The 144,179-nt window shown below is 46.5% G+C and overlaps 3 protein-coding genes across 4 annotated transcripts; all 3 read left to right on the top strand.

The window, feature by feature from the left end:
* The first annotated feature begins 13,625 nt into the window (after positions 1-13,625).
* On the top strand, positions 13,626-31,034 carry LOC144146527 (uncharacterized). The gene is made up of 7 exons (XM_077678470.1): positions 13,626-13,688; positions 19,489-19,640; positions 23,384-23,518; positions 26,291-26,431; positions 27,351-27,485; positions 30,442-30,509; positions 30,875-31,034. Exons 2-7 carry the CDS (start codon positions 19,500-19,502, stop codon positions 31,032-31,034), a joined length of 780 nt encoding a protein of 259 aa, XP_077534596.1. The 5' UTR covers positions 13,626-13,688; positions 19,489-19,499.
* Positions 31,035-35,352: 4,318 nt separating this feature from the next.
* On the top strand, positions 35,353-96,323 carry LOC144146958 (multidrug resistance protein mrp-7-like). 2 transcript variants are annotated; one of them, XM_077678941.1, is made up of 20 exons: positions 35,353-35,475; positions 38,542-38,704; positions 43,237-43,494; positions 45,094-45,297; positions 48,654-48,800; positions 51,180-51,273; positions 51,769-51,974; positions 56,824-57,000; positions 57,970-58,137; positions 61,254-61,438; positions 64,219-64,294; positions 65,110-65,320; positions 70,637-70,947; positions 72,681-73,007; positions 77,377-77,481; positions 80,505-80,699; positions 83,699-83,857; positions 87,450-87,616; positions 89,384-89,578; positions 96,073-96,323. In XM_077678941.1, exons 2-20 carry the CDS (start codon positions 38,624-38,626, stop codon positions 96,227-96,229), a joined length of 3,423 nt encoding a protein of 1,140 aa, XP_077535067.1. In that variant the 5' UTR covers positions 35,353-35,475; positions 38,542-38,623; the 3' UTR covers positions 96,230-96,323. The 2 variants fall into 2 exon arrangements, with proteins under 2 accessions (XP_077535067.1, XP_077535066.1); XM_077678940.1 differs by having other exon boundaries at positions 80,502-80,699.
* A 12,834-nt stretch (positions 96,324-109,157) lies between these two features.
* LOC144146526 (monocarboxylate transporter 9-like) lies at positions 109,158-122,614 on the top strand. The gene is made up of 4 exons (XM_077678469.1): positions 109,158-109,350; positions 111,063-111,206; positions 114,300-115,340; positions 122,451-122,614. The coding sequence occupies exons 1-4, from the start codon at positions 109,158-109,160 to the stop codon at positions 122,612-122,614; spliced, it is 1,542 nt and encodes a 513-aa protein (XP_077534595.1).
* Positions 122,615-144,179: the final 21,565 nt, after the last annotated feature.

The raw sequence follows: 144,179 nt of genomic DNA, 5'->3' as shown, positions 1-144,179 counted from the left end.
ATATATATATATATATATATATATATATATATATATATATATATATATATATGCATATAAGGTAGGCCACCCTACCCGGAAAGCAACGGGGAGAATGTGGTGGAACATTTTATTATCATTGAAACAGATACAGCTATGCGAAATAAATCCGAAATAAAAAATGAAAGGAAGAAAGTGGAGACCTTCTTTTTTTCCTTCTTTCAAACAACTTTCTTGAAAAAAACCTGGTGTCTTCAACACGTATTGAAGGCAGGCCAGTTGGTACATAACTGAGTTATAAAATAGCGCGGGAGACGAGGCTACACAAAGGGCAGAGCGCCCTGTCTGTGTTGCTTTTCTGTAGTCTCGTTTTCCGCGTTGTTTTATAACTCAACAGGCGTCTTGTTCTTTGACGTTCTGCGTGCTGCGCCTTCATCGGCCCTTGAGGCCCTTCGTCGTCGTCTTCGTTGCGCGGCTCCTCCGAAACACGTGGCATTCGCGCGGGAGGTTCAAACCCGATTTACAAAACATTCTTGGTTGCGCCGACGTGCTGCAAGATGACGGGAGACTAGCGTGGGCCGCCGTAGGTTCTGTGATCACGCGATCGCTTCCTGAGACACAGCAGCTATGTCCCTTGACCAAGAAGACTGGAGTTCGCGCTGCGCGGAAATTTTACTTTAGGAAGTATAGTAATCGTCTGGCATTTTAATCTATAATTCTGCGTATGAATACTGCTCTCTACTCATGGCTGGTAGAGACGACTGATGTGGCGGTAGTTTTGAAACATAAAATGCGTAAAGCGGCCGATTTCTTGTGATTTGGTGCCCACACGTGCATGCAACGTATGCAGCGTACATGCAGCAAATATGTTCTGCCGTATCGCTCCCGAGGCATTTGAGCAAAACAATGTTTTGGAGGTCACACTGCCTCACGTCTGATATAACCGAACCGTGCACAGTGGTGCGGAATCGCTGGGCGTGATAGACAGAAATTTCCAGACGTCAAAACTCGCTCAAAAAGCTGTGGCACGGAATTCGAGATAGGAAGTATTTCAAAGGTATTATTAGCGGACAGAGAAATAACATGCTTGGAAATCTGTGATGTGCAGACCGCAGGTGCGCGGTGAGCAGACCGCAAAACAGGAACTCTGGTTGAAGCAGTTATCATTAGAGCTTATTGTGCACAATGTCATGCAAACTATTTCCCGCAGGCATGCTAGAAAATGTTGCTGCGTCCAAGTGTCATGTTCATTTCACATGACGGGTACGAAACTGACGAGTGAAGTACAATTTTATTTTTGTGGCTTTATTTGGCATTCTCGGAATGTGGCCCTTCATTAATAAGCGCAGGATAAGAGACAAGTTTGGTTCGCTAGGTTTTTAGGGCTTGCATACAAATAATTTCAAACGGACATTCTCAATGGTATTTCCCAATCAGTTATTCATCACGGAACTTTAGTTACAACCACAAGCAAAATAGGCAGGTGTACAGGCTCCGTAATACTGCATAATAAAAAGAATGCACTGACGGTGTCGCCGGCGATGCCGGCTATGATTGTAGCGATAATGAGTGTTTGCATAAAACAGACCTTAAAACACCTAAGAATCCAGGAGTTGAATTCATATTATGGAAGTCCCGCCTGTATGATATTTGTGGAACAACCAACATTATATATATATATATATATATATATATATATATATATATATATATATATATATATATATATATATATATATATATATATATATATATATATATATATATATATATATATATATATATATATATACATATATATATATATATATATATATATATATATATATATATATATATATATGTACGCGCAAAGTAGAAGTACGCTCTTCGGAGACTTATTTCCTGTTATCCCCACCACTCGCGTTCATGCAGTGTGTTCCTCCTTGCCTCTTTCTTGCCTCCTCCTTGCCACCTTACTCCTCCCTCTTCCTTTCGTCTTTTTTTAGGCTTTTTTTTGCTTGCCTTTGGCAGAATAAGCTCTGTTTTGTGTGTGTGGTCGTTTGTGTGTTTGTTTCCCATGTGGCTTGTGTTTCGGGGCGCCGCCCCCACTCTGAGTCCGTACGATTTTACCCAAAGCTTTCATTCCTGAGGAAGACCTGTCTCAGGTCGAAACGGTGGAAATAAAGTCTCCGAAGAGCGTACTTCTACTTTGTCCGTATTCCTGCAGCAACTGAGGACTGTACTTCACGACTATATATATATAAAGAGAGAGAGAGAGAGAGAGATACGTGATTACATGATTTGCCACAGCAAATTCATGTAACTGTACTCCGTTGAAGGCAAGTCCTATTGCCACTACGTGAGTAAACCTTTGTTATTGTTCTTGCTGAGTATCCGACTCTTTACTTATGCTATATCTGCGCGCTTTGAGTTTTCTCTTTCTCTAAATTTGTGTGTATATAATTAATTAAAATAATATATATATATATATATATATATATATATATATATATATATTTATAGGTCCACACTTGGAGAACACTCCTTCCCCAGCCACACTTCCTCATAATACCTCCTAACCGTTACCTCCTTCGTAGCACATTCAAATGCAAAACATGCCTAAAGAGATACAAGACCTCCGTTCCCAACTCCTCCAAACCAAACATGAGAATGAGCGACTCGCCTGAGAAAATTCCTTTCTTAAAGCCCAAGCCACCACACCAACCTCCCTACCTGATGCACAACACGCGGAGCCGCCTCTTAAACGTAAGGCCCTTATCCAAACTACTAATACCCCACCCGCGCCCGAAATGCAGTCCCTACGCACGGATTTTGAAAATGCTTTCACTCAAACAGCAAACACATGAAGAAATAATTGCTATAACACAGACAGCACAGGACTTACCCAGGGAGTTCCTGAAATGGACCAGGCATTTAATGACCCTCGCTCCAACATCCCCACGTGTCTCACCAGAAAGCATGCACTTAGCAACCAATATCGAGCATGCATGATGCATATCTATAAAAAAAAGCATGTTATATGGAAGTGGAACTGCCGTGGCTTCAAACACAAGCGCATGAATTTACAAGCACTTCTTCAATCCCTCCCCTCCCCTCCATCACTTATTGCACTACAAGGGGTAAATACCCTCCCTAAACTCCTCAATTACACTGCCCATAAATACTCATTGCACCCCTCTGTCGCCATCTTTACCAACCGCAACCCCGTAGCAACCCCTCATACCCTTACCTCACAAATCCCGCGTCTCCTCGTCACCGTCCTACCGCCAAAACCATCCCAGGCCAAAATGCACATCCCTTATATATACAGCCCCCTAAGGACCCGCACACTAGCTTTGCCTCTCTTTTCAAACAGGCACTAACGTGTACTGGGAAGGACCCGATTGTAATATGCGGAGATTTTAACGCCCCCCACCTTGCTTGGGGCTACCTGAGAACCACTCGCAAAGCCCGGCTTCTCTGGGAACTCGCGCAACAACTACAACTCACCACGTACTCCGACCCATCTACCCCTACCCGCATAGGCAATAGCATACAAAAAGACACCCGCCCAGGCCTCACCTTTTCATGTAACATGCACTCAGACGGCTGGCAAATACTACCACATACACTAGGAAGCGAGCACTACATTATTGAACTCGCCTTCCCTCTCTAACCTACCGACCCCCTAAATCGAAACAACCCTCAATTACGAACTGGAATGCGTTCCGCCAGGACAGCCGCAAAATACCAGCACCTTTTTCTGCGGATCCGACGGCCTGGAAGAATTGCTTGGAGAACTACCTACCACCCGCACCAAACATGAACACCCTGTAGACCCCGCTACACCATCCCCATATGTTGACTCCCGCATGCAACACCTAAGGGAAGCTTACTGCGGCATTGAAAAACGCTGGAGGCTGCAGAAGCACAATTGTACCCTCAAACGTAAACTAGCGCGTCTCCAACTGGACATGCAGCAACATCCACAAACCCTCGCCCGCGCCAACTGGAACCAGCTGTGTGACTCCCTCAACGGAACGCTTTCTACTAAACGCACATGGGCCATTCTACGTCACATCTTTAATCCGGAAAACTCTAAACACCACGCCAACGGTCGGGTACAACGACTGATGCACTGCCTCAATCAGGACCCCGACGCACTTTTTCGCACACTTATACAACTATACATCCCCTCTGCTCCCGACGTCCTGAGCGGCCTGAATACACTGGCGCAACCAATGATGAACTCGATGCCTCCATCACTTTCGAAGAAGTGAAAGCCGCGTTGCTCACACTCCGTCGCCATACTGGTCCAGAAGCGGATGGGATCACAAGTACATTCCTCCACCATCTTGACGACCTCACCATTGACCACCTCACTACCGTACTCAACACACACTGGCACAACCATACTCTCCCCAGTAACTGGACCCGCTCCGATATAACACTTATCCTCATACGTAATAAAACTCCGGGGATCCTGCACCTCTGTCCAATCTCTCTGAACTGCGTGGACAGGCGCAATGAAAGAGCCGCGTATACCGCCAGTTCGGTCGCTGGACGAGCGGCTGCCGCGAAATGGCGCAGGCCGCCGCAGGTAGCTCGTCGATAGCTTGTTATCGCTTCACAAATACACATATACACATATATACACATAGAAAGCTCATACACATAGAAAGGGTGTAACGATGTGAGGGCAAATTGCATTAAAAATCGCCATCTGCGCCGCCTGCGAGCGCGGCAATCGAATATTCACCGCAGTGTTAAGCCTAAAATTTGTATGGGGGCCTAGGCGGACTGGCCTGCTGCTCCCAGCGCGCTATCGCCCCACCCACTGACTCGCTCATTACGAGCCGTTCTCTTTCCGCGGCAGCGCCTGCATCGCGTCCACGGCCAATTTTAGGGTTGCTGACAAGGTCAGTACGTAGGGGCTTTAGCAGAAATTGCCGCCGTCGCGGAATCAGCAGTGCTATGGCAGCCCTGCTGTCGGTATAGGCGACTCCAAACAGTAGAGAATTTTAGCTGACCGTTTTTGGCGCTCCGCTATGCTGCCGACGTCCCGCTCAGCACAACCGGAGCGTCAGCAGCCGAATGGCTTTTAGCTAAGCGATAACCGTATCTCCCTCTACAGAATGTTTCGCGTGACTGGTCGTTTCGCGCGCGCGCGAAAACCGAAACTTCATCCTAAAAGAAACAAGAATTTGTATTTGGTCGCCCAAACAAAGCAAAATACCGTGTTTCTTGGCCTCATTTAACCTTTTTTTTGTATAATGTAGTCGCTGACATGCTATATTTTTTCTAAATAATAATAAACAAGCCGATAAATTTTGGAATAGCCAAGCCAAGGCTGTCTTTATCGGCGCTGCATAGAAGCAGCCCCGCGCTTCGGTCGACGTTTTTCGCTTCCCTTATAAACATCTTTGAGGTGTGTGGCACCATTTCCTATTCGGAAGAGCTTTCGCGGCTTCGTCGGTCGTGTTTCAACTGAAGAAACGAAGTTCGCCGTAGCGCGCACGCATCGCGGGGGCAGCCATGTTGTTATTCCACACGGTAGCGTAAGCTGCCGCGACAGTCCGCTAAGAGGCCCCGGTTAGCGGAGCGGGGCCCCGCTCCGGTATCGCCAGTAGCGCGCTAGCGTGCCACGCATGCGCAATGGCGCTCCCGCTTGCTATCGGAGCGGAGCGGACCGTCAGAAACGGTCAGCTAAAACTCTCTAGTAATAGGGAGTTTTAGCTGACCGTTTTCCACGCTCCGCTCCGCGCCGATAGCAAGCGGGAGTGCCATTGCGCATGCGGGGCGCGCAAATCCGCGAACGACAATCTCCGGTTGCGCTAAGCGGGCCGCCGATACCGGAGCGGACCGTCGAAAACGGTTAGCTAAAACTCTCTAATATCTGTCCGACAGTTGCATCGTTCGTGTGAGCGAAGGAGCTGGCGGAGCGGCAGTCCGCCTGCAGTGACGTCACGATCTCCCTTGGGTTCCTCCGCTGAAAGGCTCCGTCGTGTGAATACCGCCTAAGAGGCCCCGGTTAGTAGAGCGGGGCCCCTCTCCGGTATCGCCGTTAGCGCGCTAGCGCGCCACGCATGCGCAATGGCGCGCCCGCTTCCTATCGGAGCGGAGCGGACCGTCAGAAACGGTCAGCTAAAACTTTCTAGTCTGTTTATCGCTGTCCGGAGCCACCACCATCACCACGCCCGCTGGTCGCTTGACGCAGCGTGAGCGATAACGCCTGCCAGCTTCAATCGAATAGCCAACGCCTACGTCGCTGACCTGTTGCTTTTAAATGCAGAGCATTTGTTTAACTCACGATGTCACCCGTTCTTGGCATCCGTAGTTGTCCGCATCGCTCTCCTCGAAATGCCCGGCTCAGACGTTTCGCTATCGGCGCGATCAACATTCGATAGCGCGCCCAGGCACGTGTCAAGGACACTCTCTCCCCTCTCTCGGACTCAACGTGCGCCGAGGCTGCCAATTTTACTGCTGACAAGCGCTCTCTCGTCAGCAGTTGCCACAAGTGCAACAACATTAACGTAACGCAAACTACTTAACGTCGTGCGCCCCCGGAAATGCTCTGCATTGGATCGTGCCCCTCGCGAGGGGGATGTTTCACTGCGTCGCCATGCGAACAGTTTGCCACGCTTTAGTTTCAGTTCCGTATCTCCCCGCCGCGGCCGTGGAGAGAAGGCGGCCGGCCGCGACTCTCGCCACCGCGGCGCTGGGGTTGCGAGTTGCACTAGGAAAGCGAGCGTCGTCTGCTAGCGGGGAGCGGAACGCGTTCCGCTTGGAACCTCCGGTCTTCGCCACTTCTGGCTGCGCACTGCAAAAGAAATTTTTAGGGGCGAAGCTCCTAAAGCCATGCGTCTGTCCATCCCTTGTGTCTCGTGGTACGTGACCGCCGCATGCTTTCGGAGATGTCGCAAAGTGGGCCGCGTTGCACGCGCAAGAACCGGCTGCAACCGGCAGCGCAAACTTGGCACCGGGAGCGCGAGCTTGTCTGTGTTCGCCAACGGAGGCGCGAGCGCACGTGCACTGCGAGGGGGAGATCACGCAAGAGATCACGCCACGAACGCAGGCAGTCGTTCTCGAAGATCGAACGAGACGCAAGGACCTTTGCTCGTTTCTTCTCGTCTTGTTCGGGCACAAGTTCGCCCTAAATAAAAGTTATTTCTTCAAATACGCACTCAGATGTATCCATATGAACCCTACCACGATCCGAGGAACGTGTATAGACTTAGTGTTTGCAAACTTCCCATTGCAGCCAGTACAAGAACCTCTCTCGCTTCATTTCACAGATCATAAAGCCGTCGTAATGAAGGGACCTCGCAATCCAGTCATGACAACGACGAAATGAAAAGAACAAACGAAGAAACGAAACAACAAACGAACAAGAACAAAATAAAAGAACAAAATAAAAGTTGATTTGTACAATGTACGCACACTGTCTTACGTCTTTCTTAATGATGTATTAGGCGAACTTTCACGGGAGAGTTACGGTTACCGATGATCTCCCCCTCTCGAGCTTCGCCCCAATTATCATCATTCATTCCGTGGATATGGCGTGATTTTTTTGTTCATTGTCTTAGTGATAGCAAAGTTAGAGCCATGTGCAGCGCATGACACAGAAAGGGCGGACTTGGAGGCATCTGTGTAAAACATTGTGTAAGGATATTTGTGTCGTAGGTGTTGGAAGTGCTGCAAGATGAGTTCTCTTGGTGCAGTGCTTTTGTTAATGGCTCTAAAAGATAAATAACAAGAAACCGGGGACATTTCCCAAGGAGCAACAAGGACTGTGATCGAAGTTTTGTAAGTCACGCTAAAAGAAATCCCAAGCTCTTCAGCTTGCACTTTCACTCTCAACGAAAAAAGGCATAGATATAGAGGGCCGACTGAGAAACGAGTGCATGGCAGAGGTGTCATTGGCAATAAACGAAGAAGGGTGATATTTTACGGATGTTGTCTCCACGGCATACAATATATGTGTGTATAAGCGCTGGTCTTCCAGGCACCACTGGTCACATTCCACATATAGGCTTTGTGCAGGACTCGCTCGGAAGGCTCGTGACGAAAGGCGAAGCCCCAGGTGCAGAACAGGGTCAAGCATTTCTAAAGCAGTTTTCGAAGCTGACCCGCATAGTACGCTCCCATAGTCCAACCGTGATTTTACTAAACTGCTGTAGAGACGCAGCAGGCACATCTTTTTAAGCAGCAGTGCGCCCACCGCTGTTCGTGCGCGGAACGTTTGGGAGTACTGCAGTCACGTCGCGCGAGCGGGCATGTCACGTGTTTTTTTTAAGTGCACTTTATAAGCGAGCCCAAACCATCCACCGCCGCCGGCGGCGGCGGCGGCGTCCGCAGTGCTCCTCTATATTTAAAAAAGAAACAGCATCCGGCGCCAGGTTACGATCCGAGGACTTTGCGGCCGCAGCGCGACGCTCTACCGACTAAGCCACGGACGCCACGCTGATATCAGCGTGAGTAACGCGCCTTATATCTTTAACGCATTCAAACTACGTCGTCAGCGGCGTGCGTTGGCGACTCAGCGGCGTTATAGCGGCTTGATAACTGCGTGGTGTACACGTGATACTACAAACCCGATGGAAGAGATGGAAGAGAAGGCGGCGAGGCGGTGGGCTGCGGGGGCCGAGCGCAAGCGCCGCAAGCGGGCCGACAACCGTGCATTCGCACTTTCACATTCTCCCCCTCGGGGAAATGCGGGGGAATTTTTTTATTTCGCCGGCATCGTCCGTGAGCTTAAAAACACTGATACCACCCAAACGCACAGGTAAATAGAAAGTATTTATTAAATTGATTGATTGTAGGGTTTAACGCGCCGACGGAGCGCAGACGATGAGGCACGCCGTAGTGGAGGTCTCCGGATTAATTTTGACCACCTGGGGATCTTTAACATGCGCTGAAATCTCGTACACAAGGGAGTTTTTGATTTTCGCCTCTATCAGAAAAGCGGCCGCCGCGGCCGGGAATCGAACCCGCTACCTCGTGCTTAGCAGCGCAACGCCTTAGCCACTAAGCCACCGCGGCGGCTATAGCATTTATTCGGCCACTTTGGAAGCCACTCTTCAACTTTCTCATTGCGATTTCTTTTTTCTCTACCTTCATTCGTTCGAAAGTTGGCTAATTAAAATGGACCAATTATCACTTTAGGCAAAATACAAAACATAGTCTGAGTAACTACATACAAAACTGAGCAAGATGCATTTTGTTGCGCCGTTTTTACAGTGTATCGGCATATTTTTAAACTCTGGCCAAAGTTAGGTAAAACACCCTCTATATATCATACACGCCCCCCCCCCCCCCCCCCCACACACACACATATCTATACCTATAAAAAGAAGTGCCCTACTGACTGACTGACTGAATGACTGACTCATCAACGCCCTGCCAAAACTGTTACATCTAGAGACTTGAAATTTCGCGAGTTTATTTGCGTCATTGAGTAGGTGCTCACTAAGGCGGGTTTTTCGGAAATTGCCCTCCTAACCGCGGAAAAAGGCGAAATTGTGCTTTCGCGAATTCGTGATTTTTTCGGTCACCCATTCACATATCGCAGCGCCTTTTGCTGATATATGTAGCCCTTAAGAATACCTAAAAAGTAGTTTTTTGGATTTCGCCCTAACCTACACTAGCGAAGTGATTCCGCATTCAGGAAATAAAATGATGTTCTTAAAGATTCTCAAATAAATATTTTACCGATTTAGTTATCCAACTGATTTTTGCTAGCATATGTTACTCATACAAATGCACAGAACCATTTTTAAGGATTTCGCCGTGCGAAGCCGCTAAAAGGGCCAAATAGTTTTGTTACAAATGACACGGCTGACGAGCCAAAAAGGCCTAACAGTTTATGTACACGTCTAACCAAACTGCTCCTTCAAACAGCTACAGATTTCAAGGGCACGTTTTGATTACGGTGTCAGAGGTTAATATTGCTTAAAATGTTAAAAATTCCACCATGGGGAGAGTGAAAAGCGGTGAAATAGCTTTTCCGATATCAATTTTTTTACCGCCCGCCATTTCAGCTGTCGAACTGATTTTTGTTGAGATAGGCAACTTACTCAGGTATCTAAGCACTGTTCTACAAAATTTTTCATTGACAGCCTCCCAAAAAGGGTAAGCGGGATTTCGGGAAAACAATGTGTATTTAAACATTCGTAAATAACCACACTGCCAGTTGATATCTCCCATTCGTTTTTTTCTCGAAAATGCTGCCCATTTAATTGCCCGAAACCGATTTCAGGATTTTGTACAAACATGCGGATAAGAATGGAAGCGAGATTTTTTAATCTGCGTCCTTTTGGGCGTAAAATTCAGTTGAGTTTTCCCGCGTTCGCTTAGCGGTCGGCATCGGTTGACACCTTCGGCAACTACGTGTCTTCCGTAGGAGCCGGTGTCATCTATACCTATAAAATGAAGTGCCCGACTGACTGACTGACTCATGAACGCCCAGCGAAAACTACTACATCTAGAGACTTGCAATTTAGGGAGTACATTTGCGACACTGCGTAGAGGCTCACTAAGGGGGGAATTTCTGAAATTGTACTATTAACCAAGGGAAGGGGGAAAATATTGTTTTCCTAAATACTTGATTACCTGCTTCCCCCATTCACATTTTGAAGGGATTTTTGCTGATACATGTAGCTCTTAAGAATATCTAAAAAGTACTTTTTGAATTTCGCCGTAAACCACACAACCGAGGTGATTCCGCATACCGGAAAAAAATTGGTGTACCTGAAGATTCTCAAATAAATCTTTCACCGATTCATTTATCCAAGTGATTTTTGATAGCATACGTGACTGATAAAAATGCAGAGAACCGGTTTTTAGGATTTCGCCCTACGACGTCGCTAAAGGGGCCAAATTGTTTTTTTTTACAAATATCACGGCTTTCGAGCCAAAAGGCATAACAGGTGATGTTCACGCCTTGCCAAACTGCTCCTTCAAACGGCTTCAGATTTCATGAGCACATTATAATTACGTTGTTGAAGGATAATATTGCTGAGAGTTTTTAAAATTGCACCATGGGGAAAGTGAAAAGCGGTAAAATTGTTTTTTAGATATTATTTTTTTTATCGCACTCCATTTGAGATATTGAATTGGTTTTTGATGAGATACGTAACTTACTCAGTTATCTAAACACTGTTCTACAACATTACTAGGATTTCCTGAAAATACTGTGTTTTTACACATTCGTCAATAACCGCACAGCCAGTTGATATATCGCATTTGATTTTGCTTGAAAATGCTGCGCATACAATTGGCCAAAAATAAATTTCAGGATTTTGTCCTAACATGTGGATAGGAAGGCAAGAGAGGTTTTCTAATTCACGACCCTCCGGAGGTAGAATTCAGTTGAATATTCCCGCGTTCGCGTAGCGCTCGCCATCTGTTGGCTCCTTCTACAACCACGCGCCTCGCGTAGGAGCCCTGTCATTTATCATAAATCTCGAAGTGAAGACGGACCGGTAAAAAGCGCAAAGGGTAGCGCTCGCCATCTGTTGGGACTTCCTGGGACCTCGCGCATCCCGTAGGGAGCCTGTGTTACTTATCATAAAAGTGTACCGATGAGCATCCTTCATATGTGCTGATGTAGCACTTCCCATGAGGAAGAATACTCCTCACCCAGCCGGCCTCCATCGTGTGTTCCCAGAGCAATCTCCTGCCGCATTCAAGTTGTGTTTATAACCTGGCACTCTTATTCACGTCATATTAGGAGTGCAAGCAAAACAACCTCCCCCTTCTTCCATCCACTCTTCCCACCCAAGAGCCATGGGAAAACCAGCGATCGGCATGTCCAGACAATTCTTCTTCCAGAGCGAAGGGTGCCCGCTTATCACATGGCTTCCTGGAATAGGGAACCACTCCCACTTCACCGGCTCAATAAAACGTTTTTACTCACTGACTCACTCGCTCGAGCGCACCATCTTGGTGCAATTCTTTTAGCGAGAGTTGCAGTAAAATACGAGTGCCAGTCGTTTCACCTTACCACTGCGCCTGTGGTTGGAGATCCTGTATTGACAGCAGGCAGGAGCTCCTGAGTGTGTACCACTTCACGATGAACTAACCAAAATGGCTACTATCAAATAAATGAACACCTGTTATACCCATTAGTGTCATTAATATATTGGCCCACCCGGGCACCGCCGGGTACTACTGCTAGTATATATATATATATATATATATATATATATATATATATATATATATATATATATATATAAATATATATGTATATATATATATATATATATATATATATATGTATATATATATAGAGAGAGAGAGAGAGAGAGAGAGAGAGAGAGATTCCGAGCCCTGAATCTCTATACAGTCACAAGGAATTGAGGGAGCCAAGGCGGTTTAGTGGGGCCTCCTTTTTCAAAGAGCCGTCGAGTGTGTTTCGGGGACTACCGAGAAAAATACGCGCAATAGCACACGAGCGTCTACTGGCGGTCGCCTTTGATATTCTTCTGCGTGCCTGCAGCACGTTATATAAGAATGAATTGGTGCTGCGCTCATGAATACAATGATCTCTGTAGCAATACCCACGGCTGTTACCGCAATCCGATGACAGTTGAAACGCGAGACAATGACTTGACATTGCTTGTGTTGGCACAACCAGAGATGAAGCAGTGCTGGACATGGGACGAGTCAGTGACATGGAAGACCACGTCGAAGAGGTGGTGCCGTCGAGCACCACCATGCAGAGCCTAAAAAAGCAGTGTAGAAGAAACACGAGCAACGACCCAAAATGGCGTATCTTGATACCTCGGCATTTCCAGCGAAAGCGCGAAGCAAACGGGGGAGCAGATAGGGCATGTGCTTGAAGACGACTCGTATTCGCATACACCACACCAGTTACTAGAATAGGTGCTACCATAACGGACATGATCCGTGTTCACCAGATGCGAACCTTCAAAGCGCTTAAGGCCGCTGTTCAATGAACTTTGATGACTTCGTCGGTGTCGTCCAGGGCTCGTCTTTGAATATACTCTACATGAAATTAAACCAGTGTGGAAGGTGTTTCCAATGTCCCAAATAGCCTCTCTGTGAACATTTAGCAAAGAAACTGAGGCACCGTCACAGAATATGTGTTACCACATCTGATGATATTCTGAAACAAATTTCTGGAACCAGCAAAAGGCGCCAGCAGCTGTGCAGAAAGGTGGAACGATTATTTTGTACTTGAAAATGTTTACTTTGATGGAGTTGAGGTTCTCCCTCGATACAATTGGGATTAATTTAACGACGTTCGTATACGCAGAACGTCAACCTGCTACGACATGGTGCTGACCATGCCTCGACTTCAAAAAGACGAGGATACGTACGTATACACTACTCGCGTCTCCTCGCTGGCTCAATGTGCCAGTCGCCGCGCTAAGCCCTGGCGCTCGTTCCGAAGTGACGGCGTCAAGCAGCAGCTGGAGTATTTATAATTTACTGGCTATGAGCACCCGCCAGAGCAATCTACTCGTTTTTCGTACATTGTTCCAGCTTCATGCGTCACGACACTGCCCACCAACCATTCCTTGTGTAGAACATTCTGTCACCATTGATCGTATTATCCGCCAATCAAATGGTCTGTAACGTCACGCCCTTGTGAAAACTTTTAACCCTACAAATATTCGCCCGTCCACCGTGCAGACGGTGCTTGTCAGCCAGAATAAGCGGAGAGGCAAAGGAGCAAAGCAGAGAACGTTTTCTTTCTGGTATGTACCTAAAACTAATTTATTCACTTTTTCGCGCCGTAATTCACGTGTTGCACACGCGTCCAGAAGAGGATTTTACGAACGCGGTATCTCAGCCCGTGAGGGTCATCTTATATTACCAGTGCTGTTAATGGTACCTGGTAATAATAATTTGCACTAATGAACCGGCGCGAATTCCTGCCACTGTTATTTTGTAATTTTTGATGCCCGTCTGCGGGTCACGTCCTGAATCAGAACGGAAATTTGAGGTAATTAAATTGAATTTGGGCTGTGACACTTTGCAGCCGTTTGTCTGAAACCTGGGTGCGAAAATGAGCATTTCCAGAGCTTAAACACCTGATCAGATGTTTAGGCTGGAGAGCAGGCTGTGATTTGAACTGTGAATTGTGCAAGCGAAACGTCACTTACGCGTTTTGCTTGGGTAACACGAAATTGGAGTGTTTGATGCGATGGATTGTTTACCAAGCAATGGCCGCTCCATTCGCCCTATTCTGGACAACCTGAAACATTAAACTTTCAGCGAGGTCGTAAGCTTGACCGGAAACACCACCTGCTTCTCAAACATGGCATGAAAACATTGTAAATTCTATTTTATACCTGTAAGCGGTGGTCATAACGACTTCTGGTTTTATTTACTCACAACGTTTTCGTGGAAGTTTCCAGGCTTTGTTTCTTTTAGAGCATCACTTAAGTCAAGTGAAGATAAGAAAGCACGACGAAACATTTTATCTATACATTGGTACGGCGCCCTCAATGACTTGAACTCATAAGAAAACAAAAGAGTAACGACTTCACGAGAGGGACAAACAGGACGAGGGTATTCGCCTAGTACCTTGCCTAGTAATTATCTCCAGTTTATTTATATTGCCCGGTTTCTTGTCTGCCCTGGCCCTCTTTTTTTTTTACTATTCGACACGTACGAACGGACCCAGCTCACCAGCGTTTCTTGATTCATTTGAAAATTCTGTTTGTGATAACGTGTTTCGCAGTTGCACAATTTTAGCACACTAGCCTTTTCATTTCATTCAATCCGATTCTCTCGTTCCTGCATGTTCATTGATAATTAGCAGTGCAGAATTGTGATAAAATAATTCAAGCCGCTCCCCTTCGTTTGATTTTGTACTGTATTCGAACTCACGTGTTGGCGTGCAACAGACTGGAGCGGAAAATAGGTTTATTTGATTGACGTATGGGGGACGATGTAAAACAAAACTGGAATTCGATAAACGGTTGCATCACCAAGCTCCGTACCAATTCATTCCGCGACGTTTTTGGGCGAGTTTGGCGACGAGTTCTGGCGAATTTCGTGGTGAGCAAGAGCAGAGAACTCAACGAACAATGATGACTTGAATGATCTTGTAAAGTATTGTTTTCTGAAGCCCTTGTGTTAGCATCGGGTTCGACGCAGTATGTTATATTAAAAATTCCCCGCATTTCCCCGAGGGGAAGAATGTGAAAGTGCGAATGCACGAGTTGAATTTGCGCGGTTCGTTAATGTTCGCGAAAGAGAGATCACACACACACACACAACTACAAAGAAAGAAAGATGCATTTATTCACAGACACCTATTTGTGTTGTCGTTGTACTTGATTGCTAGAGCGGATCTCAGCTTTGAAATTTCGTGTCAGTACTCCTTTAAGCAGGTGCATTAGCCCTTCTCACGCCCGATTCTTGGCCAATCCCCCACGTGGGTATGTGCCATGTCAGCGGCCAGGCAGCGCACGCCCATCTCCCCCCGTTGCCAAGGAAGACGAGGAGATTCCTGGCCAATCCCCCGCGTGGGTATGTGCCATGTCAGCGGCCAGGCTGCGCGTGCCCATCTCCACGTGCGCGGACATCGCCGGTGGACGCAGGTTCAGGGTCGCTTAAGAAGTGCATTCGCACTTAAAAAATCTGAATATTTCTGTGGCCCGCGTGATAAGACGATCGTCCCCTCATGCTTGCAACACAAAAACCAAAATATAGATCTGAAACGGGCAGTGCATAAGGTGGCGGATTTATTTGCTGCTACCTGGAACAGCGAAAACGACCAGAGTTGATTTGCGCAGTGCTTGAGTCGCCCATTACGGCACTATCAAAGCCCTTAGAACAAGGCGGTTGGCTCCCTAGGGGTTATTTCTATGCCATGGTAGCAGAACAAACGGGTAATTGTAGCCACTCATTCCACGATACACTCTAATAAACATTCGATGTTTCATGATGTCGCGAGTCTTTCCAGTAGCTAGGTTGCCCACCAGTATAGATGCTAGAAGCTGTGTTAACGTACCTCCGAACATCTTTGCCAACAGACGTCTTGCAAAATCCGTTGCGTTGCAGCAACAAAGAGAATCGAAGGACAACGGCGTACCAACACAGGAAGAATAGACTAACAGAATACTTTTACAATAAAAACGCACCCATATAGTCTGTGAATGTGCGTTGATATTGAGAAGAGGCCGTCAACTTAAATCCTCCTTTCAATATCTTTTGCGCACTATACACCTACCAAGCAGACCAGACTGATGACGACATTTGAGCTTTGCTACAGGCAACTCCGATGCTTGGCGCCATGCTACAGTACATCGCAGACAACGAACTTAACGCTGGTGTGGAACGACACCTACAACTCCAGGAGGAAAGCCGGAAGCTCACTCACATTCACACCTGCCCCAATAGCTAGAGGACACCGGATACTGCAACCTTTCACACTGAAACAGCGAGTACCGTATACAGGAGCCAGCACAGATTGGGGCAACAACCCGACTGCACATCCTCCGCGAGAAGCTCTTGCGACATGTCCAAACACAGAACATAGCGCAGTGTTGAATAAGTTGTCTACGAGGCCGTCTCCGACAGTAGCAGGTAACGTCACGACGATGCACCCAGATTGTAGGTCGTCCACGTGGTTTAAAGCGTATTATGCGAACAAAAAAGTATCTTGTTAAGAAATTTAGTGGTGCATCGTTAGCGGGTAGGCAATGTCAGGAAAGATGTTAAGAGTTTACGCTTCGTTGCTGCATGGGAAAGGTCTCCAAGGTGGTTGGTCAGTCTCTCCGAGAACGTTTCCTTGGCCTGATTGCGTATTTCACAGAAACACCAGCTTCACATAAGCACGCTGTGCCCGACTGACGCGCCATTCGGTATGGCGACTCTCGACACAGGGTGTTTTGATAGTTTGATATAAAAATTTGCTTCCTCTAACAAGCATTGTTCGGGACGAAAACAGTGCGTCATGTCTCTCATTGCGACAAATGCCTTTTTTCTTTCCACGTGCCGCCAAGGTGTTTTGCCTACAGCTATTTTGTGAGAAGTTTAACTTCAATGGTTCCCATTGTGGTAAAAAAGATGGATGGACCTTTATTTCACAAAACACAGAGACAATGAGTATCGATTTTGGAGTCACGTGTTTTCATTATAAGAAGCGACGTTTTATTTAGGCCTTCTGTAGTGCTTTAAGAGTATAGGCTGTTTTATAGGTCTTCTCAGACGAAGTGACGTCATTCGCTATCGCAGGCTTTTAATCAAGTTATTCTCGCCACTGTTTTACCCTCGAATTCTGCGCTGTAAATGAGGGCTTCTCGGATGACTAGGTATTGAGGTCCAACCTTCAGAGACTACTTAGGCACAATTGCACGTTATAGCTAGAGACAGACGCACATGAGAGGCTACTTGACCCCATCGTACATTAAAAAAACTTGTTTAGAAACCCTTTTGATTGCAGTACATCGTACAGGTTCCTGTTCACCCATTTCATCCAGCATGAAGCTAGACGACGGCTTTTCTATTATTCAATCAATTTTCGCTACTCGTATGTGTCCCCCTCTCCTGCAGAATTGTGCCGCGAACAAAGTCGGAAAATAGTAGCACAAACCGCGACTAACTTCTGTAACAGAGCCAACAAGGGTAAAGTGAGTGAGTGAGTGAAAACTTTATTGCATAACAGCCAGTAGTCCTAGACGTCGGCCAAGAGCCCTTGGGCTCTAGCAGCGTCTTCGGCCAGCTGAATGGCCCAGACTTGATCAGCTGGGTCGGAGCTGAGCAATACGGTCTCCCATTGCTCTACAGTAGCGATGTTGCGACCTAACGTTGTCGCCTGTGGACAAGCCCACAGCATGTGGGCTAAGTCTGCCCTGTCCTTACACCGGTGGCACTTGTCAGAATATTGCCCAGGGTAACAGTGACTGTACGCAACCGGGTTGGGATACGAGTTCGTCTGTAGAAGTCTCCAAGCCACGGATTGCCATTTACTGAGGGTAGGATGAGCCGGGGGGAAGCGGGTCCGCTCTAGCCTGTAATGATTAGTTATGTCCCTGTAGGACACAAGGCGATCTCTACCCGAACAGCGAAGTGAATGAGCGTTGTTGTCGTCACCAGCTCGGTCAGAAAATCCTCGAGCGGCGTCGTGCGCGTTCATTCCCAGCAAGGACAGAGTGTGCAGGCTCCCATATTAGACATATCTTGCCCGAACGCTGAATGTTGTTGGGCCCAATCCTTAGAATTGCAGATGCCTCTGGGGAGATGCGCCCCCTTGCGTAATTTATAATAGCAGACTTTGAGTCGCTCACCACGTATTTGATTTTTGCGGATGCCGTCATTGCCAGGGCAATGGCTGTCTCTTCGCCCACCTCCGGCTCGCTCGTGCGGACCGACCCGGAGCTGATGGAATTGCCCTGGTGATTGACTATTGCAATTGCCATATCATTGCGACCCGGATAGTCGGCCGCGTCCACGTACAGCACGTCCTCCGAATTTCCGAATCGTTTGTGCAGGGCTTTCGCCCTTGCCTGCCTGCGTTCCTGATTGTGAACCGGGTGCATCTTTTAGGGAACGGTGGAATGTGAATTTGATCGCGCACTTCGGGAGCCAAGGGTATCTTGTGAGTGCCTGTTCGCAGGTGGTTGATGCCCAGGGAGCCGAGAATATGCCGACCCGTCTGGCTGTGGCTAAGCCGTTCCCGTTGAGCCAGCCGTTGAGCCTCTATTAGTTCGCTAAGGGTATTGTGAAGCCCCAGCGCCTCGAAACGTTCGGTCGGAGCAGTGATCGGGATGCCGAGGGCCTGCTTGTAGGCCCGTCTAATAAGGGCGTCAATTTTGAGTTCTTCGTCCTTTCTGAGGTGTAGAAAAGGGGTGACGTAGGTTATCCTACTGAGGACAAAGGCTTCAACTAATCGAACAAGGTTGTGCTCCTTCATACCGTGATGCCGGTTAGCGATTCGCACGGGTAAAAAAAGAACATTTCTCGCCAGGACTCTTTTCTGACCCACTTCCGTCTTAGCGTGAGTTCGGTCAACACGACCCCCGTTTCCCCTTTTCGGCAGAACGTTTTTACAGTTAGAGAAGCACAAATACCTAGGTGGCGGATTCCTTCTGGAAGATTCCGATGCGAATTTTGCTATGCGAATTAATTGCGCGGTTTTTGGGCTGCCCTGAGGGCCTCCGAATGCTCCTTTCTGTCGATGCTTCGTACACGCGTGCCAATGTGACCTTCAAGCTCCGCCAAGGTCAAACCAGCGCCTCATGCGGTTCCAGAGTGAAAATGTCGAAAGGCTCTTTTGTTCCACTGATGTGTAGAGAGGGGGATTAAGGGAAAGGGTAAGGGCGTGTGCCACCAAACAATGGTATCAGGAGGTACTGACCGCTTCCAAGTTGACCACTCTTTGGCACCTTCGCACCGACAGCGCCGAACAGCGCCTGCGTTTTGTCTTGCCGTGCAATTGTACGCGCGTTCACTGCGTACTCTCGAGCGAGCGAAAACCAAGCTATCTCCCAACAAACTTGGTTTAACTGCATGGAACCACGGCCAATTTTTGTCTATTTTCAGGTTTATGAAAAATGGCAGCATTCACTACAACAGAAGCTTTAAAGCTCTCGATTCTTGGGTGCTGCATGCTCACCGTTGTGGAACTCTTTGGTATGAAGAAGTCAAGTTCAAGGAAGCCAGTATTATACTCTTTAATCGACATCGGATATCTGGTAAGCACTGTTTTCTGTCTGGACAAGTAGGATGACGATAAAGGTGCCGTATGTACACTACAGGTAAGCGTGAATATGATTTATTAGAACGTAGCCGAGTTCGTATTGCTTACACTGTATGCGATCACAACGCAGCTTTCAAAGCTTTCAGTCTTTGGAATGGCGAGCACTTACTAGCTGTGGATATCTACACATTTTATTTCTATGTAGCGGCAATCTGCCTAGGACAACCTAAATTACAAATTGTACTTCGTCCATCCTAAATACTTTACAGATGATCATCTATTTCGGGGCCCCTAACGGGGAGACAAGGTTAAAGATGAAATCGCTTTTTGTTGATCCAATATTCGGGTTACCTCCTTACTGCTGTTACGGTTTTGGGCGTTTTTCAGCAGATAACACTGAACGTTTTGGGAATTTGTCACAGCTGAAACAGCGGCTTCTCAATAAGCAAAAGTATCCAATGACTAACGCTTCCTGTTTTATCGCTCCAGGAATCACGTTCCTGCTTGATTAAACGGAGTGGGTTTAAGAATTTCAAAGGATGCTTTGGCCTTTTTTGGAGTACTACCATTAAAATTTCATTCTCTTTTTTATTGCTCTTATCTATTAATGGCCTGGGGAACTGGAAAGAGCATTTTGCATACATCAGCGTGAGATAATTAATTACATTGAACAGCCTGAAAATCGTCAACTCAGGTTTCCCACACTTCCGGCCACAATGGCGCATGTGCCAGAGCCAAGGTATGTCCTCGGTGTTCTGTGGGGACGTGAAAATACTTTGAAGGCGCGTAAAGGCTCTGTTTCGACCACACCGGTGCCAGAGCTGAGCGGCTGAGCTTTCTGAAGACGTGTAGGCCTATACCATCGCGGCGGATATTTTATGACCGCTTTCAATAAAATTACGGAAAATCTATTGCAATTCTCGGCTATATCATCGGCTCCTTTTCCGCGTGTAGAACTTTACGGTTGGTGAGAGTGCCTTTCTGGGCGCCGGTTATTGCCTGAAGCTATCGCTACGTGCATCAGTTCGTGGACGCGCGAGCGTGCAGTCCCCGCACACGGGGCCACGCGTGTGAAGTGACCTAACGAGTTTCTGCCGCACGTCGGAGGCACGTGGTTCCGCCACTTCCACTTCTATACTACGGTGTGATGTCACGCTGATGTCCATTTGTTGCGCGCGGCTTCACGTGCTCTTCCTTCGGCGCGATAAATGAGATCAAATTGAAGTAGGTCCCACTCACCACAAACCATTCATATTCAAGCTAGGTTTTCGTACTGAGTAAAGGAAGCGAACTCTTTATTTACATTAACAACGAAAATTGCTGTCATTGGAAAGCGTCAGCTTAGCAGGCGCCGACGTAGATGACCATCCACACCCGTAAAAGTCGACCACCGCGAACAGCATTCGGCACTGCTAGACGGCAATGGGCCCATCGCATCTGTAATCTCCGACGGGCTTAGAGAGCTGACATATTTTCAGCGTTAATTGGAAAAGTTTGCAATGAACCAAACGTTTTCGCTACAATGCGTGACTGCCATCGCTTATTAGCCATAACGACCCTATATTCGTAACTCTACAGGCCGATCATAATTTTTGCGTTCGGGCACTCACCGGTAGCTTTTCTAAGAAAATCTACAAGAAGAGCAAAGCTTTCCGATATAAGCCTTGAAATTTAAAGTGAGTTTGCATTGAATCTAGCCCACCACCCTTCCACATACCTGCGCACAAAATGAAAGTGTATATGAGGACACAACACCCTTACTGGGGAATAGTACATAACGCAAAGGCAAATGACGCTTTTACGGATGCCTAAAGAAAACCTCATGAATCATAAGAAAACCTCTGAAGCTTGCACTAGTGCTACAAGGCTGAAGAAACAGCAGAGCTGACGGCCCATGTCCCTTCGTCGGAGACCCCGCTGTCGCACCTTGCATGGATTTCCGAACGTCCCGCTGAAAGTTCTCGATGACAGGCAGGCCCGGGCCGTTTTGTCCGCAGCCTTTCACATCTCTCCCAATGTGGGCTGCATTAGCACACACTACAACCCGCAGCAATGGGATTCGCAAACTCGGTGTCTGTACTCCCCACTTCACGCACGAATGCACGTGAACAGGAGAGAAGAAGATCACGCGAGAGATCACAACACAAATGCTGGGAGGGTGTTCTCGAAGGTCGAGTAGGACGATGCCGGGCGCTCCTCACGAAGCCTACGTTGATATGCGCTCAGTATTTTTTTCGTATTATTTTTTCTGGTAACGCTGAATGGCGAAACTGAAAGCTTAAAGAGCTCCTTTGTTAAAAACGTTTTGTTGCGTACTGCAGTTAAACCAAGTTTGTCGAGCGACATCTCGGTTTTTGCGCCAAGGGTCCACACTGAAGACGCACAACAATGCACCGCAATTACGCAGGCTGCTCGGCGAAGTGGCCGATATATACGCGAGCGTGCGGTTAATTTGGATGCCACCAGCCGCTCTTCATATCTATTTAGATGCAACGCATCTCTTTCACTCGCTTTGTCCCGCGTTGTCGCGGCGTAGTCCGCATTCCTCCCCCATTCTCCTCGCCGCGGCAGCTGCGCGCTCAACCGCTCTCACCGCAGCGTCATCTGTGCGTCAGCGCGGTCAGCGCGCAGCTTGCGCTCGGCTGCGCTCGCTCCCGTCGCCGTGCCAGCTGTGCGTTAGCGCGCAGCTTGCGCTCGGTTAAAAAATTACACCATCTTCCGGTGAGGGGAACCATGGGGTAGATGCGACGCATCGGGGGTGAACATGCTACGTAAATAGGATACACAACAACAGCAATCCACACGTTGACATCGCTAACATAACGGAAACGCAACGGCAACCCCCGATGCGTCGCATCTACCCCATGGTTCCCCTCGCGGGAAGATGGTGTAAATTTTCTGATGTCACACGCGCTTACTGTTACCCCCATGTGAATGAAGTAATGATTAGACGATTTGACTCCGACCCAGAGCGTTAAAGCGTAATCCAAATTGTTTCAGAAATTGCAAAATGAGGTGACCCCCTTGGTAGTCCCTGGAAATATCTGTGCTGCGTCTGCTATTGGACAATTGAGGGAAGAGCTGAGGCCACTCCTGTGTAATCACTGATATTCTTCCACCGAGACTGTAAGCCGTGGAGTGCACCGCCACAATCTTGGGCTATCTAAAGCAAATGCACGCCACAGTCATAGGCATTGCAATAATGAATTAACCGGTGCTTTTTGCGCGGTTGTGTTTCAACGCACGGGAAACCTATCTGTCACACAGCATCCTCCATCGTTTTTTCTTGGTTGCAAAGTTGGGCACGTAAGACTCTCATTCTCCTGCAGGCTTTTGGGAGGTTAGATGGCGAGCAGCCGCGCCTTTTCTCGCAAAACTGTACGCGCAATGTCGTACCCATCGCCTCCGGAACGCTATCACGCGAAATAGCCCGTTTATTTTCTGCCTTCTTTTGTGCAGAATCGTTCTTACTGCACAAAAACGTCTTGTCATTTGTATCAGCCCAAATGATGCTGGAAAAAGAAAAAAAAACTGAAACTTTGGCGTGAGTTTCCTCGCACGTGTCCTAAAGCGTGGGTGTCGACTGCAATTTTTATCAACCTGGAATTTGCAAGTTTGATGAAGAAATGAAAAAAAATATTTTCAATGGATGTATACAAGCCATTTTTGTTAAAACAAACATTTAATTAGTACTGAGAAATACGAAACACCTGTTAAGCAGTGCTGCCTTTTTTCTAGCTCTCATGCGTGGCGACATGTGTTCTGTTAGCTACCGAAGCGTATCAGCTGTCCACAGATGGTATTTCATGGATGTGGTGGACTCCAAGTCAATATTTTGACCTGTTTCTTCTCATATCCTACTGCGTTGCCACGGTAAGAAGTCTTCCACACACAGTTAGAAATTAACAAAACCATGATAAAATGCCCAACATTTTTTAGTTCGAAAAAGTGCCACGTTGAAGAGAAAGCACGCCAGTTTGAACACTACCTGTAGAAATAATTTTGGAGAGCCAAGAAAATAGCATGTTCTGAAATAATGGCGCACGGACTTCCTTGCACTGGCCTTGTGCGTGTGCATCAATTAATGGAACTATAGCGGTGAAATACGGAAGACTAGTAGCCCGCAAGAGGACTTAATTTTGGAAGGAAATCAATCAGGATATTTGTAATATTAACAATGTACAACTGGTGGCACGTTGTCCCCAAACTCCCCTCCTACTCTTTATAACGTGACCATCTATATATAACAATCTTCCTGTTTTGACATCTCAGATTGATCGTATTAATTACGTAGGTGGGAAATGGGTGTGGTAAGAAAACCTGTGCGAAACTAAACACAAAGCCGACGCCATGATGATTCTCAGTGCCTTGAAAGGACCCAGCAGCAATTACCACCAACTCTTCCGAAATGAATTTTGAGGTGAACTTTGTTGCCCCAACAACCTTCTTAAACAGAAATTTTAAAGATTAGTTCAGCATCCCCTTACCTATGCGAAATGAAAAATAGCGCGTAACCGTTCCCTGTCAACTGGACGTATACCGACGAAGGCCCCGCGCTCTCTCACAGAGACGGGGGCAGCTCGTGAGGTTCTCTTTGGCATTCTTCGTTATAGCACAGGCCAGTAGTTTTCTCTCTTTTTTTGTGTGTTGCGAAGAAAAGGAGAAAACGTGCGGACAACGCAGGCTTTGGTGCCTCCCTGCAGGAACGCGCTCAGGCTGGCAGGGCCTTTTTGAAGCAATAAACACTTTATCAAGAGGTATGGTTAAGAGTAAAGTATTCAAACGAAGAAAAAACCGCCAAAACTGTACGTAGAGGTTGAAGCATACAAGAGGTTGGTGCGCAGCGCCGATAACCGCGGATCGTCACTAGAAATGCGAGATATAAATCGCGACGATCACCAGCAATAGCCAATAGGACAGCAGCCAATGTGATGGCGTAATTAAAGCAGTGCATAACGAGGCAATTTTAAGAGTGCGCGATTGCTTTTCTCCTATCTTTACCAGAGATTATCGAGCTTACCGCTTCACGAGCACGTGTATTATTTTACTAAGGTGCACTGCTGAGCACAAGGTCGCGGGTTCGATTCCCGACCGCGGCGGCCGCTTTTCAGATGGAGGCGAAAAGCAAAAACGCCCGTGTGTACGAGATTTCGGCGCACGTTAAAGATCCCCAGGTGGTCAGAATTAATCCGGAGCCCTCCACTACGGCGCGCCTTATCGCCTGCGTTGCGTCGGCGTGTTAAACCCTACAATCAATCAATATTTTACTCAGGTGTCTATGGCAGTGTATTCTGTTGTTGCGCAGGTTTATTCGCGCTGCTCGAAGAGTGTTGCAGGGTCCCATTAAAGCGTACGCAGATAGGTGTGTGGCACATTCTTCAGTAAATTGGATTACAACGCAACCATGCAATCTCTTCGACTCGAATAGAAAAATGAAAACAACAGCTCCTTCGACATTGTTGTTGCGTTCGTTCTCCCATTGATTTAGCCAACTCCCGCACATCGGTAACGATGAAAAGCTACATGAATAGCGAGAGCCTTGGAGTGCGCCAACCAGGATAACAGGGTTTTCGGCTATTACACTGGTACTGGCAGGTAGAAGATGCTGTGATGACAGAATCAATAAAAAATGCAGGGATTAAAACGGAGGTCATTTTACCAAGTTTACCAAGGGGAAGGAAGGAATGTTTAGACAGTACATTAAAGGCAGGGACGCTAATCGGAGAGTCTCATTGTCTACCTTGCAGATGGGTGGTCAAAAATATGGGATTTAAAGACAAAGAAAGGGTATATAGAAATATAAAAATAAAAAAACCTTGGTGGTAAGAATGCCTGAAACAGGCCAGTTAAACTGGCCAAATGAGGGGATGAAAGGTGGTGCACAGTGTCTTTACAATCGTTCAGATGAGCCTGTTGTAGTATTTAAAATGAAGTAAGGCTTTTGTGGTATTTTGGGACTGCGATCGGCAACACATGTGACATAACGCTGTCCGCACACTAAGCGGCTCGTTGTCGACCTTCCAGAGAGCTGTTGACAGGTGCTGCCTCTGCGTTGCAAACCGGGCACAGTGGCAAAGAAGTGTTCCATCGTTTCATGCGTGCCACACACGCCGCAAGCAAGGTTGTCAGCCATGCCGATAATGAAGAAGTAAGCGTTGGTTAAAGCGACTCCTAGCGACAGGCGGCAAATAGGGTGGCACCCGAGCGTAGCATGTTAATGTGGAACGTAAATGGCTTCTAGACTTAGTGCAAAGCTGTGCGTACGTAAGCGTAAACATGCCACAAAACGGAAAACAACTCATTTGCTTAATACCTGGTACACTCTATTCAAGCGTGATTCAATCACACCGTGCTGGCATTTAGTCCAATTTGTGTCACTATTTCGTAGTTTAATTTTCACGCACCCACAAAGATACGAAGCAGTCACATAGCGCTGCCTTAGGGCTTCCGAATGTTGGTTTTTGTAACCATGATCTTCCGATGAGCGCTTTTTTACTATGTATACATACATACCAAAACACACAATTCCTGTATGCTTAACTCACTCATTACAATGTTGTCATTTATTGTCTTTACATTGATATTGGCCGCGAAGACAAAACTGCATTAAGGAAACAGAAAATCACTATTTGTTGCTGGTTGCAGGCATTCATGTGTGCAACATCTTTTGCACGGAGATTAATTGGAGAGTCTATGCCCGGCGTCGTCTGCTCTGCCCACGGGCTAATCATTGCAGCGCAAGTCAGTGATCTGCTAGATGCGACTACCACTGGCCATTCTGAAAAGGTTTGTTCAATTTTGTTCCATTACAATATTTAAGCATTTTGCAGCCCAAAAAACAGCATTAGGGCAACAAATAGTTGCGACAATGAATTTCATTTTCCCTCAAAAATAAACAAGTGTTAGCCGCCTTGCATGTGTGCACTTTACGCTAAATATAGAGATATTATTCAAAAAAATCTGGGCCTAGAACTTCGGAACTTGCTCACTCCGTTCCTTGTGCGGTGGCTCTTTCTATTAGAGAGTATCTTTGTGCATGGCATGCGTTGCGTTTTTTTTTCATTTTTCTGAGTTTGTTTCCTAAATGCTTATATTTTGCGAGAAGTTCAAGTAATAGCTGTCGCAGTACAATGTAAGCACTTCACTCTGCTTTGAACTTTTCTTACCACCCAACCGGCTTAAGATGACCTTTTAAAAACCCATCCAGATTGCGAAGCATATACTTTCTCTTTGCTGATGTCTGGCTCAATGATTACAGGACACTTCCTTTTTTGTTTGAGACCCCAAGAGAAAAAAAAAAATTGGCTGGTGAACGCACTCACCTGAATGCACTGTTCGAACGTCCTTGCATCTGCTCATTTATTTGAGCTGCGCGCAGGACATTATTAGTTTCAAAGACCAATGGGGTGAGGCTCATGTACATCTCTTGTTAACAGATATCAGAACACGAATATCTGCCAAACATTACTGAAATGTTAAGTGCCAATGTGGACATTGCGAAAAATTGGCTGATATTTTTTGCATTTTTTACATATGCTGGTCGTATTTCGGTAGAATTGGCACTAATTTCTTTCGTAGACTTTACGTGCGCGCTGACTGGGATGTCGGTTTTTCTTTATCTTCATTGCGACAATGTGGAATATTTTGTTTTGTACTTGGATAACAGCTACGAAACACCATTAGTGCGCTTTTTCTCACTTTGCAGTATGGCGGCGGTGTATCGGAATACTACTTGGCGAACAAAGCGGTGATATTGACATGCTGTGCATTTTCGGCCCTGGGGACCTTCATATCGTCTGGCTTTGTATACAATCCGACGCCCGCAACAGTGGCCTTGAAGGTAACATTTAGTTTCACGGCCACTTATGACAAGAACAGTTTAGGCAGGTTTTGTTTTTCTGTTAACTAGGCATTCCTATAATAATGTACAACCCTTTCGTACAGCCCAAAGAGAAAATTCTGTAAGGATTGCAATGACCGTTGATCCTCCGGCAGATTCTCTCCAATACACACATATTTGCGTATACATTGTACTCAACATTTTTTGAGGTTCACCCGAGTGACCAGGACGTAAATAAGTAAATACATCAGGCACCTACTAGAACACCGGGTGAAGTAACGGTGAAACATACATCGCACACAATTCTTCAAAATACGATAAGAAATAAAAAAAAAATAAGCATGAATTTACGACGCCACCCGTTATATGAGGTCGAGGATAATAAATAGAGCAGATTATAGAGTCACAACGCTTCGTTCCACATCACGGCAAAAGCAGCCACTCCTTTACTCGTGTATTCTTGCAAGATCTTGTGGGACGCCATCTTTCTCTGTGTTATATTCAGAAGGCCGTAATAAGGACAACCGCGCACTAACTGAACCCGGCAACACGAAAAAAGACACAACAATATTGTGGTGCCCTTTTTGTGCTCTCGTCCTGTCCAGTTTGTGCGCTGTTATATTTACGATCAAAAGTATCCAGCTAGACGACCTGTGAACCCTTTTACGATTAACTTTGTGAATATCACATTCGGAAGGTGCCACGACTGGGCGTGTACGTTATGCAAAGTTGTTTGGGGCGCTGCTGCCTTTGCTAGGCAGAAACACCTCAAAACCACGCACAATAGTCTCTTTGGGCATACTGAAAGAAAGACGTCTGAGAAAGGACACTCCGTCGACCAATCGAACGAACTGACTGTGGCGCACCAAACCAACGGCAGGAAAACCAACCTCCAACTTGCCGTTTCGGTTGTAGGCGCGGGCAGATTTAATGATTGGAATGCGCTGCTCGCGGCGGGCATCGGAACGGTATATTCCGGTGCGTTTCATGAACTGCAGTGTCCATTTTATATATATATATATATATATATATATATATATATATATATATATATATATATATATATATATATATATATATATATATATATATATATATATATATATATATATATATATATATATATATGGTCGAACAAAAGAAGTTTCCAATGGTCCAGAAGAAATATCAAAAAGTAGAGTCTGACGCAAGTCTCAAAAAACAAAAACAAACATGTTTACTAACGTTTCGACTGGTGGTCCAGTCTTCATCGGAGTAACATTTACAGTACACTGCAGAACGCTTTTATAGGTGCGTGTAGAGAGAGGAAGTTGCCCTACAGTGCGCCCTCTTTAAAAGAAATACGTCATCATTCAGCAAAACAAGAAAAAACGCAAGACATACACATGAGAGGGAATGCACTGCCCTCCCTCTTTTTTGGGAGAAAAAGTGCGCTACAATGCGCCCTGTTTAGAAGTATTTATTGGCAAGTGGTACAACAAAGAGAAAAGAAAAATGCAAAGGGACGTCTAGGAAGGAGGCAAATTGGCGCCTCTCCTCATAGGAATTAACAGAAGAAGCGGGGGCGGGGAAGAGAAAGGAATAAAGGCGGCAGAACGAGATAAGGAAGTGGGGAACGCGCGTCAGCACGTCATCGCTTTTCGTCTTAGGAATGTGTCAACATAAGAAGCGGCGGGGGGGGGGGGGGGGGGGGGAGTTAAAAGCTGTTATTTCAGCACGCCAGCGAGCCCATAAAGGGCATGGACTTCCCCCAAGGTGAATAAAAACGCGGAGCATTATCAACCAAGAACACGACGAAATAACAACGACGGCTGGCAGGTCCAGTCCACACGTACACAACAGAGAAATGGAAATCAACTGCAGCGCAAGCAGGTGTTTGCTATTATTGCAGCGTGCCGGAAGAAACTAAAAGCAAAGCCGAACAAGCAACAGCAAATTCGGCACGTGGAATCACCAAGTATGGAAAGGTTACTATCTATAAAGCGAATCATGGTTAGGTCAAGCACTGTAACAGAAATGACAACTGTTAAAAGTGTTACAATGTTTGCCCAAAACACGCCACGCGGCGCTGTTTCCGTGGCAGACAGCGTACGCGGTGCCACGGAATAGGTTGTAGGCGCACAGAAATAGCGTCAGAAAAGAAGTGCACGCCTTTTTTAGAATTTTTAGCAACACAGTTTCAATTTCATGCGACCTTAATTACCAAAAAAGAATTTACTGAGTAAAAAAATGGCCTCGTATCTGCCCACTTCACTCCAATTGTCTTGCAATAACGATAGTCGTTTGCCTGCCCTGCCACGTAAATGCATCTCTTCTCTTTTTCCCTCACGTTCCACGCTCCTCGCCCCTCTCCCCCCGTCTCGTTCCTCCCACAATAAACACTGTGGAGGCTTGTTAAAGCCAATTCAAATTTACCGAATTCAATCTAATGGACCTTTCCGTTACTGTTCGTCTTGTTGGAATGCCGCCAGGAGAGCTAGTGTCGCGCCCCAGCGTGTCTTGTGTTTTTGGACCACAGCATTTTTAGAGATGTATTGCTTTATTTGCTATCGGAAAAATCAAGCGGCCATGTATTTTAATTAAAACACAGCCCAGTACCAGTAATGTATTGATATTTTGACTCACACATAGCTTATGTTTTTTGTTGACTCAATAATGCCGACAGGCATAAAGACTGCCACTAAATTCAGTAATTTCAAAATGCTTAGTCTATATGTAAGCGTCTATTTCAAGAATTCTTTTAACATTTATTCGGGCGACTGAATGGACGGACGGATGGACAGCAGGACAGAAGGACCGACAGACAGACAGACAGACAGACAGACAGACAGACAGACAGACAGACAGACAGACAGACAGACAGACAGATAGACAGACAGACAGACCAAAATTTTTGCGTTTGAGTGGCCCAGGAAAGACTGCTGTTCTTAAAAAGTTCTGCCGTTCTCTCGTGCAGCCACGAAGACATCCTGACATGGACCATTATCCGTTGTTTGCCAAAGCCATACAATTCCCTGTCTTCAAGTAAGCACGCTGCAAACTATAACCTGAAGCCACAACTAGCATGCTACATAAAGATTCGATGCTCACTGCACTAGAATATCTGACATCAAGTAACTGATTGGTTCCTTTTTCTCGCGCAGGCGTTTAGAGAATTGTTTTGTAGAACGTTCTGTTCAACTTGACGCGTCAAAGATGACAGCGCACCGCCTGATATAAACATTCCCAGCGAAGGAAACAGACGTAAACGTTACAATATGATGTTTGCTCCTATTTGGCAACAAAACACTGGTTTTGTTATAGAAAGTTCTGCCATGAACAATTGCCTGTCCGGCATATTTTACGCATACTACGATCTCTTTCACTCACTTTCTATCGTTTTTCTTCAGGTACCTAAAAAACACTATTACTACATCGAAAATTATGCCAACATACATTCCCAGGCTGCAACACCGACTTCGCTGCTACTTGAGCACGGAAACAGACTGCCTAAGATTCATCGCAAAAACGCAAGTGTTTTACACAACGTTTTTTTTTTTTCATTTTTGATATTTTGATAAAAATATGCTAAATGTTTGAGAAATGTGTACTGATCAATAGCAATCTTACACCGTCGTTTCTCCTTTCCAGAGATTTTTTATAGGTAGAAGCTTGTGCGATTATTCTTATTCCTTGTTTTTAGCTTATTCGCGTGAGGGCGCTGGATTAAGTGTAATTTTGTTACGAAATCTAGCATTTTCTACCTAGGTTTGGCTGTTAGGAGCCAAAAGCGAAATTTTTGTTGTTTTTAGTTTGTGTTGGGCTGTACTGGGCGGCTCTTGGTTTCGTTTCGGTATACTTAAATTCCTTGTTCTTTATCAGCGATCTTTATTTACACAATACAGCGGTTTAGTGTATTCGCAGGAGAGTTTGTAGCTGGGACAGCTGGTTCATTGCATGTATCGAACGTTGACCAGATAGGACGATGCATTAACGACCGGCTGCGCGAACATGCCAAAGCACTATGAACTGGAACCAGCGGCGTGCTTGCCCGGCCTGTGTGAGCCTGATTTTGAGGCCTGCCGTACGTTGAAAAGGTACAGAGGCCTGCCCACACAGGAGATATGCGAAACATTGTTAATTACAGTTCCACGTCGTTATAACGAGCTCTAATATAGCAATTTATCGGCTACAGCGAAGTAAATACAAACTTTGCTGGGTAACGCTTTGTTTCAATGACACTCATTCTTTGAGAACGAAACTTAAACTGTAGGAGGCGGGCGCGATATCGGATATAACGGATAAATTTTTGACTAAGAGTCTAAGAAGCTACATGCAAAAAAAACCCGTGTCTTCCGAAACTGCAGCAGTATAAAGGCCCTTTTTTTCGTGGACACTGGAAAACATCATCCTGCTCAGTGCTGTGAGTGGCCACCAGACGAAAATCACATCCTCCATGAAATAAATAAGGACGCAAGCCTGTTTTGTCAAGTGAACTTTGTTCTGTTGTCGTTTTACGTACTCATGTTCCAGTTCATTGAGGTCGAAATGTAACAAAGAGAAAGGTAAGGGTTACCTTGTTTATAGAGGATCCGAGGCCTAGAAAATGCATTTTTGTAGGAAGTATCATTGCGGGAACCAGGATTTCGATTTGATAGAGGTGAATTTTACCTTTACTGTTACAACGATTATCGGATATAACGAACCAATTTGCTGTCCCGATTCAACTTCGTTGTAATGAGGTTGGACTATAACAGCCGTGTATTGCCATGTACCCTGCTGAATAAAGAAATCGCATATTTGGCGAGATAACAGAAGTTCCCTTTTCACCTAATGGAACGCGTCCATGTTAGCAAAGCGCTTTCGCTGCCTGTTCGATCAGTTTTCCGCGTGCCGCAATGCGCACGCAGATAACCTTGCTCCTTTTCTCCCCTATAAATATTTCTTTTTTCTAAAAATAAACAGTTGGTAGTTAGCGCTTGTTTCTGTCGCTCCTCCCTCTGCCCTGTTTTAGCGCTGTTCAATCCGTGCAATGTTTTCATCCCAAAAGTATTTTAGGCACAGAGAAGGCCTCACGCAGTGGGTGCCTTTGTCCTGCCTTTGAGCTGTTCAGTTGATGTAGTGTCTTCCTCCAATATGTATTTCAGGCACATAGTAGGCCTCAGTGGGTGGTTCTTGATGGATGTTATGCTTCCGCTTGTTTTTTTTTCTCTTTCAATCGTGTGAGGGCGGTGCGTTACATACCTTTGTAGCTTCGTTGGGTTTTGTTGTTCGAAATTCTGCAGTTATTTTTGCTTAGTTTTGTACGGCAAATATTCTGCATTTCCACTACTGTAACGATCAAATGTCTTAACCTCGCCCACTGTGAATTTCTGTGTACAAACAAAGCATTACACTTCGCGTGACTACGGCACTCGGAAAAGAACGCAAACACATTACAAGCACCCGTTAGGGACTGAAATAAATTTTAAATATTCGCCCTGCGCATAGTAAGGCATCATTTTCATCCTATGCTAGAGAAATAATGATTCGAACACATTACCCTTGCTCAGCTTGAGTCGCACACCCAAGTTTACACTGAATATTTCTGAAGCTCAACTGTTACCTTTTTTTGAGTCAATAAAGCTTCTGGAGGACTTTGCTGTTGATTAAGGAAATGAAGTTAGCTTGATAATAGTTTCACTGCTTTCTGAAAAAGATATGAATCTTATGTCCATGTTTCAGTACGTTGTTGAGCGATTAGGCAGATCTTTACTGTTTTATTTCCAAGTTTCCCGCCGAGGGGCGTCTGCAACACATACCGTAAAGGGCTTAAAAATGAACGGTAGCTCTTGCATGTTTCAATCGTTACAAAAGTAGTGTCTATGGCATTTCTTCAAGCTGCAGGAGAAAGCCACCTCTCGTGTCCCGTCCAACGGGCTGCACAATAGGTGTTTGTAGAATATCCACAACTGAAAATTGGCATGCCTGTGCAAGAAATATTCGAAAAAACGACCGTGTGGCACACCTGTATAAATACATCCTGGCTGAGTGTGTACTGATTTCAGCACCACAAGCCCTTTCATGTATCCCCCACAGAACGCTGGGCAATGTCAACAAACGCAGGTCTTTGGGTACAGGTAGAGGACTTCAGCACTAAAAACACGCGCGCACAGGTCAAGTGGAATGTGATTTCAACACATATGATACAATGACGGAATCACCAAACGTCCAAAAGGACTTCTGATGTCGGCCACACGAATGATCTATCACAAACTTATTCAAGATGTTTTTTTTTTCCTCGCACGAAAATAGACGAAGTAGCTGAACAAACCTTTAGATTCACTGTTTAGACCACAGGAATAACCTTGTTTTCTTTCAGAGCGACGTATAATTTCCGATTGTCAATTTAACTTGCGCGGATGAGCGTGTTCCTTGCCATAGCGGGATACTTTTTTGAACCAAAGGTGAAGCATATTCATTGAAATATTTTATCGCGGCAGAGATCTCGCTTCAATCATTCCTGGCGATAATTAAACGTGGCGTAAGTTCAAGGAAACAAAAGTAGAATGGATTGCTCCATGAAGCGAGAGAGGATACAGAAATCGGTCCGCTAACATAACTTTCACAGCTAATCGTTTGAAATGTCTCATGATAGAAAACAGAGATAGGGCCGCGACTAAAAAAATTGGATGGAGACAACACGCATTCTAGTCTGTTTTCTTTCGTCCTGTACTTTGTGCTTTTTTCTACAATGAATGACAACTCCAACGCCGACTTCAGGCAGATGTCGATATATCAGGGACAACAAACGAACCAGGGGCGACTCACACCCCACTCCCAGTCACAGCCCCTATGACGTCACAACGACCTCATGTGCGATTGGCGGCCACCTAGCAAAGGCACCACTAAACATTGACCGCGTATCTGATCCTTTCGTTGCAAAGTCGCCGGAAGACGATAGTCGACTGGCGTCGATGCCAAGTAAATGCCTCCCTTCTCTTTCCCGCTCACCCCTGATGTTGTTCCTCTCCCGTCTCATTCCTACCCCCCCCCCCCTAAAAAAAGAGATTTCCTCAAGTCAATTTAAATTTACCGTGTTCCAATTCTCCACGTCGGGTGCCTCGATGCCAGCGTTGCCGTACGGCGGAAACGCGCACGAATCGAGGCACCCTACTACAACGTTTATAGAATCACGCTTCCCTACTCCACGAGCGCTCAAAGCGGAACGCGGAGCCTATTTAGTGGAACCTTTCGTTACTGTTGCCGTTTGATTTGTTTAAATTCCGCCAGGTAGCGCGGGCAATAGCAGGCGATGGTTTTCTGCAGTTGATGTAGTATTTTATTTGCTATTGCTAAAACCAAGGATCCGTGAATTTTTTAAATAAAGGAACACTGCAAATATCACTCACGTATTGATTTTCTTCCTTATATTTGCGTAATGCCTTGTTCTTGTTCAACAATGTTGACAAGTATGAACACTGACACCGGAATTAGACGTTTAGATTTGGCTGTGAGTACATAAGAATACTGCGCAGTCTCTGTTTCACTTTGGCCAGGTAGCTGAATCGAGTCACAGACAGACAGACAGTCAGACAGACCAAAATTTGTGCGTTTAAGCAGCCCAAGAAAGACTGTCGTCTTTAAAAATGACTGTGCCATTGTAGTGTTGCCTATATTTCTGTTAAATCACTCTGCTTGTATGCACACTGATAAATCTGATTATATATATATTTCCCCTTTTATATGAGTGTTGATGTTGTGAGCACAAAATTTCAGTTTTTTCATGCCGATGTTTAATGGTGGCTAAGGTTGAGCAGGTTATCACAGACTCTTGCTCTCAAATTCAACAAGGTACAATGGTGTCTCTGAAGAATCAGCTAACACTTCCATATTTTTGCAGTCAACAGTTAACCGGCTACCTTCGTTTCTACTGCCTGCTCCTAAAATACATCTGGAAAGAGAATTTCTGGGCGAATGCAACGACACTGTTTTATTTCTCGTCGTTTCTCATTCGGATTCCATTGTTCCAGTAAGTATAAGCAAGTTTGCGTTCCTTTGGTATTCCCACACATGGTTTACCCCGTCCTGGTTGTTAATACAAAGTTGTTGACAGATATTCTATGTGTCCCTGTGCTGCAGCAAGCCCCATTAAGGTAGTGCGCTTGTTGTAATAACTACTGTATAGGTATCAATAGTTTTATGTAGTCATGAACATGCTAGGGTTTCGCTATTCGCTGACGATTTCGCTTTTTATTTCAACTGCGCTAGGTGCAAACAGCCAAAGCAGCTCAAATTCTGCACTGAAATAAACTCTTGTTTCGGGGCAGAAATTTCAGATATGAGTGGCACGAGGGAAAGCTACGACGTTTACTTAGCATGAAAGGTGCCTTTCAACAACCAAACCAGTTTTTATTGCGAACCTGTGTGCGATGCGTTTAAAAATATCCCTCACTTTCACCGTGTAGGGGCAGCGACAGTAGATGTGGTCGGGCTCTCCGCAGTGGTAGCACAGCGGACGATTGTCGGGTGCCCGCCATACGCCCGTCTTTGTCGTCGTCTGGTTTTAGACTACAGGTGGTAGAGGGCGCCGGTGGACGGCGGTACGGCGGGGTCTCTTGACGACGAGTTAGAGCCGGGCAAGGTCGTCGAACAGTTTCGGCGTAGGCCATTGCCTGTGGCTTACTGGTGCTTCCGACGGCATAGAATAGCCCAGTGCGGCGTTGTCGGGAAAAGTTTCCGCAGCTCCTTCCTGGAAACTGCGATGATTTCTCGCGTAGTATATCAGAACTAAAAGCGCCGGCACCGATCGTCACCGAAACCAGCGCATTGATATTGTGGTCGTACTGCCTCGTACAAATTTCCAGCGTCTTCTCCATCGCAGTGGCCTTAGCCGCGGATTCAGACTCCGTCTAAGGGGGTTACAAACAAGGCACGCGAAGAGCTCTCGTCTTACCGCTCGCATCAGAAACCGTAGTGTCTTTTCTTGCGCCATTTCAGGGTCCGTACGGTGAAAACGTCTCTTCATTTCCTCAACGAACCCGAGCACACGTTCATTAGGATGCTTCGTGCGTGTATGCAGCAAGTGCTCGGCCCTTTTCTTGTGCACAACCAAAGTCGTGAACGTTTTCGAACACTCCGTCTTGAATACCTCCCAAGTAGTCAGCGTACGTTCGTGGTTTTCAAACGAAATGCAGGAAGAGTCTGCGAGATAGAAGAACACTTGTCTGGGTGTTTCGTCTTCGTCCTATCGCTTAAATTTCGGGACCCTCTCGAGATGTTCTAGCGATTCCTCAGAATCCTCCGTAGGTGACCCGTGAAATGACGGTGGCTCCCGGGGTTGTGGCAGAACTGCTGAAGCGCTGGCAGCGTTGGTAATTGTGATGCTTTGTTCATGGAACCGGTAGCGACTTCTTCCGTCTTCAATGTATCCAGCAGTAGTCCAAACTCCGGCTGGAGACTTTGCTGTCGGCGGCTCTTGATTGGAGACCTGAACAGGGTTTAGGGTGCATGTACCCCACACCCACCAGATGACCGTAGCCAAAGACGACGCAGCTGTTTTGAAGCTTATTGAAGCGACCTTGTGCTCCCCGGACAACTCAAAGAATACACAGGCGGTGAAGCAGCAGTCAACAAAGTGACTTGCGCAGGCGAGCGTCGGCGAATCGAATACCGCTGCGGCTGACATGGGAGTATTTATCTTTCAGCGCGACTGATTCTCGAAACGTCGCATTATATTCAGAACACTGGAGATTAAACATCATTCTAGGCTAGAAACGTCAGGTTCCAAAACTCTCCCTATCAAAAACAGATAGCCCGGGCGACATTCAAAAGAAAGGAAAGGATACACTGATAACACAGTTGGGCGCCGCCGGATGGTAAAAACGAAACAGAAGTACACAAAGAGAAGGCATGGTTCGCTGTACTATCTAGCGCTTGATTTCTTTCGCGATTGTGTGACCAAAATTATTAGTTACCGCTGTATTCCACAATGCAGAGCTGACGAAGAAACTGCATGCTACTGCAAGGACACAGTGCGCGACGCTACCGACGTGCGGGGCGTACGTGCTGCTGCGGCTGGTTTAGGAGGATAATGGCGGGACAGCGCTAGCAGACAACGCGAGGGGAGCAGAAGAGGGGTGGAGAAGAGGAACTTGTCGCTACTTAGCTAAAAGCCGATGAAGGGGCTTTACGAGCGTCCGGCGTCATCCATATGCAGGCGTGCGCGTGGGCTTGTGCCACGTGAGGAGCTCCAGCCTTCGTCATCGTCGTCTTCGGCATGGCGGACCAGTTGGGCGCCACACAGGGCACCCTTCCCCCCCCCCCCCCCCCCCCCCACAACAGCCCCGCCCAGAGCCGGATGCCATTGGGTTTACCCCCCAGCTTTGCTGTTTCTCCGGCCTCGCACCACTAGTTCAAGCTGCGCCAAATTTTTTGTTGAAATGTCCCCACTGCTCAGAACAGCGCTAAAGATACGAAAAAGCAGAATGGTGCAATGACAAGTACGGCTAAGCTCAACAATAAATGAAAGAGTTGTAATCAAGGCGGAAAAGGGGTTGCAATATGAAAATTTCAAGAGCAGAATAATAATAAAATTAAATTAGTGCGTCACTCTTGAACTGGATACAAAGCCTCCTAAAATGAGACGAAATGTACTGCGCTGGATATCCTAGGTATTATTGTAAATGCTACACAATTTCAACATAACGAAGGTCAGTGCACTAGCCAAAGCAGGGGTGTATTGATTTAACAATTCATCAAATCCTTAAATCAGCAAATGAAACTTTGTTGAACGTTGTAGCTTATTGCGGACAGTTCCATCATCGGATGCTGGCGCATATTTCAGCCGCACCCTCTTCTCTGATTGATTGATAGATTGATTGTAGGGTTTAACGCGCCGACGCAACGCAGGCGATGACGCGCGCCGTAGTGGAGGTCTCCGGATTAATTTTGAACACCTGGGGATGTTTAACGTGCGCCAAAATCTCGTAGACATGGGCGTTTTTGCTTTTCGCCTCCATCAGAAAAGCGGCCACCGCGGCCGGGAATCGAACCCGCGACCTCGTGCTCAGACCCTCTTCTCTGCTCACACCCACAGGGGCCTCATCGGAAACAGCAATGCAGAGTCTTTCAACCAGTCCATACTTCTCGTCGCTGCTTCCTGTGTGATAGAATGTCTCATGTGCCCCATCCAATCTTACTTCCATATTCGCAACCACGTCAGAGCGGAGTTGTTGTTGCAGACTGCGGTCTTCAAAAAGGTACGTTTTGTGTGATTCGGAGCTAAGGACGGGTGACAGTAGGCGCCTTCAGTATATTGGAGAAAGAAAGTTCATAATTTACGCCATTCCACATATTGTGATTGAATATTGTTGGGTGTCATGGCGGAACAAACGGATCCAACTGTTCTTTTTTTTTTTTTTTTTCAAATTCGAGCGTCGACTTACCCGCTAGTTGGCATTTTGACATTCTTGCGGGACACCCACTTCACACCAGAAACAAACGCAGACCAGAGAGGAACATTGTGCTCTATTAAGATTTTCTGCATCCTGTTTCGGATGCGCTATTCTTTAGCAATTTAAAATGCACGTTTGAAAATTAAACGTCACCCCTTTATTTTTACTGCATGCCTGCGGGCGCCAAAATGTGGTTGAAGCAATAAAATCTATTCACGCCACTGTTTACAAGCAGAGAGAGTTCAAGTGTTTTTAAGAAAACTCGACGGGGCTCTGAGAGTCAGATCATATAAAACGACATATTCTTGTAAATGGTTCCCTAAATATTCACACCATTATTATCGCGTAAAAATTAAAATACAGCAGCCTGCCGAATTTCCGCACCTTGAGGTGAACGAAAATAATCTGAATAAAAGAGCAGTCTGAAATATCTGCGAGTCCGAAACGAACTTTATTTTATTTAAGTAGGACTAAAGAAGCCGCGAATGGCACCCTGCCTTAAATTTCTCCTTCGTGGGAGAGCGTCTGCTTGTATCTCTGCAAGCGTAAGGTTTGCTTTGTAAACATGGACAACAATGCCAAAGCGCTGGCAATGTCTTGCGTTGCAGGCAGTCGGGAGGGTCTTCGTCGGAGTGCGAGTCGCTTTGCGGCCGCGCGGTCACTTGGCGCATGATCTCGTCGTCCGTTAGCTCCGCGCACAACGCTATGTTGCTGTCCACTGCAGCAACCTCGCGAAATGTAACAGCAGCGTGCAGGACGCGACACAGGACAAAGCTGAAGATGATGTTTCTTATAAGTCAGCGCCGCCTAGTGCGTAAAAAAAGGGGTGCAAAGAAACTGGCCACGGATGACCTGTTTCCGGCTTTTGAGATTTCTTCTGCCGCAGACAAAATGCAAAAACGGACTCCAACATCAAAGTTTGTTACCCTGGCGGAAGTCAAGTGAACCTCCATCGAACCCGAAGCTAGCCAGGTGGCTTAGGATTCAAAATGGCGTCGTCCTGGAGTCTCACCGGGGCTGTGTAGCAGAAACGTTTGTTCGAAAAATCAAACATCTGACTTTATTTTGTCCGAAGTATTCGTTGTTTATGTACAGTACTGCTACGGATCAACTGGCGGTTCCTCGACAAAGTCTGAAATATCCAGCAAGTGCAAATTTTTGGAGTCCGAAAATACGATTGGCTACTGTAATAATCAAAAGTTTTTGATCGAACTGTACATCGGTCAGCTAACCTACCTCCTTGGCAACTTTAACTGCGTTGGCATGGTTAGCTAACCTACAAAACACGAAAACGTGAAGGATTTTTACTCAAGGCCCGGACGTTTGCTCCGTTTCATAGTGAGGTTTTGGCTGGCTGCGTAAAATCACTCGTTTGATACGCACTGCCGGATGTCGTCGGCGCTCTGATAGGACGACTCCGGTTACTCGTCGCCTTGACCCCTGGCTACTTTCTGGCGCGCCGTATTCGATAACCGGACAAAAGCCATTTGCAGGGTTATCTTCTGCGGCCAGGTTCAGTGCGAGATCAAACGCCTACAAACGTCCGCTCATACAATTTCAACATCACCGCCGCGGTCCCCATGGTACCGTGCTTACTCGATTACAACGGGAATTTATTTTATAAATTACCAACCTGAAGTTGACCCTCGCCTTACAATCGAATACCGGTTTTCACCTTGCCTAAATAGTGCAAAGACGGACGCAATTCTTATCGACAGCGATAGTTTCGGCAGAATCGTAACCTATGCGGGTAACATGTGCTAGAGCCATTTGGATCCAGTACAAGGCGAGACAGTTCTCTTCGTATTTTTTTCTGTACTGCTATTATCGGCAACGTTGACGGCCTGCGTAGCGCTTTCCAAGAACCTCCATCGTTCCCTTTCTTTTTTCACCGTACTATGAGAAAGTCTGGACGGTTTTGGTTGCCTTGAGGTGTTTCGACTCCTCTTGGCTCCCCTTGCGGTGGCAACGTGTCGCGCTCAGCACGGCGGCCGCTTCAAGAGATATGCTACTTTGATGGCTGAAGGAATTGGTAATTCTGATGGTGCCCATAGAGTCAACGTGAATGAATCGACCATCAGCGGATGTCGGCTCGTGAGGAAGAGTTTCTTTTTTACGTGCGAACGCAGCCAGAAAGGTTTCCGTAGGCCTCTCGACGGCCGCCACGTCAAATTCGAGGAGCGTCTTGCTGATTTCGTCAACAGAAAAGTGCAACCGACTCATGACGGTCAGTGTTGTATTGGCACAGCTCAAAAGAGGCGATGTCGCTCGATATGGGCATATCGCGATCGAAGTTTAAAGCCTCACATGTGGCCATCTAGTCACACTGTTTGAAAAAACAAATATGAAAGTGTTTTGTTTCGGTAACTCGGGGGTTCTGCGTTTTCACTATGTCACGGTCTGTTTATTTCGGAAGAACTGCTTTTGTTTTCATTTTGCGGTCATTTCGTGTTGATTTTGGTTGTAATCGTTTTCACTGAGGCCTGAGATTCGCGTACACAATTTGTAGCGAACGCTAGTCTACGCTACCACGGGCGCTCTTCGCGGGGTTACCAGCTTTGACCTTGAGAGCTACAGGTCAAACCACAGCACCTTCCGCAACCGCCTGGCATAGAGCAGCGGCCCGATGGCGGGAAGAGATTGGCGGCAGTGGAGAGATAAGCTTATTCTGGGGCAAAATCAGCAGGAGCTTAAACAAAGACAAAGGAAATGGAACGCAAGGACAGTCGCTAGTCTAAAAGTAAAGTTTATTATCAAGAAGGGTGACTATAAACACTTAACACAAAACAAAAATTACGCCCACCTCCTCTTGCGGGAACCTTGGTGTGATGCGACGCTGAGGGGGGTTCAAGCGCAAGCAAAGAGCAACCATCGACCGAAAGGCCACCGTAGAGCGGCACACCGGTTATATGCGCAGCGCGCCCGAAGGAGAGGAGACAGCGGAGAGAGAGAGTACTGCACATGCGCAGCACCGCGCGCAGCGCTACCCATCGGCGGAGTGAGAGCGCGCTGGGCCGCACACCCGCAGATGTTGAGAGAGAGCGTTCGCTCTCACCTGGGCCCGCGCCGGCGCCTGTGCGTCTGCCGCGGCTATGACGCAACACAATCCAACACAATCCACTTTAACCCAATCCAATCCAAATCCAATTAAAGCCAATCCAAGCGAAGCCAAGCCAAGCCAAGCCAAGCCAAGCCAATCCAATCCAATTCAATCCAATGCCCCTCGCGAGAGAGTGTTCGCTATCGGAGAGGAGAGGGGGTGAGCGGAGGAGAGTGCGGACGCGGACGACGACGAAGGACGCACGCAGGAAGGACAGGGCCGCCGACAAGATATGCTCTCAGCGTCTCATCTAATAAAAAGCACTGCGTATGAGCAAAAAAGATTACAAAAGCCAGAGTGATAAGGCAACTAGATAGAATCCGGCTACAGTCAAGGCCCATGCAGATATGCAATCTCTTTGGGGTGAAGAAACATGCTTGCTCGGCCGGACATACTTGCCTGCTTTTGCCGCTATGTGGAACGCTTCCATAACATCGCGGCTGTTTGTTCACGGTGTCTAAATAAAATGTCTATGGCAAGAAAATCAGGTTTACATCCGCGGCAGTTACTACAATGCGAAGAAAGATGGGATGATGGGGGCCATTCAATGGCAATTCATACTCTCTGAAATATACGTTGTTACAACTTGTGTTCCACTTGCTTTGTCTTCATTTAAGTGCTCACTAGTTTCATCCAAGATAATGTCTTTCCCACTAGCAAAGCTTGCAATCCCTCTGGCGAGAGATAGGCGAGGGGGAACGGATACGTGCACGGAACCCGTGTCGCTACCTGGTGGGGGAAAGGGAAGATCGAGGCCGCCGCCTCAGCGATAAGCGCGCGCCACAAAGGAAGGTCAGGAGGCCACGTGCATGGCCGAGCCATGTCCGATGGAGGAAGACGAACATCCAGCTGTGGTCGCTAGTACAGCTGTGAGGATTAAAAATGGCGTGAGGAAAAAACAATAATGAATAAGCAGTGTATTCATTGCAAACATGTATCTATATCACTGCGAAGCCACACATCGACAATGGGCTTAGCCAGGGCAGAGAAGCTTCCGCTATCAATAAGGGCTATCCAAAGCTGAACCACAGCATTTTTTTGCGGAGGGAAGAGGGTATGATTTTTTCGTTCTTTTCTGTAACACCTCTGGACTCAGCCTGTCTACAATGGTAAACTGGCCGTAAAGTGCAATGTCAAAGTATTCCAGCCACAAAAAGTAGAAACGATATGTAGCCGTTGTTTCGTGTTTGCGTAGCTAAGTGGACGAACCTCACTAATTGTATCTGCTCGTGCCCAGGTGACCCGTTTGTCTGCTTCCGCCATAGCCGATAACCCAGCCGGGCTCGTTTCATCACTGCTCGTAGCTGATTGCTGGGTCGTCGCCGTGTCCACGTACTACCTCCCGAGTGCCGTCGTGGGCGTCGTATGTGCGCCCATTGCGTTGGCAGCCCTAGCGGGTCATATCGGCCTCGCGCCAGCCTTGGCGTGCCTTGCCTGGCTCTTGGTGATCCTGGCAGCCTCACTAGCAATTGAGCCTTTCCTCTACAAGTGCTGCGTGAGTGTGCCACATTCTTGCACTATTTTAAGATGCGTAGCGACAGTGCCGAATTCATATTATACAGGGGCCATACAGGAAAGGTGCCAATTGTTTTATTGTACGAACTAACGTATGACGAATTTTTTAGCTCCACTTGAGTCAACACAGACATTTTTACAAACATTGAAAAAAGACCCCCATTGAAAAACTCAAATTTCGCGGCAAACAACCTTAAACAATAGCATACTACGCTCAATATACACCGAGTAATTGTTAACTCTGTATTAGCATACAACTGGTACGACCAAAAAGAACTGGAGGCGGCGCCACAATCGCACAGCCGGGTTTCTCGACAGCGGCATTTTTGTTCAGCGGCATCCTACCGAACACCGGCCTCTGTGTCGTCATAAGGTGCCGGCGATAAAGTGGCACATGCCTCACTACAGCTTCATCTGTTTTCCTCAATGTACATCTTATTTGTTGGAAGTTGGCGTTCGAGTATGCATCTTTTTATTGGGAAATCCAGTCTTAAAGCTATGCAGTCCTAATGCCCCTCTAAAGTTTTTTTCTCCACTTCTTGACGCTTATTTCTTCTTTTGAACCGTGTCAGCCCGGTACTGGAAGCTGGGGAGACCAATTTGCGGTTAATTATATTTACGCAACCTACATGGCGCTACTCAACAGCCACGTGCACGAATTCAGCTATGTTTGCGATGGGGCGGGGGCCTATAAGTAGCGGTGACGAAAATGACCGTGATGCCCCGTAACATGAATTCTTGTGCTTTACTAAGGTATACACGCTAAAAAAAGCAGATAATGCCATATCAGTAAGTGCATGAATTACCCTGAACGTTTACCATCGAATCGAGGTGTTAAAGTTGCGACAGCCGTATGACTGAAATGAACGCTAATTGTATTTGATCTCCGATACCTCAGGTAGCTTTGTATAGGGTATTACAGGTAGAGAGCTGGAAGATAGTCCAGAAGTTTGAAGGTAAGCGAGCTGTAATAGTTGGTGCAAATGATGAGTGCAAATCCAACTTTACATCAAAGGCTAAATTAAGCAATGCCAGTCATGCCCATTGCTCGACATGTGTATTGTACATGTCGGTGCTAGCGTGTGTAAGTAACCAAACGAACGCGTGGGAAACAAAAGTACACCCGCAGTCACGTGATCACACACAGCTGCGTAGGGCGCCATATAAAGGATACAGCAGGGATGCCGGCTGAAAGGTAACCGATTGAAAAATTTTGAATTAGGAGAAACAGGGCTGGTGTAAGTATTCATGGGTAGATGTGAAAAAATAATTTTCCAGTAGGGTCGCATCTGCGGACGTGCCGTCCCTGGCAGTGACGTCATAGCAAGTAACAAAACCTGAAGTTGTGCCACTCAAGTGACGCTATCCGTCGAGACGGCAGTCCAAAAAGCTATGCACATTTTCTGGAAGAAAGCATTGACGGTGATAAATGAATAACAAGGTATTGCAAACCCTTTGGTGCTCAAGGACTAAGCAGAGGGGCTGCAGTTTACATATAGAAGGGACACTTTAAATGCCAGATTGTGTACGTATAAAATGTTGTTCCTTTCCTCCTTCACGGTGCTCATCTATTTTACAGGACGTTTTGTACAGATATCGGGACGAAAGGCTCAGAAAGTTCACCGACTTTCTCTCGTCAGTGCGGCATATCAAGATGTCAGCGCTTGAGGACGTGTTCCAGGAAAATCTTCGTCAGCTCAGGCTCAAGGAAATCGACCAAGCGTACCGCGTGAACACATTGGAAAGCGTTCTTGAGACTGTGATCACTGCGACTAGTTCGGTGGTAAGACGACGCTCTGTGAAAAAATGTGAACACCGACACGAAACTAATTTGTTCAAAATGTTGCATGATCTGTTATACCGTAAGGACTTTTATTGAACTACGGAATTTCCTCTTCGCTACACTCTTGAGTTTGTTTACAGAGACGAATCCCACTGACATTCTCAAAGGACGGAATATATAAAACTTTTGCTATAATTGGAGTCTAGAACCGAAATTTCAATTTTCGCGTGTTTGGTGTACGACGGCGAGTAACTTACGCGAAATGTCTAGAACTGTAGGCGGTTAGCCTAGCTGGAGCGGCTCACAAACCTTCCGGATGCGGCCAGTGGACAATTTCGACCTCTGGCGTGACTCCGCCGCCTTGTACAGTGATCGTGCGCTCGCTATAATGACACCACCGCACACCAAGCGGTTACTGAAGGATACAGATTGGCAGCCCAATAGCGCGCGTGGAAACTCTGCACAAATCCAGCTGGAACTAGTTGTGCAGTGCCGCTTCCATCATCAACGCTGCCTTTCATTTCCTACCCTATTACAAGCAACGTCTACTAAGAAAACGCGTATATCAGCGCACACCTGCGTGGAGAAGTAAACATGTATTTGAGCAAGGGGGTGTATTGAGACAAAATGTGGAGAGCCCGACATATCCCGGAGGCCGTGAGGCTGCGCCGAATCCAGAGTTCACTGCACCAGAGCTTCTTGGAGCTCCGGTGCCCAGCTGGTCAGTGCAGACACCTACTGCTCAAAGAATGAGGTGTTAATGAGGTTGAGGTTATGCGGGCAGGAGAATGCGAGATTATACGGCGTAAAGGGTGACTTGCATTCGGGCAGTCTGATGAGAAGAGAGATGGTTGGACTTTCGACAGGGTTGTGTAATTTAAAATCTGCCTGCTTGCAGTCTTTGGAGTATGCCTGGTAATTTGATAGTGAGGAGTGGGGGGGGGGGGGGGGGAGGGTATGTTCTTACGTATGTGTAGTGTGGGGTTATGCTTTTAATTCGGCGTGCATTCCTTCCTATGGGCTGCTCAGCAATGATTCTACAGACACCCCCACTAGGGCCGAAATTTTTAGCAAGAAGTTTCTCCAGAAAATATGTCGCTTTGTGAGACGTTTTTCTATTGAACCTAACGCAAAGCATTTCTTCCCTCAAATTTACGCCCGTAAGCTGCTGACTACCAGGAACCCAGAATCACTGCAGAAAGGCGGGAAACTCTGGGAATCATAGGATTCGAAATAAAATGCGGCTGTTTAATTTGCATAGAGCACATATCAATTTAACGACATTACTTCACATAAACGGGGAAAATTATTTATCAGTCATCCGCACATTACAGAATGCTAGAACAACCATCTCACCACGAATATTGAGTCGCACTTGATTAGTTCGCGGAAAGATATCGGCGACTGCGTGAACGTACCGTGTTTCGATTTAAGTATTGACGGTTCAACGAGGAGAACTAAAATGTTAGCAACAATCTAAAATCCAGCATAGACAATGGCATGGCAGCCGTACGACTGTAGTTAAGTGATCGCCAGCTAATGCACTTGTCCTGCGTGTGTCACAGCGTCATACCATGAACAACCAATCGATATAACTGGCTTGTTCCGATTTTATTAGAATTTAAAGCACTTGCTGCAGCGCCTCCACACTATCATGTATTGTGGTTGTTCCTGTTATAATGAAGGAGGAAGAACAGGTAGCCTTTATTCTGGCAGGAAGACTCTACGTCAAAAGGGAGAAGTGGGAGTAGAAGGTGGGGTGTTTGTGACATCTTAAATGCGGACAGTTCGACCCAAAACAGGTGGGCTCCTTCAGAAGGCTGGAGAGGCCGCGTGGGGTGAGGAGAGCAGGCTCACAACACTAAACTGCTCGCGCTAGACCACTTTTTTAGGGGAAAGTGTGCAATTAAAGCCAGCATGGAGTGTTCGATTGTACGAGGGTCGATGTATAAAGAGGATGTATTAAGAACCGGCTTGAAGGTTCTGTATCGCGCGAATTTCGGACAGTGCCAAATTAGGTGCTGGAGATACGCGGACGTGGGGGAGGGGCAGGAGGCACGTCGAGGCGGCAGGGACGATGTGTACCATTTACGGAAGGTCTCTGGGGTAAGGTTAACAGTGGCAAAATATGTGTTTATGAAAATTTAGGCTGATCTTGGGAGCGAGGGCAGAGCGTATAAAAAGTCGAGTGGAGTGAGGGCCTTGATGCGGTCTTTTTTTCTCTTTCCATAATGTAGAAGCTGTATCGCTGGTGGTAATGTCTCAGTAGGCGGGGGAGCCAAGTCGGGTATCAAAGGAAGACTATAGAGGTTATACACTCCATTGTGAAGATCCATGGTGTCGGCGAGAGAGCTTCCTCGAGCAGATGTTCGGGGCTCTAACCCCTTTGTGGGTGAGGGGCGTTTAAAATTGCCTAATGCTTACTAAATATCACCGCAGTCTGAGGAACAGTGCAGTCTTGTGGCCGAACACTCCCTGCGAATCGATGGATAGATAGATAGATAGATAGATAGATAGATAGATAGATAGATAGATAGATAGATAGATAGATAGATAGATAGATAGATAGATAGATAGATAGATAGATAGATAGATAGATAGATAGATAGATAGATTGATTGATTGATTGATTGATTGATTGATTGATTGATTGATTGATTGATTGATTGATTGATTGATTGTGGGGTTTAACGCGCCGACGCTACACAGGCGGTGAGGCGTGCCGTGGTGGAGGGCTCCGGATTAATTTTTACCATCTGGGTATCTTTAACGTGCGCCGAAATCTCGAACACGCGGGCGTTTTCGCTTTTCACCTCCACCAGAAAAGCGGTCACCACGGCCGGGAATTGAACCCGCGTCCTTAAGCTCCCTGCAAATGAGCACTCGCCAAACAATGAGCTTGAATTGCCACAATGTTACCCTTGAACAGGTTGTATGTACACAGTACAACATGTTTAGCCGTCATTCCCATGGAATGTATAAAATCGTAATCGTTCGCATGCGACCATTGTATCAAAGCGTTACGTACTCACAGACACTACCAACTGCTAACACCCTTCAACTCCTATTTACCCACCGTGGTGGCATTCCGCTGCTGAGCACGAGGTCGCGGGTTCGATTCCCGGCCGCGGCGGCCGCTTTTCTGATGGAGGCGAAAAGCGAAAACGCCCGTGTGTACGAGAATTCGGCGCACCTTAAAGATCCCAAGGTGGTCAAAATTAATCCGGAGCCCTCCACTACGGCGCTCCTCATCGCCTGCGTTGCGTCGGCGCGTTAAATCCTACAATCAATCAAAATAAACTCCTACTTCAGCATGAATTATTTTCCGCCCTAAGGTTCTGTCTTTTTTTTTGCAGATGATCATTATTGCGTTTGGTACTGTCACCATTATGCGCGGGGATGTAACATTTAGTCCTGCTACTGTGTTTGCCTGCGTCTACATCCTCACATTAATGGACATCTTCACGGGCTACCTGCCACATACCATTAGGCTGAAAACGCCGGTAGGTTCCTTGATAATGTTTGTCTTAGCAAGCCACCCCCACCCGAAAAAGCACTGAAATGAACTCTTCAGCGCTATAAATAAAGTTATTCACAAAGGTCAAAAATTAGTAGCTCGAAATAACCGCCTAGCTACCTGTTACAGCCCATTACGAAGGGAAATTCCGGATGCCATTAAACCAGGTGTTATCGAGCTTTTTAGCCGTGAATAAAGTAAAGAAAATAAAAGGCGATGTGTCCCAATGGTGTTTCAATTAAACTTGTGACGGTACTGCAGTTAAGAGACTTCAAATCAAACTGATGTTTTATGGTTGTTGGTTCTTGGGCCACCGGAGCCATTTAAATCTGCAGTTGTAACTAGACGTGTGATTATAACAAGAATTCTCTGGAAGTTTGATTAGTTTCGAACATCAAAACACTAAACCTTAACATGCGTTCTTAAAAGCACCGCAGTGAAGTTTGCAAAGTTACTCAGATAACTAGGAATTTCTAATATCTTTTTGACACAGGTTTCTTGCCGTCCGTGGCTATCCAAAATAATACGTCTGTGGTTAGTAACTCATCCCGTGGTCTCATGAGCGAAAGAGACAAGTTTTTGAAGTTTTACAGGGATGCGTAGAACTTTAAAAGTGTGAAGGCGAAGGTCTCACTAGTTTAAACTTGTGTTGATCTACTCTTGAACTGTCTGTTGAATTTTGCGGCCGCGCTCGTCTTCAGCGATCCCCCGAGAGCACCTTCTGAAGCTCTGCGTTCCGGTGTATAGCCATCGCCTGGAGCAGCCTGTTTGCCCTCTTCGGTACCCTCACTTCTCAAGACGGATCGTATTGCATGTGCGCGAGCGGCCCGGCCCCTTTTGGAGCTGCTGTTCTCATAGAATTTTCATAGAGTTCTCATACAGTGCTCATAGTGGTCCCATAGACCGGCGCGTGCCGCGGGACGGCTGCAACGTCACTTCAGCCATAGAATTTTATACTAATATATAGCGCCACAGTTCCCACTAGTATATATACTAGTGGGAACTGTGGCGCTGCAATCGCGGGCCGTCATGGGTGCCGCCATTGCAGCTAGAGACGGTGCTCGCCTACTTGGCTTGGCTAGCCAAGAGGCTCCTTTTTTGGCTGGAAGCCAAAACTATCAAAACAGGGCAAGATCTTTTTCTTTTTCATCTTGCATGAAGCTTCTAAATATTCCCTGACAAACATTTTTCCGCTGCTTTAATTTTAAACAAACAAAACAAATTGGGTTATTCTTTTGCAGTAGTATTGTTGCTTTTTTGCAGTCAGAGGCAACTTCTGAGCCTGTTCATGAGCCATGCCAAGGACAAGTGGAACGTATGAAACTCTACGGCTGTTGTCCTGTCTCGGACGGGTTGAGTAGCCCTTGCGGCGAGTCCGCCTCAGACCTTCCTCGCGCATTCCTGTTGCCCTTCCCTAGCACGCGATCCTCGCTCTCCCTACCTGGCTCGCGCAGGTTCTGCTTCTTTTGGATCATTTATTTTCTGTACGTCACAACGCGTGGGCTTCTGACACAGAGACTTAAGGCGTTCACTTCAAAAGTGAAATAATTGCGCGTTGTTGTTTTGATAACTCACTGCTAGGGAACTATTTGAAGAAAAACGTTGTGAACATGGGATCCAAGAAAGCACTAAGACAAGCGGATACCGTGTACCATGCCAATCCCGGCACCGGAACCCAGCAGCCGACCGGTGTCACTCTACCTGCGTAGAGGCACGCCAACCGGTTAAATGCATGCGCACGTACGCGGGCAGTGTACTGGCGCCGTGTAGGAGTACGGTTCTCCGCTCTCCTATAACTAATTTTTTCGCGGGTTTCATTATTCTAAATGCATCTGGTACAATTTCATGTTTTTTTTTCTGCGCTTATCTGCCTAAATAGAGGCATCGGCAGAATTGGTGGCTGCTGCGAAGTATGTGGAGTCGCGCAAACGTCGGAGTATATTTTCGGACAGGAACTGTACACAGGTTAGATTACGGTTTGGCCTCCGGTTTGCGATGCACTCCCCACTTTCAGTCAAGCGAATAATAATCCCCATTATGCATTTACCCCATCATGGCACTATCTTTACGGCATACTTAAGTACCCTTCCAGAGGGAAGGCGGAAGGCATGCTGTAAGCAAGCGGGTAGACTTCTGACCGAATGCAAGCAATCACCACCACTGAAGTGTTCGCCTTATGTGGGAACCAAATGATAGGGTGTTAGACGGTGTTTTATAGGGTGTTAAAGGACTGGGGTATTACAAAAGATTGAGCGACCAGACAATGTAACTGGGTGTTGAATATGGCAGAGCTTTTAGTTAGCAGTTTATCTCGCAACAGCAAGGGCTTTTAACCAAATTTCGTCCTTTGTGTGTCTAAATAAAGGTGTCTCGGAGCTGTCGAAGGCTCATGACGTTCTTCCGTGCTGAAGAGCACTGCGAAATGGAAGCCCGTAAACCAGACCTCGACCAACTGGCAGGTATGCCTTATGTTGTATTGGCTACTTACTAAATAATAATGACAACTCTCCTATATATAACATCGACTATGACGGATGTGTACATCGACTACGACGAATGAAATTTACTCTTAATTTTGAATACTCGCAGACACCATATACCGGAATTTTCTTCTTATCAAAACACTGAATACTCAGGCGCATGCGACGGCACTTCCCATAAATGCAAAAGAAAGTGGCACACAACCCAGCCATCCCGTAAGGTGAATTGAACTGGTTCTCACGCATGCGTGAGTGCTCACGCATGCGTGAATATCTACCAATCCATTCTCCACTATTTTTCTCTGCAGGCACTATCTTTGTCCCCACGCAGCTCGGGTAGTGCACCTAATATTGTTCCGCCAAATATCATCCACACGTGTGAACCCGTAGCTATTTTTTTTTTGTTCACACAGACCACACGATGTACTGTTAACAGAACTGCGTTGTAAGCTGTCACTTGTTATTGTAATGCAGATGGGCAAGTTACCATAAAAGGCTGCTCATTCTCCTGGACGAAAAGAGACGTCAAGGATGCCGCAGCCGTGTTACACGGTGTCGATCTGGACATGCAGGGCGGTTCTCTCTTTGCCGTCATCGGTTCCGTGGGGAGCGGGAAATCGTCCCTTCTATCTGCAATAACGGGCAACATGAGGTGCTTGGGCGGCTGCCTTCGGCTGAAGGTGAGCTCTAGTGAACGCGACTTTGAGGGGAAAACGGTAAAATCACAAGCAGTGAAAGTTTAAGGGTCAAAGGAGCACCGTGCAGGCAGGGTACACAAACGAGGTGAATACAGGCACAGACCCGATGGCTTCAAACGCAATCACAAGCAATTTCACGTTATACCGCAATGTCCGTATTCCACCTAAAACGTTGTCCTGTGCTACTTCCAGCTTATACTAAGATTAACTTCATTGATCCTTCACACAACCTATTTATGATAGCTTACACTCCCCACATGAAGGATGATAGGTGAAGGCATCGTATCACAAAAGCATCAGCTCAAGATTTATCATCTCTTAAACGCGAGAGCCAACAGTAAAGCCACGTTATATCCGCTGTGAACCGTATATTCTTTTAGGGATTAAAGTACTTACCGTTGCTGTCAACGGGTAATTGATAAATTAGAGGTTCCCGGCAGTTTAGGCTGGAAGCTATTCGTGTGTACAAATTGCACTCTACAAAATCATTTCCTCCTTTTGTGTCGCTAATAGAATGTACTTTACAAATATTACACGATCAAAGCAGGACGTGAAAAGGTAGAAAAGCTTGGGCTGTTTAAAACGCGTTTGTGGACGTGAGAGTCATGTACTTTTTTTGTCGAAACTCAGAAATACGTCAACTGCATCCAAACACGAGCCTAGCATTCTTTACAGGCGCCTTTTTTTCCGATGTCTAGTGTAAAACACTATGTTCTTCTAAGGTAAATGCAGGCAGGTGCACATTTCTTCATAACTTACAACTGTAATCAGCATTAACTTTTTAATGCTTTTTAATGCTGACAATGTAATTCAAGTATGAGCAGGAACCGAACAATGGGCAGGCTGCTGCCACCGACCAACGTTACTAGACTAGGTAGCCAATGGCACAATGGCACAAACCTTGTGCCCTGGAGGTGTGCGCTCCAGGATTTTGGAGACTAAAGCCATTCTTATGAACTAAGCGCGTCTTTCGAGGCCAATATGCCTGTGTCACTTCAGACGAGGCTAGCGGCGCTCATCGAAGCGGAGAAGTGGAAACATCTTCTGCTTCCCACCTCCAGATACCTGCCCGCGCTCTTCAGGTGTGCAAAAAATGCGGAAAGCACGACTGCAAGGTCAGTCACGATCTGCGACGAGCCGTTGAAGGAGCGACACAACCATATACAATGCGCCTGAAACGGCAGCTAAAGCAGCAGCCACGGCAGCAGTGGACACATGGCGGCGCTACGCGCAAGCCAGGCGGAGGCGTCGTGCTGTTGACACACTCACCCAATGATCCGTTCCCTCGATAATGTTCGCGTAAGGATGACACGTCGTTTTCCAACACAGCAGAGAACGTGATGCTCTTTGTACGTTTCGCTTTTCATAGCGGTCTGCGTTAACGCATCCGCCTTTTATATTTCTGTTCAACGTAAAGCTTTCCCTGACAACAGAAACTTCATAAAAATGACGGCCTGGTCGTTCTTTGCTATTTCGTGTTTACTGGGCTCCTTTACCAAAAGTATTCAATTTCGCCACTACACTTCTTTCAGTTGTTGTTATGGGGACGACATTCTCTCTCTAGTGTAGTTGTGGTTGCGCTAGTTTAACAGTGGCGCTCACGCAAGACGGGCTACAAAAAGATTGATTTGATTGATTTGATTGCAGAGTATAACGCACCGACGCAGCGCAGGCTATGAGCCGCGCTGTTGTGGAGGGCTCCAGAGTAGTTTTGACCACTCGGGGATCTTTACGTGCGCCGAAATCTCGCACACACGGGAGTTTTTTCTTTTTGCCTCCATCAGAAAAGTGGCTGCCGCAGCCAGGAATTGAGCCCGCGACCTCGTGCTCAGCAGCGCAACGACTTATCCCCTGAGCCACCGCGGCGGGTGACAGGATTCCTGTTTTGAAGTACAACCCACTGGGGTATAGATATCAGCCATTTTAATTTTCCGGCATTGCCTCTTTACTAATCGCTGTAGACATGGAAAGTTAAGTTTGGCTTTTATGTATATCACCAAAGATCGGGCTTATTTGGATTTCCAGTGTACGAACAACAGAGAAAAGAAGTGGCAACCTCTGCGCCACCACGCAGGATGTACTAGATAGAGAGCTTACGCTCCTCGCGGGACCCAGCGCCAATAACAAACGCAGACGCAACGCAACGCGAGGGGTGTTCGCATGGCATTGTAACAGGCAGTGCCCGAAGTATATTGTGGAATCTGCCTTCTAGTGTGGCGTGTGTGTATTGTGAAATTGGATATGCAAAGCAAAAGCACGGCTTACTCTGGTTGAGTCTTGGGTTCGCTTGGTTAAAGGGGCACTGACACAAATTTTGCATCTTGTTTTTTTTTGTTGCGATAAGTAGCTAGTGCTTATAAGTAGCTACTAGTGCTTATAAGTAGCTACAGCTTATCACCTGTAGAAACCTCATTTGCTTCAGCGTGCAAGCGTTGTTTAATTAGAGGCATTTTCAATGCGGCCAGTCGCAGTTTCGGTTTCAGCGGGTGCCGCGAAACGATGGATTTTGTGTGAACAAAGCTGACCACGTGACCGTCGGAGGGATATCACAGAGCAAAGCTGCCGTAGCCCTGTCGAATCCGTGTCGCCGGCAGTTTCTGCCAATGCCCCCCCGTACTGATCTCGTGAGACGCTTAATTAAAAAGCGACCGGGCACGTGACGCAGGCGCTGCGAGTGCAAATGCTGCCGCGGCTAGAGAACGACGCGCGCTGGGAGCAGCCGGGCGGTCTGCCTACAGGTCCGCCTACAGATGTGTTCGGCTTAGCACTGCGGCGGATATTCGATTGCCGCTCTCGTAAGCGGTGCAGATGACAATTTTTAATGAAACCCGCCATCGCATCATTAACTCTTTTCTCATATAAACTGCCGGGGTTTGGACTTGGGTGCAATTTCGTGCAGCTGTAACAAGCTATCACTCGAGCTACCGGCGCCGGCCTGGGCTACTTCGCGGCCGTGGCCGCCGCCTGCACAGCGACCGTGCGGCTCGCTCAGTGGGCTTTTCGTGTCTCCGGCGCGTTTTCGCGTCCAATGTAAATCAACAGTAATAGAAACAGAGTGCCTGGAATCGCTGTAGAACTTTGGTCGCGGCAAGCTGCCCGATGAGGTGACGAATTCACGGCGCCTCCGCCGCCAACGATCGGGTCGTTCGTTCTCGAGAGCAGAAGCTCCGCCATCCGGCCCTCCGATTGGAGCGGCGAGCCGGGCGAGCCGGCAAAAGGCGCCGGCAGTGCGGAAGCGGCAAACACAAACTCGTGACGTGTGTGGATGTTGTTTATTTACAAAATACCCACGGGATGTCGATTGCGCGTGGTCCTCTGCTGGCTGCTCGGTTGCGTTTCTCACACTTTAAAATTGATTTTAAATATGTTCCAGGCTGTATTCGCCGCTGATATTTTGCAGATGATGTATATGTGTCCACAGCAATCTATTTCCGAAGTTATCTCGCCTTCAAAATTTTGTGTCAGTACCCCTTTAACCTTTGATGTAGCTCTCTTGCCGACCACAGCTGAACGCCGTTCGGTCCCACGCAATGCTCACAGAAGGAGGCCCGCCACGCTTTCATTCACGGCGAACGGGGCTATTCTCTTCGCCGGGCGCAAGACGAGTCACGTACCCCGAGACGACCCAGCGCCACATGCCTGGGAGGAGGCGGGGTTGGTCGGCTGCCGATCAGCTGAGCGGCCGCAACCGCTGAGCAGAGCGACTGAAAACGGGGCCTTGTGCTCAGCGCCGAAAGCAGGCAAGGAAAATCACGCAATTCGCTTTGAGCAGTGTGTCTTTGGGGGTGTGTCTGCGGTGAAAAGGTGAACTTGCGCATCGGCGGCGAAACCACTGGACGAAAGTAGTAAAGCATTGCTTTAAAAGATACCGCTTGCGGGCCAACGGTGCAGCCCCGACGCCGCCACACCGTAAGACGACAGGAGCAGTGTGGCACCGAGTCAGAAGCGTGGTGGGCGACGGTCGCAACGCACTCTTGAAGCACTACCTCACAATCGGTGCCTTCAAAAGGAGACACATCTCGGGGAAGAGTCCCAGAAAGTTTTTCTTATAAAACAGCATGAGAACTGGCTCGCGCTGCGAGCACAATGCATCTAGCGGCTATTTCCGCGCCTCATTCAAATCCGGCGAACAGTGCGAGTGCCCCAAATCTTCGATGTAAAACCACACGCATGCTTCCGCAAACACTTTTTTCACCTGAAGCAGAGAAGAAAGTTGCAAAGGCCGGGACGTCAGTCATGGGCCACCCTACGCATAAAAGTGGACATGGAAGGAAGATGAAGAAATATTTTACTCAGACACAAAAAGTAAATATTCCGAGTAAAAGTAAAATTATCAATACACTAAACGCTAACAAATCAACTGTGAGCACATTGCGATCCGAACAACAACGTCTCTATAGCCGTTCGCACAGGAGAGTTGTCATGAGGGAGCCAAGAAGCGCTTTTGTTACTTTCCAGTTAATCTTACGGCTGTCGTCAAGAATGGAGAACAGCCTTTTTCATGAACGGACAGTCATGCAGTACAGGAAGAGGGGCACAGATAGTCCGCCACACTCCGTTCAAAAACAGGAGCCGGCGTACAATTGGTGATCCAGTCTCGTCCACACCCTGCCAATTTGATGATGTAGCCATGGCTTCAGTAAAACCTACCTCTAGTCGAAAAGAACCAGTAAGTTTGCCTGACATGAAGGGAGAGAGAGAGAAAGCATTGGAAAAGTGACGGCATCCTGATGATATAGTAAAAACAAGCTGTAATCTAACCTGACGTATGTGAATTCTGAAACCTGCACTTTCACAGCTCTGAATGTTTGTTTGCATGATTCTATTGTAGGGCAAAATTGGGATTGTGGCACAAGCGGCTCAGGTCCTGAACATGACCATAAGAGACAACATAACCTTCGGACGGACCTTTGACTGTGAATTCTACAGCAGAGTGTTGGAAGCTTGCCAGCTCGTTCGAGATATCGACATGTTCCCTGCTGGCGATCTCACCGAAGCCGGTGAGAAGGTAAGGCGGACGTACAATGACAAAAAGAAATTTTCTGATTAGTGTTCGGGATACACCTCTTCAAAAAATACATACAGCCATTCCGAACACTTGCCGAATATCTTCAAGGCACACGTAATCTACATTTCTCTACATGTTATCTACCTTTAGTGAAGCATTCTTTTTCCAAATGAAAGACCCCAAGTAAGCGGCTCTTTCGGACCTACTGCAATGACAAACGATGATTCATTGAGAAGGAAATATTCAAATCTTGCGTACACAGCTTCTCTCATATACTTTCCTGATTTACCGGACATGAAGGCACGACTCAGAAGCCGAAATCATAAAGGTTGTCTCTTGTCGAACCCGCGAACTTTAACAAGGCCAAAAAGTGTTGTGCGAATGGCCGTGGGAGACGGAAGGCCTTCCTAAGGCCGGCGGGTTCGGCGCCGGAATGGCAGGTCCTGGACATTGCCCTCGCTATATATATATATATATATATATATATATATATATATATATATATATGTCCAAAACAACGCATAATAGGGCCAATATATATTTTTTTGTGCGCTGCGCACTATATATATATATATATATATATATATATATATATATATATATATATATATATATATATATATATATATATAGTGCGCAGCGCAGAAAGCGGTCGTTGGTGCAAAATATATATTGGCCCTATTATGCGTTGTTTTGGACATACAACGAAGTTGGTTTTGAAAGCAAACAGCAAATTCGAATGGTGGTGAGGAATCCGTGCGGGCTCCAAGCGTAAGCCACGTTAGCAGTTTCAGTAGTTTGCGACGGTATTGCCTTTATATTCGTAGTCTTCAAGCCTTCTTACACCTGCTATTCGGCCCCGCCATTGAATCCAGTAACAATACAGACCAACATTTTGCCGTTTAGCTACAAAAAAAAAAGATATTGTTTTTAAACCGTGTCTCAATGCCCTCACATGCACTGTTACAGGGCGAAATGCTGAGCGGAGGCCAAAAGCAGCGCGTAGCCCTTGCCCGAGCTGTGTACTCGCGCAGCGACATATACCTGCTGGACGATCCAACCAGCGCACAAGATCCTCGGGTGGCCCGTTGCATCCTCGAACAAGTAATAGGACCAAAGGGAATCCTCGCGGACAAGGTAAGCTGTTGTAGCCCAGTAGAAGGAATGTTTGTTACCTGTGCTACAATTTTTCTCGAGGTCGCAGGCCATTTTAGAATCCGATGCCATGGACCAAATATTATTTCCCAGTCAAAAATGACCAGAAACATTTATGTAGTTTGTGGTATTTTTTGCGTGTTGTATTGTCGTGTTATCGTATTTCTGTCCTGTCGGGATTCAGATGTTCTATCGTGTGTGGTATTCGTGTACTCATTTTGATGCTTTGCCGTGGCAAATTCCTGTCTTGTCGTGATCCTGATGTTCCGTCGCTAGTTGCGCATGGTTTGAAGGTTATCGTCCATTGTAAAGAGTAGCGTAAATGGAAGCTCTGCCGTGACTACAGGAATGTTTGTCTTCAAGAAAACTGACTTTCTCGTTACGACAGAAATACGTGTCGTAACAAATGGCTTTGTCGTAACAACAGGAATTTCGCTGTCACAACAAAGCTTTTGTTGCCCGACAGGAATTCGTGTTAGGTTTCTGCGGTATTCCTCTGTTGATTTCATACTGGGTGTCCCTCGTTACACGTGTTCTACCTAACGTATACAGCGGTATAAAGTACATAAAGGGTAGTGTTATTTCTAGTAGTCCGGTTTCGTAAAATGTGTCACGAGTGCATCGTTAAAAAGCGCTTGCAGTCTAGGGCTATAGAAGAGGAGACACACGACGGTGTAACTAGCAACTTCTTTATTAGGCATCAACACAAATATATACTCCCACAACAAACGCATGCCTAGGGAGTCACCTCAATATTGGGGTGTGATAAATACAAGATTAGCCAACTTGTACGCAAAAAAATGGCCGTACGTTATCGCTTTTGACAGCAAAACAAATTCCCTTTCATGTAGTTTCACAGGAGCATGGCTTTCACACTTGCCTTCGTTTCTTTGTATGTGAAACGCCTCTATCATCGGCTGCATTGTGCGGCCACAAAAGCCGCGCATTTTTAAACAGTGAATTACAGCTCGCTTGTCTTCCATTGGTGTGGGTCGCGCAGTGCCGAGTGGTGTGCGGATATGCATTCTTTTGAAGTGACCTCCGGTGCTCCATGAGCCGTGCATTGATGAACCTCCCTGATTTGCCAATATATACGTCGTCGCATGATAAAGGTACTGAGTAAAGAATGATGATTTGATTTGATTATGAGGTTTAACGCGACGACTATACACAGGTGACGGGCGCGGCGTAATTGGGGGCTCCGGAAGAATTTTGACCACCTGGGGAAATTTAGCGAACGAGTAAATAATGCCGGTACCAGAGAACAAATGGTGAAAGATGTTTAACATTGCAAGCGCTGCCAGACTGCTGTCCGGACAACTCCGCTTCCACCAATTTTCAAAGACTGCCAAGCTTATTCGGAGAAGAAAAAAGCACCAAACTCGGTAACGTTCCGAAACATTCTTCAGGCCATCCGACAAATAGTGCATGTACGGTATCACAACAATCTTATTCCTCACCACCGGACGACCATACTTCCCAGACTCCTCTGTTGAATTCACCACTTTTATTAGTTTCTGGGCACTCCTGTGCGATCTGTGTTCTGGGAAACCTGCCCCGATAAGCGTGGTGATCTGCGCCAATTATCTGCTCTCACTTTTATGCAGACGACTTTCACGCAGCTGACCTTATAACGCCGCAAAAGATGTTCCACTTTTTACTAGTTTGGAGTGCCTTAATGTGAAACTTCGAAGTGGCTTTGCGGGCCTAGGACAGTATTCCGCGCACATATGTTCTGGTTCCAAAGACAAACGTAAGTACAGGAATTGTAGCTGGCTGTCCTTCGGAAGCTCACATGGGAAACTAAGCTCGAACCCTTGCTCTTTGAACTGTTTTAACAAATAACCACTCGACCTGATATATTGCAGTTATCCTAGTGCTTGTGCCCTAAGTAACTGGTGATTGATATATTTTTTGACCGACAGAAGTGAACGAGTTCATTTGTCATTTTTATAAAACTTCGTTTGATACAATTCGGCGCGTATATAAAACTATTGGAAACACTGATTTTTTCAAGTTGCAGAGGACATCAGCGCTTGTGTGGCTTAAAAGCGTATTTGACAAACCTGTCCGCCTTGACGCACCCCACGTGCACATCTTTCTAACGCTCTAATAAAAGAATTGCAGAACAAATCAAACGTGTCAGGAGGCTAACAGATCTGAAGGATACCAAACCATCGCTATTTTCTAAAGGAATGCACGAAATTAAACTGACAATGATTTCACATTGAAAACTACGGTTGTAATAATTGCTGCTCTCTTTCTTTTTAGCGTTGGCAGTTATGGTTGTGGAAGTTTAGGCAGTTAGCTTTGAAACCCACCTCTAGCCTTACGTTACTGAGACCGAACAGCGTAGATGTATAATTAGTTGCTCAGTAGATTAGGATTTTTCGAAGCGAACCATTACATTGCTCTGGTGGCTGTGTGTCTGGCTAGGCGGCCACGTCTGTCCACCGCGCGACTAAAAATGTGTTTGTGCAAGCGTAATCTCTCCTATGTGTCATTTTAATTTTCTCTCTGCTACTGTGAGAAAGAGGAATGGCAACTAACTGCGTACCAAGCAACGTCGAACTGCTTGTAAACCAAACGGCGGATACTGTTTGACGACGTTGTAACTCAGCGCCGTTCAAAAGGGGCAGGTACAAGTACTTCCCGCTAAAAGGTCTGAATTTTGTTGCAACAATATTAATGTAACTGCAGCACTCTCAGTAAACACGGGATTAAGAGTTTTTACACAGAAATAAGTGCCTTTACAGAGAAATTGTGGAGGTAGTGTGTTGTTCTCAAATTCGTGCCAACTACTCAGTGCGAACATGCGGTACTACTGTCCTTCTTCAGAGAGACTGATGTATGTGCAGTTTTTTGTCACGTTTGTTCAATGAAGGGGCATACGCTCCACAGAGAATTGTGCTCAAGTCTAGATGCCTTCCGTAGTTTAGATGGACAAGTCTAGCTGACAGCCTGCAAGTCTACTCAGAAGAAAAACAGCAATGTCACCAGACTCAACCACTGGTAACTTTATTGCACGTAAGCCACGTGGAGTGTGTACTGTTCCAACTTGAAGAAAGCCCTCCACGTGAGCCGTTTCATTGTTTCAGACGCGCCTGCTAGTAACCAACAGCCCCCGCCTACCGTTCTGCGTTGACCGTTGGGTGCTGATGCACGAGAAGAGAGCAGCAATGTTCGAGGACCTGAAGACATTGAAGGAACACCCAGGAGTCCCAGTAACGTTGCTAGAGGATCTGTATGCCCCAAATGAACTTGAAGCAACGAAGGACGGCGGGTAGGGTTTTCTATTTCAGATATTAAGTGCGAATGCACTTCTTAAGCGACCCGGAATCACGCGTCCACCGCCGTCCGTCCGTCCGCACCGCATACCCACTTAGGGCGATTGGCCAAGAAGAGTTCCTAATTTCTTTAGCACATACCCACTTAGGGCGATTGGCCAAGTAATCTGAATCACGCGTCCACCGCCGTCCGTCCGTCCGCACCACATACCCACTTAGGGCGATTGGCCAAGAAGAGTTCCTAATTTCTTTAGCACATACCCACTTAGGGCGATTGGCCAAGAATCGGGCGTGAGAAGGGCTAATGCACCCGCTTAAAGGAGTACTGACACGAAATTTCAAAGCTGAGATCCGCTCTAGCAATCAAGTACAACGACAACACAAATAGGTGTCTGTGAATAAATGCATCTTTCTTTCTTTGTAGTTGTGTGTGTGTGTGTGATCTCTCTTTCGCGAACATTACCGAACCGCGCAAATTCAACTCCTGCATTCGCACTTTCACATTCTTCCCCTCGGGGAAATGCGGGGAAATTTTCTTCATTACCTTCACAATGAACCTTGAAGCAGCGTCACGCAATCACTAGAACAGATGGATCATGCACAGCACCACCGTAATCTCGTAAACACAAGTGGATGAAAACGATTCGCTTTGAACGGAAAAACCACCTTTGAGTTATATTTTGCGGATAGGATAGAGCACCCTGCTAGCCATCTCGTGTCTGACGCTTCGACTAGATTGAGCCCGTTAACAGGAAGCTGAAACCGGTCGTTTTGTCTGCTTCAAAAACAGCACAGAGGCAAAAACAAAAGATGTTCATCAGTCTTGTTCGCCACTTATTTCTTCCCTGCCGCTGCGCTTTTTTTGAAGCTAAGGTTTTTATGCCTCATTGGCGGCGTAGATAATAATACCAAAGCGCACTTCAGGAAACACAAAACCTACTTTACGCAATAGGTTTTCACAAAAAGCATGTGACAATAATGATGAGGATGATTAAACGCGAAGAAACTAAAAAAATGCTTCCCGTGGTTGGAGTCAAACCTATCTGCCTCGCGTTATGAAGCCGGCGTCTATCTAATTGCGCCCTTCAGAGACGGTCGAAGCATTTGTCGACGGTGTATCTTCCGTGCAAAGTGTAACCATCCACTCATCCTCTAAGCTATTCGGACTGTTGAATAAATCGAATTGAAACAAATCAATAGCAAACGTGCACTTAATTTCCCGTAAAGAAAGCTTCGCGTTTCAACCCTGCTTTTGTTAGATGAAAGGACTTCGATTTTTCTTAGTAGGCAAAATGTCTACCAAGTAGCTCAACGTCAAGCTCGTTTCGATATGTCGCAATCTCCATCGTCAGCTGAGTACGCCTTGCGACAAGCCATCATTTGAGCGAAGGCTCTTTAACTTGCATTTTAATCCGCGTATCTAAGCAGAAATACAGACAGCGAAGCGTGTATGTTGTTACATTTATATATTGCGGAGCTCAATTTGCGGGACTTATGGTGATAATTTCGCGCCCAGTATAGGCAACGGTTTTCACATTCCCATCAGCTGTCAACACACATTCTTCTATAGATATAGTAGAAGTCCAGAAAATGTTTTTACATTTTGTTTTACAGCAAAAACCGCTAAAAGAAGATACAGTCCACAGACACCTAAGACATCGCTATAGCAGTAGGCGGTTTGATCTAAGTCAATACCATATATAGTATGACACTATTGACAAAACAAGAGGACAGCGAGCAGAAGGCAGCACGTAGTTTACTAAAACAATATTTAGCTACAATTTACTTTCTATAAAATAATGACATCTCGAAAGGGCGAAAAATTTATAAATGTAAATGAAGGAGCTACCCGCTCTCCAGCAGGTCGATCACTCAAGTAGGCGTACTTGGAATACCCGAAACATAGCGAGTCAACACCAGCATTTGTCCTTCACTGCCCTTCTGAGAAGACGGTCCGCCTGAGAGCGAGCTCCGCCGTTGTCACTTATGCTGCTTGTACGCAGAACTAAAGCGTCTAGAGTAATCACTGCTCCTTATTGACACATCTAGATAGTGAACGCACTCTGCTCTTGCTAAGTTCTGAGATCGTGCCGACACGGTCGAAAATCGGCGACGCGAGAGCATAAAAGCCAAATCATTTACTGTCATTACGCCTCTCTTTTCGAACACGCGTTGTCACCAGCCCGTTTCTACTCTGGCTCCGGCATAATTCTAGGAAGTTTCAGTGAGCTAAGGAATCAGAAGTGTGGTAACTTGCACACTGAAAAAAAATGGTTAGAAAGGCCGTAAAAAAATGGTCCATCACAGCAGCATGTTTTATCTGTAAAAATTTTATAGTAAAAAAAACATCAGTGATTAAGCTTCGAACATCCAAACTAAAATCAAAATCGTGAACAACTCCTCGTGGACGTTGCTTGTTATTCACGTTTGGTGACAGGACTATCCCAGCAGTTTTTATTACTCCAGCGCACAGTTGATCTAAATCATATTGCAGGTGGCACTTGATGCTACCTGTGTGTAGTACTGTGTTATGCTATATAAGATTTATAGACTCTGCATTGTGCCCATGCACTCTTTATGCTGTTGAACACGTTTTGCCAATTATTTATTTTCGCAGAGCTACCCACGACGGCACCGCCAAGTCGTCTGCTTTTCGCTTCTGTGTTATACTTTGCATAAGAAAATGCCCATTATAAATAAGGTCAAAGTTAGTGTAAATAATTACCGACAGAGTTCCGTTACGAGAAAATTATACTTGACGTTCGTATTGTTTCAGGTGCACCGAGGGAGACTTCACGAAAGAACAAAAAGAATTCAGGGTCGTCAAAGACGAAGGAATGTTGTCGGAAAAGGTAAAAAAGGAGATATCTGGGCCCCTTTAGGATAAGCCTGTTTAAGTGGTTCCGGTACCATGTACAACTTCCTTAGAGCTCTGTAGAATCAACTTCGCCCAAAGATCCTTGGATCTTGTACAGTGAAATTGCCATCTAAGTATGACTGATTGCTATAAATCTGTACAGGGATAAGGGCCATCGTTTCTTCGGCCTCCTAGGTTTGTTATGAGGTGTCCCAATGTTGCATTTCAAGATAACATTTTTTCGCCAATGATTGATGCGCATTGCATTAGTCTAAAGGGGGGCGTCCCTGGACATTTTAAGTAATTGATTTCCTTTATTTATGAAATACAGCTGGCTGATGAATTTACCAGGACAGTGGAGCTCCAAAACCAAAATAAGCAACACAGAGGAAAGTATGCTTAATGGGAATAGTAAAAAAAAACACAAAAAACTCTTCAAACACACACTAACATAGCCTTTGTAGAACGATTTCACTGCTGGTTACAGGTGATGGTAATGACTTGTTCAACTCATCACCACTCGGCTAGAGTACGGGTATTTATAGTAGAGTATTGCGGAGACTCAGTGACTCTTAGAAAGCCACTGCATTCGTATTTCACCATGTGCGTTTTGCTGCAACCGAAACATAATTTTAGTACATTTGAGATAGCCGCAGTTTTTTTACTATTCCAGCGTAAAAATGATAAACCGAGGCAACGAGAAACCTTGCACCCGGCGCTCGTCATTCAATGAGTCTTCTTCCTTTTTTAGGCGTTATGAATAGACATTATTTATTCTTTCTGCCCCACCTTGTTTCCGCGTCCTTCCAGGGTACTCTACAGGTCATCCTGGCATACTTCGAGTACTCTGGCGTCGATGCAGTGTTGGCACTACTTTGCTTCATTGCGAGCGCTGTGCTGGTCGCCTGCCAGCTCTTGTGCATCAAGGCCTGGGCGCTGACGATGACCAGCACAGGAACCGACCCCAGTACCTCCAGTAAAAATATGGTTGGCTTGCTGGCAATTATCTGCATTGGAGACGGTGAGTGTACTAGAGTTTCTAGGCGCGTGCATGACATGTTATACATTTAGTCAGAGAAATGCGCAATGTGTGTATGTATGTATGTATGTATGTATGTATGTATGTATGTATGTATGTATGTATGTATGTATGTATGTATGTATGTATGTATGTATGTATGTATGTATGTATGTATGTATGTGTGTGTATGTATGTATGAATGTTATGTATGTATGTATGCGTGTACGTACGGCGCAAGGAAATCTAGGCCAAAGAGCGCCAGGTCTAGATGAGTGCTTTGTGCGTAAAATATAATGCGATGAGTGCGAGGTAGACAAAAATAAACAATTCGTGTGTGGGTGTAGAAGACCATCAGTCTAAAACGTGAAAATGGTCATAATGACAGATGCAAACTATGACATCATGCGTAAAGGGCGCATGAGCCTAAAACATCTCCCTTACATTATCAAGAAATGTGAAGGTTCTGGCAAATACCAGTGAACCCTCACAACGAGTTTCATTCGGGAACATCAGTTCAGGCGGCTAAAGGAGGGTACAAAGCAGCCTAACACGTCGAGCAGCATCATCTCAGCCGCCAACATGAACAGGAACTTTAGTTACACTATTTACCAAAGAAACCAGAATACTTGCTGGTCGTTAAGGAAGCACCAAGGCGAATGCAGACAGTGGCATTGGAACTAATTCCTGATGCTGACAAGACATGCTCCGTATTACCACATTTGCAGAAATATAAAAGACAATTTTGCAAATTAAACGCTAGAAGAGAGCGATTTCAAAAATATTGACCCAGTCACGTGCGCTGTGCACGCGCACTGTTTTACGTCAAACTCTTTGGTTTTTAGAGTGTGGAAAATTAAAAAAAAAAGCCTAACAAAATCACGTTAAATACAATAATAATGAAAAGAAGGCTGGCTTTATTGTGGCATGGCATGCAGCAATCCTCGATTGTGAAAACCTGTAACCTTACGAATCAGACGTTTTTTTAAATGCGTGAGCGTTCTCTGGGCGTTAGCTTTGAAAATCGTTTGGTTATAGACTTTATAATGAAGAAAGTACTTAAGTTTCGAAAATAGGTTGTATGTCTAAAGCCAAGACTAAGAACCAAATAATGGAAGCGAAAGACATGGATATGTCGCCGATGTAGCGTCTAAGTGCCAATTCAAACGTATAATTCGATGTAAAAAAGGATACCACGCATAGTGTGATGCCAATTTCGTGACAGAAAATAAACAAAGAAGATGTTGGGTGCACAGCAGACTTCAGAGGTATACCAAACACCTCATAGCTGCATCCACGTTAGGCATAACCGGGGATTGCGCTGGTTGGTGGTGATTTGTTGCTTGAACAGCTCAATAAAAAACGGCAGAAAAAGTTACACCGGAAGCACATGTTATGTGTGTTTACTTATGTTGTGTTTTTCTGAAGTTCAGACAATGCACCCTCCTGGTCATATGCTTCCGGGAACGGGGCAGAAAAAATTTGCTTGTCAACCAAGTTTTTTCGACGCCTTGGTTATAAGCCAGCGAGCGACCATATAAAATAACCTTTAGTGTACCCAAGTTGTTTTGCTTACCCCGTGGCATGACAAACAAATAAACGATGTTTGAAACGATGTCATTCGGATTGAGCATAACATAGACAATTTTTCAATACAGTATCTTTAGAAAAGACACCAACCATGTACATGTAATTACTCTGGAAGCTAGTTTTACCTGCATATGTTCGGGGTGTACAGACACAAGGCGAAAATGAAAGTAGCGCTATATATTCTGTTTGTAAAGAGTTGAGGCAATATTTGTAGAATGCCAGAAGCACAGACGCAACGAACCCAGTTGCTGCGGGCAGTCCTACTTTTAAATTGTTATGTCATATAGAAAACGCAGATCATTTAACAAACCTGAAAGAATTCAGAGGCGGGCCGTCCGGTTCATATTTAATCGTTATCGCTGACATGTCTCGCCAACCAGCTTAATTCGCTACCTCCGGAAAATTGACCAATTTTTAGGCGTCCAAAATTTTTTTTCCTGATAAAAAATTGGTTAGGCACTAATTACAGGAATACAACACGCAGATCATTTAACGGCCTTTCCAATAACACCAGTTTTTTCAATGATTTTATATATCATAGCTAGAAAAAAATATAAACATCAAAGTGTTTGTCAAGTTGTCAAAAAAATTATAAAAAATATTTATGGAAACTATAAGTTTTTCATTGCTTCGGGGCATCAGCTTTATACAAGCGAGGCGAACCCCACGCACAAGAAAGAGTAAAAAAGTAAGCTACCTCTACAACGCAAAAGAAAACGCAAAGCACCCGCGTCGGCGGACTGCCTCGAAAGCGCGTCATCCCTATTTCATATTTGCCGCGCTTTCGAGGCGCTTTTTCAAAGAAAGTGCTACGAGTTGTGCCGCGCCTCCGCCAGATGGCGCCACGGGTCCCGCGACTGAGACAAGACGCGGTGAACCATCCCCCTCGCGAGGGGCATGATCAAATGCAGAGCATTTCCGGGGGCGCAAGACGTTAAGTAGTTTGCGTTACGTTAATGTTGTTGCACTTGCGGCAACTACTGACGAGAGAGCGCTCGTCAGCAGTAATTTGAATGAGTCAGCGATATAAGGCGCGTTCATAGCGTCCAATTCTGTGTCGGCTTTGTGGCGCAGTGGGTAGAGCACCATGTACATTGCCTTCCGCCCGCAGGGTCGAGGGATCGAAACCGGGCGCCGGATAGCATTTTTTTTATATAGTAGGGAGGGGTGCGGTGCCGACTACGGACGTCAACGCGGGTGACATCGTGAGTTACTGAAATGCTCTGAATTTAAAAGCAGTTGTGTGTATCAAACCACCGTTAGTAGAAAAATTAGAATATAGATTTTGTACGGAAACATTTCAAAAACACGCCCTAGATAAAATGTCGACTTGCACGGAACAGATATAAAAAGATATAAAGATATGTCAGGTATAAAAAGAAGTTTTAGCACGCACGGTGCTCGGGTCATGCGGTGAAGCCCACCCTCTAATTCAAAATGCGCAATTTGGGGTGGTTCCCTGGAATAAATCTGGCGATTTGACATTATCAGAGGCACCAATTCGCCCCCACATAACGTAAAGTCATCTTGTCAATGACTGACTTTGCATTTACAGCGAGCACAATAATTGGGACAAGCACGCGATGCTGGAAAAAACATGCATGAAGTTGAAAACGGAACGCCGTGGTTGATGCTTGTTGACGTTCACGGTCACTTATCTCTCAAAACACAAAGCTGAGCTTTATTATCATCTTCTTACTCGCAATTGTAGCCTTGCTCACAAAAATGAGGTACGATACGCTAGAATATTGCCCTGCGATCTTTGGCCGAGTAGCAGTTGCGCGACGAAAAAGATCAGCACAACGAGCCTTCTCTATTGCAGCGCCGTCTAACAGTTTTCAAATGAAACAGTACAAATACTTACTGGAGACTCCGTCTGAATAGACAGTTCAACTAAGCAGCAACATTAGACACCCGGATATACCCTCGCATGTACCCTCGCATGGAAACGAAACTGGAAGGCGAACAGCTGGCAGTGTAAGGACGGTTTGAAGCGCTGTCCTCGGCGGAACAGATATCTGACGACTGGGTGTGATCTTTTGACTTGCATCTGAAGTTCTTATCGCAGAAATCCGGTTAGGGGGGGGGGGGGAATCAAGAGCCGCGTGCTTTGTTCGAGGATCAGTCTCGGACGCTCCAGGCGCCATGGCAGGTAGCCTTGAAGTTGGGTGACTGCGTAGTAGCGCTAAATATAAATTTCGCGATGCAGAAACGAAACCGAAGCGGTTGTAAACTGTTCGCCAATGGTCCTGAGGTCAGTAGAACTACCACAGAACTTCGAACAACGTGCGCAAAGGCAGTAAAACTGCCCAAATTCATAAAGAAGCTCTGCAACCAGGCACTGCTTGACATTTCCAGCCAATTTCTGGGATTATTACTGTCAGAGCGCGAACCTGACGACCGAAAATCGTCTGGTGGTTCACCATTCACGCCCTGATAGCAAAAAAACAAACGCTGGTGCAGAGTAATTACGAGTGACCCGCATTCTTCGTTCGTAGCAGTGACGCGCGATGACCACCCCCCTTTTACACACCCAGGTGATTCAGAAGCATGTCAAAAATCACGTTTCCGTTGCAAAACTGAAAACAAAACTGATTTTAAAAGGCCATTTTCTGATCCAACTCCGAACAGCTTTACTAGTTCGAGCAACGCCTGGAACGCTATGAAAAGGCGCTCCCAAAGTATCGATCAAATTGATCGATTTTGAATAGGCGCGGTCGCGAAAGAGTTAATGGGAACAAACATCACGAAGTTACAGAGCTGCCGAAAACTAACAGGAATAAAATTTCTTAATTAACTCTGGAACAGTGAACTTGCACGTGACCCCACACCCATCTTCACCTTTTGCCCCACAGACCCACCAGGAACTATTGCACTCTTAAGTTTAACTCGTTGTTTGCACGCACAAACAAATTCAAATATTCTTTCTTCCCCCGTACATTAAGTGATTGGAATGGCTTGCCGACCGGAACCTTCTTAGCAAATAATGTTCCTCAGTTTATTAAACAGCTTGGCGAATAAAATGCAACGCTCCCAACATACCGTGCTGGGGTTCTGTATAGCCAGCGGTGTAAGCTTTGTTGTGCGTTACTGTGTAACATCATTGCTTCATTGCACCGCTTTTTGCTGCCCTTTTCTATACATAGTTAGGAACAATATATATGAACTATGGACTGATATGCCTGTTTTTTTTCTCTTGTGTTTTCGTCGATTGTTCATTGCTTAACTCTTCTCCCTGTCAAATTTTGTATTTCTTTCCTTTCTTTTTCTCTTTCTTGCTTACGGGCGGTTTAACTCATCGATGTATCACTTTTGCTTGGGCCGCCCAAGGCCTGCAGTACTGCATAAATAAATAAATAAATAATAAATAAATAAATAAATAAATAAATAAATAAATAAATAAATAAATAAATAAATAAATAAATAAATAAATAAATAAATAAATAAATAAATAAATAAATAAACAAATAAAATAAATAAATAAATAAATAAATAAATAAATAAATAAATAAATAAACAAATAAATAAATATTACACTTCAGGGCAATCTAATTTTTCATCAATGCTCACTTTCCCCGTCACTGAGCTGTAAACTTTGCATGTCACGCTGGGAATAACAAATGAAACAGGTGTTAACTGCCCGCCCATTCAACAAAGATTCCGCAAACAATTTTTCTTTCTGTTCAAATCCTTATTGCACACGGTGGCATGGTGCGGGACTCTATGCAGTTATCTTCAGGTTGGGATCTGGTGCTTTGCTGGCCGCTGCAAGCAGACGCTGTTCTCTGAGTCTACACTCCGAGATGCTGCGACGGATCGCGGGTAGTCCACTGTCCTTCTTCGATGCCACTCCCCGTGCAAGGATCCTCAACCGCTTCTCTATGGATCTTGAAGTTAATGACACTCGCGTGTTTGTGGCCTACAAGCAGCTATTCCAGAACGTGCTCTGTGTTGTGACAAGATTGGGCGTAGTTGGCAGTCAAGCACCGATAGTATTTGGCCTGGGGTGTGGTGCAGTGATTGTGCTCATCTTCGTCATGGTAAGCATCGTTGTTCCACTCCGTTCTTTCAATTTTTGGACATAAATTTCAAAAATTCATTATTCTTGATCTGACGTCAGTCTAATAGCATGAAATACTACGCCATACGCATGTTTTTGGTACTATCAATACTTTTATCGTACTTTTCTTCTGACCAGTACAAGACTCCCAAAACAAATTCATTTCAGATATCGGCACTCTTTTGTGGTAAACAGATACTTTGGTGCGTCACTCGGCTGGTGTACCTCATTTTTAAACCATTTCGAGATGGCACTGCAGCATATACAACGCAAAATTACGGCAGTTACTTGCGAATGGAAGTCGTTGTCATCGTCACAAATTAGTCAACCACAGTGGGCATGTTGATGAGCCAAGATCCAGCCTTAGCCTTAGGTTACTCTAACGAAGCAATGCCAAACTTAAGCAGTCACGACGCTAATCACTGAAAAGTAACATATGCCTAACGTTCGGCCATCGCATGACCAAAGGAAGCGTCAAGCTGCAGCATAAACTCTACCGCCGCTACAGGGCCCGTCGCAGCCATGTCGATGTCATTCTGGCGCATGCCCCCATTCGCCGCCAATGAGGATTCTGTTTAGGTGTTCTGGACTATACGAAGCTAATGAAAATTCTTGGGACTGTTCCGCACTTCCAATGAGAGCTTTGGACGGGTTCTGGCAACGGGGATTTAGGGACACCGATTTGTTTGCCAGCTGAGATATGTAATGTGAATGATGCGTGAGTTATCTGCGGCGTAATGACAGGTACGAGATACCAACCTCGCGGTGTATTGCGTAAGTTGTGCCACATGATCAAATTCAGTAAACCAAATACGTGGGCGTACACTTTTGTGCCAGCAAAAGTATTTGTTCAGGATAATTAAAAAATGCTCGATCCTTACGCCAAACCGACATGGTTGACCAGCGAAGCTGAAAAGGACCGACACGGTGTTCATCTCAATTCATGTTTATCACACGGATAGTGCAGAGCGTTTCTGGGCTGTGTTGCACAATTATTAGTGACGCGCCCATTTAAATAAAAAAAATGAACCCACTATCGACTGACGGGCTGCACAATCGGCCCAACGTTCACGCTTGCTCAACGTCGCAGGTCAGATCTTTCGCAGTGATGGCGGAAGGAAGCAGTGGGTGGACTACAGGCGCTGTTCGCAGACCCGTTCTTAGTACGCGACATTTCTCCCTTTTTCTCCCTCACACTTGGCGTGTGAGGACCCACGCTGGGAAAGAACCAGACCTTTTTCCTCTACCTCTGTCCCTCTTGTTACGTGGGCATTCCACCCCGACGCTGCGAGACGATTTGCAGACCCGTTGTCAGATGTTTGCAGGACATGATTTCGACTGTCGATGTTTAATTATCTGCTCTCTGGTGGCGAAACTACTGGTAGGCGGACAGTGAGGACATACGTAACCATAATTATTCGCTTACAAATCCAAATTAATTCATGAGCCCCAAGAGCGCAAAGACATTAACATTGAAACTCAAAATCGTGTGCTGCAAATTTTGACCTCGGGTGCACGCCACGAACACGCGCTACTGCCATTTGACAGACGCGGCCATTCCTATCATCTCGCTCCAACTCCTTTCCAACTGGTCTCTTCGCATTGCGAGTTGTTTCCTGCGAGCTGCCATCCTGGACACGGACGGACGAAATTTTTTAGTCAACGTTCATGCCATTCAGATTCCGCTACATTCTGACCTGTCGTTCATTTCAGCGGTACTTCGTACCCGCCACAATGATCGGGCGGCTGTACGAGAGCACCCGGGCGTCACTGGTGCTGCACCACCTGATGGAGACGCTGGACTGCGTCGGCCTCATTCGCTGCTACGGGGTGATGCGCCAGTTCTGTGCTCGCTTCCGGCGCCTCCTCGACGACTTCCTGGAGGCGTACAACATGTTCGCGTTCTGCTTCTCCTTTAACCGCCTGCTTGTCACCGTCTGCGGAGTCGTCATCGTCGTCCTCACGGTGCTCATCGTCATTGTACCAGGACACGAGGACTCTGCAGCCAACACGGGCCTCTCGCTGCTGTCGTCACTCACGGTACCACGTTCATTTCTTCCTAGCTACTCACTCTAAACAGAAACTGAAAGCGTAGCAACGTTAACGCACTTAAAGCTAGCCTGCGTAAACAATCTTAATAATAGAGTAGGAAATTCGGACGCAAAACCTTTGGACAACATGCATAAAACGACTTTCTCAAAGAAACACGCGTTCTAAAGCTACCAAACGTAAAACGTAAACCTAAAGCTACCAAACGTAAATGCACCTAAATCGTAAACTTAACATTAAACTTAACGTAAAAGTTAACGCGTAACATTGTTAATGGGCTGCAAGTATCCTAGCTATCCAAGCTATGAAGCACCGCTGCGGACAGCGCTAATCCCACTGGTACGCTCTTGCAGGACTGTAAAGTGCCGTTTTTTCATTAAAGTTGGATCGCTCGCTGTCGTAATGGGGGAGCAAGCAACCTCGTTGATAAAAGGGTTGTGGAAATTTGTTACCGACGCAAATGCGGCTTTACGAAAAGAAATGAAAGACGAGAACGGTTCCTTCAAGAGACCACTTGAAGATGTTGTGCGGGATATAGACAATATGAGCAAGACTTTTGAGAAACTGTCAAAAACACAACAAGTTAATCCGATGTGATGCTTGTCCAGTTCAATGCAGAAATTAATATCGGAGTGATCTGCAAGCCACCTGGCTTTCGAATACAGGTTTTTCTCACAAAATTCGAAAAAACATTGCAACAATTTGCCACAGTGAACAAAAAGGAGATTATTCGCGGTGATTTTAACCTTAATACAGCAGATTCTTCTTGCACTACTTATCAAAACTTTCTCTCCCCATAAGGCTTTCAAAACCACATGACACCCCCTACAATAGTGACTGACATTTTTTTCTCAATCATCGATCACATTATGTCTAATTTTTGCTGGACTCAATAGAAACGTGCGTCATTGCGGAAAATGCCGCTTTTCCGCATCCTACCTACATCATTGCTCCAAACACTCACATTTCTAACGTTAAACCTACAATAATTATTCACAACGATGGGACTATGAAACCACAGGAACAATAATTCAGCAAAAAACTTCAACGAAGATATGGGTAAAGAAATTAACTTATTTTTTGAACGATTTTCTATAACATTATGATCAAGCTGCATCAAAGAATCCTACAGCTCAAGTAGAGCCTTGCATGTCTCGACTCACATTTGTGCCTGGATGACAACTGACTTACTTAAAGTGATTAAAATCGGGAGGTCACTTTCTGAGTAAACTGAAACACAAAGATAATATTTATTTTAATGAACAATATATAATACCACCTAACTAAGCACTATCACTTATTCACTAGCAGGAAAAATATTACTATTGTAATTTATACTAAAACATAGTGAAACCTCAAAAGAAATCTCGCGCATTATGAACTCGGTTAAAACGCCTTCGTACAATGATTACCATACTACCTGATTTGAGCGTCTTAAAATACGACCCTGATACTCTTGTAGCGCAATTCTAAGACTTATTTATTAATATAAGGAACAACCTAAGTAATACCTTCAGTAATGAGCAAACCCAAATCTATTTCCGCCGAATATTAAGATCTTTCCTTTCAGAGAGATAACCGCCCCAGAAATAATCGATGTGACTAGAGACGGCAATCATATAAGGAATAGGTCATGACGAAATATCGATTGACATATTAAACGAAAACAGTGATATTTCGTGCTAACCAATGAGAAAATTATTTATTACATCTTTTTCGACTGGAACGTAGCCCAAGCAGCTAAACATAAAGAGAGTGGTGCCATATTTAAAAGTAAGTGACCCCCAACTTGGTTGAAAACTACCGTACTATAACAAGCTTATGGTATACTATGTTGTTTAAGAAGCCATTAGCACGGAAGTTAATAGAATTTATTAGAAAATATATCTTAACAATAAAACTACACGGTTTTTGCAAAGTTAAACATCCACAACTGCAGTCAGCGAAGTTACAGAAGTAATTAACCAAGCCCTAAGTAACAATTGTTTGACAATAGGCACATTTTTTGATACTCGAAAGGCATTTGATTCCGTTGACCACAACCTTCTGTTGCAAAACCTTGACCATCATAGATTTCGACAGCTAGCCTGTGACTTTTTCCGCAGCTATGACAAACTAAAAACAGTTCGTGCATATAGCCGATTGAAAATCTGACTTAAAACCTGCCAAAGCTAGGGTACCACAGGGGTCTGTACTCGGTCCCATATTATTTACTCTGTTTATCATCATCATCATCATCATCATCATCATCATCATCATCATCGTCGTCGTCGTCGTCATTATTATCATCATCATTATCATCACCACCAGGCTATCTACGCCCACTGCAGGGCAAACCCTCTCCCATTAATCTCTAATTATCCCGGCCCTGTGCCAACTGCGACCAATTTATTACCGTTCACTTATTGATCTCATCAGCCCATCTAACTTTCTGCCACCCCCTGCCATTCTTACATTCTCTAGGGATCCACTTTGTTACCCTTATCTTGCCCTTACCATTACCCTTGCATTTAACGGTTATCTTGCCTTCGCAATACATGCCCTGCCCACGCCCATTTCTTCTTCTTAATTTCTTTGCTCCCTGACCAACTCCGCTTTCTTCTTGTCCCTTAATGTTACACCTATCATCTTCCGTTCCGTTGCTCGCTGAGTCGTCCGCAATTTAAGTTTAACCCTCTTAGTGGGGCTCCAAGTTTCTGCCCTGTAGGCGAGTACCGCTAAGATGCAGCTGTCATAGACTTTTTCCTTCATGGACAATGGTAGGCTGCCATTCATTATCCGAGAAGGTCTGCCGCTGTTTATCAACGACTTCCCAAATTCTCGAAGACACGCTGACACCACTATCTATGCCGATGATACAGCTTTACTGATCCCTGATAGCAGTTTTAAAAAAGCCGAAACTTTAGCAAACAAAAAATTCCGGAATTTATTACAGTGTTTTGCCACTAAAAAGTTAGCTCTTAACATTAAAAAACAAATTTTCTAGCATTATATTTTCGCGGAAAAATGTAAAAGTAGACCGTAAATTATTCTTACAAAATACTGAACTTAGTAAGGTTGACCGACACAAATATTCAAGGGAAACCATTGACAAATGAGTAAGCTGGGCACCGCACATAGGAGAGCTTAGCAAAACGTTGCCGTTTGGTTTTTACACAATTATTCAAGCGGGCATACACTTTCACAGAAAAACGGCACAAATTATGTACTGTAGTGTTCTCCAATTTCACCTAAAGTACTGCATAGACTCTTGGGGATTCACATACGCGTCATGCAGCGCCATTATTGGACACTCTAAACAATAGGGATCAGAATAATGACATGAACCTCCACCCCTGCACCATCACCCCTGATGTTTTCAAAACCAAAAATCTTGCATTTTACTGTAGCAAAAGAATTCAAGGCAACATTACTAGCTCAAAAATGCTAAAAACACCTAACCGGTCATTCAATTTAATACAACCTAAATTAGTCATCAGACACGCCAACCAATGAAACTTTAATCTACCAAAAACACACAATGTATATGGTCGCCGCACTTTTGGGAGCCAAACTATTTGTTAATATATTATTCGAAATAAAACAAGACACACACAGCACTCATTCGTTACAAAATACTTCATGTCAGAGCTTTACACTTCACGATAATAAAATGCATAATATATTTTTCTCGTGCACATTATATTTCACCCTTTATATTTTGTGTTTGCATTGTTTTTTGTGAATATTATGTTATGAATTCATTAGAAGCCACGTCAGCTAAGGAATCGGATGACTCTTGACCTTTTTTGCAGCTATGATTTTCTTCATGAAATAAACACTTCTGAGATTTCTGAAAGCTAGCCTGCACAAACAACCTTAACGGCAGAGCAGGCAAGCCAACCGCTAGAGCCCTCAACAACGTGCCGAAAATGGCGTTCACAAAGAAGCACGGGTTAGCGCGGATATCAGGACACGCCGGAATTGAAGGAAACTACACTGACGACGACACTGGGGAAACGATACACAGCGAACCGCGCCCAATAAACTAGGCTAACTTTAGTCAATTTGCGTACATACAGCGAGCACATCAGAGTAAACATTCCTCACTCCTGTTGAGGGTAACTCACCCACAGTTCTCAGAGTTTTGTTTTGAGGATTAAATTATTGAATGCGGTATAATATCGAAACTATGACCAAATGCGACCCTGTTTTTGAAACTTTCCCTGACACCTCATCCCACCTCCCTTTTTTCAGTCACTGATGCCTTCAAAAATACAATTCCCTTTTTACAAGCTAGTTTACGGAACACCTCGTCTAACGATGTACCAGACAAAACGAAGCTGTTGTCTGATGTTTTACTGCAAATCGATCTGCACAGGTTCCCTTTGCTATGGCGGGAGCTTTCGCTGTCCTCTTTTGGAGTACACAGGGAGGCGTTGCTTACGAGCGGACTCTGGAATACACTGAGCTACCCATGGAGCAGGTGAGACTTTTTAAAAACATGTCTTGCACTTCCCTAGACACTGCTTCCGCCCCTATCCTCCGTCGCGCGTACACAAACTGCCAATTCCTGGCGGAGCAAAACAGATGACGTGCAAGAAAACACAGACAACCCACAAGCTTACTTCACTCAGCTTTGCCACAAACTCGGTGGTATTGCTACGGGAAGATACCGCCGTCAAAAATAGCCATATTTCGCATAAAACCACAAAGTTCCAGTAAACCACAGGCAATTTAACAATAAAAATAACGCTGTATGGAATGTGGAAGCAAAGGACATTTGATTCCTGCTTATTCACAGCTGTGCGCATACCGGCATCAAGTTCCCACAGTTTAAAAGGACAGGTGTTTACACTTTACGTTCCACCGTCCAGTGTTTCCAGAAAACTCACCACAGCCGAGCGCACGTAAGCGTGCGCCTTCTGAGGAGCGCCCGGCGTCGTCGAGGCTCGCGCGTGGGCTTCGCCACGTGAGGGGCTCTTAAAAATACCAAGACAAAATACGGAGAGCACGTGAACGTGTGCCCCCTGAGGAGCTCCCGTAGTCGGCCAGCCCGACCTCGAAGAACACTCTTCAGAGCGTCCTTGCCGTGACATCTTGCGCGCGGTTCTCCAAGCCAGTTCACGTGAGTTCGCGCCTAAAATAGGAAGCAAAAGCGGTCAGTTCCGGAATCGTGCTAGCGCGTGTTGTAGTGCGTGCTAAGGCACTAGAACACGCGGAACTGGAACTTCGGCAGAGATGTTAAAAGCTGCGACGAAAACGATCCGGGCCTGTCAGTCATAGAGAACGTTCAGTGAAAAATTCAAAAACTCATTTTGAGGCGCAAAAACAGTGTTTCTGACGAAGGGAGAGAAGACGGTAGCTCTGCTGTTTCTCCAGCCTTGCACCACTAACGCAAGCTGCCGCATTTTTCGCCGTGTGTCTTGAAGCCTGGAGAAGACCTTGATAGCACGGCAAATACTATATACTCAAAGCAAATTGAAATGCTATCTGAATCATTATATACAATCTCACAACGTGATGGCGCCACAGGTTAAACTGCACGCATGAATATCTGCCAAGCCATCACTTTGCACAAAGGCGATTTATTGCTGACGCCCTTAAACACGACGCATAGTACACATTAAGCTTGCAACTATTTGTCGTTTCAAGCACTTATTATCGCTACAAAGTGCGGCATATGCAATTTACGGGCAGGGGTTGCCAATTTGATCTTGCCAGGTATGCTGAACTAACCTGAACAATTCCGCGAAATCGATGTCCGACCGAACCGCCCTTTGTTTCTAGCGGGGAATGCGTACGCAGATGAATGTACGAACAATATTTCAACTAAGAACTGCGAGATGCCTTTCACCGCATCCGGTATTTACCAGGCCTTAAGAAAGCTTGCTGACAGCGCACGCATTTTCTACGTTTTCTTTCTTTTACATCGGTTTCCGAGTACTTGAAACACTTTTTTAAAACCGATTTAGCTGGAGTAGTGAGCTGACAGACAGACAAATATTTCGTTAGATTAGTTTCAATAACAAAAAAATCAGAACCCACATGAAGACAGCCACTGCGGCCTCTATGTGATTCCTCGCGTCTGTGTCCTTTCGAATGAAACAAAATGAAATTTTACCAGTTTGCATTTGGCTTATACAAAGCGATTGCTGTAACTATGTACAGTATAAAGAAAGGGAAAATATTATATGACTTATTTTTTGCACGTGTTGCGGGCAGCTGCGTGAGCATATCCTGCATATCTTCCTAACACAAAAGACCGCCCCAATCCCTGCGGGGCTTGTGTAAATCTTTGGAGGTTTCATGCTGCTGACCTCACATGGCGTGTAAGTAGCCAAATTGAGTTAAGCAAAATTACAAACTGTTTTTTTTTTGTCACCGGCACGATTGTTGAAGCTTTATTCGAATAGCGAACTCAAACACCGGAAATGTGCACTCGGCGATTGTGCGCCGAAGAAACTTTTACGATAATAGGAATGTATTACCATTATAAATACGCAGCACGCCCAACATCCATACTACATATGGCTGAAAGCATAGAAAACGACGAAGAAAGTATTGCTAACTCGCATTTTCTGACAACGATAAATATTCGGGTAAAGCTATTTGACCTAAGCTTGGGCGTATCACATTCCCCGTCGTTCAACCCGTGTTTCATGCATCGCGCAAGTTGATCCCTACAACTTCGGCCAATTTTCATTTGTATTCAGCTATTGTCACGATCCTTGCTCAACGACTAACCGAAGCTAAACGCAGTTTGTTCTCTCTGCCAATAAAAGTATTTGATTATCATCAACATGTTTCTGCCCCCAACAGGATGAAGGGCCGTTCCACTGTCACCGCGCCGTTTCGTCCGAATACTACACCGCAGTAGCCAGACCATGTTCTGGCAAGGAGTGAAACTTAGGCTAGAATAGAAGTACGGACGGAAACAGAGAAAACACAACCAGAACTTGTCTTCGTCAGCGTTCTACATGCACCAACTACCCAGAGAAGTGTTTAGTGTTGAATAAGTGTTGCTTGTGTTCTAGGCAGACTTCCCAAAATGATTTTAGTCATTTGCTAGAGCCTGGCTGCTGACAATTTATTTTTTTCTCTTTAAAAACCAGGTACTCCTACAAAACGCATATAAATGACGTGCCTCCCATTATTAACGAGGGATGAAACAGGTCTTCCTCTAATGACAAGTTTTACACCAAATGAGATCCAATGCCTCTTAAACAAAAGTCAGCAACAAGCGGCACTACAAGCCGCATACAAATGACGTGCCTCCCAGTATTAACGAGGGATGGAACAGGTGTTCCTCCAATAAGAAGTTTTCAGGCAAATGAGATCCAATTCCACTGAAAGAAACGTCAACAACAAGCGGCCAGTGCTCAGCGTTATACTGTCGCTGCTAAATGAGAGATAAGAATGTGCCTACCTCGGAGTTTGCTTTAGTAAATATCTTTTAACACTAAAGATGGACAAAAGGGAGCTGTGTGGTTTTTTTTCTCTTAGCAGCAAATGTCCGCTGAACACGCAAGTTCCGCCGACAGCCCGCACGAAGAGAGTACCTCCTTCTTCGCGGAACCTTACGACGACTACTGGCCCTCAAAAGGGCTGGTGAAATTTCAGAATTTCAGCGCCTCGTATTGCCCCGGTATTGCGGAGGATGCCCTCAAAGACATCTCTTTCGAGGCTCACCCGGGTGAAAAGGTAATGTCCACGGTTTCGAGAGTACCGGCCTTTCTCGTTGTTTTGGCAAACTAAAGCTAGGTGGCGGTCAGTGCTTATGGCGCGCGGAAAAAGGCAGTGCAGGGTTTGCGCACTCCATTCTTTTGTCTTTGTCCTGCGCTGTTCCTCAACATCGAGCACACCTAAATGTAGTGGGCGATGATTGTTGAGCAAGCCTTGAATTGTGATAACAGAACTTTATTACAGGAGTTAGATACATCGGTCTGCTTGGGTATTGGGGAAAGAAGGGGCCGAGGGTTTATTGTGTACATACGGCGGTCGACGCCTCTGGTGCGGTCGAACTCCCACAGAGAAAGCAGCGTCTGCTCTGTATTGGCGGCTTGCGGCGCAGTTTCCGGTCCTGAAATGTCTAAGCGCCGGGCGGGAGACGCTTAGGCGGTGCGTTTGGAGTCCCGGACACTTCCGCAACATGTGGTGTGCACTGGCCTGGGCTCCTGTGGAGCAGAACGTGCAGGCAACAATGGTCGCAGGTTGCTGAGCCTTGTTAACATGCTGGTGGCGCTTTGAGACGTGGGCGGCGAACTTGGCCAGCACAGCCTCGGGGAGTGCGGCACCAGCCCGCGCCTTGTACAAAAGCACTGGTGCTCCACGGAGCAATCCAATGGGCAGTGGAGCGGGATCCGGTGGTACCAAATTTCGCAGCGGCTGCTTGGACGTGTGCCTGGCTGCAGCCTTGGCTTCTGTGGGGACTGAGTCGTATAGCGCGAATTAGACGGGTAACGCAAGGCTCAAGCGGAGTTCTATGGGCTCCCTCGCCCACACGTATGCAATCTCGTTGCCGATCCCGCGTGCGTGCCCCAGTTCTTAGTCTAACTTCACGGCTCTATTACCGATGTCCTGCATTCCCCGGTGAATCGCCTTTATCAGATCGCGTGTGGTTCTGACGAATTGCGTCTGGCAATGTCGATCGAGAGCTTCGTAGCCCTCCGTGGATATTGCAAGCTCCCCGGTTCTCATCAGCGCCGTAGGTTGCCTGAATATGCACTGCAGCGAGAACTGCTTCTACGAATGCATGACACGGGCTTGTCGGATGAAGAACTGAACCATGATATACGTGCGTATTTGGACATAAATACGCAGCAGTGCTCTTTCGTTAAAGGGACGGACAACCCATTTTTGTGGCGTATATGTTCTCTAGCTCATGTGAAAGCCAGCGTGTTAATAGCCCGGTAACCACAAACAATTCATAAACAAATCGGGGGAAATAATTTTAATTTAGCAGCAAAGTTTCTGAAATCGGAAGGGTGGCGGTTCGTAGTGTCGAAACTTGACACTACAATTTGTGTCCCGGTCACGTCACCTGCAAACCTAGCAGCTACTGTAACTGCTGAAACTTTTATTCAGTTATTGGAACCTTGTAACACAAGTATTTGTGTAAGTTTAAAAATACACATACAATTTAACCATTATGAAATTTTTTAACACACGCCGCCCGCCGCCGCTGGGTTGCTTTCAGTGTGGCTACGGCCAGAATCAACGGCAGCGTTCAGTAAACAGACCCAGCAAAGGAGCTTTGACAATTCTGCCTGAGTCAGGAGACTTTGTTCTGCCGAAATATTATTTTTTCATTTTTCAAATAGGCCAACGGCAGCTTAAAAAAAAACGACGCGCCCGGGGAGAATTGAACTTCCGACCTCCACAACGTGAAGCCAGAGTGTACCTGTCGTCCATCACAAAAGATGGCGCTTTCGTACAAAATAGACTGGTGAATTAAAAAAAAACACATAAAGGAATCAGAAAGCCTTTGATTAATGTTTTTTTTAGTTGGGGACAAGTTATTAAATACCGCTTTTCATTTCGTATGCACACAAATGCATGTTGCCACGCTACTGTATGTCATGGTTGCCAGCGATAGTTTTGGGAGGACACATACGGATCGTGGATCTAAAATTTTCAATTTAAATGTTCTAGGGCGTTATCATCAAAGCTGTTTCCCGTGAAGGTGCTTTATGTGATGCTCTTTCATGTGGACTAGAGAATATATACTCAACAAAAATCGGTTGTCTGTCCCTTCAAGGACCGTTGTACTGAAGATGGCGCCTCCGCGAAGGTCGGCACGTGCGGTAGCGACTGAGCGCTCTTGATGATGAAGTTTGCGGCTACGCACGTGTGATAGAGGCTTTGATCAACTAAGATGTCTTCCAAAAGGGCTCTGACAGGCGGCAGTTGCAGGGAAAGCGAGGCGCTATGACCCGAACCCAAGTTCTGGATGAACTTCCTCGCACAGGTGGCTGGGCGTCTCCGGTTGTGTCCATCGGCCCTCTCCGTTGTAATACCTCGACGTAGGGGCAGCTGTTGATACCGGTAGATTCCGTCCACGCAGGGGTGCATAGACAAATTAGTAATTACCCTCAGGCTTTTGCGGTGTGTGTCTGTTGTGTGAATCGGTTGTGTGTCGTCCCAACTTCTGTGTGTCTGTTGTGTGAATCGGTTGTGTATCGTGCGAAATGTGGTTTTACAGTGTGTAGTTTGTTGTCTGTCTGTTCGCTCCAATCTTTTTGCCATATTTTACGTAGTTATTTTATATGTCGCTTGAGGTCTGCGTAGGGTACCTTTGTTATGCGCACCGTGTTGGTGAGTGCAGCGACTTGTGAATATCATGTGTGACTGGGATAACGTATAGAATTAGTTTTTTTTAAATCAGGCAGCGCTTTTTACGCGATAAAAAACATCGTTTAGATTTGTTATAACGTATAGAATTAGCCTACTGAAACCAGACAGCGTTTTAAGCGATGAAAAACATCGTTTAGATTTGTTTTATAAATTATGTATGAACCCGCCCGCCCTCGTGTCTTAGTCAAATTAGTTTCTATAAACCTGTATACTCTAGCCGATCCATCGTCTTTAAAGTAACATTTCTCGCTACTCACAATACGGTTAAACAGATCCCAAGCTGCACTCAATTCGGTAAAATTTGTCAAAGCATTCCACTGACTTGTCTCGTTCCTTTGGCAACCAAGGTAGCGGTCGTCGGTAGGACGGGAGCCGGAAAGTCAACGCTGGTGCTGGCCTTGCTGCGAATGATTGAGCGTACTTCCGGAACACTCACAATTGACGGAACGGACATCTGCTCAATACCTCTCAAGCGGCTGCGCACAGCGATCAGCATTATCCCGCAGGTAAGGGTCGACAGGTCTGTTCCTGTACATACAAGCACTGCGGCTGCTGTTTTTCTGAAGTGGCAGCTACGAGTGCGCTTCGTCGGCAGTTGCGTACGTGGAGTATTAGGAATGTGGTCTCGCACTACTTCGCGAAAAGTGGGTCGACGCGCATTTCTTTGGAGAACCCACGAGCCCCCGAAGCGAAGGTAACTAACTGTCTGTAACATGACGTGATGTGCACAAGCAAATCACCACAGGTCACTTGCCCAAAGTGGCCCCGCATTCGGCCACTACTTAGTAAGTACTCGCCTGGCCATAGACGTGCTGAGAATGCACCGACGTTGGAGACCAGGTTACTTGGTCTCCGACCAATCATCAAGTGCAGTTTGCACTTGACGTCTTGTCGAAGCGTTGAGCTGACGTATTGCTACGGTCATATTTTTTAGGTTGTAACACGAGTCCGGTCCGGACTCCGGACTAACTTTCGGGGAACACACAAAACAGCAAACTTTAAATTGTCGTTAATAAACCACTGCACGCTTCCTAAACAAGGGACAGGTGCCGTCAAAAGTACCGTAATTACCCGATTCTAACGCGCACTTTTTTTCCGGAAAAATAGGTCGAAAAATCGCATGCGCCTTAGAATCGGATACGAAACCGAAACTGCCGAAACAACGGGAATTTCGTCCAGCCCATCACCATCGCCATCTCAAGCAGGCGTCAAAGCTTTTAGCAACGATTTTTCGGACGCAGGAAGCATAGGTATAGTGCCTAGAATATTCTAGGCACTATAGCATAGGCGCCTAGGCTTTTCTATCGGCGTTCACACAAATCGTCAAATCGTTCCACTTGCGCGCTTGATAACAGCAATGGCGGCAGCGGCTCTCACGCGTTCAAAACGAGCGGTCGGCTGAAGCGTGCGCCTCTGGAGAAGCTCGCAGGATGGGCGTGCGAGGCATGGGCCACGATCCCATCAATCATGGTTGAACGTTCGTTATGAAGTGTGGCGTCGCGAACGCGCTTGACGGCACCAAGAACGAGATGTTGTGGTCAGCGGAGAGCGACGAGGAATGAGATGAGTGAGATTATTTCGAGAAATAAATCGCCCGTTTCTCTCGCATTCGTTTTTCTTGCTCACAAAGTTCCGTGCGCGTTACAATCGGAGGTGCAAATTTTTTCGTTTTTTTTTGCCAGGAAAATCGGGTGCGCGTTAGAATCGGGGGCGCGTTAGAATCGGGTAATTACGTAATTGAAACACGGTCTCGTAAATTTATAGGAATTTCTTCTGGAAACTGCCTGGCTGCATTAGTGTGGGTTTAAAGAAGTCCTGCCTAAAAAGCTTCATGTAAACCGGTAGTGGCTGTCATAAAGCCAGTAAGACAAATATTTTGTGATATTCATAAATCCTTTTTCCAATTACATATGACGGCCCCTGTACGTCCTGTAAGCATGAAAACTAACGTTATTAATTCGCAGTGCTTCAGCCGACTCCTGAAATCTGTACTCGTCACTACTTATTCGGGAGTATTGAACTTCCACGCAGTGCTTACTTTAAACACCAAAGATAGAAAGCACATAAAAACAGTGGAGTCAGCTAAAAGGCCAACCTACACATTTTTGGTTAATATCACCGGCGTGATCTATCTGAGAAAAGGTAAAAATAAAATGAATGTGCTAAGAAGGACGACATGGAAGGAAGGAAGACACGAACCAGCGCAGACTAGAAAACTGAGTTTATTACCCGCGTGCATATACTATAACCAGTCGGAACGTGGGCAACAAAAAGAAAAAAAGGCTAAACACGCATTCACTGTACACGCAACCGGCCACAGACCGGTCAATTGTCGCCAATAAATGCGATTTCTTTAAAGGTAAAGATAATCACTGAACACTTATGCACTCTTTGCTCGGACACGCAATTTCTCGGGATTCTATAATTACCGGCGTGAGCAAATCACGGCTCCTGGCGACCACCTCGCTTTTCTTTAAAATAGGGAAACATTTGCAAACACGGCAATGAATAGCTAGATGCCCGTTATTAGAATTGCAGACATTATTCTTGTGTTCACGGAGCCCATCATTAAAACATCTGCCAGTCTGACCGATGTATACTTTTTTGAATTTTAGAGGGATCTTATACACCCCTCGTACCGTGCATGCTGTGGTATTTAATGTTGAACCCACTCTCTTCTGTATGTGCCTAGTTAACCTGCCGACAGAGCTTGAAAAGCTTGTAAGGCGCAGGGAAGGCAACCATGGTTCCTGCTCGCTTGGCCATGCGTTTCAAGTTGTGGCTGAGCTGGTGGATTTGCGGAATCGCAGTAACTTTTTTTTTGCAAGCTGGAATTCACCCCAGCTACTGGGCTCGCAACACCACGAACTGCCAGCTTGGGCCCTTTCAGTACCTTTTACGTAATGAGCACAAGGCTATAAGGGTATCCAGCCTTAGAGAACCGCTTAGCCTGCGCAGTCAGACTTGCTGTCATAATGTGCGGACATTCTTTCCTGTTCTTTAAGAATGCCCTGTCGAAATCAATAGCTCTCTTCACCAGCTTCGAGCGGGCCGACCCAAACGGAAGGAGCGGTTTGTTCGTCCTGCGAGCGTAAGCAAAGGAAACAGGATTGCTGGCGAAATGTAGATTGCAGTCTGAAAATCTAATGTCGGCTTCGTGGGGTGTACCTTCAAATGAGCCTGACGAAGTGCTTTCTGCGAAACGACAAAGAAACGAAAGCGAAGAAAGAGATGCAAACACAATGTACCAGTGCTGAAGTTTTTTCGTAAGCTTTCAAACCACGTAGGCAAACTTCAGTTCCCTCATGAATTCTTCTGACGGAACCCAGGGTCCTGCTCTTTGCTTGGTGAATTTTCTGTGAAGTTGTCTCGTTTCAGCATTCGTAACTGCGTTCGCCTTTGAGCAACACGTTTCTAAAACGCTACATACACGGATTCCGTATTGCAAAGCTATTTACAGGTTTAGTCACTTACGCTGGCTCAGAAATGTTTATATACATTGCTGTGACATCGATCTCATCTTTAAACATAAATACTTCCTGTTCTTTCAAACGTCATGTTATCTTTTAAAATGTAAACCAGAAAACCATGCTTTAGTTGTTGTAACAGTAAAACATTTAAAAGGTATTCTCTAAATCCGCTGCCCTTGCAGCTGACTCGCGAGCTTACGTCACCGCTAATTCGTATACTTATCTTTTAGTAGCAAATTGACAACAAAATGCCTACTTTGTTACGAGTAGGACTTGATCGCTTATCAGCTCTGTAGAGATAGTCATAAGTAATATAGTAATAATGATAGCGCTTTAGAGCTACCAGAATTTTGCATTGCAGGCGCCTTCAAACTGATAAGTCCGATTAGCCTATACCAACTAGGTGCAATTTGGAAATGTTCAGTTCGAATGACACAGAAACCCGAGCTGGTTTGACCAAGCCGCGTGCCCACTTTCGTAATCTGCCACTACAAAACCGTCGCCCTTTAAACATTGTTTGATTTTGGCTATCAGTAACCTGGCTTCATAATTGGCAGGGCCGCGTATCTAAAACGTGGATTTGTTTTCCAAGAAGCGCTTCCCCCAACGTTCTTTTTATTGCGACCAGGATCCGTCACTGTTCTCTGGGACACTCCGCGAGAACCTGGATCCTCGAAGTTGTCATTCAGACTTGGAGCTATGGGCAGTTCTGCGTGATGTCCACTTTAACGACTTCGTGAAAAGCATACCGGAAGGTCTCTTATTTCTCATTGGTGAGAAGGGCGGAAACCTGAGGTAAGCACCACACGCGCACCGCATAGGAATAAGCCTCAGGTGATATGACGTCGGGGCCATTTCCTCTAGTGAGACCGTGCACCCTGGACTAGCGGCTGACTTTAATTGATGCTGATACTTGACCAGGTTAGACGACGTGAAAATTTCTTCGTGTCAGTGGGACCAGTTAGTACGTGCGTATGAACGACCAGACATTTGCTGGATTCCATCACACAGCCCTTAATGTATGCGTACGGGTATGAAGTAAGGCTGTTATTGGTAAAGAAAGCTCGAGGGTAGCAAACCAGGTATGTTGCTTGTATAGGCGAGGTAATATGTTCCTACCGTGAAGGGTAACCTCAATGTGTAAGCAATAAGCTCCAAAAGTTTGGCCAACGGTAACCATGTGACCTCACCGAAAACTCAGTTCCTTTTGCGTTGCACCGCCTTCCTATTATAAATATGCGATCACCAAACCCTCGGTGATCATCTTGCAAAAATAGGTCTCACAGAAGAATGCCGCATCGTACGCGATATGCCATTATGCGATGTGAGGCACTGGTAGAATAGTCAACCTCAGCAGCTTTGCTGGTGATGTTAGAAATTACCTCCCACCTGTGGAGTCATACGGTTGAATAAATTCCAGTGTGGGGCATTGAGTTAGAGGCGCAACAGACCTGCCGGAATTCACAACCTAAGGGGCACACAAAACCCTTCTGGTTCATAGCGTTCATCTTAAGCGCACAAAAAACACACGGACACAAAAGATATGGACAAGGGTTCAGCGCTTATCCTTGTCTTTTGTGTCTATGTGTTTTTGTGCGCTTCAGACGAACGTTATAGAATAGGAACTAGCCCAAACGCAAGCCCTCCTTCTGGTTCAGTCTATCTCGCTCCGTGAAGTAATCCCACGCTCCCAGTAGCCAACGGCACGCCACAGTTAGCGCATGCGGCGTAACAGGTTGTCGGCACACCTATGACATGTGACACATGAGCACCGAACTGGGGAAGATGCACAAGCCTCTCATAGCCTAATACCATTGAGTACCCTTTGGGTTGAAATTGACCAGGAATACTGCTGATTACCTGACCGAGGTGACACTGCGAAGCTTCTAAAGCTTTCCATAAGGGCTTGCCGTCTTACATGCTCTGCGATGCTGCCGGGACACATCAAGGTTGCGTCAAGTAGAGCATAAACAATAAAGAAAAACAGTTACTATGTGCATAATAAAATGCGGAATCCCTTGCTGTATACTGGCCCCCCTCAGTAGAAGAGGTTGGCAATTTCAACTACTAAACGATAATTAGTTTCAGGCTAAATTGGAAGGATAATTTTTAGTGGAGAACTGAAATAACGCAACGAAAACGGGTTTTAGCGTCATCAGCTCCGAGGATCAGCCATCACTGTTATTCCTTGTGGCATACAAATAAACTAGAGTGTCCGGCTGTAGTTTAGGACACGAAAACGAACAATAGCAATAATGAAACAGAGATAAACGGAGTTAATATGTTCTTTTCGAAAAATATGCAAAACAACTGATTCACGGCCTTTGTGCATAACTCAAAATATAGCCTAAGGGGAATATACATGGCCGAAAGTTCCGACATATATTTCCGCCGTGAGGCGCCAATGTTGTGTCTGTTTACGAGGGGTGGCGGAGGGAAACTTGCCTAGTGGAATTACAAGTTCCACATTAGAAAACGAATGCATCTGTGGAAAAAGTTGGAAAGCGCTGTGCCCTGTTATAAAAATGTTCCAGTGCCTAATGACACCGCTCGTTCCCACAGTGCCGGACAGCGACAACTGGTGTCGCTGGCACGTGCGCTCCTACGAGCTACGAAGATCATTGTGCTGGACGAAGCGACGTCCCAGATGGACCAAGAAACGGACCGCAAGGTGCAGAGGGTTCTCCGAGAGAGCTTCTCGCGCTGTACGTTTATCACCATTGCTCACCGCATCGACACAGTGCTCGACTACGACAAGTGAGTGACTCGGTGGGGTAGCTTGGAAGGCAAGGACACGTTACTTCCGTTACTTTTAATAGCAAGCTGATACTCTGTGCGCGCGCAGCTAAACTTTTTATTCAAGTTGTTTCTGTGCTTTTTTTACGCTACTAACTCATCGGGTCATCGCGTCCCAAGAAACCGGTCATAAAACTGGTCCCTGATTTCCATTTCGTGCCTTAGTTCTGTTGTAACCCATGGATTTCATATTTTGCGTTTTGATTACATAGAAAAGTACTTCTTAAATTGATCAATGTATATACTACGTATATCCTTCATTTGCGTCATTTAACCGGCTTTCATTTGCCCAGTCAAACTTTAGTACGTCTTCGCGGAACTTTTGAAGCATAGTATTTGTTATTAGCTGACAGTACACGTCCTCGTTTTTATTTTTATAGTTTTATTTTATAGAGAAATACAGGCAGGTGGTCACTGGGATCGTACGATATCACGCCAGCTACAGCTGTACAGAGCTGAGAGTTCTTGATGAGAAGATCTAGCACCGAACTAGATTCATCAGTGACTTTCGTAGGTTGGTTGAGTGGTTAGGTTATCAAAACCATTGGAAATGATGACATTATTAAATCATTTATGTATAGGTTATTGGAGCCCATATAAATGTTAACATCTCCACCGGCAGTTGAAGGTATTTTGTTTTCAGCATAAAATGTTAGAAAGGAGTCAAAATTCTAGGAACTTACAAACGCTTACGTTCGGCGGCCGGTAGCAGACAGAAATTACTGTTTTATCTGCAACAGTGTAGTCACTTCAAAGTCGGCTGTTATCAAACAATAGTGATCAATCAGCTGACAGTTAACATTTTCTACAACCAATACAAAAACACCGCCACTCGGATGTTGGTTCTATTTAGATAAAATGTCTTATAGTGCTCTACCCTGAAAGAATTGTGGTCATTTGTGCACCACGTTTCGGTCAACATGATTGCTGCAAATAAAAGATAAAATTCGGGAAACATTTCTTTTAGGGAAAGCACCCTAATTTCACCGAATTAGCGTTCAGGTGTATACATTTTCCTGAAGTAGGAAATATTCATGACGCGACAGAGTTTAGTTTATATGTCAAGTAAAGTTGGGTTTGCATTACAGTCTCTCTGAATCCTCGGTGCTCTTTCCGTGTATGGCTTTGGCACCGTCAGTTTTTCGCACCACAATCTTCCTATTCAGAAGCCAAACATAGCGATAGTCCTTGTCTTTGGCCGCATCTTTTACCGATCGAAGCAGTTCCCTATCGTGACGACTCATATTTTCTTGAATGGACACTCGTGGTGCACTGCTATTGAGCTGACTTTTATTTGCAACCAACGCGTACTTCGACGCTCCCCTTGCAAATCTGGCAAATATGCCGGAAGCATGATTTCCCTTAGAGGGAAATAATGCTTACAGGGAAATCAGTTTTAGCGGCGACTACGGAATTCGAGTTCACGCAATTCGTGGCGGAGTTGCGTTTACGCGACTTCGTTGTTATCCGGCTGGTGTAGTCGGCCACCCTCGTTTTCAGCGGCTTTATCTTCTCATCTCGTCCGTCTATTTTCTTTGCAAATTCATCGCAGTGATTGCACATCAAGTGGATGGCTTTTTTCATTTTCACAACAGTTGTTATCAGGGCATGGCTTGCAATCAGGGACCGGTTTTATCAAAGGTTTCCTAGTACGCGATTACCCGATGACTTTGTTGGAGAGACGCAAGAATAAGTTTGACATCGGCGTTAAAGCTACTTTCTCAACAAAACCGGAACACTGGTCATCGCGGAATGTCTGACAACGCCAGGCTTTTCTGGCGGGCTCTTTTTTACCTCTATATAATTTTTCGGTCAGTCCGGCTCATTTACTGAAAGGTTACTTGTGGTCACATCCACCGCACTTTACACTGTCTTTTTTAAAGTGCAGTGGCCGTTTCGCATGAAGGGCATCTGTCTGCCATTGCATTAGCAGTGGTTTTGAGTCACACTTCAAAGTCGCTGAGCACATACGCAGACAGGTATAACAGTGGCAGCAGCAGCAGCAGCAGCAGCAGCAGCAAAAACCATGGCAAAAAGTAAATAGTCCAAGAAGCCAGCAAGTACATTTACCTGCAGAGTTACAGAGGAGTGTTTACGATGTGCGGACGACGCTGCAAATTATTGCTCACCAGAAAGCAAGGGTTTATGTGCGGCTGGTCTTGTACTAGCGCTTGCGCAGTCCAGACCATCGCAGGGTGGAGCGAAGAATGATGAAATGGGCAGCCACTCCGAAACAGCACACTAGGGGTCGTCGATCGTAGTCCTTAGCCAGAAGCAGGAACCGGTGCCCAAGTTCACTGCGACGGCAAAGCTGCAAAGTTTCAAAAGAGCGGTAACAATGTGAGCACGGTGCTGCCGCTGCTACCAAACAGGAAACATGTCGATGTCACTGTCGCTGGAGGCATTCGTCTCCGCGTGATTGGCGGCGGCCGGCTTCAGGTGAAGCCGCCTCGCAAGGTGGCGGGTCTTCCCACAGCCTTAGTGCCTCGGGTTCGGGCCTGGCAGGCGGGGATAAATTGCGCTGCCGGTGAGCAGCCCGATTGGGCAGCGGTCACTTCACCTCCCCCTATGCTCGCCCCTGGTCCGGCCCCGTACACGCGGTGCCCCTGCGTACGGACCCGCACGGCGGCCACGTTGTTCGGGTAGCCTCCAACCTCCGGGTCCAGGTCCGTGCCCCGTGATGGCTTTGTGGCTCGCGGCTGAAGTCAGGGGCACTCTGCAGTCAGGGCAGTAAACTGCCTGTGGGGCCGGAGCCACGCCACGTGGTCACGCGGCGTGCGGCACGTGAAGACAGCGGGTACGAGCTCCAGCGGAAGGTCAGGGGGGATTTACAGCTGCGGCTTCAACGGTGCCGAGCTATAACAGCCACGTGTGGCACTCTTTTCTCCCTGGGCCGGCCACGTGGCCACGCTGCGGCCCCGTTTCCTCCTCCCGCGCTCCACACTTTCTCTTGGGGCCGACTGTACCGATGCTGCACCGGCGTGTCCTGCTCCTCCTCCCGGAAACCGGAAGTTTGTTTTTCGTAGCCGGGCGCCCAAAGGGCGCTGGTAGTCGCTCCGCTGCGGACACCGCGTGCCGGGCGATCGGGAACCGCGGCTCTCCTGGTACCGCCGTGCCATGGACGTGGGGTGCGTCACACTCTGACGAACCTCCACACGCGACTGCCGTGTCCACGGCGCCGGCGTGGAAGGTAGGAAAGACAAAGGCAACCGACGGGAATATGCAATAGGGGTTTATTCCGTAAGCCCAACCCCCTTGTTCCGTCCCGTAGCCATTGTCCGACAGGAGCCTGCGGCCGGAGCCGTTCGGCTCGTGCGGACCTGCCCACGTGCGTTGGCCTGTAGAGGAAGAGGAAATTATCTGGCGGCGGCTTCTTACGATGTTTCCGACTCGACTCGCGACGCCAGTGCGCGCTCGGCGTTTTAAATGCAGAGCATTTCAGTAACTCACGATGTCACCCGCGTTGACGTCCGTAGTCGTAGTCCGCACCCCTCCCCCTACACTATATAAAAAAAAATACTATCCGACGCCTGGTTTCGATCCCTCGACCCTGCGGGCGGAACGCAATGTACATGGTGCTCTACCCACTGCGCCACAAAGCCGACACAGAATGGGAGGCTACGAACGCGCCTTATATCCTTGACTCATTCAAACTACGTCAAGAAGCTGCTGATACAACGCATTCACTACCACCAACTCCCCAAACACTAAACGTTAACGCAATACACCAACCCCCTATGCGACCCATTTACTCGAGTCCCCCTGGCGGGGAGATGGGCCCAATTTTTCCTCCCACCCGGCCGTACGGGTCACTGTTACGTCACCACATTATCGCCCGTGCCTCATTGGGTCATCGAGTTTCACTTGGTGCGTGACACGGGGGGGGGGGGGGGACGGAAGAAAAAAATGGGGAACTAGAAAGAAGCAACCGGGAAAATTGGTAGACTTCAACTGAACGGCTTTACTTTGGACATTTAATATATGATAACGCCGACAGCGCTAAAAAGACGGAAAAAATAAATATAAAACAATATACAGCCATAGATGCGTGCCACGCCACACTGCAAAGCTACGTCACGCGCATGCGCCCTTGCAAGAAGATTAGCTCTTTTGTCGTACGAGAGATGAAAGGCATGCTGACAGAGTTATCTGCCTCCCTGCGAATATGGAAGGCCTCACAAATCTCTCGTTTCACTTGGACTTGCTTCCGGGCAAAGTAACGATCATCTTTTTGTGCCCCGCACCGTTGGGTGCTGGTTTCCGCTATTACCCTTAACACAGTATACAAAATTCGCCGCGTATCTGCTCCCTTTCGCCGCAAGGGCCCTCAAAACATGACGCTTCTGCAACCCCTGCCACACAAACACCTCTCCTCTCCCCCTCCAACCATTCGTGCTCTTCCCTTTCAACCTTGCTCCTACAACGATAAGCACGGTGGATGTTTACTAAAGTCAATTCAATTTTTCCACATTGCACGGCCCACGTGCCATCTATTGGAAACATCCTGTACTGTTAGACTTGAAATGCCAGCACGAGATATAGACTCCGCCTCAAGCCTTTTTGCGTTTTTAGTCAAAACATTGTTTTACACGCGTTTTATATGCTATCGGAAGCATCAATTACGCATCTATTATCAATTTAAAGTCAGTGACCACACATGTAATTACGTTTTGGGTCAAATACGCCTAACGTTTTATTTTTGCTCAGTAACATTGACAAGTATGAAGCTTGTTTCCAGACTTGGGGGATGGGAAATGTTCTGCCTAGGTAATTAAACTTCACGTTCCAAGAATATTGTTACGTTTTGACAGGGTGGATGAATCGAGAAACACAAACAGAAAGACAGAGATGGACAACAATTTTCGTGTTTAACTATAGTTTAGCAACGTGTGGGTACGAGCGAGTTGGTAATCCATTATAACTTTGCTGACCACAGACAAGAGAACACAGGACGAGGAATACAAGGATGAGCGCTACTGACAACTCAATTTTAATGACAACCACGGGACATATAAATAGAAAAGAATCACAACACGCTCAATTGTTAGGTGACTGCGTCAGTTCGACGTCATATCTTTGAGTTAGAAAGATCTGGCCTTCTTAGATAAACATTTATCACACGTGCGTGCCTGACAAGTGCGTGGGGGGATGTTCAGTGATGTTATAAACTTCATAGACATTTGAGCGTGTTGTGATTCTTTTCTATTTATATGTCCCGTGGTTGTCAATAAAATTCAGTTGTCAGTAGCGCTCGTCCTTGTATCCCTCGTCCTGTGTTCTCTTTGTTGCGCTGAACAAAGTTATAGTGTTTAGGTAGCCCATGAGCAATGCGAGTAGGTTCTGGGAAAAGAAATTCAAACAAGGCACTACCACTGCGGCGGTTTGCCACCTAAAACACGCCCAGAGGAACGAACTGGGTCCTTACAAAGTAAATGACCTCGCCTCTGGAGTGCATGGAAGCCAGCCTGCACGAAAACCACCCGCGTGTGATCGAAGTAGCTTCACCGCGCCAATTGCGGACGTCATGTGGATACGAGTGCAGAATTGTGTGCTGCACTGACAGATGAAGACATCACATCTCAGATCAGAAGCGCGGAACCCCGTCGGTGCTAGTAAAGAGGACGAGGCATCAACAAAAAAATCAGTGCTTTTCCCCCATTCCAGTGTGTTTTTTGCTAAATTGAAGTGCTGTAATATGTAGGGAAATGTAAAACAACACTTAAGCAGAAACTACTCCTGAGAAGTAGTGACTGACGTAGATATTCACAGGCAGCGAGGCGATAAAAACTGTGACACAGGAAGGCACTGATGTCAATATCATGGGATGATGTTTACAATGAACATATTCAATGAACCTCGAAATTTATTTTGTACAAGGTTGTCCTTTTGTTCGCTGAAAAAATTAAGTTTTCAATGTCCCCAAGTATTTTCATAACCGTTTCGTAGAGCAGAAGCAGGCTGGTAAGCAAATTGCGGTGCTTCGTCAGTGCTCGGTTCGTCTCACTGCCAATTTTCTTCGTCAAAAACAACATTAGTTCACACCACATGCTGCATGCAGCATTGTAGAGGCTACATTGCTTTTAATAGAGCGCCCACTGAGGGGGCTCAACTCACCGCGAAGGAAAGCGAGAATAGGCGCCGGGCCTTGCGGTTCCACCTGCCCAGAGGAGAGACTAAAACGTCCTTTCAAAACCCCCTTCACTGAGTTAGGCGCCCTCGGTGGACAGTCTATTGACAACAACGTAGCCTCCACATTGCTGCATGCAGCTTGTGGCACGAACTAATGGTAGAGATGCCTAGCAGCTACCTACCTGCTGCTATTGTCCCTTTTTCTTGTCCTCTTCAAGCACTGTTGTTTAATATCAGTGCCTGCCAACGTGCCTGCACCACCACTTCTTTTTCTTGATGAGCGCACTTGACTTGAGCTGGCTGGTTTCATTCCAATCCCATTACAGGGTCATCGTCATGGGTGACGGTCGAGTTCTGGAGTGTGGACGCATTAAAGACCTTCTGGCTCAACCGCAGTCAACTTTCTACAGCATGGTGCAGAGTTCCGGAATCAACCCTGACTTAAAGTGCCTTCAACGTGAACACGTCAAAAGTCCTTATTGAACCCCTGAACGAGCTTTGCTTCAAGGAACAGGCAACCGATTTTTGACGACTATATTTCGCTTTTGCAAATAAAACGGCATCAGTTAAAAATCTATCATGAAACAGTTTTGCTGATGGCACCATAAAACTTTTGAAATCAAACTTTTTGATCTATCAGCCATACGTGGCTGACAAAATGAATCCTGGCCACCATGACAATGCGCTGAGCAGCAACATACTTTTAACTGTACGTGAGAATAAAGGTATTAGAAACCTTTCCCACGGCTAACAGAGCAGTAATGTGCTGTCTTTCCTCCGCATGCCTCTACATTGCTGCATGCAGCTTGTGGTACGAACTAATGGTAGAGCTGCCTAGCAGCAGCCTTGATGCTGGTATTGTCCCTTCTTCTTGTCCCCTTCAAGCACTGTTGTTTAATATCAGTGCGTGCCAACATGCCTTCAGAAAAATTAGCGTCAAATTAAAATGGTTTTATCCTGTTTATTTGTGGGTTCCTTGTGGTTACTCTACTATATAAAACACTTGTTTTCACATGACTTGGACGACAAGCACTCCCCGAAAATAATTCTGCAGAAATTCAGAGAATTACAGTGGAGTCCCGCTGATACGTACCCCAGACTTACGATGACCCGCTTCTTACGACGGGTCACCGCGGTCACGGCAAATGCCCCATACGAACAATGCATTAAAAACACCGATGATAGGACGCTCGAGTGCACGCGGCAAGCAGGCGGCTACTCGTGACCGGGAGTTTAACTGCGACGGGCCCACGCGGCAGCAGTACAAAAACGCGCCATCCGCGAGAAGTCGAAGTTCAGGTGCCAAGTGGACAGTAAATTTGAAGCTCCCGTCAAGCCGCCGAAGAACGCGAAAACACATAGGACGCAGGCCCACGGCTATGACTGAACACCCTCTCTCTCTGTCCGCTTGATCCAAGTTTCTTTCTTTCACAACGCTCTCTATCCCTATATCTCTGCTGCCAGCTTATCTGTGTCTTTGAAAGCCGCGTTGTCACTCCGCTCCTTTCTTTTCACGCTTGTCCGCCGCAAGGGCGGAGACACGTATACAGTTAAACCTGGATGTAACAAACCTCTATGCAAGGAACCTCAATGTAACGAATTCCTGGATTTAGCAAAGTTTTTAAATTCCCCATTTCCACCGTCATTGAAGCCCATATGTTGGCGAACTCTATATAACGGAGGAGTTGCGAGGGTTAACCTGGATGTAAGGAATATGCTATGCTGATGAGTCAAGGGTTCTTGTCATTTTTCTGAAAAATCGGGTGGGAAATGCGCTAATTTAGAAAATGTCGCCCGCACCGCAATCTCCCGTGCGTTTCCACGTGTGAGCGCGGTGTCGGTTAGGTGCAAGGCCTGCCTGTCGGCGTGTAGTCGCGTGTGTCCCATGATATCTGTGGTATGGGTTCGTGGATAATTTCTGCTGCCTGAATACGAAAAGATTTGTCTTATCAAGACAAGCTCACAATTTTAAATGCCATCTCCTCCGGCGAGAAAGAAAAAAAGAGAGAACAAACTTCTTTATTAGCAAAAAAAATGTGGAGTGGTGTCCTCATTTCAGGACCCCATTCGGGGTGCCAGCTGCGACAGCCCTTTCAACCAACCGAAGCTGGTCTTCCGGACTGGAACTGGACAACACGCTCTCCCACTGCTCATAAGACGGACGAGGAATTCTGTCGAACTTGGTATTGTTCTAACAACCCCACACCATATGGTAGAGCGTGCCAGGTTGGCTACAAAACTGACAGAGAGTGGAGTAATTACGCGCAATTTTGTCAAGTGGGGAAACGTATTCGTTTGAAGCAGCCTAGGCTTTCGTTAAGGATTAGTGGGCTTGGGGGTAAATCCTGCGCTCGAGCCTGTAATGCTGACTGATCTCGTGCTAGGTGAGCAATGGGCTCGCCGCCTCTATCCCTCATGGTGCCCGGCGGTATAGCTCTCGGACAGTATTATGGGCGGTGTTGTTGCCCTGGAGAATCGAATGGGCTGGAGGCCGGAGTATTTTGACTCGTCGGGTGAGCGGACGTTGAACAAGAATGTTTAAGGCACATTTGGATATTTTTCCATGGAGGTAATTTCGGCATGCGTGTTGCGAATCTGTTATAACTGTATCTGCGCTCGTCTGAGAGATTGCCAGGCGCTCGTCTGAGAGATGGCCAGGGCAATGGCAGCCTCTTCTGCTTGGTCAGTGGTCGTGCAGGGTAGGGTGATGCTGGTATTATGCGACGTTGCGGTTGTCACAACAGCAGTCATCGATCCCCTTCTGGCATAGTCTGCCACATCAGTATAAACCGTGCGGTCCCTTTTGTCACTGACCCTTCCGATTGCACAATCTCTTGGCTCTCTTCCGCCTGCATGGTGTACTGGATGCATATTGCGCGGTATGGGAGCTATTGCAATCTTCTCTTGCAGTTCGATTGGCACATCCCGATACTGTATCTCCACAGGGGACGTCATTCCTAGTCTGCCTAGGATGCTTCTTCCAGTGATACTTTACCCCAATCTTTGTCGCTGGTTTGATAGATGAGCCTCGATGATTTCAGCCACTGTGTTGTGAATACCCAGTTATAAAAGTTTTTCATTCGATGTGCTTACTAGGTCCCCAGAGCGTGCTTATATGACTTTATTATTATTATTGCGTCCAATTTAGCTGTTTCAGTCTTTTTGAGTATGGCATAAGGAAGGGTGTAAGCCAGTCGGGACATCACAAAGGCCTCAACGAGCCGAAGTGTGTCCATCTCTTTCATGCCCGTAGATTTTGTCGTTATTCTTCGGATCATATGTGTGACTTGTTCGGTAGTGCGCTTGAGCCGGCTGATAAGAACTGTGTTTCTGCTGTCCGCTTGGAAGAACATTCCCAAGATCTTGATCTGACGGGAAGGCCTGATGGTATGGCCATCCAGGACGATCTCGATGCTTTGGGCTTGCCGCCTTCCCTTGTGCGCCATGAGGATCTCTGATTTTTGCGGTGAGCAAGAGAGGCCACATCTTTTCGCGTATTCCTTGACTACATCGACGGCAAGTTGTAAGCGGTCCTGCACTTACCGAACCGAGCCCTTGCCAGTCCACACCGTTATATCGTCGGCATGCAAGCCATGGTGCAGATCAGGTATGACCCCTAGTTTAGCGCGGAGGCCAATAAGGGCGATATTGAACAGTAGGGGTGACAGAATCACTCCTTCTGGCGTACCACTCCCACCGAGGTCCCTGGGGTCCGACGCAATGGCTCCGACCTTCATAACGGCTTTCCGTCCTGACAGAAATTCTCGGACATAGTTGTAAGTCCGGTTCTCACAGTCGAGACCATTGAGGTTTACTAAGATAGCCTGGTGGGTGACATTATCAAATGCCCCGTTTAGGTCGAGGGCCAGTATGGCTTTTGGCGTGTGGCTGTTGGCTTGCATCATATCTTCTTTCAGTTGTAAGAGGACCAGGATGGGGTAGGGGTTTGACTTCCATGCGATGGTGGCCGTTTACCCTAAGTAGGCGCATCGCTGCGTCACCAAGGCCAAGTCGATGTGGCTTGACGGGACCCGGCCCCGAGGGCGGAAAAACGTGGGGCTGCCGGTGCTAACCACAAGCAGACCGGATGATGTGATGGCGCTCATTAGCAGGCGTCCCTGCCGTATGCAACGGCTTGAGCCAACGCCGTGGGTTCAGGAAACATTAGGTGATCCGTCGGTTTCCATGGGCAGTCTGGATTCGGTCATCCTAAGCCCACGGCACATACTTAAAATCTTGGAGAGTACATCCGAACTCGAACTGACTATAGATTGGCTGTCAGCATGGTGTGTGTATCCTCTTTCGTTTAAGCAGGACTCACCCAATAGGACTAACACACCGATTCCTACGGGAATTACTAATTCATGACCCACGGGCTTAAAAAGCATCGTGTATCGATACGAATGGTTTTACAAATTCATAGGAGAGTTCCTACAGCCTAGTTCGCTTCTTTTAGAAATATATCACTTCTTTCCTGAGAAAAAATAAGCAAGAAACGCATTTTAGTTCATCCAGTTTTTACTAATGCGCAAGCTGTCTAACAAGAAAGAGTTAGTTTTTATTTCAGTACAGAAGCGACACATCTGTAAACTAAGCAAACTAGGCGATTGTGAACATTGACATGTATTTTTAAAGTGTTTCGTATTGGTGCGCAATGATTTTTAAGTCAGTGGGCTTAGGCATACGCCGCAGACAGACAACCATCTAAACGTCCCTTTTACGATGCCGCTCTTTCATCCTCCCGCCGTTCATCTTCTCCAGGTACTGATGGCGTCCTGTACTACGTTTTGCGAAGCCTTGGCGGAGAATGCCGAAGAGCCCTCCTATCATGATTAGACGCAACGTGAACCTCTGGCTGTGTTCCAAGCCACTGCAAATGCTGTCGTGTACTTGCCTAACTAAAGCCAGCAAAATCTTCCTTGAAGCTCTCCTTATACAGGCCGATTGCATTGACATGCTGCATTTGAAAGGTGATGGATAGAATGGAGCTGGCCTGACCGGAATGGTTCCTGGAGAAAAATAATATCGATCCAGATATTATGACAGGTTTTAGAACGGGCCGATCTTCCATAGACAATGTCATCGAGCTGGTGTCATCTGTAGGGCAAGAATGGCACCGTCGCCGGATTGTGGGTGCACGTTTTTCGACATCAAAGCCGCATATGACAATGTTTCCCACGATGCTATTATGGATGCTCTAGAAACCATAGGTGCGGCAGCGCAGCCACTCTACACATGAATCTCGAGTTACCTCACTGGCCGAACCGCACAATCTTCATGACCACGGCTTCTGGCGAGACAGGGCGCCACCAGATCAGTCATGGTGTTCCGCAGGGTGGAGTACTGAGCCCTACACTGTGTAAAATTGCGCTCATCGGCCTCTTGGACGAAATGCCTGAAACTGTCAGAGTAACTATGTACGCTGACAATACATGCATCTGGGCTTCTGATGTAACTCCACCACAGTTTCGAGTACGTCTACAGCGAGCTGCAACGATAACATCTATGTACTTGTGCCGTCAAGGCTTCAGCTTGTCTTCAGCAAAACGTGTTCAACCCTGCACCAGAAAGTCAATGGTCCAATACCTCATCACCATTGATGGCACTTTATTGCCGCACGTTAAGCACCGCACATTTCTGGGCGTTGTTGTGGACTGCGAGCTCTCATGTAGAAAACATATCACGATGACAGACAAAACTTGCAAGCTTCGGGCACGTTCTCTGTTTCGTGACAGGAATGAGAGGGGGCCCATCCGAGAGTGCCCTTCTGAAGTTATACCGAACTCTTTTTTTGGTTACCTTTGTCATAGCCCGGCAGTCATCCCCAACCTGCCTATTTCATGCCTGCGCACATTGGAAAGCATGAAAGCACAAGCCCTGCGGGTCTGCTTGGGTCTACCGCGATCTACTGCTACGCTGGGGATGATGCACTCCTTTAGCGCGTACCACTGCGTGTCTACCTCCGATGTCTGAACGAGGCACGTACGCCATGCACTGTCGCTTCTTCCCGCCACGTACTCCAGAAGCATCTCTGCGGCAGCAGTTTCGGGTCACCCATGCGTAATTCCCTCTCATTACATCCCAATGGTGGTTTCACAGAATCCTTTGTGGGTGCTATCAAGACGTTCAATACACCTTTTCCATCCCGGGAATTATCAAGAAGTCTTTTTTTCTTTCAGTTGGGTTTCAAACATTTGACTTTAGCGTTGTTGACAAGCGCATTTGCCAGAAATACACATGTCTACACCACTGATCTCCAATAGAGTTGCTGGATGGCGCTTCGAGCTCTCCGGCGCGCGGCCACCGGAAGTTCGAGTGCTAGTCCCGGAAGTCGCGCAAATGGCCGCCGTTCCAGCATAGCGCATGCTACGTATGGGCTGATTTCCAGCGCATTCCGCCAAAAATGCCTGCTTGTTGCGCCGTCAACTGCACAAGCAGACCAGAGAGGTCGTCTGGGAAGACGTTCCACTTGGAAGTATTACAATATTCGGTACGACGTGCGTGATACGCAGCGAAACGCAAATGTCATATCAGTGTCTTTTTTAAGCTTAGATCTTGTTACGCAGATTCCCTCGCTCTAGGCCGGATTTATACCGGTGTTGGGTGACAAACTTAAGAAGGGACAAATGGGCTGCATCCCCAGGCAGCAGGCTTTGCAGTGACCACTTTACTGACAACTGTTTTGACAGAACGGCCGCACTACTCAGCTACAGCCTGACGCCGTACCCACTTTGTTTCCTTTCCCGAAGCATCTGGAAAAGGTATTGTACAACATGGCTCGGCATTTTGGTATAGCGGCCCCGAAAAAAAAGAATACTGTTCGGCCATCGCAGTTCGCTCGTTTAGCGTTCATATAACTCCCCTGCAGTTGATGGTACGTTTATTAGACACTGAAATCGCCTGCATGGGTGCTACCTTCTTTCGTAGTATATTTGCAGGGTCGCTTTAAAAATGGCGCCCTACAAATTAGCTCGGCGCACAATAAAATGTGCATGGAGCTGTGAAAAGCTGTGGTTAAGGGAGAATTGTTTTGCAAACTTGGCGGGCAATGAATCGGCTGGCGTGGAGGCGAAAAGGGCTTCAGCAGGCGCAGTAGTCGTTCGCAGCTCCTTTGCAAGTCCAGACACGATCACTCTTCTCACCGCTGTTTTCAGCGACGCCACGACGACTTACTGGGCCCAGCCTTACCACCGCCACACAAGGCTCCACCGACTGGACCTTGATGCAGTTTCCGGGTGCCCTCAGGGACTCAGTGAAGCTACTCGTCGCTGTTCCATCGATTGCGGCTCGGCATAGCTTTTACTCATCACTACCAACACTTCTTCGACGGTTCGAATGACCCTGGCTGCGAATCCGTGACACATACCGGATACTATTGAACATGTGCTGTGCAACTGTCCCTGCTACGCGCATCACTGAGGAGAGTTACTCACGTTGTTGGCCCGGTTAGACAATCGGGCATTGTCTGAGGGCGTCCTGCTGGGACCCTGGCCATACCCGCAGTGGTCGAACAAGCCCTTCGAGGCAGTACTAGCATTCTTAAAACAACGGTTTCACAGCTAGGTTGTAGCCCAATCCCGTTTTGGTGAACTATTGGACATGTACTGCACGTGGCATAGGTATTTTGTATACATACTATCACCTCTATGTCAACTATCACACCTGTAACCCACTCTATCTATGCTCTTTTCCCCTTCCCCCTCCACAGAGTAGCAGGTCAGAGACTGATCAGGCCGACTCCTGTGGGGTTTTTTATATTCCATAAATTATTCACTCTCTTTAAGTTCATCGGTCCTCAAGTTCTAAGTCCCATAGGAATGTTAACAGGTGCGTTCCCCTTAACGAACTGAATGCATTGAATGCCATGCCTGGACATAGCCAATATAGGCAATAAATACTTAATTTTGTTGCTGGAACTTATACTCGCCTAGAATCGTGTACACACATATGAATTGGTAATGTTGAAAAGTGCCTTTGGCGCGTGAGCAGTAATATGGCGTAATCAGCGTTCTGCCGATAACCTTTGCCTGTGCGCTGGCACACCCACATATGTTGGCACGGCATCGCGATTTCATTGAATCGCCATAATGCTGTCACACTCCTGACAAAAGCCAACACGCCCGGCTTCAGGTTGGTGGGGATTGGCGCTGTGCATGTTAAAATCTGAAAAAAAATCACATAAAGGGCAATTCCTGCGTGGTTATCCTCACGTCTCGGGAAACTATCATACGGTAAAATACCAATAAGTATCCTTGTAAGTACAACAGCTGCTCTTCGTCAAGGTATTAAGCGGGGAACATTGGGAAGAAACGCAGATTAAACACTGTTATCAGGGCATCTCTGGCTTCCGTTGACCTCGCAGCAGAAAAATACACAAAACAAAGTTCACGTGATCTGGTGGGCGTTAATACTCAGCGCCTACCCGCCGTGGTATCTCAGTGGCTGGGGCATTTTGTTGCTCCGCTCAGCGACGCGGGTTTGAATCCGGGTTACTGCGGCCGGGAAAAGCGATAACACCCGTGTGTAGACATATAGCAACACGTTAAAAATTCCCTGCTGGTAAAAATTAACATAGAGCGCTCCTCTACGGCGGACCTCCTATCCCAGGTGTACCTTCGGCGCATTATATATAACCACAGAAGTTGGAAACCAGTTCACGAATTCCTCGCCCATACGTATTCAGTGGTAATGAAGAATGCGACTTGGAAAAAATTTCAAGTGCTTATGGAATTCCCAGCGGCATCGGGTTACAGTTTCCTGCTCTGCAGCTCAATGCGGCATCGCAAAGGGTGACAGACATGGCATGCGTGGCAGGAGCAACGAACGAAAAAATTTCTCTGGCAGACACTAGCTGCCACGCCAGCTTTAAAGAATGCAGCTGCTGAACTAAGAAAGAAAGAACGTATAGGAAGCATACGAACATTTTTTTGCTGAGCCCACGTGTGGCCATTCTCAATGTGTCAGCTCTTACAGCACAGTAGTGACAAATGACGTGCCTGGAGTGAGACAGCAAAAATGTGGAAGTTAGTCCCGGCAACAGTCAGACAAGGCAGCTGGAAAAAATGGCGCGAATGATCGGAGGGGATTTAAGAGCCGCCACTGCCATGAAGGATCACTTCGGAAGCGACCACCGTTTGTGCAACGTTGCATGACGCGGTTACCTGCTGCTCGGCACCCATTTCTTTCTCTTCCGAGGCCACAACTGTAATAGCTGTTTTTCGTACCCTCACGGCGAGCTATATGACCTGGAACTCTGCACTGCCTGAAATTGCGTAAGGTCACATTTCTTGTTTCGCTATGTTATAATTTCCCTGCAGATGCCACGACAGTCATTAACAATCCGAAAGCTACGTACTTGTGGGAGCGAAAATTTACAGCACCAAAATTCTCTCCAAAAAAAAAGGCAGGTGTTAAAGTAAACAGCTTAGGTCTTTCTAAAAGCCAGAAAATTGGTAATAACATTGGTGCCCGTCCACTCTGTGAAGAAGGATGACTAGCGAAACCGGGCTCAATCCAAGGAGTGAAGAAAGGGAAACACGTTTTTTTTTTTGCAATTTGTGATTGAGCATACTTTCTAGTAAACTAGCTGAATGAAACGTTGAAAGGCTAGCTTTATTCAAGCGGAGAAACATAGCGCCGTCCGTTTCCCTCTTGTCAAAAGGCGCATGTATTGACAGCGGGTGGGAATTCACCAGGGTTTACCATTTCACTGTAAACTAACTAATCATGATATATAGATGAAACACAGCATGAATTTTAAGCCGTCTTATTACCCAAGTGTCTGATGATTTTTTAAGGCACAGCTTCGACAAACCAAGCGTCAAGACCGTTTTCTGCAACCATACCTTCTCTGTAGACAGCCGCGTATTGAGAGCATGCAGGCGGGAATTCAAAAAACGTTTAAAACTTCTCTGTGGTATAACTATTTATGACAAGTAAATAAACTCGGCGTCCCCTTTACAATAACTACGACGTGTACGTAGTTCCCAGTAAGAAACCACCCGCGCATATAATTAGCATTACAGCCAGGTTTTCACTAATATCGGCTGTGGAATGATAACCGTGATAGCGATTCATCTGGGCATACAAAAACAGTGGTGGTTCACTGGGATCATCAAGGTCTCCATGAGGGATGCCTGGGCGTTAGTAGACGACAGAGTAAAGAGGCTGGTGCTTCATTGGGACTGGAATAATAATCTCTGTTGTCACGAAGAGCAGAGACTTGTCATCATAAGCAACAAGGATGAGTATCATTGCGGACAATGACAGTGACGGACAATGGCGGACAATGACGCGTCACCATTGATAGCGCTGATTATGAGCCGAGTCTTGGAGGCAATAGCCGCTGCTTCCTGTTGTGGGGAAGATTCGACACTAGTGTACTGAAGAGAGAAAGAGAGAGAGGGAGAGAGACAGAATAGACCCAGTGAGACAAACATTTAATATAGTCGGGAGCGGTAGGATGTTGGTAGTGCCTCCAGGCCCGGAGAGGCATCCTTACTGCGAAATGGCTTGGCACTGATTGACCGTCCGGGCCCACTCCACCAGTAGGGGCTGGTCTGAGAGCTAGTAGCTGGTCCTCTGCTCTCCCCACTCCTCATAGCTCGAGTTGAAATTAGGGGTAAGGGTAGGGGTCCGTTGGCGCTCCCATAAACGTGGCATAGGGTGCCAGCAACAGGGCAGAAGTTACAGCTGGCGTGTATTGAGGAGGGGGTGGGTGTTAATAGCGTATACTATCAGGGTGTTATGGGGATGTGAATCAGTAGTAGGCGCCGGGGAGTCGTTGCGTCGAGTAGTAGCTGTGAATGAGTAGTGTTAAGTGACGGCGGTCGTTTTTGAAGCGGGCTAGAATTTCGGTATGTGTGTGAAGTGGCGCGGCTTTGTGGCTGCCGGGTCGTGGTTACTGCACTAGAACAATCGCTGTGAAATACGAATGTACGGGAAACTTTTAGGTTGTAGATGCCCCACTTAGCCCACAAACTCTGAAAGGTTGGCTTGCCTTGTTACCGCACAACCATTTACAATTGCAATGTAGTGCAAATATTTTAACGTTGCTGTATCTGCTCCTGTTATTGTCAGGCAGGATGTCTTTCACATGACTAGCGCTCTAATGAGTCTCGCTTGATGCATTCACCTGACTTTGACATTAGGCACTTTTCCAGCGCATCGTTCCTAGGCCTACAGGTGTTCCTAGTGAAGGTGTTCGGTTAAACGAAAGTTTCTATCCCTGATGTTACCAAATAAAGTATCCATTTATTGCATACTTTCGGTGATGAACGCCGTTTTAGAAAATACGTCAAATATCGTGAACTTCTTGTGCCTTCTCGTGTCGCGAGTGCGTCGTACCCAACTCCTCATTACGCTTCTTGAACATGTAAAGAAATCCATTTGCTCGTCATTATCAGTGCTGTGTTATTAGCCAAAATAAATAGTGGTCTTCGTGTACGAAAAAGTCAGAGCGCTTCCACTGAATCCCACCGGACAGCCAGCTGGAGCTGTGGTGGTACTTAGGACTTTTCTCATGTTGAATTATAAAGACAGTGGCCCGATCTCTACGTCACAGACTAAGGACACAGACGATTGGTGGGTAGAGACAATGACGTTTCATTACAGCTCAGCGAGCCGATCACGGCCCGTGCTCTTTTGCCAAGTACAGGTGGCCGCCGAAAAGCGCGCGGCCTTGCGCAATGTAAGGGGAGGTAGACGCTGCACCTGCCAAGGAGTATAGGTGACTCGGGAATGAGGCCCGAGATAGAGTGCGATGCCGCGGAGAAGATAATACAATAATATAATAAGAAGATAATACCACAGTCCATCCGTGGATGGCTACGCTTCACTGTGCAATTGTACATAAAAGACCATCTTTTGTCCTTTAATTGGTCTTTGCTTCACATTTTTGCTGGTAGAAATTGTATATGCCAATCTTGTTTTGTTCTTTTTGTCAATTGCGAACTTTTTCCTATTTTGATTGTTCAGTTTGAATGAAATTATCCTTATTATTTTTTTGAGCGTCTTATATTGTTGCAGTGTTGCTGCCAATGTTTTTTGCAATTATTCCCTCTGTATTAACTCTTCAAGGGTCTCGGTACAGTCACAGACCTTGGGACCGTTGCCTGTAGTGCTTTTACTTATGTGCTTTTCTTGCGCGTTTAAATAAACTTCTTCTTCTTCTTCTTCTTCAATGTGGGAATGTCAGTTTACAAGGACCAAGCTTACACCGGTCCCCTAAAGTCGGCTTCCCCTCAAAACGCAAATGCACTGCTAGGAATTTATCCTTAGATATTGCCCCTGGACATTTTTCCAGGGGCGCTGTATTCGTGTAATCTTGTATAAATGTAATCCTGCATCTTGCATCGAGTAATCTTGTATCAATGTATTGTGGTCCCAAGGACCTTGTTATATTTTTTTACGAATCTTTTTCTATACACTGAAAACTGCTGGATCCTAGCCATAGACAGCTCCACTGTACAAAGAATGCCGCTTGTGCTCTTCCGAAACCCCAAGCAATCCTTGCAGGTTTGCACAGCGGGACTGCCTTCAAGGGTGGAAATTACTGCGAGCTTCTTTTATGCACAGCCCTAATGGGTACTTAATAAGCTCCGAGTGTTTCCTAATTCTACATTACCCAGTGTTCTTTTTTTTGGTGTAACTTGTTTGGCAGAATTTTGACATGCTTTATTCGTTTTTCTTGTAATTTAAAATCACCGACCCTTCCGGTAACATGCACACGTAATACGTTTCTCCGCCGCTCGGCGTTACCTTGGGCTTTTGTATTTATCCTGAGCTGATGTGCCGCGTTAAAACCTCCTCCACACTTTTACAAAAGCCATTGGAAGTTTCTGCTTCGCTTTCCAAGCCTTCAAGTGACGGCAATAATGACTGGTGTTGCTGGATATCGCAGGGTTATCAACTATCAATGTGATAAATCTGATCATGATGCGACGTCACGAAAGTGCGTACATTCGTCGTGTCCTAACGCCATCGTCCTCATTATCTAAATATTCTTAGCCAATATTTATTGCGAGAATCCCCTTGACAATAAGTTGGGACGCACGTGAGGACAAATTCTTTGCGAGAACAAGGCCTGTAACATCTTGGATAGTCTGAAGGCGCATGAAACTAAACAAAGAAGCGGTTGTTTGTGTTCTTTCTCTCTGTTCCTGGTTCCTTGTGCGCTTTTTAACTATCTAAAATGTGCCAACTAACCGCAACTTTCGCCGTTACTGCTAATTTCACAAGACAAGCGCTTGAGCTGCCCTTTATTAACAGGTAGAGACCTCGTTCTGCTGCAGCTGCTCCAAAGCATACAGGGCTGGGTTACGAAAAAGAACCGCTTGTAATGCGCAGTTGCCGCCGAGCTGAATAAGCTGTGAAGAATACCCGACTGTCCGTCGCTTCCCTGGGGCCCGAAATGAGGACGGCCGCGATCAAGTTGGACACCGTGTGGAGCGTGGCGCTGCTGTCTTCCATCGTGAGCCTGCTGTCGGCCGTGGGCATATCCAACGGTTCCCTCTTCTACGTGGCCATCATCCAGCATCTGAGGGTGAGCCACGAGGCCGCAGCATGGACGGGCAGCGCAAGCTCGGTCGCCGCACACGTCGCCGGTAAGGGCACCACCAGGGTGCATCGGAATACCCCTTGTAAGCGTACTCGCAGGAGGCCTTTAGGGAAAAAACGACTAAGCTAGCGGTAAGACAGATATGCATTGGTATTGTTGCTCTGATGACAGAGCTATGTTGGCTTAGTACTACGTGAATTATTTTCACTGGAAATTATTTAACTGTACAGCTACGGATCACATCAGGATAGTATAAATGCCAGTCATTCGTTAAGCGTATTTATCTTATCCTATCGCGTCAGTGAAATAAGGAATGATGGGAGAAGCTGGACACCAGCCTTCGGATGCTAGCTCACAGGAATACCTTAAATGACGAAGAATTATAATGTAAGTACACCCCCTGTCTAACTTAGTTACATCATTGAATGCACTATTTATATCACTGTAAGTGCCGGTGATTTCGCCGCAGCTATTCACACTTAACTTGATTTCGTTCTCGAAATCAAATCAAGCGTTTCTCGAATGTGAAATATTTTAAGTACGTTTTTAAAACCGAAGTTTCCCGTGGATCTTCTCTCGGTTTTACGGGGCCTGGGACTTCTGCTGCGGCTGCTGCTGTTGTCTTGCCTGGTGTGCCACAAGGTATTATCTTACGCGAGATAACTCTGCCCTTCGCGTATCGCGGCCGCGTGGGTAGGCTGTGGTGGTGAGGAGGAAGGTTGCCTGGGAACTTACACGAGATAACACTTGCCTCCCATGACACGTCCGAAGTGTCTGCGGGCGAGTCTACTTGCAGGAGGAGGGGCGTGCCGGGAACACCCCAGTTCCTGCGTGTAGACAGTTCTGTGCGCTCGGATCTGGTAGCATCTTAAAGGGACCCTACAACACTTTCTTTGGCTTTTTTTGAAATCCTAAATGTTTGCAGAACATAGCCAACCAACACATTCAGTACATAGATTACGAGGTGGGAAAGCACCTCAGCCAAAAATTACTGCTCTGTGCCCGTCAGATAACTTAGAAATTTTCTCAAAAGACTCTTTTCTCTTTCCAGGGCTTGGCGTACTTCCACTGCTGGAATTACGTTATCACAGCGGTGTAGCGGATATTGGCCGACTTTTTTCAGCAATAAATGCATTCGTTAGCCACTTTTAAAAAATCGCCCCAAAAGCAAAGCAGAAACGGAAGGCGTATATGCTGCGGCGAGCAAATCTCGCACTGCCGCTTTGTGTTGGCGATAACTAAAGCTTTCACAGTGCTTCCAAACCCGAAGGAAAGAGGGCAAGCGTTTATCAGAAGTGTTGCGGAGTCGCTTTAACTAGAGATATTAAATCATTGCATGTTTCTCTTTGATGCGCGTATTCCTCGACGCACTCGCCGCAGCTCGCCGTTCTAAAAAAATCGGCAACTATGCGAATCACATCAACAGTTTCAGAGACATGCCAAGCAGACGCTACACAACAACAGAGTAGCGCGTACTGGTAGTGAGCTGTCCGACAACGCTTTATAAGGACATATATATGCTGTTTTCACACAATATTTACAAAACCGCCCGTCATTTTTTTGCTTCGTAACCAACAGCCTTACCCTTCCGTTAGGATACCTGGCAGAGTTTCCCATTCCCAGAAATTGCAAATGTATCATCTACGTATTGATTAGCAGTATGAGCTCGTAGAGGTACAAAGCGGCATTTTTGTTTCTGCGGTCGTGCTCAACTGAGAGTTACACGCCTCTGCTGTTTGCTCTGCTTCCACTTCGTAGGATTGTTCGTGGTGCTTCTGGAGCTACGATTCTCTCTGTTCCAAGTCACCTTGATGGGTGCGACGCTACTTTGGATTGGATTCGTTTCTTCTGCGTTCGCTCCAAGCATCGGTTGGATCACCATCACGCTGGGAGTTATCCACGGTAGGGGCCCCATGCTTGATTTTGTAAATCGAACTCGCGAGGTTCACGGCCGTAGCCAACAAACTAACTTCCCTGTTAAGTACTTTCCAGAATACATCATCCCCGACGTCACGGAACACGCGATTTATGGGGGAATGAAAGTTCTGGCTTTAACTGTTTAGTTGCTCAGTGAATAAAGCATCGTTTGCTGCGGGACAAGCGCTGGGGGCACTACATGTTTCGAATACAACAACCTTGTGTGTTTGTCTCCATGGCCCCTTTAAACAGAGCGGAATGATGCCCCGCAATTCGACAACTGCTTCCTCCTGCACGTGGGTGAGGATCGAGTAGATTGGTACGTAAGCCTAGAGAGAGAGAGAGAGAGAGAGAGCGGGCGAGAGAGAACGAATAAACGTTTATTCGAGCAAACGGTGGTGGTGTAGTCGTCAAATGGTGGGATGGATTTTTCTAGTACACTCTATTCCAGGTTCCCTTAGGCCTTGGCTAGAGCCTGTATTTTAACTTTGTTGTGAGCGACTGGAAGTTGGTGTCGTCTTGTGTGTTCGCCTTCACCTTTTGTAACTCGGGGTCATAAGTCTGTGGCCATAAAATTTGAAGCCACTTATTTAGCCTAACGAAGGGTTTGTTCATGCATGATCACCGGCTGTTTCGTCAGCGTACAGGCGCTTTTTTTTATAGAGCGACTACTCATTGACGAAAATGATTCCTTATTGCGAAGCAATGAAACGCATATGGGGATAAATTGTATAAAATCACCAAGCTTGCTCTGGGACAGGTACTGCGGCAAGTCGATGGTTCACCACCTGTAAAGCACAATTCACGGAATGCCTTCATAGCACGCAGATACGTGTTTTCAGCGGACTGAGTTTTAACTTTATCTAACGCTTATTATCGGGGTGGAACAAGCGAGCGCTTGCGCTGTCGTGTCGAAAAAGCCAGATGTAAAACCGGCACTGACAAGAGGACGATACTATTGTGTTGGCGGGAATAGCGGCACATAGAAAAAACACGGGACGCGAAAGTTTTTTCACAGCACGCATCGACGTCCTCCTCTAATATGAGAAGAGGGCGGGAGACACGCGGCTGATGCAGTCAACCCTTCCAGGAGTTCACGTCACAGATTAATCTCATTTGCGACGTTGTCGCGCCGGTAATTGAATAAACGACTAGCCTGACAGCTCGTACTTTGGGGAATAGTATACGACCCCCCCAAGAAGTTTCCTGGGATAAATTGGTCGCAGTTAGCACAGAACGGGGATAATTGGAGATTAATGGGAGAGGCCTTTGCCCTGCAGTGGGCATAGATAGGCTGGTGGTGATGATTATGATGATGATAAGACCCTTATAATTAGTTTTACACAGAATTGCGATCACACAGGCGTAAATGCGCGGTTTCCGTAGACCGTGAAACTAGACTTGCGGCGACGTTACGAGTTAATAGGCATTATTTGGCGACTGGCAACAATTGTGTGCAACTTTTACCAAACCGCTTAGGGGAGATTACGTACAACAAAAATAAAAAAGGGCACATAAAAACGCCAAGTGCACTGGGAACTGTTCCAAGCATATCGCTGCGTAGCACGTATAATAGTGCGATCAACACATGCTAATTTATCACGTGTGAGGGAGAAGCATCTTTCTTTAGGAACCCATCCCTGCGCTTGAACGGTGCCTAATTTCTTAAACTGGGAGGAGCTAGACATAAATTGCAAGAACGGCAAAACTGGGAGTGAAGTAAAGTATAACCGGAATGCAAACAGCATCAAAAACTTAAATGCCTGTGCGCTTAAATGAGCCATGAAGACAGAACACAGGTTTGTGTGATTCGTAAGACTTCGCGTTTTATAGTGCCGCCAGCGCTTGTCCGAATGCAAACGATGCTTTATTCACTGAGAAATAAATATGTTAGTTTAAAATTTTGATTTTTCCGCTAAATCGTGCGTTTTCGTGGTCTCCAATGACATCACAGGGCCTTGTTTACCATTAGTGAACCTAGATGGCGCCACCACACAGCGGCAAGCCGTTTTTTGCCTTTGGTTTATTTGTGAACCTATTTGTACCTGACCTGTTTCGTTCATGGAGGCAATCGTTTCGATAAACATGGTGCTCGCTCGACAAGCACGGTCACGTAAGACATCGTCGCTTGCGTCAATCGGCCAGTGTCGTCTGAAACAACCCCGAAGCCCCGCAGTCCTGTGCAGCTAATAAACCAAGCATAGTGCGCGCAGTATCAACAGCAGTATACGCATCGGTACTTCTATGTTTACGTGTGCTTTCGTACCTTCCACTGTTTGTCCCACAATTCTTAGGGCTTTAAAAAAGATGTGCCCTAAATTTAAGCGCAAATAGCTTGTTCGGCAAGCAGATAAGTGCTGCCTCTTTTGCGTTTGCTTTTGCCGCCCTCCGCCAATCGCAGAGCTGCCTGGTATGACATCATAGTTCTGTTACGGAAAATGAGCTAGTGGGTCGCATGGCCATTCCCTTTTTTCCTAATTATGTAGCTTATTTGAACGAAGTTTACTTTTAAAGTGGTGTCAGTACGATTCTAACGAGGAAATCTTTTCAATGAACCAAACTTGTGTTTTCTCTTCATGGCCCCTTTAAGTCAATAACTTTATCATTGCACAAAATCCGTTTATGGTGGATAGTATCATAAAAACGAACCTAGCACCTATACGCATTCTAAAAATAGAAACATCCCTATACTCGGGTACAACTTAAGAACGGCAATGGAGGTGGCCGCTGTGCCTCATCACCGCGGCGGGATGTTACTCGGTGCGGCGCAAGTAGTGCGTTAATGGGAATATGTTGAACATGGCGCGAGCCGTTTGCGTAATGTTTTGGACCTAATATGCTTATAAACTACTGCAGCGACGACAAATCAACTACGTGAGCAAAGACCTACGATATCACGCATTGATAGCAATGTCATTTCAAAACGCTGGCGCCCGTTGACATCCGGGTCCGTCGCTTAGTCGGAATGATACCGTACATGAGGTATTGCCGTTCTTAACGTGTTTCCGAGTATAGAACTCCTCCTCCTTATGCACTTGTTGCAAGGGGTAAAGTGTACTATTTTCTTTTTCTTTTCAGGTAGTGGCATCGGCATCGTATTCGTCGCTCTTTCCGTCTACATTGCCGCGTTTTTCGACAAGTATCGCGCAGCAGCCAGTGGGCTAAAATTTGCGGGGCAAGCGGCGGCGGGCCTAATTTTCCCGCCAGCTATTACGGCACTGTTGCGCACGTACGGTTTCACCGGAGCGGTGCTCCTATTCGGCGGTGTTTGCATGAACGCCACGCCGTTTGTGATGCTCTTGGGCAATCCCCCCGTGCTTACAGCGAAAGATACGAATAGGGCACCCTTTAGTCGTATAAAAAACGTCGCGGCTTCATGCTTGAACTGCTTCTCAAGCTCGAAGAGTGCCGTGAATCAACCCGCCTATAATAAGGAGGTAAAGTCGTCGGTCTCATTCTTCACGAGTAAATCTGAGTCAAAGCCCCAGACAACAGAGGGCACATCTACGCAGACGACGTCCCTTGGAACGGAATCTAGCCAGCCGAGGGCCGAATTCGCAGTAGACATCGACCTGAAGACGGCCGGAGCCACTGAAGCTGAGAACGCAGCGGCAGCGCCCTCACCTCTTTCGAACCGGCGCAAGAGCGTCCACGATGTCTGGGAGCCGCTAAGGAAGCCAATCTTCTACGCCTTGGTTCCAGGCCTGATATGTTCCGAATACTGCGAAATGGCTTCGCAGACTACCATTGTGGACTACTCGATGGACAAAGGTTGGGACATCAACGACGCCACATCCCTGGTGATTTGCCTCGCGGTCGGCAGCTTCGTCGGCCGGCTTTTGCTTCCGCTGCTCGCAGACCTCAAGTTCGTCACACGGACCAGCCTCATGTCAGCATGCTACATCGGCTACGCAGCCGCGTTTCTGGCTATGCCTCACGTGAACTCTTTCCACGGCGTGATTCTCCTCTGTGTGGTGTCCGGCGCAACGGTGGGCTGTGCTCAGTCGCTGAAACCTGTGGTCATGGCGGACTATCTGGGGGCACAACTGATTGCGCCCTGCTCAGGAATGGCCGGCATCATTATGCTGCCACTCGTACTTGGAAACCCTGCCATCATTGGTAAGATATCTATAAATGAGTGTTCGCAAAATGCGTTATAATTCTGAACGCAGTGTGGGAGCTATAGGATTCCGTAGGTCTGCCCCCCCTATTTTGTCACGCAACTTTCTTCACATACTTTGTAAAAGTGTGCCCCTCCTTTTGTAGTCTTAAAGGGACAGCATTGCGATGGTATACCTCGGTTTCTGCTTTAATTATATAAGCAAACAGTGCAAATAAAGTGAAGAAAAACATAAACCCTCAAAAACAACTAAGCGAGAAAAAGAGAAACGGATGAATCGAGAAATGAAAATTACATTAAAGAAACAAGGGCAAAGATCAGTCATGCGCAACATAAACCCACTTTAGCTTACACGCGACGTCTTCAAATATAATAGACTTACGGTAGGAATTATGAGAAGCATGACCGAGACAGCGCAGCACCTAATTGATGAATATTATAAAAACAACGGCGTTGATGGGAGCTACAGTGTTCCCCTAGGGTATATGTATGTGAGGTCCAAGCGTTTACGCGTCCGTCATGATTTCTAACTAGTGCATTTAAGGGGGTGTAAGTTGTGCCACATTGTTTTCCCGGGTATTTTATTTCAAATAGTTTGTGTGCACATCTATATTTCATAAGGGGGATGGGCAGCCCTCCGTTGTTTACTTGCCGTAGCTGGGGCGTAAGAGGTACAGAAATGTCCATGTTACGATCACCAAAACAAAAATTATGATAACTACGTAAGTTGTGGCAGAAAATACCGCGCACATCAAAGCTAACGACCTCCTGCAGAACTCACAAAATTTTCGTTCAGGTTATAATCCTCCCAATTTAACGTCTCCCGCATGCATATATTTAAGAAAAGCCAAACTAACTCCACGGAGTTACTAGGATTAAAAACATTTACTTGTGTTCAGTTGCGTTGGCTGGAAGATTTGGCGCATTTTAGCAGCCCCAACAAGGGAAACCTTTGGAAACAATGTATATCATGCACGCAGTAAACGAAGCTGCATTTATAACCTTAGAGTATAAGTCCCGGCTTTTGTGGAGCTTTTCTGCCATGACGGATTGTTGGAAGATAGCTAATGCTGTCAAGATGTTGACCGTACGCTCAAGGTGTAGTGGAATAAGCCTATGAAACGGGAGTCTGTTGTATCCGCCGCCCACCGAGTCACCACACGTGGCAGAGAGACGCAGACGCTACCTCGTACCCACGGAAAAAAGAGCCTTTATTCTTGTTACACTATATTTATAACCGGGCTTGCGGGTGCTGATGATGATGCTGAAAATTGGCCACCTTTGCATTGTGCGCCACCTGGTGGCATGAAAAGAACTACATCACACAACAAAACATCCCCTCCTCCCAAAAAGGGGCTTGCACAGTCACTGCATTGTCTCATAAGTCATATTCAGCCAGCCACGCAGGCTTGCGTCGATCTCTGGTGGATCGCCGTGGAACCGCACTTTCAGCACTTGTCTCAGTCCCTCCCGACACGTTCCTTGGTACACTCACGTCCGTGACATCACCACTCGGCACACCAGTACTTGCAGTTGAAGTTGGAACTGCCGTTCTGTCGGTGCTGGCCGGAGTAGTAAGTGGCTGGAACATCTGGGCACTCGGGGGCTGTGCTGCGGTGGAGCCGGGAGTCCCAGGGGAAACGCAGGTTGCCTCTGTCGCAGGATTTCAGGCTGCAGTGTATGGAATCAGCCGCTCACGATTCCAAACGCGACCATCGCTCAGCTCGTACGTGTCCTCCTTTTGGCGCCGAACCACGGTGAAAGGGCGTGAATACGATGGGGAACCCTTTGTCACATGTCCCGGTAGCTTAATCCGAACTGCTTGTCCTGCGCTCAATGACGAATGTTTGGCTGCACGACGACGATCCGTATAGTGCTTGCTTGCAAGCTGTTTCCGAGTTACCCTTTGCTTGACGGCTTGAAGCTCCACGTCTCCAACCTCAGGAACACTTCCAGTCGGTCCTGCAGCGAGATCGAGTCTGGTCCTTGGGTGACGGCCGTGTAGGAGAACAGCAGGTTTCTGACCCGCAGTTGCATGCGGGGTGCAGCGGTAGATCCCAAGGTACTCTGTGACAGCCTCCTTCAGTGGGCGGTGTTCCTCCAGACACACCCGAACGTAGTCCTTTAACACACGATTAAACCGTTCCACTTGTCCATTTGACTGGGGATGATAGACTGCCGAGAATGTGTGGTGGATACCTCTATTGTGCAAGAATTCTTCAAACTCGACGGATGTAAATTGTGGCCCATGGTCACTCACTATCTCCTTCGGATAGCCTTCACGGCTAAATATACTCCGCAAAAAGGACATGGTCGTCGCTGAAGTGACGTTGGAGGTGAACCCTACTTCTGGCCACTTGCTGAAGTAGTTCACTAAAGTTATGGTAAAATGACAGTCCTGAGGAGCCCTTGCGAAAGGACCAACGATGTCGATGCCTATCTTCTCCCACGGTGCTGAAGGAAATGGTACCGGCTGCATTAGCGGCACAACTGGCTTTGCTGATTTGTCAACAGACTGACAAACGGCACAAGACTTGATCAGCTGTTCGACGTGCTTGTTCATGCCAGGCCACCAGTATTTTTCTCGGAGTCGTTGCTTTGTACGCGTGATGCCTGGGTGAGATTCATGGGCGATATCCAGAAGTCTGCTCACCAACGAAGAAGGTACCACGAACTGTTCCCATAGGAGCAGCAGGTCATTCATCACTGACAGTTCGTCCCGAACCCTGTAGAAAGGCATTGCTTCTGGAGGCAGCGTCTTGGCTGATGGCCACCTGGACGTTGTCCACTGCATCACTTGGCAAAGTACGGAATCCTGCGCAGTTGCAGTTACGAATTCCTCGTGAGTTAAGCATGAAGAAACAAAGCAAACAGCATCTCATTTTCCGGCTCCGGATGGGGTAACTGGGAAAGGGCATCTGCGACAGTGTTTTCAGTGCGCTTCTTGTATTCTATTGTGTAGTTGTATGCCAGCAGTCTGGCATGTCATCTGGCAATCCTGAAAGGTTGACGGCCCGCTCCATTTGCACCGAGCAGCGTCACCAGTGCCTGATGGTCTGTACGTAACGTGAAGTGCCTGCCCCAAAGGTACCTTTTCCAGTGTTCACATGCCCACATGCAGGCTAGTGCTTCCAGTTCGCCTACAGAGTACTTGGCTTCAGCCGGTGTTAGGCGCCTTGATGCAAAAGCGATGGTATGCAAGTCATCACCTTTCTGTTGCTGGAGTACGGCTCCTATGCCAATGCCAGAAGCATCTGTTGTAACCACTATTTCCAGAGCAGGGTCAAAAAGCTGTAAGCAGTTACTTGCCAAGAGGAGCTTCAGCTGGTCAAAACAGGCTTGCCTTTCTGGCGTCCAAGTGAAACCTACTCCCTTCCGTAGGAGGTGGCGTAGAGGCTCAACGAGTTCAGCATAGTGCGGTATAAATTTTGCATAATACCCAACCATGCCAAAGAAAGAGCGCAATGTTGCTACATTTGTGGGGACTGGAACTGTCTGGATGGCCTCTACATTGCTCACAAGTGGGCGAACCCCTTCTTCGGTCACTCTGTGACCCAAAATGTCAAGCTCCTTCACTCCAAAAATGCACTTTTTATTCAGTTTTAGCCCAGCATGGGCAATGCACTTCAAAACCTGCCGAAGGCAGGCGTCGTGCTCTTCCTTTGTGCACCCAAAAACAACAATGTCGTCCATGTAGCAGAGAGTATTTCTGCAGCCTTGTAAGATTGTAGTCATCATTCTGTGGAAAGCAGCTGGTGCCGAAGCGAGTCCAAAACAGACTCGCTTGTACCGGTACAGCCCATGTTCTGTGATGAAAGATGTCAGGTCCCTGCTGTCTGGGCTAAGAGTCAATTGGTTATAGGCCGAGGCCAAATCCAGTCTCGAAAAGAACTTTGCACCATGCAGCTTGTGTAGCAACTCTTCAGTGTGGGGCAGGGGAAAGGAGTCCACAATGATTGCTTTGTTAGGTTCCCGCAGGTCTACACATATCCTAATTTTCCCGTTCTTTTTCTTCGTTACAACTATTGGGGAGACCCAAGGGGAACTGTCAATTTTCTCAATCACATCTGCCTGTTCTAGCCGATTCAGTTCAGCTTCCACAGATTCCTTCACCGCAAACGGCAAGCGTCGTAGTTTAACGCTTACAGGAGCAATGTCCTTGCGTATCTTGACTTTATGCACGAAGCCCTTTGCAAGACCCGAATTCCCGTCAAACAGGTCAGAGAACTGGGATAGCAGATCAGGAGAGAGCCCTTCCCGTTTACAAGACGTGTGGAAGCAGCTCAGTGACGTACCATTTATCTGTAGTTGCAGTGTGTTGATGGCGTCGACGCCCAGGAGATTTGTGCCTTATGGTACCACGTAGAAAATGAGTTGAGCATGCCGGTTCCGATAGTGGACTGGAGTGGCGAAGCATCCTTGAATGTTGATTTTTCTGCGTGAAAAATCGAGCAACGTCGCCGATGTTGGCTGGAGTGGTGGTGGAGGTTTCAGTTAGCTGTACGTGTCAGCAGCAAGAATTGAAACTGCAGAACCCGTGTCCACGAGGAAATCGACGAGAGTTTCTTCTACCTGTACTTGTATGCGCACTCCGGTGCTCTGTTCCCCGTTAAGTTGCAGTACGCTGAGAGCTGTTGGACCGCGGTGCTGGACTTCTTGAACAGCGAGGGACTCCTTGCTACGCTTCTCGCTACAACAGACTCTCTCGAAATGGCCTACCTTGCCACAGTTGTTGCATGTCTTGTTCCTTGCTTTGAAAATACTCGAATTGGCTAAGTGTTTCGCAGAGCCGCAGCGAAAGCAAGTCCTACTATTTTGTCCCGACGAGGCACGTTCGGCTGGCCCTGGCGCCAAACGCTTATCCACTTTTTGCACGTACCCTGCAGGGCTAGCTGATGACAACTCCTTGGAATATTTTGCAGCTTCTTCGATACTCCGAGCAATTGTGAGGGCCCTGTCCAACGTCAATGAGGAGCCTTCCAAAAGTAGCCGCTCCCGAAGTACGGTGTTGCTCGTCTTGGCGACGAGTTGGTCGCGTATGAACTCGTCGGCTTTGTCATTAAAGGCGCAGGAAAGTGAAAGTTCTCGCAGCGAAGAAACGAACATGTCAGCGGTCTCACCCGGCAACTGAACGCGTTGACCAAACCGCTGGCGTTCAATGACAACGTTAGTACTTGCTGCGTAGTAGGCCTCGAGCGTCTGCAGAGCAGTCTTGAATTCATCCTCCTCCTCCGTAGGTTGCTTCTCTGGTAGCGTGTAGTAGATTCGTTGACTCTCGACCCCCAGGCAATGTAGAAGGAGCGCCTTGCGGCGTGCTGGAAGGTACGCGTCGCTTGCCGACGCTACGAGGTAGTTCTCGAACATTCGACGCTATTGCGTCCACGGTATGGCGGGCTTTCCCGGTGTCGGTAGAAACGGCGGCGGCGGCGTCAATGCCATTGAAGAAGATTGCAGTATACCGTACTTGAGTAGTGACGTGGCGTTCCGCCCGCAGCCGAAAAGGGTTACCTCATCGCCATTATGTTGTATCCGCCGCCCACCGAGTCACCACACGTGGCAGAGAGACGCAGACGCTACCTCGTACCCACGGAAAAGAGAGCCTTTATTCTTGTTACACGATATTTATAACCGGGCTTGCGGGTGCTGATGATGATGCTGAAAATTGGCCACCTTAGCATTGTGCGCCACCTGGTGGCATGAAAAGAACTACATCACACAACACAACAGAGTCTACTGGCGGTTCTGTTTGGAGTTCTCACTACGTGGCAAATCCACCATTTTAGACGGCGTTAATGCCGAAATGGCTTCGGCTACAAGCCCCGAAAAAAGTGGTAAAGCAGCCAACTCGGTGTCCCAAAGTAATATCTTAGGGACCGCTCGAAGAGCGTATGTTTAGGTGACGCAATAATCCGACAGAGATTCTTCAAGCGATTCGTCTGCGAGTTTTACAGAGAAGGCGTCTATGGCGAGGATGGCCAGATTTTTTGTGTCCGCCTGTTGACAACAGCAACCCTTGGCACATACCCACTTTTGCAAAAAACACTGTGGAGAAAAATAATCGCTCAAAAGCGGTGGTAACCAAAAAAGGCTGCCACATGAACGGCAAGAAACTGGGAACAAAAATCAAGCATGCGGCGAAGCAGCGCAGTTTTTATTGCGACAAATTTGTACACTTCTATTTATTTATTTTATTTATTTATGAGAAACTGCAGTCCGTAGACCATGCAGGTGGGCAAATACAAAGAGTATTACATTCAAGACAATGCATTTGAAAACAATGTAGGGAATACATATATACAAAATGGTAAATAAACGTGAAAGATAAGAAAAACAAGAACAACAGAAGATGTCTTGGCAGAAGGAGCATACACCAGTGACAGCAGCAGGGCGTAAATGCTAAAGCAGTGCAATGAGATGTTTTTCAAAACGTGAAACATCACGCGCAGAAAACACTTCCGCTGACAACACATTTTATTCATCGATTGAGCGCCATGAATTTGTTACTTGTAGATCATTTGATATTCAAGCAAATAAACAATGTAAGTGTCGTGCGGCAGAATCATTGCACATGTAATGACTCGAGGGGCACCTAGGTGCATCAGATTTGTCACTTGAAGAAAAAAAATGGTTGAACATTGGCTGTAAAAATCTAAATCTGTAGAAGCCGGCTGTCATCAAAAAGCTTTCCGTTTGGAGAACTTTTTGGTGGGAATGTACAGTCCTTGTGGAAATTTTTCCGGCCATGGAGAAAGTGCATACCCGCAAATAATCTGAAGTACAAGCTTACTTCTTGAGCGAGGCTGAAAGGCTTTACACGGCATGGCTAGAGACATTACCTTCTTTTTTACTATCATAAAATATTTTGGTAACAGTTAAACGGTAGGCTTATGCTTTGACTTCATTTTGGCCCGAAAAGCTTCGGAATGGCCCAGAAAATTTTTACAAGGGCTGCACCTTTCGACAAGATATCCGGAAGCGCGTTACAAAGCGAAATGTTTCATAAAAATAGAATAACGACGAAGCTGTTTTTGATAAAATATTTATTTCTTGTAGTTCACAGCGCTGTTGCTGGTTCTAAATTGAAATGATTTCTGTTGTTTATTTTGCAGGGCTCTTTCGCGACCAGATGGGCTCTTACGACAACTACTACCGGCTCGTAGCAGCCATTTGCCTAGTCGTCGCCGGAACATTGATGGCAATTGTCGGTTACGAGAAGTATAACGTAAAAAACGCTGCATCGGACGCGAAACAAAATGAACATGCAGTTGCATGATTTATAGAACTCCAAGGTACCAAACTGCTAACGAAGTCTCACCAAACGTCATCCTGTTCTTCACCTTCGGAGTGCGAAAAGCGTACTGGGGACAAGTGCATCACAGCTCGAAGTTTGTGAAGCGGCCTACACCAAAATACTCACAATGTAAGATGTGTTTGTGGGGTAGAGTACATTTGTTTGTTTAGGAGAGTGAACTTTAGGGGCCAATTCGGGAACAAGCATTCGTAAAGCACGGCGCCGAGAATTCATCTTGGCAAGTTCCTTAAGGGGCTCCTTTTGCGAACGTGGGAGCCTATTCAACGTGGAATACATGCCGACTTACCCAGACTACAACACTTGTGTTGTGACCCACATTTCGAGTAAATGTCAAAATCGGCCTTTACGTGTGTAATGTAAGAACGGGAAGTGTAATTTAGACTGTGAAACATGAGCAACAGGGTGGGGTCAGTATAAGGACAAGTCGGGTTTAGCAAGAGGTAATGTTGTAGCTTGTCACGTGACATTAGCAGACGCAATAGACAGATGCTATCAATGCACAGTGAGAGGAAGCTTCGTCAAGAACGTCAAGATTAACTACAGTTTAATAACCTAGAAGCACCCATCCTTGTGTTTTTTGTATGTCCCCGGGTTTGTAGATTGACCATTTCATACGAAAATTATAAGGCTAAATTTATCGACTCCCCAGTTGAAGAGCGAATTGCACTTGAGTGCCGTTGTTCTACGCCAACGTGCGTAAGCTTTCGAACTAAATGAGCCCTGCGGCGTTGCCTAACCTGCCCTTTCCTCCCGAGTGAGGTAAATTTGGAGGCTCACCATCATACGACCTCAATATACTCTGTAAAAAAGGTACAGGTCACAAGTAGGACATCAAGATTTGGCGTGTAAAGTTTTTTTTTGATAAAATGCCTCTTTGAGTGACACAAGTAAAAAAATTTGTTTTTAGTTTTGTGTTGAGTCTATTATCCAGTAACACTGATCGTGGTGCTGTGCAACGAGAGAATGCCAAACCAGCTCAGCATACCAACCGTGTATGCTCTGCATGACGTGAGTCGAACCATTTTCGAATGGACACTGAGGTGATCTGTTAGCATTATCTACCTTTCTTACTAGATAAAAGCGTTGAACTTGTTGATCCTGTGAGTTCTTCCGGCCGATTCATACGCCTTTTTATTGAAAACAGTTAGTTAAAATGTGTCACTCCACCTGCAGCATCTTCCTCACACATGAGTACGACATATTGGCAAGTCCGCATGGGTAAATTTAGCGGATCGCCTTCAACATGGTGGTCTTGGCTAGCCTGGGTATAACTGACAGACAGACAGACAGACAGACAGACAGACAGACAGACAGACAGACAGACAAATATTTTTATTGGGGATGGCTAGACGACGCATGGTGACAGAAGTGGGTTAATAATGCCCGGGCCGTGGCTGCTTCGCAGACAAAGTGCCACAATGCGGCCAACATAGCTTGGTGCCGACCACGTCCTAATATAAGAGGGTCAAGTCGGGACAGTGTTTTGCGCGAAGCGTCTAGTGCGGCGCAGTCCCAAACGAAATGCGGGATTGTTAGGGTCACGCCGGTTTTGCAGGCGACGCATCCCACTGGTCCCGGTAGCGCAGCGAGAGAACCACCGTTGGGTAGGCTGCCATCGTGGGATGTCGGTTGGTGCGGGTAATTCAGCCACCGAGCAACCACGTTGTCTGGACAAGCGTATCTCCGCCGCAGCTGACAGAATAGAACTAGCGGACCTTTCGAAGTAACCAATAAGCGTAAGACAGCTGACATACGGAAGTATAATACGTAGAGGATCGAATATGCTGTAAAGAAAGGAGGCAGACTGAAAGCAGGGAAGATGCGTCTTGGCGTGGGGAAAAATCAGATGTACGCACTTAAGGACAAGCAAGGTAATGTCATCACAAATAGAGATAACATAGTCATAGTAGCCGAAGAGTTCTATAGAGATCTGTACAGTAGCCGGGACATTCAGGATAATGCCGAACGAGGAAGTACTTCAGAGGAGATAGACATCCCACCAGTAACGACAGAAGAAGTAAGGAAGGCTTTGAAAGAAATGAAAGGGGGCAAACCACCTGGTGAGAATCAGATGACAGCACACCTCTTGAAGGATGGCGGGAAAATTGTACTTGAAAAACTGGCAAACCTGAAACCGCAATGCCTTATGACCGCGAGTGTACCGGAATCTTGGAAGAATGCGAGCATCATCCTAATCCACAAGAAAGGTGACATGAAGGACTGAAAATTACAGGCCGATCAGCTTACTGTCAGTCGCCTTCAAGGTACTTACGAAGGTAATTTCTAAGAGAATTTCTGTCACCTTAGATTTCAGTCAACCTAAACAACAAACAGTGTTCCATAAAGGCTATTCAAGAATGGACCATATTCACACGATCAATCAGGTGATATCGAAGTACGCAGAGTATACTGAACCCCTATATAAAGCCTTCATAGATTATGAGAAAGCATTTGACTCGGTCGAAACCTCAGCAGCCATTCAGGCATTGCGGAACCAGCGTGTAGATGAGCATCATCCAAGAATACCAGAGGATATTTACAATGGGTCCAAATCTACCATCATCCTCCATAAGGAGAGCAGTAAAATACCTATAAGGAAGGGCGTCAGACAAGGAGACACCATCTCTCCAATGTTATTCACAGCATGTTTACAAGAAGTACTTAGAACATTGGATTAGGAACAGGTGGGAGTAATTGTTAAAGGAGAATACCACACTAACCTCAGATTTGCTGATGACGTTGCTTGCTAAGCAACTCGGGGGACGATATGCAAAACATGCCTTCCGCACTCGACAGAGTAGAATCGTGGGCCTGAAAATTAATATGCAGAAAACTAAAGTAATGATCAATACATAACTTCGGGACAGCACAGTTATTTGAGATAGGTGGCGAGGCATTAGAAGTGGTAAGCGAATGTATCTACTTAGGCCAAATTGTGACCCCGGATCCCAACCATGAGGCAGACATAATTAGAAAGATAAGAATTGGGTGGAGTGCATTCGGCAGGCGTTATCAGATAATGAATGACAGCCTACCATTGTCCCTGTAGAAGAAAGTGTCTGACACTTACCGGTACTCGCCTACGGTGCTCGCCTACGGTGCAGAAACGTGGAGGCTCACTAAGAGGGTTCAACTTAAATAAAGAACGACTCTGCGGGCAATGGAGCGGAAAATGATAGGCGTAACGTTAAGGGACAAGGAGACAGCGGAGTGGGTAAGGGAACAACCCCGTGTTAAGGACATATTAGTAGAAATTAAGAAGAAATGGACGTGGGCAGGGCATGCAATGCTAAGGGAAAATAACCGTTGGTCATTAAAGGTAACAGAGTGGATCCCTAGAGAAGGGAATCGTGGCAGGGGGCGGCAGAAAGTGAGATGGGCAGATGTGATCAAGAAGTTCGCGGGATAAATTGGTCGCAGTTAGCACAGGATCGGAGTAATTGGAGATTAATGGGAGAGTCATTTGCCCTCCAGTGGGCGTCGATAGGCTGGTGATGATGGCCCCGACTACGCATGGTTGAGGAACACCTGAGCACCTCGGGTTAGATCAGGCGGTGTGGGGTCGTCGCACAGCGGAATGGTGGTTGATAATTTCTGCTTCCGTCAATTACGTCGACGTCAGCGCTCTACATCTCCATCAGCGGGGAGCGTAGTTAGTCTCACAGGGATCAAGAAGTGGAAGCGGTGTAATGAAGCCTCGCTCGCAAGTCCATGAGCCTTTTAGTTTTCTGGGTGTCCTTGATGTCCAGGAATCCAGCATACCGTTACCAGTGCCCAGAGTCCGCCCTGAGTGCCTCGCACGTCTTTTTGATAGCGTGGGTGGTCGCGAACCAGCTGATGGACCAGTTTGCTTTGGTGAACCTGGCCCTGCACATTCTCGATGCTTAATGTCACGTTTTAATAAAACAATTTTCCTCCCTCCTCCCCCTGGCAGGATTAGCATGTAGACCCAGTAGGGGAATGAACAAAAACAGGATTTGGACAAAAAATTGGTTAAAATCAAAAGTTTGAAGGATGAGAGCCCAAAAACAGTTAGAAAACCATTGCGACAATATCACGGCAGCGATCATGGTGGCCACGAATGGCGCATGGTGCTTTTTCGTCTGCCCACTTTGCCAGGTGTGCTAGCACTTTAAAGAGCCGTATGTAGTCACATAACAAATGCCGTGCGCTACACTATCCACTGTACACACAAAAAAGTCTCAGGCCAATATCTTATCAGTGTCGCTTTCAGTATCGTTCTCATTACATGATATTTTGAGCTATAAATGAACTCTGCATTTAGCAGTTTTTGGTTTGATTTCTCTCGTGTTTTACCCCCGGACCATTAAAAGGCTAAAAATTGGCGCGCGCAAGCGTTACGTTACGCACTCATCGTATTCTAGCTTGTGGGTTTAATTAGCTGCATTGAACGGAGTGTGAAATGCATAAACAGTCCCTTAAGGCCGCACAGAGCATAAACGAACTGCACTCCGATATGCGCACTTTTCACGTACTGCCCAATACGCAACCAGAAAACGTCGGTCAACTGGTGATACTCAAGATTCTTTGATAAGAGGTGCAAGATGAGGTGATAAATGTGAAGAAAGCTCACACTAACGCGAAGACTGAAAGGTAGCGAAGCTGTACACAACTTCCACGACCATCATGGCGTTTAAGTCCACGGTTGCAGCCGATTTGCATCTTCTTCCCTGCCGCAACGACCTGTACTCCATCATCGTTGCTAAAAGTGTTAGCTTCCTTCATTTTTTTTCTGTCAGGGACAATCATTGGACACCACCTTGGAGGGGCGTGCGCCATGACGTGTGTTTCTAGTTCCGAGCACGTGTTACTACGATTACGGCGAACGCTGGCGTTTCTTTGTTGCCAGTCTTGTCCACTCTGTTGAAACCTTCAAAAAGCACCACACTGAAAAAACGCGACACAAACGGAGAGAACACAGTACGAGCGCTTACTCACAACTGAAGTTTAATTAGGAAAGACGAAGAACATATACCCTCCCAGTCACGAGACCACGCATGCGTCTGCAATAATCAGATGGGAACAACCCAGAAGACAACAAAGTACAATAAAAACCCACAAAAACAAAACAACTGCATCATCAACTGCCACAGGGTGTGGGTGTGCAACTCACTAGCTACCTAGATACGCAATCTCTTTAGCATATAAGGCAACAGATGGATGACTGACACAAACGTCCCCTCTGGGTTATCTGGAAGGCCTCAGCTATGTGCCTCGTCATCCAGCGCGCATGCTTGAACAAAATCTTTGTATCACAGAAAAGCGGCCTAAAACCACCACGATACCGGCATTTGCTGCAATTCTCCGTGGGATGTGACGATATAGCCCCTTTCAGGGAGAGTTGATACTGTCTGAGGCGCACGTTGATGCATCTTTCCGTTTCTCCTACGTACTCCTTACCTAAAGCCAGTGGAAGCACATAAACACAGCCAGCGTTGCACTTGAGATGCCTCGTTTCATGTATCACACTGCATTCGTTCCTGCCTGCGCGATGGTCACCGGACAATCTTTTTCAACCAAAGAACAAACCCTGCCAGCTTTGTTTCGTGCAGAAAACCCAACCTTCACATTGTACCTTGAACCAACTTTTTTCAACGCATGTGACATTTTGTGCAGATGAGGAATTACTGCTGGCCTCTTATTCCTGCGGTTGAATACTGCAAATGTACGAACTTCATCCTTCCTTCTTTCTAGCTCTCTAATCATTTTTTCATACACTGACCTCAGAACCTCTTGGGAAACCGGCATCTCGGAGGTGATGCACTTGACCATCAAAAGCCTGTTCTAAGCAATGCACACATAACCTATCCAAAGCGGCACCCAAAAGAGACTTTGCAATTCCTCGTTTTACCAACTTGGAATGCTCTACGTATAACTCAGGATTGGCTTCACGGGACTAGGCTGATAACACCAGCACAAATGTTCATTCTCAAGTTTCAAATTTGTATCGCGTTTTTTCGGTGTTGCGCTTTTTGAAGGTTTCGACATGCAATTTCACAAACTAGCCCAGATTTTACAAGCGTGCGCAGGGGAGGCTAGGCGGTCACCGCTAGGCACGCACACACCAGCGCTAGGCATTTTCGTGGTTTTGTTAACTGCCGCGCGGTTCGCGAGGCCCGCATTACATGCGCGTGCTCTGCAATTTATTGGTATTTCTAACTGTGGACACAAAAAATCACGGTTTGCTAAACAGCTTCGTTGTTAAAATTCTGTCCGAACAATCCGCAACTGAGAAGTATAGGTGCAACTCAGTAATCCCTTCCACGTGTCGCCTGTACCCTCCTGGATTTTTTTACCTTTGCAAAGCTTGAAAACTGATTCAGGTGATGCTTCAGTGGTCTGACAAGGCTCTGATTAGGCATTGAACCTTAAGCAAATGTGTTAGGATTGATAGGGTGCAACTCCCTGACAGCGGTGCATTTCCACGACTTTCTTTGGCGGGAAAGCTGCAAAGCGCGAGTTGTTTACCCTCAGCCGCTCCCAAAAGGAGCTGTAAGTAACATAGACACTCTCGCGGCCCAGAACTCGGTCAGATATGACAGCGGCTCCCTCGGACTTTAAGTAAACTTTGCACACACCAAGAGTTCCCGCTAGTTTATTTTGCGTGCTTGTATACTTTGCACTGTGTGGATATGCGCTGAAATGTATTATAATCGATTCAAAAGCCACATGCTGGATCGTTTTGTATTTGTCGCACTGGCAAAAAGTTCAGCGCTAGCGTAGGCAACGGCTACGTTGCGCATAATGCAGACAAAGCATGGAACGTAAGATAAGCTGTTTTGAAGAGATGCATTATTTTGCAGCCTACTGCTACAGTGGGGTACAAACGCACCAGGCAGTTTCGCTACCCCTGACTTCTTCCCGGGCCCACTTATCGCGATTGTCTAAAATCAGTTGGTGTGATGCCGCTACATGAATTGCGTGGCTTGTAAAGTACAGGTTAATGAAAACAAATCACATTTCACTATCTCAAGAGAAATAGGCGTACAGGAACAGGGGTCTCTGATTTTCAACAATATATAAGTAATAGACACAGCAGCAGGAGTGCAGAAGATTCACTTCGGGGATCGGTGACTCCCGTAGCGTACCGCCTCCTGAGCGCAAGCGCCCCAAACCGGCACGTTACGATGGCCTGGGACACAGCACACTTCTTCCTCTCGGGCAACGAATTCGCCTAAGCGACGGCGTGCACACTTGCAAACTAGTCCACGAAAGGAGAACCTGAACCCATCCCCAATGTGTCTTACCGTAGCATTGCCCAACAACACAGGGTAAAACGCAGAATCTATCAATTACCACTCCCGCTATTAAGTAAAAAGGTAGGCCCAACCGCTTCGCTTACTTCAAACAAGCACGTTCCCTTACCCAGTAAGACTCCGTATGCCGTTCCCCAATTAGTATTCATATCAACGTGATTCTCCGGACATTCAGTATCCTTGTACCACGTAGCCTGGGAATGTAACCAAAACCCGGACCTGCCACCCTATTTTCCTAACCCCAACTTCGACCAGGTCACGCTGACGGAGAGGTTAGAACGATCAAAAACGACGCTCGGACTTCTGCACCGAGAAGCCACCCCCAGAAATGTAAATGTTAAATAACAGTTCCTCTCTCTCTCTCTGTCTCCAAGATCAATATTTCATAGCTGGAGTTGTCGCTTCAAAATAAAAAAACGCGCCGGGAAGGCTACATACTCTGCCTACGTATATATTGTTTATTGTTATGAGATGGATTTATTAATCTCACTCTAAATATATTCATCTCATAACAATATGTACCAGGCCAGAAGACCATCCAGTGATATTGCCGTTTTCTGTCAGCCCCTCCCTGGGAATGTATGAGTGCGTGCGTAGGGTAGATCAGCATTCAAGGGTTTTTTGTGTGCTGATGTTTGCCAAGAATTCCGTTTCACCAGTGTGGAAAGGTTGATGTTCACGCAATAACGGAAGCCTAAAGCAACATTGAGGTGAATTTGTAACGCTCCTGCTTTTGCTTGCACTGCGTAGACTGGCTCAAATAAACACAATTTTCATTGTTTATCAGGGCGATAAGACGGTATTTACTTTATGAAGCCTGAAAGAAGAAAAACTAACCTGCGCGGTTTGCGGTGGCTGCACCACCTAACAGCAGTGACGTCAATACAAAGTGCTACGTGATTGGACGGTGCTCAAGATTAGAATTCAGTCCAGTTTCGGTTAAGTGAAACAACGTGCTTGGCATTCGAAACTATCGTTGGATGGGCATTCTCGATATCTCAGTAATTGGCATACCCCACTCCTGCCATGTTCTCGGCTGTAAAATACAAAAGATAAGCCTACCAGCGCGGCTTGGAATCGTAATAATCTCTAGCCGAGGCATACGGAGTGGGTGAACGCCCTCGGTGTCACCGCAGACGTCAAATGCGATGCGCTTTCCCCCCCATCTGCGGAGCTTTCCTTCTCGTGCCTGTATCGTAAGAGGCGTGTCCGCCCCAGGCCAAGAATTACTGATGCGGGAATGTGACCGCAAGCAGTCGGTGCTTCTGGCAACACTACACCAATGGAACTCGCCAGCGCGTCAGTGCCCGTCTGTACGCGTTCTGCGAACTTGCTCGTGGAGCAATGAATGTTACAGTGCCAATGGGCGAAATCATCATAGAAAACATTGTCCAAATACAAATAAATCACCTTCAAACAAAGAAGAAAAGTTTGCACTATCGGTGATTGGCACTTTCGACTTGCAAAATAATAATCGCAGTGCTCCAAAGCACTGGCCCATATGGCAGAGAAGCGGGAGATGGAAATATAAAGCATATATTATATGGCCAATCTACAATTTTATAACTTTTTAGCATTTTACGCAGCTTACATGACTATTTTCTGTATAGCGCTCGTGCAGGGAGTGTCCCCAAAATTCCCACTCTATCTAATGTCTAGCGACTGCACTCCTTAGACGGAAAAGCGTTCTTCGATGTGTGGTCGTGCTAGCGCAAAAGAAGTGCTTCCTACGTCCTAGTTTTACGCTGTACGGTAAACGTTTCTGTTGGTTTTATTTCCTCAGTACCTATTAGTTCTATTCCTTAGTTTCTTAGTTCTATTTCCTTAAACTTAACTTCACTGACTCTTCTCTCGCCTTCAACTGGTCTTTTAGATTTTTACTACTGTACCAGTCCTCAAAGCGTCGCATGTGCACTTGAGCGACTTTGACTTGGAGCTTGATACAATCTACAAACCAACATACTAAAGGCACACTCTTCCTGGCACAGACGTGCCGTGACTTAGTTCCAACTGAGCGAACGAATGGGGATGACCGACCGGCCGCCGGCCGAATAAACGCAGGGCTGACTGATTCTGTCGGAGGGTCGGTGAGGCGTGCAGTAGTGCAGTCAAGCCAAGCCTTCTTGTTGTGACGTCATGCTGAACGTAATAGGAAATCGGCAAGGAGGATGAATAGAGGAGAAGAGCATTTTCGAATTGATTTTTATACTGAGAAAAGTCGCGTAAACTCCGCGAAGATGGTCTAAACATGGCTTAGAGACTCCAGGCTACAATTTGCGCTAGTAATACCGCAATGTTTACAAATCACTTCAGGGTCCCTTTAACAGCACTAACCCGATCATCACTCTAGTGGGGAGACACTGCTGGGAACCGCCCGGTCAAGTGGCACACACGATGTTATGAGCTTCCTGATTCCTTTAAGGATGTTATCAATGGGGCTGAACTGTACAGGTTAGACCATAATGGAAGACACCCTCAAGCCAAGATTCACAACTGCAGTATTCTTACCAGACAGGGCCTGACCACACTAACGACTAGGACTAGTTTACTGTTTTAATTTCCCAGCAGCTGTAAAGCTCCTGACCTCGGTGAAAGTCAGATCAGTGCCACCTCGGAGGTGCCAAGTATATGTGGCTGTAGGCCCGCCGCATCAGCACTCATCATGCGCTCTATGTACATTGGCCGCGGCCCGTTCTATAGCCCGAGCATCAGAAATAAAAACGAACATGCGGCCACCGATGCAGCTTGATGTTATGTTGTTTTAATTTGCCGTTTTAAATCTGCGTCAAACACGAGCTGTTCTATGCCGTTCGAGTATATTTTGTTTTCAAGAAGATAGGCCAAACAACACAGACGCCTCCAACTTTGCACGAAACATTGCACGAAAACGTTTGGTTATTGTAGTCGTCCAACAGCTGCATGTCTAACAGTTCCAACAGGCAGTGGCAATGTCAAAGGTGAAACCGACGCCGCCTGTATAATCATTGCCTAACGCGTGAACAAAAAATGGCTAAACAGCGCCTCTCCTACTGCTTTATCCTACCCTTCCCCGCTCCGAAGCCTTCCTGCGCGCTTTCATGTCCGCCGGCCAGCGCCGCTTCTCGGAAACTATCCAAATAGTTTAAATTTTTTTTAGGGTTCCGCAGGCGGTGCTCCTACGCCTTCTTTTTTTTCACCATGCGTCTCTGTCTTGGTCTGTCGCTGATAAAACCGCATGTGCCTCCTAGAAAAATCACTTGTGCGGCCGCAGGCTGATGCCGGCTTTGCGCGCTTATCTACTTTAACCCTGGGCCCTGAAATTTTCTGAGTGGGGCATCCCCCCCTGTCCTCTCCGCATTTCGGTCTTGTTTTGTCCCCGCTGTTCGCACTCCGCAGCGGTACGCACTTTTAAAATTGAAACTGTACTGTAGAAGCGTCCGGACAGCGTGGCGGGACCCTCAGCTGCTTACCCTTCTGTTTTCTATAACCTTCTGAAATTTGCAAGCACGTGATATTTTTGGAAAGTTATGGTAGGAATGAGCGTCTTAATAAAAAATGTGTACGCAATTTTTTGCTGCCTAAGTCCTCCAGAGAGAAAAAGCATCAGTAAAATAATGGCTGCACCATTAGAAAATATCGTTGTTCTGTTCAATATTTGTCTACCCGAAAATTAATATGTTCTTACACTATTTCAGTTCGGCCTCCATCAGTTATATTTAGAAAAATGCAGCAAATATAAAGCGAGCGACACGTTGAACGAGATACCCAGCATGCCCAAGAACTATCGCCCCGTCGCGGATAAGATGTGAGCGAAACGGCTCTTGAAACCCAACAGGCAAGCCGACAGACACACGTGTGCAGCGTTCGCGACTCGAGAGCAGTGACGTAAGGCGAGATGTCCGCCGGCGCGCGCCACATAGCGGATGAGTGCCTCAACTAAGCGTCCCTACCCTTCCCATTGAAAAGTGCGTGACGCGTTAGGCAATGTTTATAAAGGGGGCATTGGTGTAACTCAATGACGTCGTCATGCCTCCACTGACGGGCCTGCGATGTACCCAGCCTTTCTATCCGCTTGTAATGGTAAACGTATCATATTAATTTCTTGAAATCAAGTGTTGGACGGAAGCATGTCTGGTCGGGGAAACGGATGACACCAATTAAAAACTGACACCGACCACGAGTGTTTATAAAAACTAAAAAAGGCGTTTCGGCTCCCGTACGGGAGCTCGTTATGCTGGGCGGACATTGTAAAACCAGGTAACGTACAAGCTCACATTAGCATTTGGGCGCGACTGAAGGACAGGGAACACCTGGTGATTAGGGTGAGTAAAGAATGACATGAACTAATGCTACTGGTGTTTCTGAGTGAAAAAAAAAAGCGCACAAATGCAAGATTCGAGAAAGTCAGAATAAGCCATGTCTCAAGTATTGCGCTTGAGCAATATTATAAGCTGCTTCCCTTACATGTAAGCTTGGTACGGTGCACGACTACCCTTATGCCATTTAATTCACTTTTTTGTGCAACTTCTTCAGAACTCTCCGATAGCACAGCGCATAATTTGGATACGGAGAAATTTCGCTACACATAATTCAACAATTTATTATTTGCAAAATTTTTCACTTTCTGAAACGAACCTTGATATTTTGGTGTTTAGGGGAAAGGAGCAACCAATTTTTGTGCGTACATTTTCATTCTTATGTGTTCCAAGCCTTTCTGGCTAACCTTTACAAGGTCTACACGTGCAATGGAGTTATATTAAGGCTGTATTAACGAGTAGCTACATAAATTTGGTATGTAAAAATACCAATAACTTTCCTCGTGTTTTTGCCTGGTAACAGGAAAGAGATAAAATGACGTTTCTAGTGCGAACGCTTGGGGAATAACGCTATGCCCCCAAAATGTTGCTTTTCTTTATACATAACGAGAAAAAAGCAATTGATCGATCACTGAAGAAATAGAAATAGCAAACAGAAAGTAATGGATGTTCGAAGCATGGACACCGAAGGAAACTTTGTAGCGGCATTTTTTCTCTTATGGGGCATTGGAAATGTCTGCCATGCCCAGCGATTTGTTTACCAGAGCACAGACATACAAACCGGTGACTGGTAGGTACAATACATATGAAGAAAACCCTGACATCTATAGCAGCCTCATCAAAGCGATCGATCTTCAAAACGTTTCCCATTCCTTGTTTTATGCATTCCTTGTTTTATGCATTTTGTTAAATCGTCCTACGGTTCTCCATACAAAAGAGTTGAATGCGAGAATTTCCGCTTATACCGAAGTGAGGGCTCCACGAATTGTAACGTTTTACAGAATTCAAGCAGGTGACGAAACGTCGCAGACAACGCTGAAAGGCTCCGCAAAAATCAGACATCTTCTGCTAGCCTGGGTTGGAAAAAGGTAAGATAGGCGTATGCTGCCCGACATGTGACGTATTTTTATTGTAACCCAGTAACAATATTGCAGCGCGGCATGTAACCTTGCTGTCAGGACCAGAATTCAGGAGGGTTTTACTCAGGCCAATGGGTATCAACAATAGAAATCAGGTTAGTCATATGTGCTGCTTACACGTATTATGCCTGAAAGAAAAATGAACTAGTAAAGGCCAAAGATGTTTCCAGTTCGCGTTCTGAGGAACTGAAGGACATCGCGAACGGGCTTGATTTTACTTCATTGCTGCGTGTGCTCTGTGCTCAATGGATACCTAGAATGAAGCCGTCAAGGAACATTTGCCGACTCTGAAGTGCAAATAAGCTGCAGCCCCCCACCCCCCGAGTTTGAGATGTTTAGTCCGGCAAAAATTTGGGAAATTTAGTAACTATTAACGACGGTTCTGATGTAAAAAGAGCGCGTTTTCCGCAGCCTTTCGTTGTTCATTCCATAGCTGTTTGTAGTGTTTTGAAGTGTAGAGCCACGCTGGCTCCGAACGTGAGCGAACATCTCCCTGTTCCAAGCGCTTATCGCATAGAGGGGTAAAGCGAGCTCCGAGACCGTACGAATCGTCGGCGCTCGCATTATACAATTCCCATGGTGGCCAGATCCATTTTATTCAGCCCTCTAAAAAGTTGTTCCGTAATTATTTACTAAAACGAAGAAGCGAAACAAAATAGTTAAAAATAATTGCCTCAGTAATTAAAACTAGCACTATAAAAACATTTAGGGTAATTAAGCTCTAATTAGCGAACACAGAGTAAGTGCGTAGTTCAGTTTTCGTTTCGATTTTCTTTAAGTGTGCTTGGAAGTGGCAAGGCCCTTCCGCAAGCCTTGCGCAGTGTGTGTGTGTGCAGTCTCCAGCTCAGATCTGCGTGCGTGCAAAAAGTGTACAACTGGTACAACTCGGATGCACGCGCAAAACAAGTGCCTCCCCGGGCGAGGCTGTCATTCGTTTCTTCACGTTAAGCACCCTATTCATTGCCCCTGAACTGACGCCGGAACAGCGATTCCGATCTGACCTTGACTACCGCAAGTTCACTACAGGCTATGGAGTGGCAGGCAGCGATCGTTCCCGTTGGACGAGAAAGATAAGGAGCTTTTATAATCGTTCGGTTCCAGTTGTTTTATTCATGGAACTTCTTACAGCTCTCCGTGCTTTGAACTTTCGCGCAAGCGTTCCTGGAGGTAGAACGAAAAAATAGGTAACTAAATGCGGTTTCTTTTTTAATCAATCAAAATAAGTCAATAAGTCAATGTTCTCTCCGCGTGCGCTCTGTGCGGCAAATTACAACCCATTCAATACTGCCTGTTGAAGAACCGAGGCGAGGGCCGCGGGACGTGGGGGATTCTTTTTAATGGCGGATGTACCTGCACAATGATGGTGATAGTAGAAGGCAGCTGCCGAGCTGCCTCTTCTTCCTCTAATATTTTTAACATCCTCCCGGCCGGCCGATAAGTAAAAGGGTAACCTAATATCAGGAGTTACTTTTCAGCGGTTATCCAGCTCTCCTGCCTGATCTGGAGCCAACATCAGAAACACTTCCCTAAACGGTTCGTTGTAATCAGAAAACCCGTCAGGTTCGTCTTAGCCGCACAATAATTGTTCATTCTTCTGCTTCCACCTATGTTTCCATCTTCTGTGGCACACGCATTTTGTTGACTTGGGCCAGGGCACGCGGCTTGTCTTGACGATCGTCTTTCCTGGATGAGCTGGCAGTGTTCATGCATGCTTCGTGTGGCATGGGCGTAGGATCGTTCTTCGTGTCGAGGAATTCACGTACTGCGTCACTGTCAGGTTCGGGACAATAATAATAAGAGAACGAAAAACTTTCGACGAGACTAAGTTCTATTGCTCCAAACCACCCAAAATGAACACAACAGAAACAGATGCAGTCATGAGAGAATAACAAAATATGAGCGTGGCTAACTATAGGCAAAACGTTACAGTCCAAACAAAAGTAGAGAAAGTACGTGGTTTGTCACCGGAAATGGTCCACCGCACCGCACTTCCCGGTAGCACAGTCAGGGCGTGACATCTCGTGGCTGGAGGTAGGGCAACGCACTCCGAGCTCCCGTCCCTGAAGAACCGACGCAGCTCTCTTGGAACGTCGCTGCCGATGTCCGACGAGAAAACTTGCTTGCGGGAGAGGGCGTCAGGTGCTTCGTTGTGAAGGACCTCTTGGACGTGACCCGGGTCAGGGCACCCGGCCGCCAGCGTTCCGGTCTCTCTTCACTCTCGGTCTTCTTCTTCGGCTGCTTCTCCCACCAGCTGCTGTCGCTCACCGCGTCCCATTGGCTGGTCGCCGGCGCAAGCTCGTGCCGTGGTCGCGAGCCTTCGGCGCCGTAGCCGGTGTCGATGACCTTCGCGCCGCGTGCCTTGCGTCTTCTTTGTTGTCGTCTTCTTTGGGCGTTTTTTGTGGTGTTTGCCTTTTCTGTCATACGATTCCTTCGCATGACACTCACTGTTTCCATGTGTAGAACGATCTTTCTTCGTGATGCTTCTCTTTTCTTTTTCGTTTTACCGATGAGTCCGCCTTTCGTCACCTGCTTTGGTGAAGCCGCGTTTGGGGAATTTTCGCCTGCACATCGTAGGTCATTTCGGTTATGCCGTCTGCGCGGCCTTCGTTTGGACGTAGGGGTTTTCAGATGTTTGTTACGCTCTACCTTGGTAAACGAAATGCCCTCTGAAGGCGTGCTGCTGGCATGGCATCTATTAGGCATCTCCATGGGTGAGCTAGGGTTTCTTTTGTGGTGTCGATAACTCTGCTGTGCTTCTGCGTTAACCTTTGGTTTTGCTGGTCCTTCATTTAGTCCTTCCTTGCACCTTGATCTTCTTTTCTTGCGGCTAGGACCTTGCACACAAGACGGCTCTGCAGGTACCTGCACAGCGTTGTCGTTGAGCGGGTTATTCGTCCTCTTTCTTGTCGCTATTCAAGAAATTTCATATTTGGGGTTGCAGTCGGCTGAGCGAGGAACAGGAACGGGTGAATCCACTTCGTTATTCCATAACGTAATCCCTTGTTTGAAGGAAACAACTTCTTCACATACGTCTGGCTCATGATGAGGTTCTTTCAGAGGTGTCGTCAAATCGCTGTTTTCGCTTAAGTGGTGACTGTTTTCCAAAGCCGTTTCCTTGACGATTATGATACCATCCTGCTTTTTCAGGGCTATTGTAACAGTTTCATCGGTAGAATACTTTTCCAATTCCGGGAACAATCGCTCCATTCTAAATTTCGTCAATAGTATAAGATCTTCGAATTCATAGACGGCTTCATATTCTTTTTCTAAACCATCCAGTTCGACGAGCTCTTCAATTGCACTGTCCAGTTTCTTTAGTAGTTCATATTTTTCCATCAGGCTCTTCTTGGGGGAAAATTAGCTTAACGATTGATGGTGCCTCGGCATTCATCCGTGATTTTATGTCGTCGATCAGTGTGGTGGTGTCGTTCGGGATTAGGTTTTTTCGTTCGCACAGGGCCTACATGTCGATGCTCGGCGTCGTTAATATCTGTAGGTCGCCGAGAAGAGTCATGGTAGGCGAGAAACCGAAGCCGTTGATTGCGTTGGTCCCCGCCGGCGTCCGTTCGGTAGCGTTGGTGAGGGCGCCTGGTCGTTAGTTGTTTGGTGAGCCCTCAATTGATCCGTGGGTAGTCACGTCCGCCTGCGGCCCGTGGTCAGCGGTCACCGTTAGTCCCATCGCGGCCGTGTCCCTCGCGTCATCGTTGATGGCGGTCCGCATACTCTGTTCTCCAACTGTGTAGATCTTCCCATCCTGGTCACGGCACTGTTTTGTTAACGAACCGAGGCCAGGACCGCGGGACGTGGGTGATTCTTGTTAATAGTGGATGAAACTACACAATGATGGGGATAGTAGGAGGCAGCTGCCAAGCTGCCTCTTCTTCAAGTAATACTTTTAACATATTGTTGAAGAACCGAGGCGAGGACCGCGGGACGTGGGTGAAACTTAAATGGTGGATGAAATTCTACAACGATGGTGATAGTAGGAGGCAGCTGCCAAGCTACCTCTTCTTCCTCTAATATTTTTAATACTGTCCATTCAGTCCCACAAGCTTCCCTTTGAAGTGGTGGAAAGCAGCTAGAACTTGACGAATACAGACAGAAAAATAAAAACGGGACACGCCGCTGACTGTATTTCGCATACTCCCTTGGCATGCATTCTGTCACTCCGTTGGCCTGCGATCGACCGCGCTCTTTCGTTCCTGTGCTTCAAAGGGCCGTGACTCACCGGCTATATCAGCGTTGGCCCATGCGGTAACGTTTTTGTTTGTGTCAATAAAGTTTTTACATTCAACTAAAGCCACAGTTCACTTAACTTCGTTTTAAAAGCATTGAGCGACTCGCAAAATGTCACAGAATGGCAAATAAACCGGCATAGCGCAGAAATGCACGGAGATCATGGCGGAGATTCATTTTTCTGTGCGCCCCAGTATGGATCAGCTGATTCCTTGGCGTCCTCGCGTATGCGTTCAGGCGCATTCGAGCTTGCGCGCAAGTGTTGTGTTAGCGTTGCCACATCTTGCTCAAATAGTCTCAGTACATACAAGTCACACGCTAAACCGTAAACACGTCGGTTACCTACCCACAGGAGATAAACTACGCAATGCTGTCGACGCCGCCTACACAAAACTTGCCTGGCCAGCGGTCCGCCATGTTACAATTAATGCCGGCATGCTTCGCTAGCAGGACGCGGAAACGCCACAGTAGCACATTGCCAGATTACAACCAATCGCTTTCGTCGTTTTTTAGTAAGCAAAAGCTCAGCTGGAAACCTTCCAATTGTCGTATCATGTTTTCCACTGTGTGTCGTATGGTTCCAATGCATTGGCTCAGCGGCGCGCTTTACCTCTAGAGTGAGTATATTATCTCTACTCGCAGCTGTACAGACAAATATCTTCCCACGCGTAGTGCATCGGAGATCCGCGATGGGGCAACGCCAGTTTCGAATTGTTTCCAACCCATTTTTCTGGCCACTCCGATAGGTTGCATTCCTCCGGATTTCATCTATCAGTGTCATGAGCATGCTGTGTCCCACAAATGTACTGGCATTTTGCTTGTTCGACGAAGAGAGCCTGATGCAGTGTAATAACGCTTGCCGAAATTTGCTGTCTGACTGTAAGCGATGGTGGTTGCTTGTATTATCGCAAATTGCTCTTCAGCTCGTGAGTTCAATGCACGATGTTCGCGTGCAGTCATGCATGGTGCTAGTGAAAAAAGGTGCACAATCCGTGACCACAAAGCACGTTACTTAATAGGGTTCTATAGGATGTTGTTACTGCCTTATCAGCAGCTACCAGAGGCCTTATTGGGAGTCGCCGCTTTGGCACAAACTAAACAAGTAGCGAGTTCAAGCAAAATGTGTGCGTATTTTAGAAGCTTCGCCTTTGTCTTGGGAAGAGGAGGTGGACAGCACAGCTTAAAAATGATAAACCTACCAAGCTATGAAAAAGCTTAAAGGAGCCATGAAGAGAAAACACAAGTTTGGTTCATTCGAAAGATTGCCTCGTTAGAACCATAACGACACCACTTATAACGCAAACTTCGCTCAAATAAGCTACATAATTAGGAAAAACGGGAATGGTCATGCGACCCACCAGCTCATTTCCCGCAACAGAACCTATGCCGTCACATGGGCTAAGCTCTGCGATTGGCGGAGGCCGGCAAAAGCAAACGCATGTTAGGCAGGGCTTACAGCTTGCATAGCGAGCTAAATGCCCGTGAAACATACTGCACATTCTTTTTATGACAAAGAACGGTGGAGTAAACGGTTGAAGGTCCGAACGAACTCGCAAGCGTGTGCGCCAATGCGTACGAAACTAGCGCGCCGGCCGAGCTCGACATCTCGCCGTCGCGCAGACGAATTTTCGGGTTCGAGGCTCTTCGGGGCCAACGAACCGTTCCAGCACGCACAGCCGCGACCTTGCTTCGTATCGTAATCCCTTCACAGGAGGTTGGCCGTCATATCGCCAACCAGTAAAGGTAAAAATAGAAACGAGGGGAGTAAGGAACAGCAAGAAGCGACGAGATAGTGCCAGTCGTCGCGTAAGTTTCGAATGGTGTTGGTTTGCTGCTGTCGTTACGAGCTCGTTTCCAGTTTACAACCACTGAAAACTTCAGTTTGTTCAGTTACGGCAGGGACCCTTACGTTAGCTCACTCCTGGAACATGCTGGCGCTCGTTGCCGACTTCGTCAAATCGCTCTGACCTTGGGGAAAATAATGCCGTAAACACCGCGCATTGACGCTCGTATCTTTCTGGTCGAAGCAGAGAGCTCGCGCGAACGGCTTTCCATACACGACACCGGCCAACTGGCATAAGTGATACTGCTACTGAAATTGAACTATTATTAACGAGGCAGCGGTGCCGACGGCTGGGCGTTCGTCTGTTGTGGCTATCGCGGAATGGTCGCTTTCCCGTCCACCGCGTATCCCACAACCCTTGCCGCTCGTGCACTTAGAAGCATTGAGCGTTTTTGTGGTGTGAGGTTGTTAAATGCAAGCCCGAGCTCCTCGGCGAGAGTTTTGTTCTCCGGATCAGGCGATTCCATGACTAGGGCTGCGGGTGCACTAGGTTTTACTAGTATTTTTAAAATGGCCGCCGTCTCGATCGACTCCCGCGTGTGGGTGCTATATGGAGTCGACATACTAAGTATCTGTTTCATGGACCGGCTCTATGACGCCATTGTACACGTCACGGAATGTTCAATTTTAGCGGGAGATTTAAAATTTTGGCTTAAATTGCCTTATTTATCAGTGAATAAAGCATCATTTGCTTCCGGGAAAGCGCTTGGGGTACTATGAAACACCTAATCTTTCGAATAAAACAAACTTTTGTTTTCTCTTCATGGCTCCTTTAAGCACTCTGCATGGATTTAGAATGTTGCCGGTATCAATGGGGCCTGCCCACGAAGAGCAGGCAATGCGCGGAAGGTATACCCTCTACCGGAAGTGCATGAAGAAGTTGTTCAACAGCAAGAATTTCTTCTCTCTGGCGCCTAAATGCGCAGACTGACAGCGCGCATTCAAAATCGGGAGGGAACCTACACAAACTACAGAATGTCTAAGCGTGCTTTGCCCTTATACTTGTCAAGATAGTTGAACAAAAAAGGAAGGCTGGGCATAATAGACGCCGAAGATCGAAATATGAGTGACAGTGGCACTGGCCTTGTAACTGAAAATAGAATTTGTCGTAATTTTCGCGTTAGCAAACACAAAAAACGCGCTAGAAACGATATAATTACCACAATATGCAAAAAAGGCTTGCGCTAAATCCTGGAGCTCGTGGCTCGAACATAAAGAGAAACCGTCACCAAAGGTCTTAACAGATAGCATTCAAGCAGTGCGAATGCGGGAAAATTGAATCGAAGGGCAGAAGACTATGATCTTGTAGTGACATCTTCAAAAAGTGAGCAAGTACGTGGCCAGTTTGTTTTCTTTTCCCTTCGTCTAGCGTCGCCTTCTAAAATATAACCAACTTTGAGAGATGATAATATTTACGTAGTTCCTACAACATCCTTACATATTGTAAACTACATTATAAATCAACATGTCTGTCCCACATCTGCCACGCCACATAATTGTTTAGCGTATTTTGATATTTTAGGAGTGCGTCAGACACGAGACGACATATTTTGGACTCAGGGAGACACACAAACGCCAGTAAACAGGAGACCCACCAAGGGCAGTGGACGTTGGTTCCCAGGCCGACTAATAAATTAGAAAAATTCTGCCGTTTACAGTTGGCGAGCATGCACGTAAGGGCCTGAAAAATAATATATATATATGTTTCGAGAAGTACCATCGGATGGATGTGTACGCTGGAGCAGCACTGTTGTTTTATCGCAATCTTTCGTAATGGCTGCCCTTGTCATTTATCTAATTTGCACTCATGTTTTCGCGCAGTTCGTCGATGGCTTTTGTGCTTCTATTTCTGTACATAGTACCAGTTGTTGCCGCAAATATACAAAACTGCGAAGTTGACCCGAGGCATGGTGAGTAGACTGCTTTTACTACTGCCTACCTGATACTATTTTCGCAGCCACTATATAGGCGACATGCTGGAGGTAATTACCGTAATCTCGCTACAGGTGATTTTATTGGATAGCGCACGTTGTAGGCTGAGAATAGTTATTCAAGCATTGCAGCAAACCCGCGATTCTTTGTTGTACCTGCCGCTATCCCACGCAGGGATTAAATTTTGATGTTACCGTCATTCTTTTTTTTTTTTGTGGTGACTTGATTCTGTGGCTCGAACCACACAAACAAGATTCCGTCACGTCATAGAGAAATAGTGGTGATGTTGCTTGAGATTTGCCGCTGTTTAGTTTTTTTTTTAATATCCCCGTTACCTGTTCGAAGTTTGCGTTAAATTCGAATCATTGTCACTGGGTCAAAAGGGTCTTTTTAATGAACACTTGCATTTTGTTTTCGTGCTCCTTTAAGGACCTGCAATGTACAGGTGGAACAACAAATAATTTTTGTATGCGCACAGCGTATTTTGTTTTCGTGACCCCCTTAAGGACCTGATTTGTGCAGGTTGAACAACAAATACTTTTGTGCGCACAGAGAATTTTGTTTTTGTGGCCCCTCTAAAAACCTGCAATGTGCTGGTGGCACGACAAATACTTTTGTGCGCACAGCGTATTTTGTCTTCGTGGCCCTTTTAAGAACCTACCCGCCGCGGTGGCTCAGTGGCTAAGGCGTTGCGCTGCTGAGCACGAGGTCGCGTATTCGATTCCCGGCCGTGGCGGCCGCTTTTCTGATGGATGCGAAAAGCAAAAACGTCAGAGTGTACGAGATTTCGGCGCACGACAAAGA

Source organism: Haemaphysalis longicornis, unplaced genomic scaffold, assembly GCF_048455015.1.
Source record: "Haemaphysalis longicornis isolate Haplotype H1 unplaced genomic scaffold, Haemaphysalis longicornis Haplotype H1 scaffold_7, whole genome shotgun sequence".
Taxonomy (NCBI): domain Eukaryota; kingdom Metazoa; phylum Arthropoda; class Arachnida; order Ixodida; family Ixodidae; genus Haemaphysalis; species Haemaphysalis longicornis.
The sequence above is the reverse complement of the archived record's forward strand: the minus strand, read 5'-3'. Positions and strand labels throughout refer to the sequence as shown.

Excerpts from the sequence above, each read along its gene's own strand:
- LOC144146526 (XM_077678469.1), top strand. The coding sequence starts at position 109,158 with ATGAGGACGGCCGCGATCAAGTTGGACACCGTGTGGAGCGTGGCGCTG. Across the intron at positions 109,351-111,062 it reads GGTCGCCGCACACGTCGCCG|GATTGTTCGTGGTGCTTCTG; the intron begins GTAAGGGCACCA and ends TCCACTTCGTAG. Across the intron at positions 111,207-114,299 it reads CACGCTGGGAGTTATCCACG|GTAGTGGCATCGGCATCGTA; the intron begins GTAGGGGCCCCA and ends TTTTCTTTTCAG.
- LOC144146958 (XM_077678940.1), top strand. The coding sequence starts at position 38,624 with ATGTGCCCCATCCAATCTTACTTCCATATTCGCAACCACGTCAGAGCG. Across the intron at positions 45,298-48,653 it reads TCACTGCGACTAGTTCGGTG|ATGATCATTATTGCGTTTGG; the intron begins GTAAGACGACGC and ends TTTTTTTTGCAG. Across the intron at positions 58,138-61,253 it reads AGGGAATCCTCGCGGACAAG|ACGCGCCTGCTAGTAACCAA; the intron begins GTAAGCTGTTGT and ends TCATTGTTTCAG.
- LOC144146527 (XM_077678470.1), top strand. The coding sequence starts at position 19,500 with ATGGCAGCATTCACTACAACAGAAGCTTTAAAGCTCTCGATTCTTGGG. Across the intron at positions 26,432-27,350 it reads CCACTGGCCATTCTGAAAAG|TATGGCGGCGGTGTATCGGA; the intron begins GTTTGTTCAATT and ends CTCACTTTGCAG. Across the intron at positions 30,510-30,874 it reads ATACAATTCCCTGTCTTCAA|GTACCTAAAAAACACTATTA; the intron begins GTAAGCACGCTG and ends GTTTTTCTTCAG.